Source organism: Leuresthes tenuis, unplaced genomic scaffold, assembly GCF_036924035.1.
Source record: "Leuresthes tenuis unplaced genomic scaffold, fLeuTen1.0.hap1 SCAF_13, whole genome shotgun sequence".
Taxonomy (NCBI): Eukaryota; Metazoa; Chordata; class Actinopteri; order Atheriniformes; family Atherinopsidae; genus Leuresthes; species Leuresthes tenuis.
This window is the reverse complement of record NW_027325367.1, coordinates 21,173,648-21,317,826: the sequence shown is the minus strand read 5'-3', so window position 1 is coordinate 21,317,826 and position 144,179 is coordinate 21,173,648. Positions and strand designations below refer to the sequence as shown.

The 144,179-nt window shown below is 39.8% G+C and overlaps 5 protein-coding genes across 7 annotated transcripts; 2 read left to right on the top strand and 3 right to left on the bottom strand.

Annotated features, from left to right (window-relative positions):
• Positions 1-42,677: 42,677 nt before the first annotated feature.
• rpl7l1 (ribosomal protein L7-like 1) lies at positions 42,678-54,425 on the top strand. Its single transcript, XM_072362622.1, has 6 exons — positions 42,678-42,730; positions 43,561-43,669; positions 43,905-44,068; positions 48,631-48,768; positions 48,860-48,969; positions 54,008-54,425. The coding sequence occupies exons 1-6, from the start codon at positions 42,717-42,719 to the stop codon at positions 54,214-54,216; spliced, it is 744 nt and encodes a 247-aa protein (XP_072218723.1). The 5' UTR covers positions 42,678-42,716; the 3' UTR covers positions 54,217-54,425.
• Positions 54,426-55,243: 818 nt separating this feature from the next.
• On the top strand, positions 55,244-92,668 carry slc5a6a (solute carrier family 5 member 6a). Of its 3 annotated transcripts, XM_072362614.1 has the most exons (18): positions 56,083-56,184; positions 65,720-65,805; positions 72,836-73,066; positions 73,182-73,403; positions 76,036-76,101; positions 76,891-76,942; positions 77,093-77,160; positions 77,430-77,584; positions 77,738-77,878; positions 77,990-78,119; positions 78,205-78,293; positions 81,451-81,563; positions 81,679-81,746; positions 82,017-82,103; positions 82,264-82,448; positions 83,290-83,393; positions 85,236-85,357; positions 85,445-92,668. In XM_072362614.1, exons 3-18 carry the CDS (start codon positions 72,941-72,943, stop codon positions 85,643-85,645), a joined length of 1,929 nt encoding a protein of 642 aa, XP_072218715.1. In that variant the 5' UTR covers positions 56,083-56,184; positions 65,720-65,805; positions 72,836-72,940; the 3' UTR covers positions 85,646-92,668. The 3 variants fall into 3 exon arrangements, with proteins under 3 accessions (XP_072218714.1, XP_072218713.1, XP_072218715.1); XM_072362613.1 differs by lacking the exons at positions 56,083-56,184; positions 65,720-65,805 and adding an exon at positions 55,244-55,414; XM_072362612.1 differs by lacking the exon at positions 65,720-65,805 and having other exon boundaries at positions 56,080-56,184.
• Positions 92,669-103,983: 11,315 nt separating this feature from the next.
• LOC140267370 (transcription factor 23-like) lies at positions 103,984-118,570 on the bottom strand. The gene is made up of 3 exons (XM_072362625.1): positions 118,148-118,570; positions 117,370-117,534; positions 103,984-104,778 (listed from the first exon to the last, which is right to left on the bottom strand). The coding sequence occupies exons 1-3, from the start codon at positions 118,307-118,309 to the stop codon at positions 104,644-104,646; spliced, it is 462 nt and encodes a 153-aa protein (XP_072218726.1). The 5' UTR covers positions 118,310-118,570; the 3' UTR covers positions 103,984-104,643.
• Positions 118,571-120,666: 2,096 nt separating this feature from the next.
• Positions 120,667-129,899, bottom strand: ephx1 (epoxide hydrolase 1, microsomal (xenobiotic)). Its single transcript, XM_072362620.1, has 9 exons — positions 129,770-129,899; positions 124,924-125,116; positions 124,642-124,822; positions 124,340-124,558; positions 123,517-123,646; positions 123,053-123,267; positions 122,861-122,969; positions 122,513-122,635; positions 120,667-122,161 (listed from the first exon to the last, which is right to left on the bottom strand). Exons 2-9 carry the CDS (start codon positions 125,104-125,106, stop codon positions 121,954-121,956), a joined length of 1,368 nt encoding a protein of 455 aa, XP_072218721.1. The 5' UTR covers positions 125,107-125,116; positions 129,770-129,899; the 3' UTR covers positions 120,667-121,953.
• Positions 129,900-130,299: 400 nt separating this feature from the next.
• On the bottom strand, positions 130,300-139,775 carry srp9 (signal recognition particle 9). Its single transcript, XM_072362623.1, has 3 exons — positions 139,606-139,775; positions 139,360-139,428; positions 130,300-131,104 (listed from the first exon to the last, which is right to left on the bottom strand). Exons 1-3 carry the CDS (start codon positions 139,675-139,677, stop codon positions 130,985-130,987), a joined length of 261 nt encoding a protein of 86 aa, XP_072218724.1. The 5' UTR covers positions 139,678-139,775; the 3' UTR covers positions 130,300-130,984.
• Between the last annotated feature and the right edge of the window lie 4,404 nt (positions 139,776-144,179).

Below are 144,179 nucleotides of genomic sequence, written 5' to 3'. Positions count from 1 at the left end.
AGAGTATTTACTAGGTAATGATATGGTAATTAGGGGACTGTAAAATGAAGGGTTACCTGAAGCACTTGGTCTGGGCTATGTAGTAGAAGAGGATAAGCTTCATGTCATGGTTGAAATCAGTTTCTCAAAGAGAAAGAAAAAGATGCAACTTGGTAAAGACATACTACAAGAGTAAATCAGAAACCCAGACACAAAATCCCTTCGACCTAAGGCAGCTTCTTGGTCAAGTATCTGGGCTAAATGACTCAGTTGGCCTGGTTACTCGCACAAAGAAAAAGCAGCTATTCTGATGGAAAGGCCATTTCAGGAGTCAAAGGGTGAAAGGTTACCAGTCAAAGACATATGGGATGCAGTACTCTCAGATGGTCTCAGGAAAAACAAGAGAGCTTTTTGAAGAATATGTTCAACGAAGGTATTTCCTTGGCTTCTAGTTCTACAGTGAGGAACCTTGGAGTTATTTTTTTTACCAGAATTTATCATTTGAAGCACATATAAAACTGGTTTCTAGGACTGCTTTCTTTCACAAAATCAGGAACATCCTGTCTCAGGGTGATGCAGAGAAACTAGTCCATGCATTTGTTACTTCAAGATTGGACTACTGTAATTCTTTATTATTGGGCTGTCCCACATATTCTCTGAAAAGCCTCCAGCTGATCCAAAATGCTGCAGCCAGAGTTATGATGAGAACTAACAGGAGAGATCATGTTTCTCCAGTTTTAGCTTCTCTTCATTGGCTCCCTGTTAAATTCAGAATAGAATTTAAGATTCTTCTCCTCATATATAAAGCTCTTAATGGCCGAGCTCCATTATATCTTAAAGATCCCATTATAAGATATTTCCTAACAGAGCACTTCGCTCTGCTCAGGCACGCTCAGGATGGGAGATTGGACTGAAGACGAGTTTCGGTGCAATCTGTTTGTTTCCTTAGCTAGGATATTGTTTTTGAATTGGCTCTACATGAATGAATTGGATTATTTTTAAATTATTTAATTGGATTTCATTGTATTATGATTACAATGAATGAATGAATTCCAATTGGCTTGAATTCGACTATATTATTTAAGTGCCTTGAAATGACATTTGTTGTAATTTGGCGCGATATAAATAAAACTGAATAAGAATGATATTTTCTTGAAATGAACATGATACTGTTTGTCAAATCAATATAGGCTTACCCTGCAGGACAGGAGCAGAAGGCATCCACCAACAATGTTTTTGCCTTGTGTACAATCAACCAGCATTTATAGGGTGCCAGAGAGGTGTTGGTTTTTCTGATCACTGCGGACATGTGTATCTATTTTATTGGACAATGTGCACTGCTACAACTGGAGCAGTGTGCAATAGACAAGAACTACGTGCTTTCTAACCATTCATACACACATTCATGAACGCCCGGGGAAGCCAGAGTCGAACCACCGATTGATGGGCGACTGCTCACAGCATGGTCTGTCTCCAGCCCACATACAGACCTTGTATACAAAGACTTCCTGTTACCACCAAATCTTTCTGGAAGTGGTCTGAGAGATGCTGAGAGACTGCACAGACTGGTCTGCACTGCTGGAGGAGCAGGAAATGGACATGGGTATGGACAGGAGGGTCAGCACCATCACAGACTACATTTATTTCTGTAGGGACACTGTGACTCCAGTGAGGACTGCACGGTGCTATCCTAATAATAAATCGTGGATCACCAATGAGATGAAAGACCTCCTGAACCAGAACAAGGGGGCATTTCAGGATGGTGATAAGGAAAAGCGGAGAAGTGTTCAACAGTAGCTCAAAAAGATACTACGTTGACCTAAAGTGGAGTACAAGAAAAAGGTAGAGAGACAGCTGTAGTACAAGAATACCAGGAAGGTGTGGAGGGGGATGAGGACCATCACTAGGTACAAACTGAAAAACTCTGTCTGTGGCAGGTGATGTGGACAGAGCCAACACTTTCAATTACAACAGGTTTGATAGTGTGGCTTTTTCCACCTCCGCTGCTGCTCCCTCCACTTCCACTACTCCAGCTGCTCCCTCCATACTGCCTCCTCTGTCTAGCTGCAACTTGTTAGAAAAATTCACTCACAGACAACGATATGAAACCAAGAAATCTCTCAGAGGCCTCAGTATTTTACTTGCAAGGGGAGAACAACACACAAACCTTCTCTCTGCAGCTTCGCAAGAGTTCTCCAACGAGTGGTTGCCTCCCTTGCACTTTTATTTGGTGACACACACACACACATACATACAATCCTCTATTTGCTTTCATGTGCCCAGGTTTGTTATATCTCCGGAGTTTGGAGGCATCTCCTTATTTGGGGAGCTATAAAGATAACAATCAGTGGGGAGACAACATTCCTTCTTAAAATACAGCTCTCTTTGTCTCCAAACTTCTCCTTGTGAAGTTTTGATATGAAATGACCTCTCTGGCTGTGACATTTATATAATGATAATAAGCAAACCTTTTAGACATTTCCCTCCTGTTTATCATTTATACATGTCAACCTTCACGTCAGTATCTATTTAGCTTTCTGTAAGAACTTAATTTGAATGACAACCTTATCAATTTACACTCAAAAGGTTCTTCTTTTTATTTTGTCTAAACACAATCATTGTCAGTGTCTTGGCCATAGTGCAACATTGGATATAGGTCCGGATGATATTCTTCATCTTGATCGTCCTCCTGGAGAAGCAATGCTCTGAACTCAGAAAGGCGTCCCTCTGTGGTGTGGACTACCAACCTGGTGCATAGAGAACGGAGACAAGGCACACAACAACACCCGCACACTACCAATATTGCAGTAAATACTGCTGCAGTCATCATAAGTGATAGAATCATGGCACGATATCTTCCAAACATATTCATCATGTTAGACCAAATAGAAGTGTCAACTCCTGAGTGTTTCTTCAATTCTTCAGACATGGTTCTCAATTTGGACAACGCTTTTGTTAAAGATCCGACTGGTGCTTTGTTCTTAGGTATCAGACAGGGCCCTAATGGACCTGTTTTGTTTTTTCAATCTCTCATAGGTCTCCCAACCTAAAATAGGCAGAACCACAAATAGACTTATGACCAGTCCTGCTGCCAACAACCACTTTGAACCTTCTATTTTTTCTTCTTTTCCTCTCTTCTCTGGTGCTCTCTGCCCCTTGCCCTGCTAAGTGCTAGAAAGATGTCCCTGCTTCATCAGCATTGAGTTTACCAGGATCTATACACCTGGTCCACTTTGTAGCTGGACTTCCCTCTCTAGCAGTCAAGGGAAGGCAAAGAGTACCTCTTACAATGGCTCTTGTGTATCCAAGTATGACGTCTCTCAATCTTGACAGCGGTTGAGGTGTGGTTATCAGGATCTGGAATGGGCCTTCCAGCTCAATTTGTTCCACACCTTCCTCTTTATCACCTTCGTGAAGACCCAGTCGCCGATATTAAGCTCTGCTCCAACCTGTAATGTCAAAGTCTCATTCGGAACATTATTATATTGACTTATATCTTCCGTTTCGTACATCCTTTTCATATAACTTGATAGTGTGGTTGGGGAAATTTAGTAATTTAGTAATGAGTCAGTTATTTTAGGAGGTAAGAGGCTTTTATAATATCTTGCAAGAGAACAACACAGTACAAAATACAGACTTGCTCTGCCCACTGTGGCAAAAACACACTGTTATATTGCCCACTTGTCAGATCATCTCTCTTTGGGTATAGTTGATTGTTCTTCTATCTTTCCTCCCCAACCATCAGTTGAGGTTACCCAGACACATTTACAGTCGTAAATACCAGCCTAACCCTGTCCCCCTTAAAGTGCAGCTATCTCATTATAACAAGCCCACCATTGTAAAGAGGAATTTAAGAAAAACAGGGCAGGGTGGTACCTTGCAGCTCAGTCATTTGCAGGCCATGCACAGTAATACTCAATACAATGTATATAAGAATTAATTTTCCATTACAGTGTCGTCATCCTCATACTGGAGGCATGCAGTTTTAGCTAGGTCGGGAATAGAATATGGTGTTCCATACATTATTTCGAATAAAATCGATAAAATCCATGTGTAATTCTTGGAAATGATACTCTGGTTTTGGGGAATCGACCTCTTCGTGGTCTCATGTTTCCCTGTGGTTTATGTTTTATGCAAATCTGACATTGTGCACAATTTTTTTTTTAATTATCATTAAGTAGTAAAATAATGTATATAATGTTCTATTATACTGTTCATCCCTCCTGTTGACACATGACAAGGCCCATGTGCCACAACTGCTGCCCATTTATACAAGGATTTTATCAAGATTGGTTTTCCCAGCGTTCAAGTGTACATGTCATCTTTCAAAATTGCTCCTTTATTGCACCACATAGTTCTTTCACTGTTTGGTGCTTGTTGTTGCATATCTGTTAAAACACCATTTTCCATAGTTGTAGTTAAAACGTGTGACATTGCAGCTTCTTTTGCAGCTTTATCTATAAAATCATTTCCTTTGCTTACAAAAGCTGCTCTTTTGGTGTGTGCTGCACAATAGCCGCAATAGCTTTTGGTAGTAATATTGCGTCCAGCAAATCTTGCAGCAGTTCTTTATGAGTAACTGGCTTTCCAGTGGATGTTTGGTAGCCTCTATTTTTCCTTTGTTGACAATATTGGTGTACTGTAGCAAAAGCATATTGACTATCTGTATATATTGTGACATCTGTTCCTTCATACAGCTTACATGCCTCAGTTAGTGCTATCAGTTCAGCTTCTTGTGCTGAAAGGTGTCTAGGTAGTGGCCCAACTTTTACTACTTTTGAGTGTGTGGTTACTGCATAACCCACACGTTTTTTTCCTTTTTTGTCAATTTTAGCTGACCCGTCTACAAACAAAACTTCTCCTCCTTTCAAAGCCACATCCGTTAGATCAGGTCTAGGTTTGTAAACCTTTTCTGCCTCTGCTACTGCTTGTGGGGTGTGGCCACTGCTACCGGATCCAGTCTTTTAGAGAAATAAGCTACCGGCTTACTTTTGCTCACTTTGTTTCCTGTGTCTGCTACATAATGTAGCAGCACTTGTCTTGTTTGCATTTCTGTTGTGACTTTCCTGCCACTAGGTTGTCATCCACATACGACAGTATCTGGCTACCTTGGGACATGACGAATTCGGCTAAGCAATTTGCTGCAGCTTCTGCAAAATAGTTGGACTTTCTTTTTCCTTCAAAAGTGAATGCAAACCAATACTGAGAGTCTGTATGAATTGGGATGGAAAAGAAAGCATTACAGAGAAATGAGTTGACTCTGGTCACAACTGGTTTAACAGTGTGCGTGGGTCCTGAACATTTGGGGATCTGACTATCACAGACTTATTTACTGGCCTCATAGGCGCTTTCTTTACTGGGAGTCTGAGCAGGGTCTAATAATCCCTTTACTACGTAAATGTGTAATCACAGGATGTACACCTTCGATTGCATCAGGCTTCAGGGGATATTGTCGTGCTTTAGGCCTGTGTTCTGTCTTTGGCCTAATAATAACAGGCTCCACACCTTTCATCAGTCCCACATCAGCCTTGGGACCATAGTGTGAGTGGCAGTGATTCTAAAGCCTGATCTTGTTCTGCAGTGAGGGTCATAGTTCACGCAGACCCGTTCCTCCAAATGTGTTTGTGAGGAACATGTCACTACCCCGTTTAACAGTTTCCTGAAACACTGTGTTGAGGGGCTGAATTGCCAGCCTTTCTGCTCATCATGTCTCCAGTCAGTGACGTCTTTGACATATAATGCCGATCGGTTCAAATGTTTCCAGTCTGTCAAGCCATTTATGGCCATAGACAGATGTGGTGTCTTCCCATATTGCACCAATTTGTTCATTTCCGGGGTAAGAGTACATAGACAAAAACAGCTGTTTTCTTTCCAATAACATGCAGTAAGAACAACTCTTTGTGGGCCTAATTGATAAAAAGCCAAAAAAGGCTTTCTCTCTTTCTGCTGATTTCCTCTTGTGAGCTTCAGCCAACTTTTGCAGTACTGGTTTTGGGTCCATCCTGTTTTTGACCTTTATTTTTATCTTTGTCTTTTAATTTGTTCACCAGCATTTAGCACTGAGGGACAGACAATTTTCCTGAATAAACATATTTTCTTTTCCAATGATTTAGGTATTGACATGAACCGGGCGTTGCTGCTCCATAAATTTATGATCCCCCTCTCCGTCCATTGTAGCGTTCACACTTCTGATTTTATTAATATATTTATCCTTAATGAACATCCGAGTTTGTCTACTTCAACAGTCAGTAACCTTTGTTGACACCGTTAGGTTCCCAGTTACTCTGCTGCTTCAACAAAAGTCTGTTCCAATCACTCGTTCCTTTCTCTCATGCACACGCTCAAAACGGCTCCTACACACACACACACTCAAACCAGCGAGTTGCACCCTCTCCCGCGCACACTCAGACCAGCGCCTCTCACTCTTTCAGGTGCACACTCAAAACAGCGCAGATGCACAGTACAAATACTGACACACTTAAAAAACACACAAAATACAATAGAAATACAGACAATAGGTACCAATTAGGCAGGGACCTTAACCCTCCTTTGGTTTTTTATTGCTTGTCTTTTTTTTATTTTAAAAACACCCTTTCTTTTAGGCGGGGACTTTAACCCCCCCTAATCTCTTGAAGGCAGGGACTTTCTATAGGACTTGAACCTCGCTTTCAATCTTCAGTTGCAACATTCAATATCAAAAGATGTTACAATTCAGCTGTTTTTCTTTTTCTTGGTCTCATCCACTGTCCGTCCCAAAACTGCGCTTGGATGCCGTCATTCGTGAGGAGTTCTCCCGGAAAGGGCCTTCTCTTGCGAACGGAAAATTTTAGCCTGTGTGTCTTTCCTCCGACGTAGTCGGGCTGTGCACAGTCTACAGAGTTTCGGCCCTCCCGGTAGAAACCCTCATACAAATTGTTGGCATCCGGCTCATCAGAGGCTGAGTTTGAGTTATCTCCTGAGTTTGGAGGCATCTCCTTATTTGGGGAACTGTAAAGATAATGATCAGTGGGGAGACAATATTCCTTCTTAAAACACAGCTCTCTTTGTCTCCAAACGTCTTGGGAAGTTTTGATATGAAATGGCCTCTCTGGCTGTGACATTTATATAATGATAATAAGCAAACTTTTGAGACACAACTCCACCTCTGCAGCCGCTCCCATCGCCAGGCATCCTCTGACCAGCTGTACTTTAACCTCTGAAGCAGTTCCAATCGTCAGGCCTCCTCCTCTGCCCAGCTGCACCTCCACTTCTGTGACTGCTCCTACGAATATACCATCTCGCAGTAACTGCACCCCCACCCCCATCTCTGTGACTGACACCAACATCAGTTCTATCGCCATCCCTCCGCTACAACTTCAGCAGCTCCCCCTGTCTCTAACTATAGAGGAGCTCAGGTGACTTCGATCAGGGTAGGCTGTAGGCCCAGATGAAGTGTGTCCAAGGACTGTACAGGACAGCGAGCAGTCCCTCTTCAGAGGCTTTTCAATATGAGCCTTCAGATGGAAAAAGTCCTGGTGCTATGGAAGACTTGTCTCAAATTAGGGCGACCGGTAACTACAGACCTGTGGCTTTGACATCTGATATAATGAAGACCTTGGAGCGGCTCCTTGTCCGTCGCATGAGACTGCAGGTTGCTGAGATTCTTAACCCCATACAGATAGCCTACCAGGAACACATAGGAGTGGAAGATGCAATTCTGTACATGCTGCACCGAGCATATGCTTATTTAGATGTCAGGGTTCATATGTGAGAGTCATGTTCTTTGACTCCAGTGCCTTCAACATCATATGGCCTCCCATACTGAGAGACAAGCTTCTAGGTATAGGGATGGCCCCCTCCCCCTTGTGGATTATAGACAATTTGACTACCGGACCACAGTATGTCAGGATGGGGAGATGTGTCTGGAATGCTGGAAGGCAGTATTGGGGCTCCACAGGGTACTGTTTTAGCTTATTTTCTTTTCACCCTCTACACATCGAACTTCAGATACAACTCATAGTCCTGCCACATACTATTCTGATGATACAGCTGTTGTGGAATGTGTGTGTGGTGGACATGAGGGTGAGTGCAGGGACCTTGTGGAGGCCTTTACTAACTGTACCAAAAAGAACTGTCTTCTCTTGAGCACCACCAAGATCAAGGACCTGGTGGTGGATTTCAGGAGATCTAAAACACCATGCCAGTCAATCGGTATGGTATGGTACTGGATGATAAACTGGAGTGATCCGCCAACATAGATACAGTGTACAGGAAAGGACAGAGCCATCTCTTTGTCCTGAGACGGCTCAGGTCCTTGCAGTGATATGTTGTGCATGTTTAATCACACTGTCTTTGAGAGTGCACCGTTCTATGCTGTTGTCTGCTGGGGGGAGTGGCACTACAGACAAAAACTGTAGGTGCCAGGAAAAACTGTTGAAAATGGCCAGTTCTGTGATAGGCAGGGAGCTGGACCCTCTCAGAACTGTGGTGGAGCAGCGGATGAGAAGGAAGTTATATTATATGATGGTGAACAATAAACACCCCCTCCACAGCATCCTGGCAGGACAGAGGAGCAGCTGCAGTGAGATGCTCATCTCACTTTCTTGTCAGTTTTTGCAGTTGCATAAGATGTTTTGGATAAATATATTAATATTGAATTAGGTCTGTTGTAATGTTTTACTGTCATAGACGTTTAGGGCTGATGAAATTTGAACTATTTTTCAAACTTTTTTTTTGATAATTCCACAGCTATTAAATTAAAAGGGTTTGGAGGTGCTGATCCTTGGGATCAGGACTGAGGGCTTCATTCTCTGCAATATGTCAGCTGTTCTCTTTGTGAGTTACAACCATTTGGCATCATGTGGATTTATCTGATGAAAGGTGATCAATCTAATAACAATAACAATATAGAGAATTTTCAATGTCATGGGTGAAAATCATAATGGATGAAAAATGTGATATTACAGTATTCTAAATGTTATACAAGGAATTTCAGTGCAACAGGAAGAGAGGCATTTGGCAATTAGATTATAGTTGGAAAGAAAGTCAGCAGAAACATCCTCACTGTCACAAGAGACTACAATTAAAGAAAACTGTGTGAAGTATATTTTGCACATTTGACCTTTGAATCAGAATTCAACATGTTTTACTCTTTAGTCTAGAAACTTAACTCCTCAGCTTCTCTGAAGGCAGATTTTGATGATATTTATATGAACAAGAAAAGGTCAACTGACAATGCGGACTGACACTAATCCTGCCATATTTGCTCATCTCCATGAGCCTAAGGAAAGGTCCTGCAGTGGTAAATAAACTTGGCAACAAAACTGGATAAGACATAAGGTCTGTATATAGATCTACATTTTTTTAATTAAAGTTCAATGTATGCAAATTCCATGTAAATTCCAAACTTCATTTAGCGGCATTGTTTACATAAATCTCAAAAAGTTTACATAATAAAGTGTTCCCTCAGCTGAGAGTGACTCAGACCCAGAGTTTAATGTTGCTCCTGGCCTTCCTGATATTATTCCTAAACCTGAAACTTAATCATGAATTTTGAAATGGTTTTGCTTAAATTATGATGCTTTTCGTATACAGTGTACAGTGATTGGAGTTAAATGGTTATTTTTGGAGACTTCTGTGAAGAGTGTTTGTGTGCGCTGTTTTTATGATGATTGGAGACTTTGTGGCTCTGCCCACATGCTCCCTTTTAAACATGCTAAACTATGCGTGGAAACTGGCCTTTGTAACCTTTTTGTAGGTCATCAAAGTTCATACATGAGTCCCCTGTACCTTAAACTTTCTTCTCGTGAAGTGAGCTTAATGAAAAAAATGTTTTTCTTCAGCTGGGTATATGGCAAGTTAGCAGAAATAAAAGGATGATATTTCATCAGAACACACACAGGTGATAATATCGTGTGAAATTTTGTTTTAGGTGACATTTCTTTTTTATTGCCTTTAACTCAAACTCCTTTTTCTCTCTCATTAACTTTCTCTCACTGTTGCTCTGACTTGTTTTTTATCTCAAAGAAGAACAAAAGAAAATTAATAATTTCAAATGTAAGATGTGATGTGTCTTATGGTAGTCTGATAGCAAGTTTTCAACTTAAGCATTTATCTATTTCTCAGAGGTTAAGTTTCAAAACTGAAAAAAACAAAACAAAACTGTAAGTTGCTCCTGTTCATCATCCATATAGTCATCAAAGCTCCTGAAAATTGAAAAGAAATAAAATAAAAATAACATGCAACTGAGATCCTCCTGGGATAAAGTTTGTAAATGAAAAAGCTGAGGTTTACTTATCCGCTGTTGGGGATTTGATCTGTGGCTTTTCCACAATATAGTGTAAAAATATAGTGTTTACGTGACTTGACTATAAGATATTCCATTTATATTCCTTTTCAGATGTTACAGCAGTTTGATTAATGACTCATACCCACATTATGTCCCATAAATAATGGCTCCTAAGAAACAGATGTGTAAGGTGAGAACAGAACATGCGTGTAAGATGGAAGAACTACTTAGAAAATAAATAGCATATTAAAACACAGAGCAAGATACCAAGTAAAAAAAAACAACCATATTATGATAATTTGCATGCATCAAAAGCCTTGATTATAACCATATCCCTTTGCTTCACATCTGCATTAAAGCTCTAGAAATAATTTCCCCTGGGGCTTGGTTTTAATGACCAAAACAAGACCTATGAATTATTTATCTTTTCTGAGTAAGAGTGTGTAATGAGGCACACTTGCTTTAACTGCAGTATCCTAGTAATGCCATTACTATCTAGCCAAAGTGAAACTGTCGTCTTTGTTATATGGAATGCCAAAAGTGGAATTATAAAATTCTTACTATTTTCAAAACATCTCAGTGTTTTTGATTCACTTTCGCTGCTTTTACTGCTCATTTCAGAATCTGAAGGTATTGACCCTTCAGCTGAATCTCATGTGAGATGCTCCTCTATCATATGGCAGAATGAAAGTTATTCTTTTTGAATAGAGATACTACAAAAAATAACACAACAACAAACCCCCTACCATTTTAATAATTTAATTACTCTTGATGGCATTCCCTTGGTCAGCAGGACTACTGTGATGGTAAATGGTAATGGATGGACTTGTACTTGTATAGCGCTTTTCTAGTCTAACTGACCACTCAAAGCGCTTCACTACATGCCACATTCACCCCACTCACACACACTCATACAGCACGTCTTAAGATACACACAACTACGTGCTTTCTAATCATTCACACACATTCATACCCCCAATGATACACTGGGGGGGGGGCAACGTGGGGTTCAGTGTCTTTCCCAAGGACGCTTCGACATGTATCCTGGGGAAGCCAGAGTCGAACCACCGACCTTCCGATTGGTGGGAGACTGCTCTTCCTCCTGAGTTTTGTTTTGTTTTTTTTGTTTTTTCTGACCCCGATGTGTTGTTTAACTTACAGATTTTAAAAGTCAGTAGTACTCCCTATAAAATATTATCAGAATTACATACATCCTGTATAAAACAGCTTTCACACATTTGTTGCAGTCCTGAAACTTTCCAGGAATGTTCTGTAAGTTAAGCATGTTGGAGAGCAAATGTCCAAAACATTCGCTCTGGACTTATTGAAAATACATTTCCACTACCTCCCCAATAACACATTCTGATTACTGAGTGAGGTCATCTGTGAACATACACTCTAAAAAGTAACTCAGAGGATCTGTTGCCACCACTTGATTTAATATATGGATTCAAGTTAAAAATTCTAATTAATCAATTTAGATTAACCTTCCAAGTTGAAAACTTTATTTTTATGAGTTGTGACAAAATAATAATGTTGGTAATTATATCAACTTAATTTTGCACGTAATTTAAACTCAATTTCATTGTTAATGGATGTAAAATAAAATTCAAGTTGTCAAAACTTGACAAAAGATGGCATGATAACTTTATTTTCCTCCGGATTTCAAATTACCTCTCCCGCCCACATGACGCGTCTGGACATGTTCCGATGCCAAGACTGCGTTTGCAGAGTCGTTCTCGAACACATTTTCAACATTTTATGGTGAGTAACGTTTAATTTGCATCTACTAGTTCTTCTACGGTAAATAATTTACTGTTGTTTCGATGAGTTTCACTGAGATATGTGCTCACCAAGAGAAAGCTGCCGGGAAAAGCATTTTTCAAATGTATCTTGTTTCACTGTGTGACCGTAAGCCATAATGTTACCTTAATTATGTCACAGCCACTTTTTTAAAATATATTTTGTTTGTACACATAGAAGGCTGTGACTTACATCTTCAGTCACTTATTAGATTTTAGTTAGGTTGTGTACTTTTGCTAGTTTTAGCCACTATTATGATACTGATAGTCAATATTTATACTGATTAAAAGGATGGTTTTTTTGTGTGTAAATTGCTGCTGTATCATTCCGACAGTATCACACATGCATTTGTGATTTGTACATACTTAAGATTTCCATCCATCCATCCATCCATCCATCATCTGCCGCCTATCCGAGGGTCGGGTCGCGGGGGCAGCAGCTTTAACAGAGAAGCCCAGACGTCCCTGTCCACGGCCACTTCCTCCAGCTCTTCTGGGGGGACCCCGAGGCGTTCCCAGGCCAGCCGAGAGACATAGTCTCTCCAACGTGTCCTGGGTCTTCCCCGGGGTCTCCTCCCAGTGAGACGTGCCCGGAACACCTCACCAGGGAGGCGTCCAGGGGGCATCCTAACCAGATGCCCGAGCCACCTCATCTGACTCCTCTTAATACGGAGGAGCAGCAGTTCTACTCCGAGCCCCTCCCGGATGACTGAGCTTCTCACCCTATCTCTAAGGGAGAGCCCAGACACCCTGTGGAGGAAACCCATTTCGGCCGCTTGTTTTCGCGATCTCATTCTTTCGGTCACTACCCATAACTCGTGACCATAGGTGAGGATGGGAACGTAAATTGACCAGTAAATAGAGAGCTTCGCCTTCTGGCTCAGCTCCTTCTTCGCAACGACGGGTCGGTGCAGAGCCCGCAACACTGCAGACACCGCACCGATCCGCCCGTCAATCTCACGTTCCATTCGTCCCTCACTCGTGAACAAGACCCCGAGATACTTGAACTCCTCCACTTGGGGAAGGATCTCATTCCCGACCCGGAGAGAGCATTCCACCCTCTTCCGGCTGAGAACCATAGTCTCGGATTTGGAAGATTTTGCATCTGTAGTTTCTGACCAAAAAAAAATAGATTCATGTTTTTGTCTTAAGTTGGCCAATATTGTCTTAAAGATGCGTGTGCAAACTGTGTAAATTTGAATCCTCTACACAGACAGTGTTGCTAAAACATTACAGGTTACACCATGGTCATGTTGAGGAACGTCTGCCTTGTATTCACCAAGACTGTTTTTGTTCCTTTAAAACATGGGGTCATCTAAAATCACATCTGTCAAGAAAGCACTGTCATGAAACTCAGGAAAAAGTCAGATCTGCGGAAAGTCTCTCATTCACTTGCCATTGTTGCACTAGTGCAATATCCACAGGGAGAGAGTTTTTGAACACCTTGGTAGACATTTGAAAAAACAGGAGACTGTGACATGTGTTTTTAAGAACTGCAATTTCAGCACAAATATTTATGGTACATTTGCCTCCCACAGAAGCCGGAAGCATACTCCACACACGCTGCAAGACTTTAAAGAAGACCTGCTAAAGTGGTATGCAGATGAGTGCAGTGATATAGGTCAAAACCTCATTGAAAGAAGGTTAGCGTTGTTGTTTCTAAAACTGGAGAGCATATTTAATTTATCAAACAGGTGTATTGATCAAATTATTGAAGAGTTACACTTCATCTCCCATTCAGCATCAGGTCCCATCATCAAAGACATTTTGCAGTCCTGTTTGAGGAAGCACAATTGTGAGATTGATGATGCTGTTGTGTCAGACATGGTCACAGAGCTTTGTGATGCCAACCCCTTTACCTCTACCCTGAGTAGTGGTGGTACACTTTCTTCTGCCTACAAGAGAAGGGTATTTTCAAGGAGCAGTTCAATGTGGTTGAACCAGTGGAGTATGTACTCAGTAAGGAATGTCCCTATTCTCAAGTCTTTGCTTCAGGTTTTGACCCAGAAACAGGTCCAGGATTTTATCTTCCCTGATGGTGAAGCTCAAACTAACAATGACACTCAGTATAGGGCATTTTCTGATGGCATTTATTACAAAACAAATGTGTTGTTTTCTGGCAAATATCCTATCATTGCTATCATTCTGTATGTGGATGACTTTGAGATATGTAATCCTCTGGGCACATCAAAGAAGAAACACAAAGTCACTGCTGTGTACTGGGTGTTAGGTGGTGTTCCTGCACTGCTCAGATCTTCACTGACCTTCACTGACCTCAGATCTTAGCAATTCTCTGCAAAGCTGACAATGTGAAAAGATTTGGTTATATTACTGTGTTGGAGCCACTGCTTAAGGATCTTGTGAACTTGGAAGAGGAGGGTCTGTATATCTCAGCATTAGGTAGAAGAGTCAAAGGAACAGTCTTTAGTGTTGTGGCAGATAATCTTGGGGCCCATTCCATGAGAAGGTTTGTTGAAAACTTCTCCAGTTCTTATGTGTGAAGATTTTGTGTGGGTGAACGGTCAGAATTTCAGGTGGAAGAAGTGATAACAGGAGCATTTCAACTCAGAACCAAAGAACAACATCAAATCCATGTCCAGACTGTGCAGGAGAATCCTGCTGTGACACATGTCTGTGGAGTCAAAAGGCAGTATGTACTTACAGAGAATCTGAAGTACTTCAGTGTTTTGTCAGGTTACCCACCTCATGTGTTGCATGATCTCTTTGAGGGCATAGTCCCCTGGGAACTGGCATTGTGTCTTCAGGTGTTCATCAAGAGTAAATATTTCACTCTTGATGAGCTCAATAAAAGCATAAAAACATTCCCCTACAAATGGTCGGATAAGACAGATGCTCCACAGCAGGTTCCTCTAAATTTTGCAGCAAAGAAAAGTTTTGGAGGGAATGCCCATGAGAACTGGTCATTGCTGTGATTCCTACCCCTCATAATCGGATCAAAAATCCCTGAGGGTGAACCAGCTTGGGAAGTTCTTCTATTGCTCAAAGACATAGTCGAGCTTGTTGTAAGTCATGTTTACACAGAAGAGAGTATATGTTACCTAGACAGTAAAATCTCTGAACACAGACAAAGATTTCTCCAGGTCTTCCCACAGGAAAAACTTATCCCCAAACATCACTACCTGGAACATTATCCTCAGCTGATCAGGGCATATGGTCCACTTGTGTTGCTGTGGATGATGCGTTTGGAGCCCAAAAACAGCCTTTTTAAGCGTATTGTAAGGCACACTCATAGCTTTCTAAATATTCTGCTCTCACTGGCTATGAAGCATCAGCTGATGATTGCATACAACCAACATGATTCCAGTGTTGTGAGACCTGTCTTGCAGGCCACACAACTGTCAACTGTAGATGTCACTGTGCTAAGAGAAGACATCCATAAAGCTCTATAAGTAAAATTCCCCAGTGAGATACGTATCCAGATAGCCAACAGTGTGTTGTACAGTGGCACAAAGTATGCAGTTGGAATGATTTTGGCTAATGGCTCAACAGCTGGACTCACAGATTTTGCAGAGTTGATCCAAATAGTTGTTGTGAAGGGCACAATTCTATTCAATGTGAAATGCTTGATGGCTTGGTCAGTGATTGGTGGGAAAAGCATTGTAACCCTGAAACGGTACATTTATGTTCCATAGATCCTTTGCTTGTCAAATACAGAAGTCATAGCTGAAACCAAAAGACAGCAGCAGCTTTTGAGATATATTTACAGGGTTCTCCAAATAATCAATAAATATCACCTTTTGATGATGAGTAATGATCCTGTCAGCCTGATTTTTTTTTTCCTCTCTAATCCAGGGACAGAGTGTTGATCCCTCCATTACTGGTTATGTTGCATTTGTATTTTGCTTATGCGTTTTTTTATTGAGCTTTGTTGTTATGGTACTTACTGAAGTATTTCAAACATTTTGTGTACAGGTGTTAGAAAAATGATATAGTTATATTATGAGAAAAGCTGCAAGAATAAGAGTTTCTGTGATGGGGGGAGGCCTCCTCCTGTCTTTTGGTTCTCATAACACTGTGTAGCAAGCAAAATTGTTTTGACTGTCTGAACTCGTCTTCCCATAACATTAAATGGCTAGTAATGCCTTTTCCCATAACATTGAATGTCCCTTTCCCATAACATTGTGTGGCCAGCAAGCATAAACAATATAAATAGCAAGAGCACCATTTTGTTAGTCAGACAACTCTGAGCCACCTTCCTGACAGGTTGTGCGGACTTGTCTCTTTCTTGCAAGAAATAAATGTTTTGTGTTAATTGTATCCAGCGACTCTGAGCCTAATTTTGAGAGAATTTTTCTGACAACAGGCGATGTCACTACCAGCCCATCTCTGAGTGATACTTTCAGACCATGATATCAAGAAACTGGCATTACCATCTGGAATCCCAGAAACAGTTGGAGAGTTGCATTCACTTGTTCAAGATACATTTGGGATTTCTAGGAATTTCTGTTTGCATTTCAAGGATGCTGATTTTGATAATGAATTTTTCTTCTTGCTTTCAACAACTGACATCATGGACAAGGGCACTATCAAAGTTGTGTATGTTTAGGAATCTCCAACAGTAACTCAGATGTAACAACAGATGTTATTGATAGTTCACTTCTGCCTTCTGATGATGTCTGCTCATCTGCATCCTCCCATGACACTTTACCTGTTTCACCGAGATCAATCACTGAAAGTCCCATCCAGCAGTCAAAGGGATGGAAATTCTGCTTCAGTCAGGCAATGAAACGTTTCATTGTTCTGGGACTGTGGTTGGTACCAAAGATCTCATCTCACTACTTCCAGACATTCTTGGAAATTTAGCTGAGACCATTTTTGAGTACGCTGCTTATCCATCAAGTGCCCAACTAAATCAAGTAGCAGAGGCCTTGGTCAAAAAACATCCTTCAATGGGTATTATGGATGGATCCAGCGCCTCAAATATAAAAAGAACAACTTCAGATCCAAACTTCGTGGGATTGGCTGCCCAGAAATTGTGGTGAACTCACTCAAGAGAAAACCGTCACATGAGCAGGCTCCTGCTAAAAATGTTAAGAAGCCAAAAAAGGCTGAGGTAAATTACCTACCTCCTCATCCACAAGGTGAAACCAGTGAACGTTTGGAGAAGAAGAGAATGGAGCTCTTGTGTGAAGTCATAAAAAGGGATAACTGCCAGGTGGTTGCAGAGAAAATGGCCAAGACATTCTCTCTTCAGAGGCAAGATATTATACATGAGGCACCTGTAATCAGGGACTTTGTGAAGTGCAGGCCTGCATTATATGATGCCACACAGGTAAAAAAGTTTTCTGTTATATTTATGCTTATGTTTTCTCTTTCTCTCTCTCTCTTTCTTTCTCTCTCTCTCTCTTTCTCTCTCCGAATGCTATAGGCCATACTGTATAATTGAGTGCAAGATTTGATTTTTATGTTTGTGTGGTTCACAGATAAACAACGAGTTCAAGAGAATAACAACTACAAACCTTGAACCTACATTTATGGCCAAAATATGACCACTGCACCCAGAAAGTTATGGATATGGTGTCATCAAGAGGAGGAGCTTCAGGATTAAGACTCAGCCAGCTGAAGGACATGCTTCTTGTGGTATGTTAATTAATTAGACAATGCGTATATTTGAAATGCACTCTATATGGACAGTCACCCATATAGATTATACTTTAGATACTTCATGCTGAACCCCCCCACCCCATTTACCCATAGAACAATACAATTGAAATGCGCAGAGAAGTAGCCATTCACTGCCTTGCTGTATACCTTGGAGAGAAGGAAGAGGACCTGTTCAAGGAGTTTGGGGTAAGTACTTTCATATTTTGAAAAAAATTAAATCCTTACCAAGCATAGTGTAGATGCAACAGCAGAAGCCTGCTACTGTACTATTGTATTCCTTGAATACAAACAAGAATATCTATTTGAAACAATGAACCTCATTCTGAGCAATTGAAAACCCTGACAGAAATTTACTAAAGACAGGCCAAGTTGGTCGTTGAACATGTTTAGCTGTATGATAAAAGAGAAACGTGTATGTATCTTACCATTGTGATTTCTCACACATTGTTTGTTTTTTTTTGCAAGGACAATGAAGAGTTTGAGGCCAGCCTGGAAAGTCAGGTTATAAAAATCGCCATCGTTGGTGACCGTTCTGCATCTGACCATTGGAAGGCAACCATCGTGGTGGAGGGAACAAAAGTCCTGGAGGAAAAGGACATCCCAAGGTGCTGTGCTTTGCTGGTGGGCATTATATATGCGCTCAACCTGAGCTACTGCAAGAAACTTAAATATATTTTTGAAGTTTTTCAGAGGTTGCTCCTCAACCTTGATGGAAAGAAAGCCAGTGCAAAAGTGATGAGTCTCAAGAACAGGATTTTCTAAAGATTCCACCTGTTTACCCTACCCTTAGCCGTCCGCATCAAATTCAAGTCACGGATGTTAGCCTACAAAGTGCTTAATGGAACGGCTCCCATCTACTTGAATGCTCTTGCAAATGCTTATGTCACAACTCGATCCCTCAGTTCATCGCAGGATTGTCGTCTAGCAGTGCCTATACCATGCCTAAGTCAATCCAAACTCTTTTCATGTGTCGTTCCATGATGATGGAATGACCTACCGAGCACAACCAGAACAGGAGCATCCCTGTCTATCTTCAAGAAACTCTTGAAAACCCAGCTCTTCAGAAAGCATCTCCTATCCTAGCACTTACTATTTCCCTACCCCCTCTATCTCTGCACTTTATCTTTCTGCACTTCCCTCTATGCCTGCATTCTATCTCTACTCTGTCACCTCTGATAGAGTCGGACTAGTGGGTTCCTTCTATGTAGTTTATTGTTAGCTTTTTATATAGCTTGTTATATCTTCATTTGTAAGTCACTTTGGATAAAAGCGTCTGCTAAATGCATAAACATAAATCGTGAAAGATTGCAATGTGAAGACGATTTGTAACGGTCTGTCAAACTGCAGAGATCATGGGATCGTCTAGGGCACATTCTATAAATTGCAGTTCTATGCTGATGCACCGACGCACCAGACATATTCTGTCATCAACCTGACCGACAAATTGCAGTGGATTACGGGGAGTGGCGTGCTTTCTTACCCGCCTCCTTGTTTGTGTGTGTCGCAGTAGCCGCATGGAGAGCCATTGCTGAAAGCCAAACAGAGGAGTTGGTCGCTAAAAAAAAATTACACCTCCATTATATGGAATTGGTTTGGATTTTCCGCAACTGATCAAGTGCAAGCAAATGTAATTTGCAAAGTTTGCAAACAGTGAGGGGCCCAGCGGCACTGACACCGCAGGCGGAGGCAGCAGCTAGCGTAAGACCAAAACAGACAACATTAACACAGGCATTTGACAAAGGCACTTCATATGACAAGTCAAGCAAGTGATATAAAGAGGTAACAGAAGCAGTTACCTTTTATCTTGCAAAAGATATGGTACCGTTCAAGACAGTAGAAAAGGAGGGGTTCGAACGCCTGCTTCAAGTAGTTGACCCGCAGTATGAGCTGCCCAGCCAAAAATACTTCTGCAACGTCTGTTTTTAATATTTCAATTTGAGATTGTGATAAAATTGAAATCGTGATTTTATTTTAAAAAAATTGTGATATGATATTTTTGCCATATCACCCACTGGTAACACTTATTCAAGATGCATTTGCGGGTCTTCAAAATCTGGTGTATTGCACCTTTCGATACACATAAGGAATGTTTACAAAAGTCTTACTTTTGTCACTGTTTTTTAAAGGCCTGTCAGACTTTGTTGTAATGGCATAATTTATTTAGTTTTTTAATATTTTTTTTAATAAACACTTAATTTATCAAGGGAGCATGGCCAGGTTATTTGCAACTTGAAAAGCAGTTAAAATTTGAGTTTCTGAGTTGAGTTGCTTTTTGTTTTGGCATAATTATAATGTCTCTAAATACTCAGCTGCAGGTCATAATAAAAGAAAACGGTTAACTGTACAAAATCAATGGTTGAACGTGTCTTTCTTAAAAGCTACAACATGAACAGAAGTAAAATCTACAAAATACTGAAGAAATTCTAATTGGAGCAACTCATTTTTAAATTATTATTTTAAATTAACTATACAACAGGTAAAAGTACTTTAAATAATATGTAATATATAAATAATAATAATAAGCTAATTTCCCCAAAGTAATTAAGTTTGTTGGTTCACTGTAATTTCAAACGAAGTTGTCATAACTCAAAAAGACTAATGCAAACTTTGCGTTGATTTTTTTTGTTGAGCCTAAACATTTCTTTTTAGAGTGTAGCACTATATTTTATGAAGCAATTACCCCAATTGTGATAGAAGTCAAATAGTTTTAGAATGGGCTTTCCTATGTATTATCAAGTTATCTTTTCAGATTAAATGAGATACTTCTAAATTAGTAACACCTTTTTTTTTTTGGCATTCTTTAAGTTTGCTTTAAAGCATGTCCCTCTGAGTTAAACCTAACTCCTAAGGCTAACTCCTTAACCTCCTCTGACTGCGACCATGTTCTTTGTTTGTTTTTGTTTTTTGTAAAATGACCTTGGGTCCTGCATGGTGGTGTGGTGGTTAGCACCATTGCCTCACAGCAAGAGGGTTCAAGGTTCAATCCCCACCTGGGGCCCTTCTGTGGGGAGTTTGCATGTTCTCCCCATGTATGTGTGGGTTCTCCAGGTACTCCAGCTTCCTCCCACCATCCAAAAACATGCATGTTAGGTTAATTGGTGACTCTAAATTGTCCTTAGTGAGTGTGTGTGGTTGTTCGTCTCTATGTGGCCCTGTGATGGACTGATGACCTGTCCAGGGTGTACCCCACCTTTTGATCGATGACTGCTGGGATAGGCTCCCTGCGACCCAACCGACGTATGACTAAAACAAAGAAAGCGGAACTTAATGTTGCAAGCAGAAGATGTAAAGATTCTTATTAGGAGTGACCAGGACGGACAATATTAGAAATAAGTATAGGAGAGAGACAATTCAGGTTAATTTCTTTAGCAATAAAGAGGCAAGGGTAAGATGTTTTGGACATGTTTCGAAGAGGGGTAGTAAATATATTTTACAAAGAATTTTTACCACTGAGCTGTTAGAAATGTAATCTTTTCAAAGGGTACATCCTGTTTTTGGATCACTGTTTCCTGGATACTCTTAACCTTCCCTCTGGAATCTAACCCTGTTTGTGATAGTAATTGCTTGTGTGTGTGTCCATGTAACTAATACATGATTACATATTAATTTCAAGGTCATGCCTTGTAATCCTTAGGGCATGTAATCAGAGACAACACAAATGTGAGCCACAAATTCTAAATTAATGCAAAAAGGACTGAATGCACCCAAGGATAGAAAATAAGTAAAACTATTACACACATTGTACTTCTGGTCACGTCATGTAAAATTGGTTTTCTTCTAAAACAATAAATGAATCGCTTTATAAATTAAATGTATGATTACATTTACATTTACATTTTGCAAGTTATATGTGAGTATTCTATCTGCTACATTGGGTATGTCATACATACACAGATTCTTACACACAGACTTACAAGGCAAAAAACAACAGTCAACTGTTGAAGGTGCATCAGCCCTGTTCCCAGTCCCAATTGCTTTCACAGATTTAGTTTGCACAAACAAATAATCATATTTAAAATGTTAAGTGCGTTATGTTGTAAAACAGAGCCCCTGGCTCTTGAGCTTTTCATACTTTTACAGCCACAGTGGGTTCTTCTAGGATGAGGTGTTTTATTTGATCTTTTTTTTCTTTTTTTATGTAATCTGTATTTTTGCCACTAGATGACCATAATCTGAAAAAATGGGCCTCATGCAAGAACATTTTCATGTTCTTATTCTAAATTCCTCTTGCCACTTTTTTTGCGTGAAGGTCTCATACGTACACGCCACATCAGATTCAACAAACACTCTTAACTTCGGAAAAGTGTGTAAACGACCTGCGTAAACATGATGAATGCCACCTGTGCGTATTTAAGCGCATGTGCACGAGGATATACCATAATAATACCATATAAAGCTACGCTTCCTATCTCCTGTTCCAGGAAGAGTTCATTCATGAGAATGGCATCAAGGCGCAAAAACTTTATGGGCTCTGAGATTGAAGTCATGCTTTCGGAAATCCAAAAAGCAAAATCTGTCATTTTTAGCTGTGTCAGCAGTGGAATTACGGGACCTGCTAAAGCAAAGGAATGGGAAGAAATTACAGTGCTGTTAATTCCATGTCAACTGTGGTACACCGAAATAAAGAAGAACCGGCTTGATATGAAAATGGCTTCAAAAAACCTCTTGCCATGGCCAGGCGCTAGATAACTGCAACTGGTCAAGGGGAAATCTGCATCACCGAGATGGATGAAAAACTACACTCCATAATAGGTCAAGTTGCACTGTCAGACATTTCAGTGTAGGATGATCCCCTGGACACATCAACGTGAATGTGAAGATACGGCCAACATGCCTGACTGTAATGGTATAATGTTTAAAATAATTTCTTGTTTTCATAATTTCACATTTTCATAATTCATAATGACCACGCTAAACTTATCAACCGGCATAAAATAAAAAGACTGAAATAAGATTTACTCTCCTCTGGTTCTACTCATTTATTTCCCTTTGTTTAAATGTTACGTATGTGAAAGGAATAGTCAAACAATCATGTTCAACATTTCATTGAGAGAAAGAGCAATTAGACACAGCACCACAGCCAGAACCATCTGATGCTCCAGCTCACTGCTATCTCCCACATACACTAGTGGTGTCCGATGCAGTTATGAAAAACCAACAGCAGATTTTAAAATGTCTTGAGCATATGTCTGGTTGGAGAAGATATATAGTCTTGCATGCACTGCCGATGTGTTGAAACATTTTCAGAATAATAAAATGTAAAACAAAAACCTTTCTAAGTCAAGTTCTTGATGATTTGAAATTAATTACGGCATGATAGCCTACTCAAAATACGTGCAATCAGTTGTTGCCTCATCATGATGGCACTTTGATGGGAGCCGTCCATGAGAGGGGTCTTCTGGCATGTTGTCTGCCTGGGCTGATTCAAGTAGAGAGAGACCCTCGTTCATGGCAATATGATACTATTGTGTTTTTATCACATCTTGCAGAATCAATACCATCTCTTGTAGAGTTGTTTAATTAGTTTAGTAGTATCTCTGGGTTCAAAGTGAACAAAGAAAAGTCATCTATTTTGTTCTTAAATGTAAACGAGAGGAAGAAACCACTAGTATCCCACCCATTTGTGAACACCATAGAGGGATTTAAATATTTGGGCATCAGAATAACCCCAAAGATGAATAAGTTCAGCCAAATATGTGCCCGTGGTAGTAGAGGTGTCGGAAGAGATCGCTAGATGGACAACACTACACAAAAACAAAGTTTGAAACACTTCTTTGAATATTTACAACTTTGAAGTTTTATTCTGGCTCGCTTAAACAATTCAGTGCAACTTCCATTCTCCATCTTAAAAATACATGTCACAAAAGACTGTTTCGGTAAAAGACTGGTCTCCTGGTTTTATAACACGTTGGTTGAAAACAAGGAAAACTCTAATAGTAAGAGACAGGAGTGGATACGAGACTTACAAGAAGACATTTCGCTCATTGAATGGAGTAAAATATGCTTAAAAACACACACTCAAACCATTAATGCTCGATTGAGAATGATACAATTTAAATGGATAATGCAAACATACATCTCCCCTGTACAATTAAATAGATTTGATCCTAACATACATGATCTATGTTATAAGTGTAACAATCACCAGGGTACACTTTGTCACTGTTTATGGAAATATGAAGAGATTTAAAAATTTTGGAGCTCAGTGTTAAAGTATATCTCTCAGATCTCAACTTCCCTTGTACCTTTATGCCCTAAGTTATGTATTTTAGGCATGTATCCAGATAACTGTACTTTATCTTGTATGGAAAGAAAAATGTGACCTTTGTTTACTACAGGCCAAACGATGTAGTGCATTATGTTGGAAGAATGTTGGTTGCCCCTCTTTTAACCACTGATTAAATTACTTAACATCGAGTTTTGCCCTTGAGAAACTTACCTACGTTGTTAAAAAGAGGGCTTCTGAATTTTACAACAGTTGGAAGTTATTTCAGAAGCTGTCGTGGAGTTGAGATATGAGGGAGGTGTTGGGGGAATGAGATAATGGAAAATATCTAATTTCTCTAATATCTAATATCTAAGCAATAATAACATCTGCTACAATTCTCATCCACCTCGGGATAAATTCTGGCCAGCCTAGACTTGAAGAGGTCGGTATGGTGCAAGATTTTAAACTGAATTACACTTAGCCTAGCACATGAAGTAGTTCCAATAACTCTCTTCAGAGCTTCAGTCCAGGATTCCTCAGGTATTACATCCCCAAGCTTCCTCGGCCATTTCCCTTTAATTCTATTGAGAGACGTGTCTCCAAGACATGATATGTTGGAATAGATTCTCGAAATGAAGTCCAACAACAAATATCTAATTTTCTTCTTTTTTTTTTTATAAATATGTTTATTGAAACACATCACATCATGTTACATGACCTTTGCAAATAGATGCACGTTTTGTTTTTTCCAAATAAACAAACGTACAAACCAACAAGTAGAAAACATGCAAAACATTATCCCACCCCCCACCCCAGTTGGTCTTCCCTTTTCAAACAGAGTATCTCATAAACCACCTTATATTTGTTAATTTACATTGATGTAAGAGCATAGCTGGAAAAAAAACAAAAACAGAATGTGTTGTTCACTCCTACACCGTAGGTGTTGTAGCTACATTATCAAAATATGAGATAAGAGGTTGCCATATAGTATAGAATTGCTCAGTTGACCCTCGGAGTGAAAATTAGATTTTTTTTCTAATTTAATGAATGACATTAGGTCAGTCTGCCAAGATTGTTCTGCCGGGGGTTTAGGCAGCTTCCAGTGTCGAAGGATACGCCTGCAGACAATCAGAGAGGAAAATTCGAAAACATTTAATGTCTGCTTACTGAATTCTGAATAATTTGAGGGAACTCCAAAAATTGCAATAAGCGGGCAGGGAGTGATAGCTACACAGTATATAGTATGGGCTAAGTCAGCTGGGACAAAGGCACATCTATTGCAAGCTTCACTACTGCCAGGAAAAATCTTAGCTAGTTTTGCTTTGCTGAAGTGCATTCTATGTAGTACTTTGAATTGTATTTAGTTAAGACAGGCACAGGATGAGGAGCTATTCACTCATAATTTTGCTCTCTCCCACCAAGGATCCTGGAGTTGAATTCCTAAAAGTTTTTCCCACCCCCGTTTTGCTGTCATCTGTGGAGAGGGGTTAGCCTGGAGAATACATGTGTACAGCTTTAATATAATTTTTATCCAAGTTTCTGGTTTGTCAAGAATTTTAGGTAAATCTGCCGGTAAATGTGGAAATGTACTACAATAATCTGGAGCAGGAGAAGGACTCGATTCTACACTAGTCCAACTCACTTTTTATCACCACCAGCTGAGTATCTTTTGTATATTTGCTGCCCAGTAATATAATATAAAGTTAGGTAGGCCCAGCCCGCACTCCTGCCTTGCTGTCTGTAGGGTGCTTTAATTAGTCCTGGCTACCCTGCCCGCCCACACAAATGAAAGAATAACTTGATCAAGTTTTTTTAAAGAATGTTTTTGTCAGGAAGAGAGGTAAACTTTGGAAAAAAAAAAAATCTTGCCAGGATATTCATCTTTATGCATTGCACTCTGTCTGCTAATGACAGCTACATCTTTGACCACTTCTTTAGGTCAGTTTTGACTTCATGTACTAATTTGTCAATGTTATTTTTATGCAATCCCTTAAAAGAGTGGGTGATGTTGATCCTATGATATTGAAAACTTTCTGGAGAGAAATTAAAAGGAATTTCTCCCTGCGTGAGCGTTTTGGCTTTGGAATTAATTGCGAAACCAAAATCATCTAGTATCTGTATTAAATTTTTGCCACATGTAACAGGGTCTGTTATGTAAGTTAATAGATCATCTGCATACAGAGAGACACGTTGCTCAATGTTTCCCAGTTTAACACCTTGCAGAAGATCTCAATCGGATGGCTAGCGACTCAATAGCAAGAGCAAAAAGTAACAGCGGGAAGCCTTGACGGGTACCACGGGACAAGGGAAAATATGATGAACACTGCCTATTCGTGTTAACACGGGCAAGGGGTAATTTATAAAGAAGGCTTGTCCTTGCAATAAAGTTTTTTCCGAATCCCAATTTTCCTAGTACCTTAAATAAGTACCCCCATTCCACCCTGTCAAAGGCTTTTTCCACGTCCAGTGAGAGCACTATTTCAGGTTTTATTTCATTGGACGGGGAAGAAATAATATTTAATAGCAGTCTGACATTTGAGGATAACTGACTGCTCTGATAAAGCCAGTTTGGTCCTCAGAGATAATTGAAGGGAGACATATTTCCAATCTATTTGCCAAATTTTTAGCACGTATTTTCACTTCCCCATTTAAAAGTGATATTGGTCGATAGGAACTACATTCAGCAGGGTTCTTATCCTTCTAATAACAGAAATAGTCGCCTCTGTTAAAGTTTTTGGTGAAGATCCTATAGACAGGGAATGGTTAAACATATCTAGTAATAATGGGGCTAGTTGAGTGGAGAATTTTTTGTAAAATTCAGATGGCTGCCGTCAGGCCCTGGTGTTTTAGAATTATTAATTTCCCTAATGCTGCCAAGTATTTCCTCTACAGTTATTGGCTGATTTAGTGATAACCATGTTGCTGTATCTGTAGTAGGTATCTCTAGGCTATCAAAAAAATTATTCATGTTTGAGTCCGTTGGAGGGGCTCAAAAGTGTATAGATTGGAATAAAATCATTTAAAAACTGCATTGATCTCCAGAGGAGATGTACGACCACAGACTGTTGATTTGGGGGATGTGTTGTGATGCTGCTTGATGTTTGAGCTTGAGAGCCAGCAGCCAGCTAGCCTTGTCGCCATACTCATACCACCTGCCTTTAGATCTTAGTATAGTATATTCAGCCTTCCCCATTGACGAGAGATCAAACTGAGTTTGGAGGTTAACTTTTCATTGGTACAACTCTGGTATGGGATTTATTGCATATTGCCTATCAAATTCGGATAATTTATCCATTACGTCAGTTTGCTTCTTTTTGCGCAGCTTATTAGAATGAGAGGAATAAGAAATTATTTGTCCTCCGATTGTAGCTTTCCCAAAGTAGCGATGAACTAACCTCTTGAGTGGTTAAAACAAAGTTTTCAATAGCCTATTTTATGGAAGAGCAAAAAGCATCACTGGACAACAGCGATGTATTGAGTCTCCATTGTGGAGTTCCTGCCAAAGGGGAGTCAAATCTGAAATCTAGTAAGACTGGGGAGTGCTCTGATATGACTATTGCTGAGTATTCAATAACGTGTACAGATGGTAATAGTACTTTATCAATAAAAAAAAAAAAATATCCTGAGTAGACATGGTGCACGTAAGAATAAAAGGAATAGACTCTAGTATCTTTATGTAAGGATCTCCAGGGGTCACAGCTTCCATAATGCCCCATGAAAGATTGCAGTATTGTCGCCATTTTTTATAAACTGGTCACTCTAGGATTTGAGCGATCTAGCCGAGTGTTTGTTACACAATTTAGGCCTCCTAAAATCAAATGTGTATCCACATTAGGAAGTGAAGATAAAAGTGTGGCCAGGTTTCTTGGAGGAAGCCGATGTCAGCACTGAGGAGTTTAAGATGTTGACAGACTTTTGCTCTCTTAACAGGGCCATTTAATCCTCTCAGATTCCATGAAATGAATTTAACTTGAAGCTGGTCTTATTAGAAGTATTCTCTTCACTCAGAAATAGGCCTACCAAATGACACTTGAGAGAAATGTAACCAAATAGGAAGTATATGAAGCCAGCTGTACTCAAAACAGTGGGTATTCACCACATTTATATTCCCAGAGTGTGACCAACATTCCCCCCCCCCCATATTTCCCAATCCAAAAATTAAAACAAAAGAAACACTCAGCAGCATTAGAGTCTGCTGGTGTTTCCAAAGCCTATGCTCGTCCTTCGGGCGAAGCGAGCAGCAGGTCGACAAAACAATTACACAGCCAACATGGAGTAGAGTGTATCCTTTTATCCAACATAAGAAGGAGCAGGAATTTTCTCCCAATATTGAACCCATACATGACATGTGCAAACAATAAAACATGAAGTTAAACTGCACTCTACTCTTACCCAAATTCACTCAAACATTTCAGTACTTGAACACAGAAGTCTTGTCAGGGCCTCAGGACACAGATGCAGGGTCGGTTCAGATTCAATGGTGTTCACTTAACACAGCAAGGCAGGACAAGGATATCCAAGCAGAGCAAAGGAATCAGGCTGTAAAAGTCCTAACTAACTAAGGCTGAGGACGAGCACAGCTATGAAAGTTTACTTTAACAGAAAAACCTCTTCACTCTAGGAGGAAAACAGAAAAGCTATGATCAATAACAAACTCACGCTCTCCTGATGAGGCGGATTTAAACAAAGGACACTCTCAAAAAGGTACTATGAAACTTACACTAATCTTAAAGCACTCCTTTAACGGAGGTGTGACAGATCTTACAAGAAAATTAAAACAAAACACTCCACTTGAGGAAGTATGAAACATTACAAATCAAAAACACTCAAAAAACAAAAAAAAAATAAAGCTATGAAACTTACCTTGCATAAATAGATAAACTGTGGCTATGAATAAATCACAAATCAAGATAGCTCTGCAGGAGGATCGCTGACTGCATGCTCGTGGAAACTATGGCTGTGAGTCAAAAGATGGCTAGTAATGAACCTCATGGACAAAGAGAACATACTGGCACAAGACAAGGGAAACGCTGACTATTTGAACACACGAGGAGCCAAGGAGAACAGGTGGAAACAATTGTGAATCAGGGAAGACAATCAGACACTTGACACGGGAGGAAGGGCAAGATACCTGAAACGAGAGGGGAAAGTTAGTGATTTTTCAAAATAAAACAGGAAATGACGAGTAAAGACATAGAACAGAACGTAAATCGTGACAAGTTTCCTTTAACTTAATGCAAAACATGAGTCAGACAGATTAATTATGTGAACTCAGCGCCAGCTATCACCCACCCTGTTTAGCATTAGTATATTCAAACCTTTCAGCTGGTTGGAATCTGTTAACCTTGCCCACTGGTTGGAGAGCTTTCTTTAACCGTTTCATAGAACCCTTCTGCCGCAGCTGCAGTATCGAAGATATGTTTGCTGCTGTTGACAGTGATGCAAAGATGAGCCGGTGTTCCGTCGAGCCGCGTTTCCCCGTCAGATACGGTTTCCCCTGCATCTCTTCGCCGCTCCGCGCTGCACACGCGGCAAAGAGCAGCGAGACGTGCTTGCGCGCTAGACAACTACAGACACCGTGAAAGCTAAAACAACGTCTTTCAGTGTAGTTATGGTACTTTTTTGCACTTGCGCTGTCATCCAAAACATTCAAACACATACATATATATTCATATAGGCTATTTTTATATATAGCCTTCATATGTGTGTATATACGATGGATTGATGGATGGATGGATGGATGGATGGATGGATGGATGGATGGATGGATAGATAGATAGCCTGATGACCAAATAACAACCGTCAGATACTGTTCCCCCTGTGTTAAAGTGGGGGAACACATCCTGACAGCCAAATAACACCCGTCAGATACTGTTCCCCCTGTGATAAAGTGAGGAAACGCATCCTGATGGCTCTATTTCACCCGTCAGATACTGTTCCCCCTGTGTTAAAGTGGGGGAACGGTATCTGACAGCCAAATAACACCCGTCAGATAATGTTCCCCCTGTGTTAAAGTGAGGAAACGCATCCTGATGGCCAAATAACATCCGTCAGATACTGTTCCCCCTGTGTTAAAGTGGGGGAACACATCCTGACAGCCAAATAACACCCGTCAGATACTGTTCCCCCTGTCTTAAAGTGGAGGAACGGTATCTGACAACCAAATAACACCCGTCAGATACCGTTCCCCCTGTGTTAAACTGGTTGATGGCGCCATCACTTTGAAGTAGTAGCACCATCACTTGGTCCGTAATATTATTTCATAGAAACGTTGCAGTTTTTTACTATTAATGTCCCCTAATTTAACATTATGTTTCTTCTCCCTTCTTTCCTATTAGAAATTAATGATCACACCTTTTACGAGAAGAGTAAAGCTTTTGAATATACTTTAATTTGGTCCAGATATTATATATGTGTACTATAACAACATAACAACATTGAAAGACATATTGGCTGGACAACAATTAAAACAAACTTAAAACAAAATGACAGGAACAATAGTGATTTTAAAACTTAACAGGTGTAAACATAGGTATATCAAGTAACATAACAATGTAACATAAATAAAAATATGCTTATTTTTAAATCTAAAATAAATAAAACAATAACAACAATTTGCATTATTACAATCGTAAAATTTCCACATCTCCTCTTCCCTCAACAGGCTACACAAATAAAAGCATCTGATGTGTCTGGACATCCAGAGCAGACATGGTGAAACCACCTCCCATACACATCACAGGATATCTGCAGAACAAAAAGATTTAGATTTATTGTACAATTTCATCTTTCATGTCGATAACACATAGCGTATGTTTTAAAAATTATTATTGCCTAAGAGTGTAAAACATTTGATCTTAGGATCTATATGCAAGATGAACAGTGTTTAACAAGGTTTAATTCTAGTGTGCCTATAGTATAAAGGCAGATTATTTTGCCCCTCCCCTGTAGGATACTTTTTTCTGCACTTTCTTTAGGATTGCTATCATTCCTAAATATAAAAATGATGATAATGGACATGTAATAATAGGTAAAGTCAGTTAATCATCAGTTTACTTCCTCTTGTAGTTGACTGATGCAAGGCCTTACCCATAAAGATCTGTATCTTCTACAAGAGCTTCTTTGTGGCCCTTTGGGAGAAAGTCCCAGTCACAGCAGCTTACTTGTGTGTTTATTGTTTTCTTCAAGCCATATCTGGAGATTATGTACCCTGACAACATCAGAGTCGATGTAAGTGCTTACTACAATACACTTTCAGACCCTGCCCATCTATCACAGGCAAACATTTTTCTGTGCCAAAGCAAAAAAAAAAATTGCTAATCATTAGCCTTCTGTCCTTTCACTTAACATATATCTCGCTGTCTTTCATGGTCACACTAACACAAAAGTTGGATTTTGGGGGTTCTTCTTTCCCTGCGTGACATAAGGCCATCTCTCATAGCATCAATCTCAATTAATCCTCATGTGGAGGTTCAGTCACATATGCCTGCTTCAAATGCCAAAGAAACACTTTGTAACTCCTTAGCTTGTGTGGTCCAGGAGATACACAAAGCCTTTCCTTGCACCTCTGAATTTTTATTTCAAATGTTTCATCATAAGTATAAATTATTCCTCTTAAGGTGCAAACATTTTGTAGAACACTGTTGAGAAATATGATTATACCCAAATGATGCTCTTATTGTCTTCTGGATCGTCCACATTTTCCTGTCCACAGATACAGCAGATATCTGTCAAGTCATCTGCAAGGGTAAAATGGTTTAAACACAGAGCTAAACATAACTTTAACTGATGTAGTTGTTATCTTTTATGAGAGCTACTTTTGTTACCCACCTGATGCCTCCAGGACAGTTTCTGCCAACGTAGGATATCCACATCCCTACGTCCAGCAGGAAAAACAGGCTGTTGTCCCATCAGTATGTTCTCTACAAACTGAAAGACAAACATCAAACACATATTTCCGAACATGTATCTGTACTGAATATAGGAGTAAATTTTGTCATACCTTTATGGCAAACACCCCGCAAGAGCTGGAGTCAGGTTGCAGGGGATGTGGAAGTGTGTTGCACTCCCACCTTGATACATTCATGCCTCGTTTCCTCAGAAGAGCTCTAAATAAGAGAAAGATATTAGCAATTATCTAATTGAAACATACCTAATACACAAAGGCCTGACTGCTGCTAAATTCAAGCAGAAGGGTATGCTTGCTTTGACTAATAACCTTTAAAAAACATATTTACTGAAAGTTCCTTGAGTTCCTTTCTAACTTTCCCAAAAATTATTATACGTCATACATATTCACTTGTGTATATGATTTAAACAATTTGTTATGTAATTTGGCTTCATGGCTCATCTTGGAGGATTTATGCCATATAAATAGGTACAATTTCAATCTATATATTTATCCTGGCGTCAGATTTTTATTGATACAACTCCAAGAAATATGAAGCATAACAGGAGAAAGAGCCTTTTTTTTCAAGGACAATTATGTGCCGTTTGTAATTGTGATGTTTGCAATTAAAAAACTTCCCTTTTTATAGACAAAAATGGCTGTAGATCACAACAATTACAATGTAATACTTTATACCACAGACAAACAGCATCCACACCTGATAAGGCATACATAGTCGTATAAAATACTATATAATATTATTAATATAAAAATATACTCTTCAAGGTTTGCCTGATGTAGAGCTACTGATAGCTACTGACCCAAAAATAATACAGCTTTGTTATGAAAGTAAACAAATCACAAAACTGACACATACCTTGACATGTCTTTGCATCTCTTCAGCTTCAGAGTCCAGCAGAAGAGATTTCCCCTGTTTTGGATATATAATCTGGAAAGACAACAACAGATATGATTTGTTTAAAAACTGTCATCCTTGTATTGCCTTGTAAAGGCACATGAATGTAAGATACTTGAATAAAAAAATTCAGCACCATTGATTGACTTTTTAAAACTTTGACTGAAGCAAAGCCTTTAGAGATGATATATGTCTTTATTGATTATATTCAAACAGTTACAACAGCAAACCAGTGATGGTTGTCATTAACTATACCATAAATAGTGCTGTACTCTGCTGGATCCCACTGAAATAATTGAAACACAGTGATGTCAGTACCATGATGCCTTTTAAGTTAATTGTCAAACACTTAAAACAACGAACCTTGAAGTGTGGAAATTTCATTTGCCACACAGCTGACATGGCAAATGAGTCCATGTACAGCACTTTGTCTGCTGAGGATTTGTTGTGCTTTCTCTCCAAAAGTTTCATGTAGGCATTGATCACCTGAAAAGATGGATCTTTGCTTGTTAAATTGCACAATCATATTATTGTAATGCCCATCCATTGCAATAACATTTCTAAATTGTTTACAGAAACACTGTGTTTCACCTCGCTCGAGTTCCCTTCCTGGTGCTGTACGGAAAAAGTCAAGGTAAAAGAGCTTATAAGGCCCAATTTTTTAAAGAGTAACTGCTGATGTTGTGCCATCCCAGGCTTTTTGGATATCTACAAGAAAAAAGAAAAGAATTAAGAGTTTTTGAATGTGAAAGTCTTACAATACACGTTCATTATATTTACTAAGAAAGGTTTCCAAAACATACACTTTTCTACTTTTGTAGAGCCTGAAAATGGTGGCACAGCAGTATCCCTTTCAGCTTCAACACCTTGAAGGGTGGAGGCTGGCTTCTCAGCAGGTGGAGGAGTGGAGGCTAGCTCCTCAGGAGGTGGAAGGGTGGAGGCTGGCTCCTCAGGAGGTGGAATTGTGGAGGCTGGCTCCTCAGGAGGTGGAAGGGTGGAGGCTGGCTCCTCAGCAGGTGGAAGGGTGGAGGCTGACTCCTCAGCAAGTGGAAGGGTGGGGACTGGCTCCTCAGCAAGTGGAGGGGTGGAGGCTAGCTCCTCAGCAAGTGGAGGGGTGGAGGCTGGCTCCTCAACAGGTGGAGGGGTAGAAGCAGGTTTTTCAGTTTTAGTAATGTTCTGAGGGATAATGGGTTGTTCTTCAATGAAAATTCGAAGCTGTTCTGTGTTAACTTTGGGGGAAAAAGCGGTTTGGGATTGCAGATCTGCGCTTTTGCCGACAAGATGAACTATATTGTAAGGTCCGGTCCGGTCCAGTTTCTTTCCATTTTTCCACCCTTGCGCTGTTGGCTTCTTATGTTGAGCTGTAGAACTTTGTCTCCAACCTTGAAAGTTTGAGATTTTTTTATTTGGGCTCTTGTATTTGTTATGAGCTTTTTTCATGTTTTCTTGAACTATTTTATAAATTGTGTCCCTTTTATTTATTGAGTCCAACACCGACTCCTGCCCCAAAGTGTCCTCAATCTTGCTGTCAATCTGGGGCAAAAGAAAAAAAAAAGATGTGTAAATTTCAAATACCTTAAGAAGGTGTTCACTCTCAAATATTAGGTTTTTCTGAAGTGAAAACATGGTGGTAATCCATAACCACAACAAATTAGAATAACATTTAATGTTTCTTAGAACTGAAGGAAGTATTATAAACAGGTGGATGAACTTGGTACACGAAGTGTGAATTAATGGAAATTTCTTTTACTAAAATTTAAATCATAATAGCAATTTTCTTGTCCATCTGTAATGTAATGTTTTACATAATGATAAAATACCACCAGAGATACTGCAGTGTTCATTTTAAATTTCTAAAAATTTCGATCAAGAATCAAGAATAAACGTGACCTAAAGTAATGTCTTTATATCTACAGGGCTCTTCATGTAGAATGTAATAAAGATAGATTAAATCATGTCTCACCATCATGTTCTCTGGAACCTCACATGGCAGACGAGCCTCTGTTCCAAAGAGGAAGAAGTACGGTGAAAACTTGGTGGTGTACTGTTTTTTTGTTCTGTGTCCAAACATCACCGCATCCAAATAAGTGTCCCAAGTGTTTGGTCGCTCACTCACAAGTTTGCAAAGTGCTCTGAAAAGAAATATTTTATCACTTTCTTGCTAAATTAACTGAAAGAAGCTGCCAGCCACTACATCAATGTGAACAAATTTACCAAGCCAGTGCTGGGAGTATTCGACCTAAAGAAATTGATAACCAATTCCGTGTCACAAAAAGGGGCGGGGGCACACAAAAGGGATTCCACTGCAGCTGGCCATTAACTCCAGGGGAACACAAGATCACACCATGATAATATGAAAATTTACAACAGCACAGAAAATAATGGCATCAACACTTGCTGGAGAGAAACGTATCGAAAGCCAATCTATGTTTCTGTACATGATGGATGACATCTGTATGTCACTCCCAGCACAAAGAGTCAAAGAGGACAAAGTTTGTACTGGCGTAATGTTCATGCAGAATGTTGAAAAGCCTACACTAAAGTTAAAAAAAAAAAAAAAAAACCTTTGAATAATTACATATAAATTCTGAAATTGTAATTACCTCTGAATTGTCCCATTGAGCTTTTCTACCAGCCCATTGGTTTGAGGATGATAGGGAGCACAAAGGCTGCGCTCAATGTCCAGCATTTGGCAAAGCTCCCTGTTCAACTGTTAGTCAAAAACGAATAAAAGTTTTAACAGATAATTATCAAAAAGAAAAAAATGTTATCACTAAATTTCTAACTTAACTGAACTTTTTTATATAGCATCACACTCCAGTCCATAACACTCAAAAGTATTTAGCAACACACCTCATTGACAAATTCTTTCCCCTGGTCGGTCAGGATTCGCTTTGGGGCCCCGAAGCGATAAAAGAACTTTATGATACATTGTGCAACATCTGCTGCTGATTTGGATGGCAGAGGATATACATTGCTTAATCAAACAAAAATAATTAAAAACATAAGGAACTACCATTTTCAATATGAATGTATGTTAATGGGAGGTCGTGATGTGGTTAGTAATTTTCTAACCCACATACAGATTTTAAATGCCATTAATATCTTAATTGCTTAGTGCGACAGGCTAAATACCTTGAAGTAATTATTCAATTGGTATATTATTGTGGCTAAATGGTCTTGCTGATAATTCCAATGTAGTGTAAAAAAAAAAAAGGAAATACGGCTATAGGTACGATACAATTCTTTAGGCTCTTATTTCTCCTTTCCTCTGAAAAACAGAGGGGCTATAAAAGTTTTATATTCTAATTGAGAAAATAAAAGTAATGAACTATGACTTCTAAGGTCACGCATAACAAAGTTACTGTTTGAAAATGTAATATACTGGGTTATACTGTAATATACTGTAAAATTAACTCTATGTTAACAATTGAACATTCTGATATCGACAAATGCCTTTTTTCACACAGCTATATGGTCAAAACAAAAGAAAATGCCGATTTCTGGTTAAGGATATTAAACAATGGCATAAAAGTATTTGCCTTTGATCTGCAGTTCTCAGAAATTTCATCCATATCATGTCCTTTATTCGCGATGTTACATGCAATAAAGCCACGAAAAACATATATGTGGATCTCAGCGTATTTTATTTGCAACAACCTGGATGTGCGCGTCATATACCGTTCCCCCACTTTAACACAGGGGGAACAGTATCTGACGGGTGTTATTTGGCTGTCAGGATGTGTTCCCCCACTTTAACACAGGGGGAACAGTATCTGACGGGTGAAACAGAGCCATCAGGATGCGTTTCCTCACTTTATCACAGGGGGAACAGTATCTGACGGGTGTTATTTGGCTGTCAGGATGTGTTCCCCCACTTTAACACAGGGGGAACAGTATCTGACGGGTGTTATTTGGCCATCAGGATGCGTTTCCTCACTTTAACACAGGGGGAACGGTATCTGACGGGTGTTATTTGGCTGTCAGATACCGTTCCCCCACTTTAACACAGGGGGAACAGTATCTGACGGGTGTTATTTGGCCATCAGGATGCGTTTCCTCACTTTAACACAGGGGGAACGGTATCTGACGGGTGTTATTTGGCTGTCAGATACCGTTCCCCCACTTTAACACAGGGGGAACAGTATCTGACGGGTGTTATTTGGCTGTCAGGATGCGTTCCCTCACTTTAACACAGGGGGAACGGTATCTGACGGGTGTTATTTGGCTGTCAGATACCGTTCCCCCACTTTAAGACAGGGGGAACAGTATCTGACGGGTGTTATTTGGCTGTCAGGATGTGTTCCCCCACTTTAACACAGGGGGAACAGTATCTGACGGATGTTATTTGGCCATCAGGATGCGTTTCCTCACTTTAACACAGGGGGAACAGTATCTGACAGGTGTTATTTGGCTGTCAGATACCGTTCCCCCACTTTAACACAGGGGGAACAGTATCTGACGGGTGAAATAGAGCCATCAGGATGCGTTTCCTCACTTTATCACAGGGGGAACAGTATCTGACGGGTGTTATTTGGCTGTCAGGATGTGTTCCCCCACTTTAACACAGGGGGAACAGTATCTGACGGTTGTTATTTGGTCATCAGGCTATCTATCTATCTATCCATCCATCCATCCATCCATCCATCAATCCATCGTATATACACACATATGAAGGCTATATATAAAAATAGCCTATATGAATATATATGTATGTGTTTGAATGTTTTGGATGACAGCGAAAGTGCAAAAAAGTATGACAACTACACTGAAAGACGTTGTTTTAGCTTTCACGGTAGTTGTCTAGCGCGCAAGCACGTCTCGCTGCTCTTTGCCGGGGAAACCGTATCTGACGGGGAAACGCGGCTCGACGGAACACCGGTAGCGATATCCTAGCGCTACTTTTGGTAAGCGGGTGTAAAATGGAGGGGGATAAAGAGAGCTGTAACAATACGGAGATGAGTGAAGAGGAGTTTGAGATTGATAAAGAGGGTGGTGAGTGGGAGCAAGTAGGGAGAAGAGGAAGGGGTAAAGGGGAAAGTGGGAGAAAGAGAAAGAAAGAAGATAAAGATAGCGTAGAAGACACGGAGAGTGAGGGACAGGAAGATGAGGAAAGGAATAGGAAGAAGGGAAACCTTAGTGTTGTAGTGAGATTTGAAGGTGAAGGGGGAGTTAAAAAAATGGATCCATTAAAATTACAAAAATAATCAGAACACAAGTAGGAGAAGTCAAATACGCTAAAGTGTTAGGAGATGGAAACTTGCTAATCGGGTGCAACACAGATACACAAGTGGAAAAAGCTCGGAAAATGGTGAGTGTAGGAAAAATGAAAGTTACAAAAACGGTGAGAGTTGGAGAGCAGAGAAGTTTTGGATGTAAGGGAGTGATAACAGGGGTTCCCCTTGGAATCAGTATGAAAGTTGTAATAGAAAACCTGAGAGTAAGAAATACAACAGTTAAAAATGTTAAAAGAATGACAAGAGGGCCTGAGAAAAAAGAATCAGAAACAGTGGTTATAGAATTCGATGCAAAAACGATCCCAAAAGAAATTTATTTTGGATTTGTAAAGTATAGTGTTAGAGAATTTGTCCCAAAACCAATGAGGTGCTTTAACTGTCAAGAGTACGGACATATTGCTAGCAGGTGCACAGGGAAAAGAAGGTGTGCAAGGTGTGGAGGGGACCATGAATATGGGAAATGTGGGACAGGTGTGAAACCAAAATGCTGTAACTGTGGAGGAGAACATAGTGTAGCATACTGGGGATGTGAGGTTATGAAGAAAGAGATAACAGTGCAGCGGATGAAAGTGAATGAGAAAATATCGTATGCTGAAGCTGCCAGGAGAGCGGGAAAGGAGAATGATAAGCAGAAGCATAGAGAGAAACAAGTGGTGACGGATATTGGGCAAGAAATTGAAAAGAAAATGGTGGAGGAGAAAAAAAGATTGGTGACATTTGTAGCAGGGGTCATAAATGCGACTGCAGATGTTAAATCTAAAACCGAAAGAATACAAATCATAGTCAAAGCAGCAGTGCATCATCTGGGTATGAGAGGGATACGATGGGAAGAAGTGAGAGACGAGTTAAGTGTTCAGGCCAGTCAAGATTCATCATGTATTGGATAGTATTAATAATAATGATAATCCTTCAATGGAATGCAAGAAGTCTAATTGCTAATGGTCAGGAATTTAAACAATTCATATATAGTCAGCAGGAAAAACCAGACATATTGTGCATACAGGAATCATGGTTAAAACCAAATTTAGATTTTATTATCACAGGATACATGGCAGTCAGAAGGGACAGGGAAGAAGGGGTAGGAGGTGGGTGTGTCACGTTTGTTAAAGAGGGCATTCCTTATAGGGTTATCGATATTGGAGTTGAGATGGAGACTATTATAATAGAAATATGGATAGGGAAGAGAAAGTTGGCAATAATAAATTTTTATAACCCATGCAGGAAGTTGGATATAAAGAAACTGGAAGAAATGGAGGGCAAGAGCAATGGAAATACAGTGTGGTGTGGAGATTTTAATGCTCATAATACATTGTGGGGGAGTGAGAAAAATGACAGTAATGGAGAAATAGTAGAAGAAATGTTAGATGGACAGAATCTGGTTTGTGTGAATGATGGAAGAGGGACAAGGATAGATGTAAATGCTGGGAAGGAGTCGGCTATAGACCTGACAATAGTGACGAATGTATTAGCACCACTGTGTGACTGGAATGTGTATCAAAAAGGGACCATAGGAAGTGATCACTACCCTATATATAATAAAATAAATATAGAGACAGTACAGGACACGGAGAGAGTAGGGGGAAGATGGATCTTAGAAAAAGCAAATTGGAAAGAGTTTACAAAGGAAAGTGAAAAAAAATCTGGATCGGGTTAATGATAATGTGGAGGTGGAAATGATGGAGAGGGACATAAAGCAGGGGATCATATCAGCAGCAAACAGATGTATACCTAAAAGTTCAGGGAGAAAGAAAAACAAGTTAGTACCATGGTGGGATGAAAAATGTAAACAAGCAATAAAAAGTAGAAATAAAGCGTTTAAATTAGTTAAAAGATACCATAACTTTCAACACATGATTCAATATAAGCAAGCACAAGCAATGGTAAGGAAAACAATAAGACAAGCAAAGAGGTCGTATTGGAGGAAATTTTGTGGATCGATTGGGAGCAAAACTAAGATAGGAGAAGTATGGGGAATGTTGAGGAAAATGGGTGGGGATAGGAAGGATTGGACTTATCCAGTCCTGAGTTCTGGAGAGGAAGTGGCTATAACTAACAAAGAAAAGGCGGAATTAATGGTTAAAAATTTTGTTGCAGTTCACAGTTCAAATAATTTAACTGAGGGAAGAAATGGAAGGAAGAAAAAGAGAGACGAAAACAGGGAGGTGTTAATAAGAAAAGAAAGTAGAGAAAACGAAATAGATGTACCATTTACAATTAGAGAAATGAAACGAGCAATAGAGAATACAAGAAGGAGTGCGCCAGGCAAAGATGGGATATGTTACACTATGATCAAACATTTAAGTGAGGGGGGATTAACAAAGATATTAACATTATTCAATAAAGTCTGGAAAGAGGGGAAAGTACCACGAAGTTGGAAGGAGGCAATAATAATACCAATTAGGAAGCCGGGGAAAGATCATAGTAAGACAATAAATTACAGGCCCATAGCACTAACATCCCATATAGGTAAGATAATGGAAAGAATGATAAATGAAAGAATGATGTATTATATAGAAATAAGGGGATTGGTAACTAGACATCAGGGTGGGTTTAGAAGAGGTCGGAGCACTATTGATCCAGTAGTATGCATTGAAGATGATATAAGAAAAGCACAAGTAAATAGAGAAACAGTGGCAGCAGTGTTTTTTGATGTGGAAAAGGCATATGACATGTTGTGGAGAGAGGGATTGCTAATTAAAATGCATCGAATGGGAATTGAGGGAAACATGTTTAACTGGACTATGGATTTTTTTAAATGAAAGAGTTATACAAGTTAAAATAGGGTTGGAGGTGTCAGAGAGCTATGTGGTAGAGAATGGCACACCGCAGGGGAGTGTGATAAGTCCTACGTTATTTACAATAATGATAAACGATATATTCGACAGTATACCAGCAGGAATGGGAAGGCCTTTGTTTGCAGATGAGGGGGCATTATGGAAGAGGGGAGGCAACATAGATCACATAGTTAAGAAACTACAGGAAGGGATAAATCAAGTGGAGAAATGGGGAGAAGAGTGGGGTTTTAAATTTTCAGTGGAGAAAAGTAAAGTAATGTTCTTCTCAAAAAAGAAAATTAGTGAAAATAAAAAGTTAAACTTGTACAGAAAGAACTTAGAGAGAGTAAGCAGCTTTCGATTCTTAGGAATGATAATGGATTCTAGATTAACATGGAGGGAGCATGTGAAGGGAATTGTAGAGAGAAGTAAGAAAGTATTGAATATTATGAGGTGTTTGGCTGGGTTAGAGTGGGGTGCGGATTTTACAGCATTAAAATATATATACATAGCATTAATAAGGTCTAGAATAGATTACGGTTGTGTGGGATATGGATCGGCAGCAAAATCAGTACTCTCTCGCAAATAGATATAATTCAAGCCAGAGCATTAAGAACTTGTCTCGGAGCAATAAAAACAGCACCAATATGTTCACTACAGGTTGAAGCAGGAGAAATGCCACTAGGGCTCAGAAGAAAACAGCTAATAGCCAACTACTGGATAAATTTAAAAGGACACAAAGAAGAACATCCAGCAAAGACAGTTCTGGAGATGTGCTGGGAAAAGGGGAAGGAGGAAAAAAACGAGTTTTGGGTGGGTCAGTGAGGGTTTAGCAGAACAACTAAAAATACATCATATGGAATTCAGCCCAACAGTTCTGTGGACAGTAATACCAAAATGGATGCTACAAGAAACAAATGTAGACTTAAACATGTGGAACATCAAGGAAAGAAATAAAACAGCAGATCTAGTGCAGGAATTTTATAACTATGTGGAGGAAAAATATGGAGAATATGTGTATATATATACAGATGGGTCCAAAGAACAACAGGAGTAACAGCAGCAGCAATGGTGGTTCCCATTTATAATAAGACAATTTCAAAAAGAACATCAGATCATTTAAGTATATATGCAGTAGAATTATGTGCAATATTGATAGCAATTGAATGGATGGAGGGGGTGAGGGATAGGAGAATAGTTATATGTAGCGATTCATTTTCATCACTCTTAAGTATTAAAAGCGGAACAGCAAAAACACATCAGGAAATTTTATATGAAATACAGTTAAAAACATCCAGGTTAATGCAACAGGGGAGGGAAATAGTGTTCATGTGGGTACCAGCTCATGTAGGAATAAATGGAAATGAAAAAGCAGACAAAGCTGCTAAGGATGCAGTAAAGAAAGAGGTGGTGGAAATGAAAGTAAAATTATCAAAAACAGAAGGGAAAAGTTTAGTATGGAAAGAAATAAACAATCTGTGGAATAAATATTGGAAGAATCAGGAAAAAGGAAGACATTTATATAAATTACAAAGTGTAGCAGGAGAGGCAGGGTGTTATGGACAGAACAGAACAGAACAAGTAATTATTAGCAGGATAAGAATAGGTCATTGTAAACTGAATAATACACTTAAGATAATGGGGAAACATCCAACTGGGCAGTGTAGCTGTGGGGAGAAGGAAACAGTGGAACATGTGTTGATAGCATGTCCCAGATATGGAAGGGAGAGGGAAATAATGAAAATAGGGCTGCAGAGGGCAGGAATAACAGAATATAATTTGAAAAACATAGTAGAATCTGCTAACTCTAAGGAAGGGAGGAGAACAATAAGATTCTTGGTAAATACTGGAATAATTAAAAGAATATAGAAAAGAAGAAATAAGAAGGAAAAAAAAAGAGAGAAATTTAGTCCAGTAGATGGCGGCATATGCAACACCAAGGATGCTAGCTGCCATTAAACATCAAAGAAGAAGAAGAAGATTGTGTCGTCATCACCCTGTGACGGATAGTTCTTACATCATGGCTGAAGCTGAGTATGATTTTTAAGTCTTTAAGTATATCTAAGTCCATCCCGCAATGTTTTGTACATTGTTGTGTTGCTTGGAATGTTTAGAGGAAGTACAAGCTGTACTTAGTCATTAATGATCTGTATTTATAAAGTTGATGGTTTAAAAGTTGGTATTATAGTGCTTAATTTGACATGGAACCAATTTGACTTTATCGAGGGAAATCCACAACATAGCCAACGCGATATTTAGTAAATAGAGATGTTATTTGGAAATGACCTGCCTTTTTATGTTGGTTTTGTTGTCGTGCGTTTGTTGTCATGTAATGAGATTTTTAGCGCTCAATCGTGTGGTTCTTTCCTCCCTCTGCTGCGATTTCTTGTGGCTTTGGAAAATAAATAATAAGTATTTATTTCAAAATTATTTTCTTCAAATGTAATTTTAAATTTGAAGATTATGGTCACCATTAAAATGACGCGTGTAATGTTTGTCGCTCAAAAATCAAAAATTCGTATCAACCGCCGATGTGCACGCGATTTATTGAGCTTTTCGACTCCCGTTAGGGGGAACGCCTATTCGGAGTTCAAAATGTTTTTGTTGCTTTCAGAAATAAGATTTCGTTTCGTTAGCAGTTAATTGGTTTTATATATTTTTTTAAAAAATAAATACATTTGAAAATATAGCACACTAAAAAATGGCTCCCGGTACTTTTTTTTCCTGTGGGAAACGGGTCTAAATGGCACTTTGAGGGACCCCTGACCTAGTGTGTAAAGTTTGAACTATGACCGCAGTAAAATTATTTCAGCAAAACTTTCCTTGACATAATGTTTGCTCCCTCTCTCCCTCCCAAATATCAGATCGAAGAAGACGATCAAGTTAGTTCCAGAATATCTCCTGAAGAAAAGGAAAGCTTACCACGCCATCAAGGCTACACAAGCCAAGCTTGCACTGCTTGAGAAGAGAAAGGTAAGTGATAACTATTAGGTGTTCCTTGGCTTTATATGGCTGCATGATTTGTCAAATACACCTGAATTATCTGCAAAATATCTTTCACCTGTCAACCCACTCTTGACTTTATCAGAAAGAAGCAAAATATGCTGGTGAAATGGAAAAATACTCAAAGGGAATGCATATAATGTATTCTCATTTAAGTGGCTATGTTTTTTTTTCTTGCTGTACATTAACAAAAACGTTACTACAGATATCAAGAGGCAAACCTCTAAAATTCAAGCGTTTGGAGGATTTCTTGAAAGATAGCCACAAGAAGCACCGTGATGAGAACCGCATTCGTAGAGCTGAACACAGGCCACCTGCTTCTTTGCCCCCTGCTAAGAACAAGTTGGTTTTTGCAGTGCGCATCAGAGAGTGAGTACTTTGCCTGAGGCATCGTTTTTGTTTTGTTTTTGTTTTTTTTTTAAGATTTGACAATATGAGTATACTTGGATAGAAAACCTTAAAACTGTAGTATGTTAAGGAGCCAATATGAAGGAACTTCCAAACTTACCTTTAGCTTTTTTAAATTTAGGCTGGAGTCAAGTGGACCATGTTGGTACATTATACATATGCTAGTCTAGATTTTTCTATTTTCTTTGTGATCACATTTAAGCTAAATGACATGTTTTCTGCAGTCAATAAACAGACAGTCCCCCAGATGTTTGATTTAAAAGATGTGCAGTCTAAGACTATAACTTATGTTTGAAAGAAACTCTTACATTCTTAGAAATGTTGTGATATATTCAATGAATCACCCAAAAATAGTTTCCTTTGTTTGATATCAATTTACTGTACAACTCAGTTTGCTTTACACACCTGGCACCTGCATTTCTCAAACAAAATATAAATCAAAATCCCTGCAAAAATAAATTGGCCTAAATAACTAATAAATGAATAATAAATGTAAAAATAAAATGTCATTCTGCAGTGCAAAAAGGTTAATGCAAAACAAAACAATTCAAATAAAGATGTTCATCCAAAAAAAAAGTTTCTTGGTTACTCTAGCTTCTTGACACTGTCCTGTAGTTTTTTTTTCCAGAGATTTTGCGAGAGCTCCTGGCTCTCCCTTTTTCAGACGACATATGCATTTACCACTTTCACTGACGTTTTGCCTGCCTCTTTCTTCATTATCTCGCTGCTTCTCAAGCAAGCAAGCAAGCATCTCAGGATGGACTGGAGCTCTTTTGATTGGAAAGGCACCATTGACGTATCTGTCTGTAATGTCTCCAAAAATGGCTTCAGCTGTCTTCCAGCAAATGCAAAAAACTAGAGCTTTGCTAGAAAAGAGGGTCATTGGTGGCCCATTTTACTTTATAGTAGGATGCAGATGATGGTACTTTTGCTTTTCTGGTGGCTTCTGATGTACTGTTGCACAGCTGGCCACATGTCTATTGCCTGTTCGACAACTGCTGAATCTTCAACTCATTGATGAGCACAGAACGTCATTTAGTTGTTCTGGTGACCTCACTGAAGTCATCTTGTCTGGCTGTTGAGTCAAGGAAAATATGCGAAAGAGCTCTGAGCACATCTTCCACCTTCTACCCTGTTTCTCGCTTTCTAGCTCGAAAACTTGCATGCACTACATGCAAACCACAACTTCCCAGATTGATCACCTTTGGTGCATCTAGGTTCACTTTGCTCTTGCCCTCTAGGAATATCCTCAGAAACTTCCAGTTGATTGCAGGCCCATCCATTGAGATCTGTAAGAGCTTAGTGGGATTAAGTGGTGACAGGGCTCTCTTAACTTTTTATAGAGGCTTCCCTGCTTGAGTGTGTCCTATAAACTCTGAATCAAAATAATGTCCCACAACCCTCCCTTCACTTTCATTCCAGTACAACATCCAACTCTGTCTGTGTCTCTTTATTTAGTCTTTCATCAAAAGATACTACATAACAGTGTGCTTTCTATGTATTTTCAATCTGTTGCTCTTTAAAGTAAGGACTAAGCCAAAATGTTGCACTATATGAATAATGTTTGGCAATCTCACTGTCTGGGAACATCCAATTAAAAATGGTGGAGATATCAGAGCTGGAGTGGAATGAGTAGTGTTACTTGGCTGTCTTGATTTCCTAGCGACTCTGCTTCAAATACAACTTGGCTTGAAAAAAATGCTTGGGTTCCTTGTGTTTCTGCACTACACCCTTATAATGATATATTTCCATGACTGACACTTTCCTTATGTACAGTGGCTGTTTGTGGTTCTTAGGTAGATGGCTTTTTCCCTCTCCAGGGTCTTTTGAAGGAGTCAAGCTCATGAATTCTGTCATTCTTCTCTCAGTTGTTAATTGTCCAGCACTCTTGATATGGCCTTGTACATGACTCTTGAGAACTGAGACACCCATGTTGCCAATGTCGAAAGACTCCCTGCAAAACTTGCAATATGCCCTAAGCACATCTGATACTTCTAGCCAGTTCCTGAACCGTGGGTGTTCTTTCTACTCAGTTTTGAATTTGGAGTGTCTGCCTGTAATTAGGGTAAAAACACAGATATACTGCTACTGCACATACTGACTGTTTACACAGTAAATTACTCTATACCCTATAATTACTCTCATACCTTTAGCTTTTTCATATATTTTAGATTCAGCTCGCACCAAAGTATAATAAGTATTTGATTTGCTCTGCTGTGTTTATATTTATTTAGATCAATATTTTTATTAGATTTTGTTTTACTATGTAAGAAAACTTTATTTTGAAATGAGAACTAGCTGTTCAAATTAAAATGTAATGTGCTATTTTGTACTTTTCTCATTTCAAGGTTGCCCCTCTTCCTGAGCTTAGAAGTTCAGAAATTATCTTGTGTATGAAGAGGATAAAAAAGAATGATCTTCTGTGGAAAGTTAGACCTCTGCTGGAAAGAGTCTAACAAGGCTGTTGTAAACTACCAAGACCAAGAAATGTGTCTGTAGATCCAACCAATGATACATCTTACTGGTCATTGTCCCATACTTCAGTTTTTCCCTGGGAAACCGGATCAGAAATCGGATTAATGGCTAAATTACAATAAGATTGAGTTATTCAGCTCATGTAACAAGCTTAATCCGACAAGAAATCGGATCGGGTTACTTGCGATCGAATTAAGACCCCGGGATAACTCCATCCGATTGCCCACTTAATGTGCCTGGAGACGATAGTGGATCGGATCGAGCGTTCTGCGCATGCTCGATTTTTAAAAAAAAAATTTTGCGATCGTCACCCGGAAGTCGAAGGAGACGATATTACTGTTGTTGTTGCTGCTGTCAGAAAGAAACAAACAACACAATGGAGAACGTGCCGTTGTGCATCGCGTTTGTGCCATAACCATGCCCATCACAAATGTAGAGGGATGTAGCTTCATCTTGCTCTTCGTTCGCCATCTTTCTCGAATGCCTGAGTTTTGGTGGTGGTGGTGAAGACGTCAACCGGAAGTTGAATATGGTAGTTGAAATGGGTACACTTATCTACTGTGGTATTGCATGCTTTGTGCCAGTGATTCAATTCATTCATCGCCATGTAAGAAAGAATACACTTGCTCAGATAAGGAGCATAACCCAACTATAGCTATAATCGAGTTAATCTCATCATGTAGACCCACTGAGTGTTTCCAGACCTCCAGTTGTGTCTGAGTACAATACCGACACGGGAGGGATGGATATGTGCATATTATTGGATGTCAGGCCGCACCAAAAAGCGGCTCCAGTTTTTTTTCCTTTTTTTTTTTCTTTTTTTCTTTCACTTACAGCAGTATACATCAGATAACCAGGCCTCAGGGAAATGGGAAGGACATCTTCCAGTACATAGATGTGAAACTCAGGGCACATTTGGCTTGCAGTGTAATTATATTTGTGATAGTATTATGTGATTATATTATATATTATGATTGTCACCTTTTGTGTAGGAGATCTGGGTTCAAATCCCCTGCATGAAAGGTACAACCTCTAGTAGGGATCCTTAGACAAGACCCCCTTACCCTATCTGCCTACCTGTAAGTCGTTTTGGATAAAAGCGTTTGCCAAATGCATAAACATAAACATACATGGCCGGCAAGATAATACCAAATGTCTACTAGAGCAAGCCTACCGTTAGAGAATCCACTGCTAATACTACAATCCCAGAATACTCTGCTGGGGCGTTAGCGTGTCAATCAGGACCCACAAGCGCTCCTCTGTTGACCTTCATTAGCGACCTCCTGTTACCAGTCGCATTGGGCCACTCCTTTAATTTTACCCTACTGTGTACTTGAGTTTGACACCCCTGTTCCAGTACATTGAATTTAAGCTGCTGTTGGCTGCGAAATTGATTTCTCAAGCATAATCTGGTGCAAGACAAGAAAGTGATGTGACAAGCACTAACTATTAATAAGAGAAGGCTCCTCCACTCAAGACAGGATCTGAAGTGTGGCATGAAATTTACAAAATGCCAAAAACAAGAAACGTTCAAGCAACTGTTTTCAACGTTTTTTCATGTTCGATGTTAATATAAAAAGAATAATGGGCAAGTAAAGCTATAAACTGCTTTACATAGTAAATTTGTTTTTGTTTGATAAAATAATTTTCTTGTTCCCCTCATAACTGAAGAAAAGATAATGGATAAAAGGAAATATTAATTTGGCACTTGATACCATTGTCCACTGCAACAGCCATTTCATGAAATATTGTTGTGGCGTGTTGTTTTCACCCAAGGCAATTATTTAATGCAGGAAAAAAAATCTTAAAACTGCAACATTTTTATTTTTCCTGGTCTCAAGATGATATGATAAACATAAGTATGCCATCAGTTTTAATTATAGAATAGTGATATTTAGAGTACAACCTATAATCTCATGCCTGACCATAATTGAAATATAACACTGATCTTAGAAAACTGGAAATGGTCAGAATTGAACAGAAATCTGAATTGGGCTAGAAAAAGGCAGCTTGTGCATCTTTATGTCAATTTTTTTCTGTCCTGTTAGGATTAAAGGTGTCAGCCCTAAAGTGATGAAGGTGGTCCAGATGATGAGGTTGAGGAAGATCTTCAGTGGGGCTTTTGTCAAAATTAACAAAACCTCCGTTGCCATGATGAAGATAGTGGAGCCCTATGTGGCTTGGGGGTGAGTCATGAGTGTTATGATGTAAAAGTTATTGATAGGTTTTAATCTGCGTTGTTTAATGTACAGTAATATACATCTGATGATCTAACAGATTTCCCAACTTGAAGTCTGTCCGTGAGCTCATTCTGAAGAGAGGTCAGACCAGAATTGGCAGGAGGAGAGTTCCCCTCACAGACAACACCTTCATTGAGCAGCACATGGGTATGTCAATTCCACTGTTTTAACAATTATGTCAGGCTCAGGTTTCAGTCATACAACTGGCATACTCTTTTACTCCAAAGCCCAGCACTTGTACCCATTCTCCATTGAACACTGAAACTGGCATGTATAACGATGTATTAGAGGGGGGTTTTCCAGCAGGAAAGTGGCTGTGGCTGCTCTTTTCTTGTCATATAATGCACCTCAATTATAGTTTGTAGGTTAAAAATGGTGGCGGGGGATAATATATCACAATCAGAAAAACTTTAATCCCTGGGGGGTAATTGTCAGAATTCAAAGGAAATAATATGTAATAAGAACACAGAAATATATACATTAAGATGCAATGAAAATGACCAAAATTAATTAAAATTAACATAATCATATACAGCAGCACAATCATGTCCAGTATAACAGTATGATATAAATAGTGTATAGTATAATATATGCAGTATAGCTGCAATTGTACACTCCAGTAAAAACTAGTATTGCACAGAAACAGTACAGTCTGCACAGGAGTGAGTCTTTGGCTGAGGGTGATCCTGTGTCTGACTGGCCTTTTGTGGAGCAGATGGGAGTTGTCTAGGATCCTCCTTGACTCTTGACAGCATCCTTCTCTGTGACACCATCTCCAGAGAGTCAAACTTCAGCCCCACAACATCACTGGTCCTTCAGATCAGACTGTTGAGCATGTTGGCGTCAGCCAACCTCAAACTGCTGCCCCAGCATGCTACAACATAGAGAACAGCACTGTCTACCACAGATTCATATAACATCCTCAGCAAAGTCTGGCAGATGTTGAACGACCTCAGTCACCTCAGGAAGTGGAGGGGACTCTGGCCCTTTCTGTAGAAGGCATCTGTATTCTTAGCCCAATCCACTTTATTGTCAATGTAAACACCCAGGTACTTGTAATCCTGCACGATATCCACACTGGCCCCCTGGATGAGAATGAGTCACCGATGCCTGCAGGTGGTTAGGCTCACACGATGTGACGAAGTTGTCTCCTATACTCATCACTTTTGCTGATACATCCAACTATTGCAGAGTCAATCGAGAACTTCTGAAGATGGCAGGTCTCCGTGCAATAATTGAAGTCTGTGGTGTACAGGGTGAAGAGGAATTGCAAATGAATGAGTGCCTTGACGTCACTAGATCATGTCGTCTTCGGCACAGGAACAAGGCAGGATGTCGTCCACATCACAAGACGTGTTATTACACAGAGCTGAGGGGCACATGCTTTGAGTACCCTTGGGCTGACACCAACAGGACCTGCAGTCTTGCCTATGTGGAGTCTTGACAGCTGATCAGCACACATATATATATATATATATATGCATTTATGTTTATGCATTTCATTTAGCAGATGCTTTTATCCAAATGACTTGCATATGAGGATATAACATTCCATTCAGACTATGTCAGAGGTGATAGGGGTGACAGTAGGGATGGGAATTGTTAAGAATCTAGCTATTCCCGTTCCATTGTCGATTCAGTTCCTTATCGGTTCTCATCCAGTATATATGTGTGTGATCTATTTTGCGCCACTGTTTTGCTCCGTCCTCTGCCAGGCGTCAATCCCTCTTGGGTGCGTAGTGGCAGCGGAGCGCTGGCTTGCGAGCTAGGCTGATTGAAGAGCAGACGCGCCACTGCCTTCTGGACCATCTGCAGAGGTGTTACAGCACAAGCTGGGAGAATCATGTAGTACCCCATAATGGCAAAGTGAAACAAGTTTGTTTGGAACTTTGGCAGATGTAGTTTAAATAAAAACTTTACACAAGTATTTTCAGCGTTTGCCATGACCCTCAAAAGTGAGCTCAGGTGCATCCTGTTTCCACTGATCATCCTTCAAGAGTATTGCAGTCCACCTGTGGTAAATTTAGTTGATTGGTCATGAGTTGGAAAAGCGCACACTGTTCTATAAAAGATCCCATAGTTGACAGTACGTGTCAGAGCACAAACCAAGACATGGAGTCCAAGGAATTGTCTGTAAACCCCTGAGTCAGGATTGTATTGAGATCTGGGGATGACTGCAGAAAAATTGCTGCAGCATTGAAGATCCCCATGAACACTGTAGCCTCCATTGTAAATGGAAGAGGTTTGGAACCACCATGACTCTCCCTAGAGCTGGTCGCCCGTCCAATTTGAGCAATCTGGGTTGAAGAGCCTTAGACAGCGAGGTGACCAACAACCCAATGGTCATTCTGACAGAGCTCTGTGAATAGTCAAAAAACTTCCAGTAGGACCAACAGTTCGGCAGCACTCCACCAATTAGGCCTGTATGATGGAATGGCCAGACGTAAACCACTCTTCAGTAAAAGGCACATGACAGCCCTCCTGGAGTTTGCCAAAAGGCTCCTGAAAGACTCAGACCATGAGAAATAAAATTGTCTGGTCTGATAAAATGAAGCTTGAACCCTTTGCCCTGAATGCCAAGCCTTATGTCTGGAAGAAACCAGGCACTGATCATCACCCGGCTAATACCATACCTACCGTGAAGCATGGTGGTGGCTGTGACTTCAGGACAACTCTGTATTTCCTTAAGTGGCCCAGCCAGAGCCTAGATTGGAACCTCATTGACAATATCTGGAGAGATATGAAAATGTGCACTGATGCTCCCCATCCAAGCTGATGGATCTTGAGAGGTTCTGCAAAGAAGAAGGGGGGACAACCCAAAAATAGGTGTGCCAAGCTTGTAGCATCATACTCAAAAAGACTTGAGGCAGTGATTGATGCCAAAAGTGCTTAAACAAAGTAAATGTTTTATTTTTGTTTTTTTTATTTGTGATAAATTTGCAAAAGTTTCAAAGAAACTTGTTTCACTTTGTCATTATGGGGTATTGTGTGTAGATTTTTTATATATGTATACTTAACAAAAATATAAGCAACACTTTTGTTTTTGCTCCCATTTTTCATGAGCTGAACTCAAAGATCTAAAACATCTTCTACATACACAATAGACCTATTTCTCTCAAATTTTGTCCATCCCACCTCACAGGTTTGGGATGTCAAGATGCTGATTAGACAGCATGATTATTGCACAGGTGTGCCTTAGGCTGGCCACAATAAAAGGCCACTCTGAAACGTGCAGTTTTGCTTTATTTTGGGGGGGTGAATCAGGAAACCAGTCAGTATCTGGTGTGACCACCGTTTGCCTCACGCAGTGCAACACATCTCCTTCGCATAGAGTTATCAGGTTGTTGATTGTGGAATGTTGGTCCACTCCTCTTCAATTGCTGTGCGAAGTTCCTGGATATTGGCGGGAACTGGGACACGCTGTCGTATACCCGATCCAGAACATCCCAAATATGCTCCATGGGTGACATGTCCGGTGAGTATGCTGGCCATGCAAGAACTGGGACGTTTTCAACTTCCAGGAATTGTGTACAGATCCTTGCAACATGGGGCCGTGCATTATCATGCTGTAGCATGAGTTGATGGTCGTGGATGAATGGCACAACAATGGGCCTCAGGATCTCATCACGGTATCGTTTTGCATTCAAAATGCCATCAATAAAATGCACCTGTGTTCGTTGTCCATAACATACGGCTGCCCATACCATAACCCCACCGCCACCATGTGCCACTCAATCCACAACGCTAACATCAGCAAACCGCTCACCTACACGACTCCACACACGCTGTCTGCCATCTACCCTAACAGTGAAAACCAAGATTCATCCGTGAAAGGAACACCTCTACCACGTGCCAGACACCATCGACTGTGAGCATTTGCCCATTCAAGTCGGTCCTACAGTCAGGACCTGCAGTCATGTCAAGACCCTGATGGGGACGATGAGCTTCCCTGAGACAGTTTCTGACAGTTTGTGCAGATATTCTTTGGTTTTGCAAACTGATTGTTTCAGCAGCTGTCCGGGTGGCTGGTCTCAGACAGTCTTGGAGGTGAACATGCTGGTTGTGGAGGTCCTGGGCTGGTGTGATTACACGTGGTCTGCGGTTATGAGGCCGGTTGAATGTACTGCCAGATTCCCTGAAACGCCTTTGGAGACGGCTTATGGTAACATTCACTTCATGGGCAACAGCTCTGGTGGACATTCCTGCAGTCAGCATGCCAATTGCACGCTCCCTCAAAACTTGCGACATCTGTGGCATAGTGCTGTGTAATAAAACTGTACATTTCAGAGTGGCCTTTTATTGTGGCCAGCCTAAGGTACACCTGTGCAATGATCATGCTGTCTAATCAGCATTTTGATATGCCAAACCTGTGAGGTGGGATGGATTATCTTGGCAAAGGAGAAGTGCTCACTAACACAGATTTAGACAGATTTGTGAACAATATTTGAAAGAAATAAATTTATTGTGTATGTAGAACATGTTTTAGATCTTTGAGTTCAGATCATGAAAAATGGGAGCAAAAACAAAAGTGTTGCATTTATATTTTTGTTCAGTGTAGATAAGATTTCGGTTTGGGAAATAAGCCTGTAACATAGGATATTGTGGGAAAAGTGGAGAGCTGTGACTTTCCAGATGATACATACTTTATGTATATAAAATACGTAAAATGTTATTTCATGGTGTTTGATAACATCGTTGTCAGGATCTCCGTTGGAGTTTGTTAATAGTTTCTCTATTTTGATTTTTAATTTGTATGTTATGTCTTTTAAGGCCTTCTTAAAAATGACTCATAGTGAAATTGTTTTAAATGCATGGTCAGTACCTGTATAAATCAGGAAATTAGTTAATGTGCCTTTAAAGACACGAATGTAAATTATTATTTTAATACAGTTACAGCATTTTTTTTAATGGACACTTAAGAAATTTCTTAGATGCTGTGTAGTTAAGTAATTTTAAACTTGGAATTATTAGAAAATGATAAGGATAAGATTATGAGGAAACACTTGATTGTTCAGTTTTTTTTTTTAGTTGAGATTGCTTAATTTACAAACGAACAAGCAACTTGAATTTTGAAACTTGCACGTTATGCTCCTAGTTGCTTAGAGAAAATAATTTGACTGACCCTAACACCATCATCCTGCAATATATTTTCCTTATCACTCACCTCTCTCCTCTTCTCCATCAGGTAAGCATGGCATCATCTGTTTGGAAGACCTGATTCACGAAATCCATTCAGTTGGTAAGAGCTTCCGGACAGCCAACAACTTTCTGTTGCCTTTCAAGCTGTCTGTACCTCGTCATGCTGCCAGGGACAAAGCTGGGCTCCTGAAAGACTTGGGAAACCCAGGGTTTCGTGGTGCGAATATCAACACCATCATCAGACTACTGAACTGAGAGGAAATACATTAAGGATGGACACTCTACCAGCTTCGAGGGTGCCATATTTGATGAGGAGTAAATGCTAGTGATGATAACATGCTTTTTACTTTTCTTTGTGGAAAAGAAGTTCATTGTTTCATCTTTTCATATTTTATTAATCTGTCTGTATAGCAATTCTAAGTTTACACTTAAAAGTTGCTGAAATGTGGTTCAAAAAACCCGAAGTGGTCTCTTTCTGTCGATGTTGTTTGAGGTTTGCACTCATTCATGCTATATGGTGTCCCTGACCACACTGAAGTGTTTGCGCAGTTTGGCGAGAATGTGATCAAATCTCTCTTGACATGGAAACTTTTGCATTACATACAGGAACATTCCTGAGGATGTCAATGGGGTTGACCTATATTTGTTACATGAGTAAGAATGATAACAATATTTTAGAGGGTTGTTTTTTTGTTCAGGAGCTAACAGCCCACTTGCAACAAATGTATTTACATTGTAGAAGTTGACGTCTAAAATAAATGCCCTTCTATGATTAAACAATGAGAAAACTGTTAATACAATGTGTTTTACAAAAAGTTTTGGCATTCAGTAAGTAAGTAAAAATTAAGTTTAGAATCTTACAATTTTAGGCCCAGCAGGAACCAGATGTAAGTGCATTCTGAACCCAAAATATATGCTAAATCTGTTAATACCTCCCCTGGAAGTGGGTACTGCTACTGAGCTATTGGTTCTTTTGTTTCCAAACAAAACTGGCATGCGAAGGCCATCCAAAGCAGTTCTGTTTGTTGAACAGCAAATTTGTATGGTGATAAAACTATAACAAAGTGTCCATTTGGCGTGGCTGTTTCTCCATAGTGTGATTCTGTACACCAAGTGCATTTCTCATATGTTGTCCTGAAGAAACTACAGTTATTACTTTTAGTAAATGTTCATCTGAAACTGGAGAATTACAAGAGTCACCGCCTATTATGTAAGTCGTCGTCGTCCCCCCTCCCCAATAATCGTCCTTTAGTGTCAGAATAAATTTGGTGAGGCATGAGTCGCCAGCTCAGAGAGATGTGACAGCCTATGTAGCTGCTCGTCTATGAATGCGCACAGGGAAACGAAGACTGATTTAACTGGTGTATGTTTTTTGGTTTTGTTTAGTTGGATGTGATGGACGATATTACTAACAAAACGTATTCACTGTTCCTTACGACATAAAAGAGAACAGGTAAGATGCGCACAACATGGTGTATTGTGCTAGCTAAGAGTGGCTGTAAATTCACGCGTGGCTATTTCCATGGTAATTTGTTACCGAGAAGATATTCCGCTAGATTCAGTGCAGCCGAGGTTACGGACGGTCATCGTGTTGAACAAGAAACCAGACTCTATTCAGGAGTTACCGATGATTTAGGTGATTTAGGCAACCACGTAGCTTAAGTAAATTTCTCCCGAATGAAAAAAGATAAATTTGTTAATTAAATTTAGTTGAGGCAGCGAAAGCACGTGCTGTGTTACCTTCATAGATGTGGGAATTATTATTACAAAGATAGTTTTAAGAAACGTGACAAGTAAGGGCCGAAATCAAGCTCTTAGGAGCAGCGCTTAAAAATTACAATATTCGTGATGCCACCGCCACCAAAAGATACGGTCTCGAGACTTGCGTTATTAAAGCATCCCCCCGCATTTTCAATCTCAATACCTTCAAAAAAGCATGAACTACTTACGAGCTTTTTATTGCAGGGGTTATTTAGGCATCTATAACCCAAGTTATTCACATAAAATTGACCTGGCAAAATGTAAATGACTGACCATAACACAATTATTTTCCCGAGGTCAATTATTTTATTTGCTTTATTAATTTTTTTTTTTTTTTAGGAGTCCGTGAAAGTAGCATACGATCTAGTGTCAAGGAGAATGGGCGGTCCGTTACGCTTGAATGTACTTAGCATGCAAACGATATACCTCAAAACGTTTTTTGGCAGCGAAGTGAGGTCAAAGGTAAGAGTGTTTAGCCTCTAAATTATACAAGAAAATCTCTTGTTTTGCCGGCAATATGCGCATGTTGCCAGTGTTGTACCGCCTGGTTATCCGATTAGTTTCATGCTGGTGCATACAGCAGCAGAGAGAAGTTAGGATGATTGGGCAACAATCTCTGGATACACTTTCATGTGATCTGGATAGTATTTTAAACAGCTTTATTGTTTCTAAAAGCGAGGTAATGTCTTCTTAACACTGACTACATCAAGTTAGCAAACGTAAGCTGGTTTGGCGGGCCCATACCCTGGGTATACCCTGGGAATGGCAGAACGCGTGGGGACCAATTGGCAAACTGTAATATGTCAGCCCATATGTAAGTGTTCACATATTGTAAAATAATGTTTTCTAAATCGTACACTACTGCTACTGACTGTAATAATCTAGTATGGAAGGTCTTATTAGCCGGCTTTGGTGGTTGACATTTAGATGACTATATACAGACTAAGTGACTCAGCATTACATTCATAACCTGTAACATTGGTTACAGTTTAAAACTCTTAAACATACTGCACTCAACGTGAAGATTTAAATAAGCCTGACTGACAAGTACATGGAATAAATACTTAGATTGTATTAGCTTTAAAGAAAGCTGGACATTGGTAATAATTTTGTTATTTTAATAACAAATAATTTTATAATTTTGTTATACTTTAAACGGAATGCCTCAATGTTTCCACGTGGCAGAAGCTTTTTCCACTCTCCATCAAACTAGTCTTATGTAATGTATTGTATATCTAAATAGAAAATCAATTTAACTTTGCTACTTATGTGGTATAGGGTGAAAAAAAGTTTAATTTACAGTTCCTTAGGCTGCTGCTGATGTAATGCTATTGGTAGACACTCAAAATCCAATTCCACCTACCTGGGGTGGGCGTAAGTGTTGTGATAAGTTTGACAAACATTCAGTCAAGAGCCATTCTGTTCTTTTATAATCTGGTGTTGTGTTTCCAATAATCGCAACACACTAACACAAAGTTCAGGGTCATTTTTTGTTCAGCATTGTCAGTCAGTAACATAACAGCATTTGGTTTTATGGTTTGCAAAGTCCTTTTATAAGTGAGAAACAGCATAGTAATCAGCAGTTGTAGTGTTTAATGATTATTCACATCATTGGCCTCTTTGGGTAGAAAATATACAGAGCTAGACACTGTGGGTGCACAAAGTCCATAGATGATAAGGAGTAGTTTTATCATGTGCATGGGGTACGCCCAACAGCCTTCACAATGTTGTGATTATTTTATAAAATGGATTGTCTCACAGGCTCTAAAAAAATTTATTTTATTGTTTGAATATTCTGTGTTCTCTTATTCTTTTCTTATTTTATGAAAGTAAATTCAAGGGAATGTTTTAAACACACAATACTCTTAATGACTTTGCTGAATCTACTGTAAAAGCAATGGTGAAGCCAGAAAACATTTCAGGGTATATGTGTGTACAAAGGTACAGTGTATATTTACCAAAACAACCAGTCAGTTTTATCCATCAAGGCTTTTTTTAAAACTTGAAAAAATAAAAACATGAAGGCCTCTCCTTTGTTAAAGAACAATAAAAAAAATCTAGTTTGCTCCTTTATTCCTTGATAATATTTTGTTTGAGTGCCCACACATTGTGACCATTTTGTTTTGTGCTTGTGCTTTTTTTTAGTCTCTTATTGTTTAATGGGGTTAAATGAAAATGTAGTTTGCTTTGAAGTATCTTGAAAGGACTTAAAAATGCAATGGCCTCTTTCAGGAGACTTTCCCACACTAACCTTTGCTTTAAAATTGACAAGCAGGTTTGCTTTTTCCATCAGTTACACAGTAGAGGCGCTCAGACTAACTAATTTAATGTATAGTTATTGGTCATGTGTTGCCAGGTCTCTCTGACCTCCTTGTTTAATGTTTCGTAACGGTATTGATGATGTCACCACCACAGTCTAAAACACACACATGCTTAATATTGAATCTGCTCATGAATTACTTGTCTTTATTAATGTAGAGACACTAAATTAAATGCAAAGTAGGAGTAAGCTTTTTGCCTGAATTTAATAGTCACCATATAACTTTGCATTACACTCGCTTGTGGACCACTTAGGCACTGTGTGCTAAGTAAAAGATTTTTTTTTGCTATTTGTGCACTTGTGTAGTGGAGAGGCATCGTTCTTGTGAAATGGGCCTCAACCAACTAGTGCAGAAGCTAAATATCTTGCTCTGAGCCATGTTATTTTCTATTTAAGTATTCCCTATTTCAGCAAGTCAGTAACTGTACAATATTTATGTTGGAGTACCGTGTCTAATTACTTTTAAGTATCTTGTAAAAATTAACATATCTGCCCTGAGGCCAACATGACATTATGCCACATAGATTCAGACAAAATATTTTTTGTATACCCACTGTATACTTATGAGTGCTTACACTCATAGAAGCACAGCCTTGCATTTTGCCATGTAGGTAAAGCTTGGTCTTTTGGACACTGCAACTAGAGTAAATTTTGATATCTCGATTATAGTGACCAAATTATCACTGTTAACAATATTATTGTGATATTCTCAATTGCTGTACAAATGTCCAAAAAACACATTCCCTGAATGTTCCTTAATTTTGTGCTTTTCTTGCATACTAAAACATTAGAAGTCAAAATCTTATCAAAATATAATTTTCACATTAAAAGGGTAAGCAACTGGCACAGAAAGAGAGTTTATTGTATGACTCGCTGTCAATATCAACTCGTGTTTTTAACTCGCTATTATAAATAGTATGTTCTTGCTAATGTTATTGAACATGTTTAAATTATTTTACGCCGCCTTATATTGTGTCGGCTCTGCTCAGTGGAGTACACAACGTCGACAGTAGACTGGGTGCCTTCAGTTCCGTTTCATTTAGAGACACTTGGCTAACACTGCTAAACATTGTTGCATTTTAGGAAGATAGATACTGCTTGAAACTTTGGTATACATCACTGACAAGTTACACAATCTTCCTAAAGCAGATGTCCCTCACATGATGTATTTGAACCAAATGTGAATGGAGCTGAGCAGTAAGAATTTCCTCTCCTCGCTCACATAGGTTTCACTCCCTCCCACACCACTGCTCAAAGTCACACCAAAACGCTTCACTCAGTTCTGCTCCCAGCTCACCAAAAAAATGTATTCCATATGAATAGGTGAATTCTGGGTGGATTTGTGCATGCCCCAGACTCGTGGTGTGAGCTGTATCGGAGCGGAACTGGAGCACCACGGAGCAATCGCTCCGGCCAGTTAATAAAAACTTGCTCCACGCTCCGACTATATTTTGCACGCTCCGCTCCTCGCTCACTCCCTGCTCCGCTCCCTTCACATGCTCTGATTTGAACTGACATTCGCTTACCTTGCATTGGCTGTAAAGCTGTGGGTGATGCTCACGGAGATGGGCCAGTAGATTTGTAGTGTTACTGCCTTTCACAGCAATTTTTTTTCTTGCATGTTCCGCAGACAGGATAATTGTCCTCCACCAGTTGTCCCTCAGCATTCTTAAAAAAAAACAGAAAAAATATGCCCAGACCTCGGATTTTGTCCTTTTAGTGGGGTGGAAAATATCCTGCCTGCAGTCATAGCTTCCCACCAAGCTTTTATTGTCGATGCCTACGTTACAAGCTATGTATTCACGCGAGACACAGTCACGAGTCGCTTGCTAGACTTGGATGAGGCTGTTATTACTGTGGGAGAGCAGATCCTTGACACTGCTCGATCCACATATTATGTCTTGACACTAGGGCTGGGTAACGAACGTCGGTTCTTTTGAGGCACCGACCGAAATGCTTCGGTAGTACTGAGTATCAAAACATGCCTCGTCTTTCGATGCCAAATTTCGGTACCCAGAGATTAATCACGTGATCAAGAACTGATCATGCTACCCTCGACTGGCTGTATTAACGTTACACTTTGCCGCATGCAGGAAAATGTAGTTCGCCCACAGACGGGGTACACAAGTATCTGTGTTGGGGACTGTAGTTGTATGCATGTCATCCAACCGGTTAAACAATGCCCCCGAGGTCTAAAGGTGGCTCCATTTCACCAAGATTGATGCCAATAGTGCGTGATGTAATATATGCCAAAAAGTCATTGCTGCCAAGGACAGCAACACGACTAATTTAATTAATTATTTGACCGTGCACAAAATCAATTTAAGAGCAGAAAGTTGCTCTGTGTTTGACTGCAAGAAGGTCGGACCGCAACCATCCTCTCAGCATTCAAGTCTGAGCCTGTGGACGCTAAAGAGCCCGAGCGGCATAATTCAAAATGTCCACCACTGGACTCGGCTTCATCTAAGAGTACCGAGAACGGCGCAGTGTGTGGCATTTTAACAGGTAAATTAACGTTCAGCGAAATCCGGCAGTAATCTCAATGTTACTGCAACTTTATATGTGCAGAAAGCAGACATGTTGACTTTTCTGAAGAAAAACTGCTAAGTGAAAAGTATCCTCAGTATGTAGGATAGTATTAGACACCAACCTGTCACCTGTTTGCAACTGTTTTGCACTGGAAATGATTTGTTTTTAATTTTTTCTGTAAGAAAACTGCTTGGATTGGAAAAATAGATCGACAACTTTATTAATCCCTATGGGAGGTTCCCTCCAAGAAATTGAAATACTGAGCTGAAAAATAAAACTGAAGATTTGTACTGTTATGTGTAATGTAATTTCCTTTTTGTTAGAATTGATATTATAAAATTGGTGTTGAAAAAAATATTGTTCAGGAACCGGTGTAGAAGTGAAGGTACCGGTATTGAAAAAGTTTGATTGATACCCAGCCCGACTTGACAATACTCAAATAACGAATAAATAATAATGTTGAGGTCAGAATGAACCCTGCCTAGATAATGACGAAGATGTAGTCGCGTCCTCAGACAGCAAGCGCCGAATAGAGATTGGGTTTGGGCCACGTACACACTGAATGATATAGAATGGTATAAGAGGATGTCACAAACTGAGGTCATTGGGTTTTAATAAATTCCCCATAAGAGGCTGACCATGACAAGTCCGACTCCTCTTTTCTCCACAACACTATATCCCGATAATCCATAGAGATAATGAGATTAATTCAGACATAAACAGAAATCTTTATTGCATAAAATTTCACCAAGATTTACCGTGATACCGGTAACCATTACATCCCTAATATACATACACAAAATTTGTCCTCTGCTTTAAACCCATCCAGGTTGGCACCGAGTGACTCGTCATGATCCAAGGATTCCAACAGTACCGAATTTGTGAAATTTGGACCAACGAGTCCAAAGTTATGAAGCTAAATGCACTTCAAACTTTGAAGTGTTGGTGGCGCTAGAGAGTTCGCTTTTTGGGCATTGCAAAAAATTGACAGTTACCAGCAGAAATGATTCCAGCAGCACATCTAAACAAGTTTAGATTTACTGCATGTCTTTTTTTTTTTGCATTTTCTAATTAGCTTTTTTCAGGAAAAACTCATTTTTCTATTCTGATTTTGATGCTGTGCTGCTGGAATGACACATAGCTAAACATGTGTTTAGCGCTACTGCAGCAGTCTGCCACTAGTGCAGCACCATTCTAGAACTTATTTAATTAGTTTCTGTTAGGCTTTATAAACAAACAGTATTTTGTACATAATCATGTCTACATGAGGGAATGGGTTGCAATGAGCTGTACAGCTACACACATTCACCCTTTGCATTAATCTACATACACAAAAGTCAGTGTGGCATTTTATGTGACTTTAATTATCTGTGTATGAAGCACATACTGTGATTGAAGCAGCTGGTATTGCTGATTTACTTTTTTAATACAGTTTTCCCACCATGACTGGTCATTTTGTCATCTTTGAGTGTGGTCTTACTGATACATTAGTGTTATAGATTTAGTGAAGGTAGCATTGGTGTCTGGAGGGGCTAGATTCACCATGTCAGCTCTCCCTTACACACGTACATACACACTAAATCTCTGTAATTACCAAGGCTGTTAGATCAGAGGTGCTCAGTTTTTACCCCTTTTGCTGTTTCTGTACTTACAAACAGAAGTGTGAGGCATCTTAAAATCAAAGTCCAGTATCAACAGTCCAGTATTGAACAGTCAGTATGCAATGGGCTCCAGGAAGTGCTTACTTTTACAGCCAGACATGGTTATATCAATTAATGAGCAAAAATGTGGGATTTACTCAGGTCATATTAATGTCCAGAGCTTGATCAAACTAGTACACAATATTACATGGCCAGGCATGTCCGTAGAGGGCACTACTGATGTGTGATGAGCACAAATTCAGTGTTTATACTTGAAGTTCAATGTTTACAAGTTGAGGTTGCCAAAATGGCACCAACCAAGTGCTCAAGTTGTGTTTTAAATAAACACAAAAACAGTCAAAAAAAAAAAGGTAACAGATTAGGACTTTTGCTTCTAATGTTTGAAATGTTTCCTAATATAGTTGGCAGCATGTGGCAGAACCTTTCTGAGAAAAGGCTCAACAGTTGTCCATGTGAAAGTACAGCTCGTGGGGCGCAGTACATTCCTGTCCGGATTTTCTTACATATTATTCCAGCCAGTGATCTTGGCCAACGTTTAACTAAAATACAAATATAGATGGCAAAAACATTTACCTGAGCAATTTAAACAGTGCTTCGAAATTGATGAAGTTACATTTCAATTCAATTCAATTCAATTTTATTTATATAGCGCCATTTATATAGTCCAATTCAAGCCAATTGGAATTCAATTCATTGTAATCATAATCCAATGAATTCATATCGAGCCAATTCAAAAAATAATATCCTAGCTAAGGAAACCAACCGATTGCACCGAAACGTGTCTTCAGTCCAATCTCCCGTCCTGAGCGTGCCTGTGGCGACTGTGGAAAGGAACGACTCCCTTTTAACAGGAAGAAACCTCTGGCAGAACCAGACTCAGGAAGGGTGGCCATCCGCCTCGACCAGCTGGGGTTTGAGAAGAGGGAAAGGAGGGAAAGGGGGGGGCGACGACACCATAACGCCATTCAAAGGATACCTGTTGGAACAGGGACACACAAGTTACCTGAGCCATCCCTAACTATAAGCTTTATCAAAAAGGAAAGTTTTAAGCCTAATCTTAAAAGTGGAAAGGGTGTCTGCTTCCCGGACATTTACTGGCAGCTTATTCCACAAGAGAGGGGCCTGATAACTGAAGGCTCTACCTCCCATTCTACTTTTAGAAACTCTGGGAACAACAAGTAAACCTGCAGTTTGGGAGTGAAGTGCTCTGTTAGGAAAATATCTTACAATGAGATCTTTAAGATATGATGTAGCTCCGTCATTAAGAGCTTTATATGTGAGAAGAAGAATCTTAAATTCTATTCTGAATTTAACAGGGAGCCAATGAAGAGAAGCTAAAACTGGAGAAACATGATCTCTCCTGTTAGTTCTCATCATAACTCTGGCTGCAGCATTTTGGATCAGCTGGAGGCTTTTCAGAGAATATGTGGGACAGCCCAATAATAAGGAATTACAGTAGTCCAATCTTGAAGTAACAAATGCATGAACTAGTTTCTCTGCATCACCCTGAGACAGGATGTTCCTGATTTTAGCAATATTACGAAGGTGAAAGAAGGCAGTCCTAGTTTTATATGTTTTATATGTGCGTCAAATGATAAATTCTGGTCAAAAATAACTCCAAGGTTCCTCACTGTAGAACTAGAAGCCAAGGAAATACCATCTAGAGTAACTATATAACTAGACAATTTCTCCCTGAAACGCTCAGGTCCAAAGAGAACAACTTCAGTTTTGTCTGAATTTAAAAGCAGACAGTTCTGAGTCATCAAGGTCTTTATGTCTTTAAGACAGGCTTGTAGTCACTAATAGAGCTGGCTAGGCTAGTGGGCTCCGCACTGGCTAAAGGGGCCTGGCTCGCTATCGGGTGGTTTTCAACAGTACAGAGCCGAGCTTCCAATTCAGATAACCTCGCCTCCAAAACTACAAAAAGACTACATTTGTTACATGTACCATTATCACGAAAGGAGGCAGAGGAGTAACTAAACATCTGACATACGGAGCAGGTGAAAGCAGGAGATGGAGGAAGAGAACTGATAGCCATGCTAAGCTAGACAATCAGACACACCGCTAAAAAGTGAAAAATAAAGACTAAAGATCTGTAAAAGTGAGCGTTAGAATATAACAAGTATGGGATAGAGTTAACTATGCAAGATGTGTAAATTATAGGGAGAAATAAGGTGATTATTAGTAGTTCAAGAGGCGAAAGAAATGTCACAGAACACACACAAGGCAACAGGAAGTGATGCAATACGTCTTACCGCAAAGCAAAGCCGCAAAACAAATCAAGGAAGTGAGGACAAAAGTGAATGAGATACTAGGAGACAAAGTGGAAAAGAAATCTAGACTACTGAAGCAGACTTATTACGAATCAGGCCCCAAAGCTACAAAACTATTAACTAAACGAATAAGGAAACAGCAACTCATGAATACAATCAGAGACCCCACAACCAATTCACTAGAATTAGAACCGGGAAAAATAGAAAAGTTTTTGAAAAGTACTACAAAATGCTGTATACACTCAGCAGACAAGGAATCAATAAGAAACTTTTTCAGTTCATTAGATCTACCAACAATAGGAGAAACATAAAACAAATATTTAAATTAATATATTACAGGAAAGGAGCGACGACTTCCCAAGCCGAATGGTACAAAATGTTTAAAAAGCAATTGAGTCCAATGTTATTAGCAGCATTCAATGAAACTTTAAAAAAAAGACAAAGCCCCCCCCTTGGAACGAAGCCATAATCACAGTGACTCCTAAGGAAGGGAAAGACAAGTAATTCTGTGAAAATTGTAGGCCACTATCAATTTTAAATTGTAACTATAAGATATATACAACCATCCTAGTTAAGAGACGTGAAACTTTTATGACAGAACTGATAGATGACGATCAATGTGGCTTTATCAAGGGATGCCAATTACAAGATAATATCAGGAGTACTTTACATATAATTCAATTCATTGTAATCATAATCCAATGAAATCCAATTAATTACTTTCAAAATAATCCAATTCATTCATATAGAGCCAATTAAAAAAACAATATCCTAGCTATTGATTCCGTATATATTGAGACTCCAGCAAACAAAATTCTATAAAAAATGCGAAAAATGGACAGAATATGAATCTCAAAGCAGAGACACCACCACAGACCTTTGATTGATGTCAGAGATGTTTGACTATTACTGCTAAGAACATGTACCCCACTGACACTGTGCTGTGTTTTTTACTGTTCTGTGCCAAAGTAAAAAAAAAAGAAAAGAAAAAAAGCTGTTTTCATTGGTGACAAAAATACATCCCCTGAAGTGAATTCTGTAAAAGAACAGAGTAACATATCTCTTGTTTAAACATGATAATGTATTGTGTTTTATTTGGTTAAAATGATCAGAGTTCAAAATAAACAAGAATGTTGTTTGCAAAAGATTTCACCCATATTGAATCACCTTTAAGAATATGTGATGGGCTATTTTTTTCACACTCCTCTGAGGAGGTTGTGAGCAGGCAAGCCTCTCCCTCCAGCCAGCCATAGGTCTGAGTGGCTAGTCAACCAGCAGAAGCAGCAGCAACTTAGTTCCAGTAGGTAGTAAAGTCCTTTTCTTGTTTTTCTTTGTAGCTTTTTCTGTCATAACCAATAGAGCTATCATTTGATTGTTTAAATTTTTCTTAATTTTGCGATTTGTTAAAAATATAATTAATGGATTCCCAAATACAGCGTGTGCATGTGAGACCAAGGGAAGAGATAAGACTTATTTTTCTACTGTACGTTTTTGTCATTTCACAACCAGTGAATTGATATAATTTTCAGCTTTAAACAAGAGCTGACATTTTATTGTAAAATTAAGTAATGCACAAAAAAAAGAGAATCCATCCTCTCTCATTTCTTATATTTTACCTATGAGGACATTAAAAAGAAATCATCTGATCCTTACTAGGTCTAAGAATTAGGTATATAAAACCTCAGATTAACAACACATGACACATTATTAGGGATAATATTTTTACGTATCATAGGCACAGAAACAAAGACACCCAAACAATTCACACACACTGGACATTTGCTCTCGACAGTATACACAAATTGAAATGCTGTTTATCAGTTTACCAGTCTGTAAGACTGCCAGCAACTTAATCTCAGTCCCACTGTGTAGGCTGTGGTCATCTGTCCATATAAAAATGATTACTCGGCTAATCGTACCAAAACGTTGTGCTTGTCAGAAACTGCAGTCAACAGTCTGAGATGTAATGCATTTACTCGTGTTGTCATAGCTTACAGGCTTTTTTCCTGCAGTTCATGCATAGCCCTCAGTGGACTGAGGGTAAACATACTGCTGTTGGAAAATGGGAAAAGTATTTAATTACCCTGTTTGGAATGTGTATCTACCTTTAGAAAGTCCACGTCAACATGCATATAGAAAGGTTATTTCATAGATTATTGCAATAAAAAGAAAATAAATAGCTTTAGCCATTATGATAAAAATCATGGAATTCTTGACATGGATACCGTGTTGCAATGCTCAGATTTTATTACCTAGTTCATCTGTTTTCATACTCCAAAGTACAAATGCCACACTTTATTTTGGTGAGGAATTTGTTTGTCTTGTTATTTGGTGCATTGTTATATTTTGAGATGTGTAACAAAGAGTAGGTTAAGGACTTAGATATATGATGTAATTGTCATTTGTATTTTATCTATATAAATATCTCTCTCCGGTAAGCCGGAACTTTACTTTAAGGTTTTTTCCATGACAGAGATGGAAGCCTCTATTCAATTAAAAAATTCAATTCAATTCAATTTAATTTAATTAAAAGTCACTTTTTATCCTAAAGGGAAATTATATTGTAATTAATACAAATTAATATAAGTAATTATAAGATAAAAATTATGTGGGCTCCGCAAATCAAACGTGAAACAGCCAACAAATGTGCAATGATATATCTCTACATATTGCAATACGTCTTTTAACAAAAACAAAGCAAAACAAAACCAGAAGGACTGTGAAAACTAATTACAACATTGCTGCTTTCATAGAAATTAAGTGGTTAAGAAGTACCAAGGTGCTGCTTGTAATCAATAGCAATCAATTTTTCAGTCTATAGCGGTAAAAGACATTGGCCGCATTTCCCAGATTCGCTAAGAAGCTCTTAGCGCTAAACGCGGCCATTAGTACTGATCGTAGAGAGGTAGTTTTTCGTTCCCATCAATTTGCGAAGGTTTCTTTTATAGTGACTCTAGAGTTTGAATTTGGTAAATCTTTGCTCTTTGACTCCCCCTGCAGTTGTGACATGTAACACTGTTAAACAAATCTCTGAGGGAGCCCAGAAAATGTACAGCTCTACACATGAATATTTTGTTATGTTAAGGAAGCCAGAAAGACGCCATCAAAAGGCTGCAAAAATGTTGACTGTAAAACAAAGTGGTGTGGGGCTCATTTGTGAGGTTTTGCCGGCATATAGAAACATAGATGGGATTTCCCCTTGAATGGCACCATCAATTTAAAAAATTTATATATTTGTACTTTGAATTTCTTCTATGAATAAGTAAATATCATATTCAGATTTTGATGATAATTGAAGTTAGAAAAACTAATTATAACCAAAAAAAAATTGTCATCATTGGACCATTGGTTGCATATATGAAAACATCTCAAAATCCTAACTTGAAATAAATTACAAAAATATTTCAGTGTGACATTTTAATCTTTAATTGAGTTGAATAATAAATGTAATATTTGGTTTTTGGTACTGTGACAAGGACAGTGCAGACTGATTCAGAAAAAGCGATACAGTCACCATTGCATTTGATACACACATTTCTGGACCATTTTTTATAACATAAACAATGAGATATAATGATATTATAGTCTGTTTTAATAAATAAAATCTTCATATTGAAATAATAAGAACACCATCATTGCTAGATTTTTGCAAAATTTGCAAAACTGTCCCTGAAAAAGTTAGCAAATTAGTTTGTGGAGGCAGCCATTTTGGAAATTACTTCAGAACTGCTTTTAACAGTAGAGCATCAACAAGTCCTCTGGGGGGCAGAAGACATGTCAAATTGTATACATTAGGTTTTTAAAAAAGGTTTGGATTAGGTGGGTGTTACAGATGTCAGAAATTTATGTATAAAATATGATTCTTTTGGCATTATGAACCCAGGACATCTTCATTCCACAGGTGTGCATTTGTCAAGTATAGACAAGTTTTCTAAGTGCATGACCTGAAGTTTGTCAATCCCTATGTCCAAAATACACACAGCTGATTCCACCTGATAGGTCCAATCAGTGTGTCAACTTGTATTAACTCATATTTCATCCCCAAAAATCATAAATTGTAGTTCTCATTTAATAGTAAGGGTATACATTAGATTAATGTTAGTTTATATTTACATCAAATGTATCTGTGGTTTATGATTAGAAATGAACATAGACAACTTCTGTTGATATGTAGTAGTTACTGGTAGAGATGTCACGATACCAAAATAAGTAACCACGATACTATACCAGACAAAGTATCACGTTCCGGGTATTATCGCGATACTGCGGCCTTTTTTAATTATTATTATTTTCATGAACTGCAATGTATTTGTACAAGTCATAAATACTTATGTTTATCATGTACATAACAACATGTGTAATTAATAATATAAATAATTGACTTAGGATAACAAATCCACTGTCTTTTAAAATCTATTTGACAATAATGCTTCTTCTCCAACATAAAACATAGAGGACAAAATAAAATAAACGGGAACTGATTCCCTGTGAAAACTATATTTATATGTATTTTCTAGGTGCTTTAACATCTTTTAACTCTTCATTCTTCAACCTGTACACGGAGCACATTGCTTAATATTAGACAATTAGAAAATAAACATGAAATACTAACCTGGTATTTGACATATAAATCTGGGTGACGACACTGCAGGTGTTTTATGAGGTTGGATGTGTTGCCTCCTTTGGCTCCTATAGCTTGGTGGCAACGCCTGCACATTGGATGGCCATGGTCTATTGCTTCACCGTTTGTGCCTTGTTTAAACCCAAAATAGTTCCAAATGAGGCTTTTGGAGTTAGTTTTTTTGATTAGTGGTGCCTCTAGCATGCTGCGTGAATTTCCTACTGAAACATGGCGTACGCTCAAACCAAAATGCCCTCCAACGTACAAAAATATCCGGATGTATCAATGTGTGCGCATGCATGAATCCTAGCACATTTTGTTTGTACATCCAAATCAACGTGGAATTTAGCGCACTTGTCGGAGTACCCGACTCCTCCCTGTCCACGTCCCTACTTAAATATGCAAATCATATTTAATTGAGCCCTACACCTGCGATTCCCCTCTCTGCACGATCAGAAAATAAAGAATGCATAAAATGGAAAAAAGAATAACTTAACGGAAAGTGAGATGGAGGTGCTACTTTCTGAAGTGGAGGCCCGCAAAAATGTGCTCTTTGGCACGCTGGCCTACGATATAAGCAGCAAACGTAAGAGGAGTGGGTTGGAGAGCGTGAGCGAGGCCTTTAATGCTGAGGAGTTGAACAGAGAACCACCAACTATGATGCTGTGAAGACGGGATAGAAATTTTCTTCGCACATGCTCAATGCACTTCATGGGGAATAATATTAGGAAAGTTACTCACCAAGAAGCCACCCATCGCGCACATTGCCAGCTTGTAGTCTGTTCCCAACAATGCTGTTACTCAGAATGTATGAGTCGTGTGTTGAACCAGGCCACATCGCCACAATGTTAGTTAAGTGCATTTGCGCATCACAAATGATCTGTACATTGATGGAATGGAATTGCTTCCTGTTGACATACACAAATTCATCATGTGATGGCGCTTTTATAGCAATGTGTGTGCAGTCGACAGCTCCGATTACATTAGGAAAACCGGCTGTCGCTGCAAGTTGCGCTTTAATGTTGGCCTGTTCAGCTGCATTGTATGAGAATTTGATATACCTGGCTGAGATGCGGATAATCCCATCCCACGGCTGGCATGGCTCGGCTCAGAATCGAATTTGAAATGCCCCGGTTGCCAGGAACCCCAACATGGTCATCACCTGTATGGGAACAGGCAGCGCATGGCTCCTCGCTGTGTTGCGCTCCATCGCCGGCCGCAGCTCTGCGCATAGCTCCATGAGGATTGCCCTCGGGAACCTAAAGAGGCTGATGAGCCACTTGTCCTCATGTGCCAACAAATTATGTCTGTCTCTAAATACACGCTCTCTCCTTATTGCACCATTTGCTATGTCTTCCAACACCGCTAAAGCAGCCATTGTTTTTAATAGTGTGCATTGCACCACTTTGCACATACTTTTATATTCACTCTAACTGTAATTGCAGACACATGGGTGTGTTAATTGTTTATCAGTGATAATTGTTCATGTGTCTCAGATGTGCACATCGCTCATTCTGAGGACAAATTGTGTTTAAATTTATTCATTATAACAGTTTCCCAACATCACCTGTAAGTGTCGCCAAAGAAACAACCGCTGTAGAAAAGTGCGTACGACAGCCCTGAAATTTGCATGAGGCACCGCACATTTCCACGATCATTTCGCTCTTGATACATCTGATCGTTGACGTGAAAATAATGTAATTGGATATCGTGTGTACGCCACTTTTTTGTGCGTATGTACCCTTTGTACATGAGGCCTCTGGTCTTCATTCAAACCTGTACCACTAGAGTGTATCTCAGCTTTAATGTCCAAAATGAAACCATCCTCTAGCGCATCTGATGTCCTCCCTACCAGGCTTTTCCAGAATGTCATTGAAATTGTTGGACCTTGGGTTACCAAAATGTTTAACCTGTCCCAGTCATCTGGCGTATTCCCCAGCTCTTTTAAACATGCTATTGTAGAACCAAAACTAAAAAAAAAACTTCCCTTGACCCATCAGACCTACAGAACTTTAGGCCTATATCCAAGCTTCCATTCCTGGCCAAGATATTGGAAAAGGTAGTGTCCAAACAACTTACATATTTCCTAGAGGCCCATAACATTTCTGACACTTTTCAGTCAGGCTTCCGGAAACAACACTCCAGCGAAACAGCCCTACTCAAAGTGTCTAACAGTGTAAACAGACTGATTCAACCACATCCGGTTGAGATGACTGGTTTACTGTTAAAGTGGTTCTTATCCTATTTGACCGGCAGGAGCTTTAGTGTCTCTGTGAACAACCCTGCAGGTCTCCTATATTGGTTACCTCAAGGTTCTGTCCTGGTACCAATTCTATTTTTGTTTGCTAATGACTCTTATTATCTGTTTGCAGACGATATCCGATTACATTATTTTTTAAGACATCTGAGGCCCATAAATTGAGCTCCCTGACCAACTGTTTACCACAAATAAAACAATGGTTGAGTGATAACGGTCTACAGTTAAACTCAAACAGAAGTGAGACCCTCATCATTGCCCCAGATAGTGCTATTCCTGGCATCAAACAGCACTTAGCCAGACATCCAAAACTAGCTTGAGAAATTTAGGAGTCATTTTTGACAAAGCCATGTCTCCAGGACATTAACAAAACAGTTACTAAAGACCTGCTTTTTTCAGCTGCGTAACATCTCCAAACGAAGAACTATCGTCTATAAAAATAATCTTGAGATGCTGATACATGCATTTATTTCATCACGTCTAGACTACTGTAACAGCCTGTTCAAATCCATCTAAGCAAAACGGATTTGACTCGTTTACAGCTTGTACAAAATTCTGCTGCGAGGATCCTGACGCGCCTTGACAGAAGAGCCCACATTACCCCTGTCTTAAAATCTCTTCACTGGCTCCCTGTATTTTACTGCATAAACTATAAAATTTTGGTTTTGACATTCAGAGCATTGCGTGGACAGGCTCCTCCCTACATTTGTGATTTGATCCAGCCTTATACTTCAGCTTGTAGTTTGAGATCCTCTGAGTAATATCTATTGATGGTCCCTCGCACTCGCTTTAGGACCCGGGGGAGACAGATCTTTCCAAGCTGTTGGACCAAGAATGTGGAATGAATTACCACTTTACTTGCGATCACTTGACTCTATTGATGGTTTTAAAAACCAACTTAAAACATGCTTTTTTAATCAAGCATTTTAGCCCAACGGTCCCCAGGCTGCTAAGACTGATATTGACTGTATGTTGCTGTAAGTAGGTAGGTTAAGTGTGACTGTGATTAAGCAGTGTTTCAAATTGATGCCAGTTTGGTATTTGGACTAGGGTAAAGTATTATACAGAGTTAAGGTAGAGACACCACATTAATTGAAGAGCTCAGGTTAGCCACCCCTATTAAAGCCAGAACAGCAAAGGGGCACCACACAATGTTGAGTTTTAAATTGTTGATAGGTACTTATCCAATAACCAAGTGAATTCCAAACTTTATTGAAAGGGATGATTCAATTTTCCACATGCTGACCACGCCTCCCTGGTGTGTTGGTACCATTTTCATTATACATTATGCAGTGATACAATGGTGATTAAATAAGTGTTATTACAGGTACATTAACTCCAAAGTCCTCCATAATGTTGTTGTGGAGTTGCCATGATAATGCTGTCTAGGTTTAAGTAGAAGAAAAAAATTTGACATATTTTCAATTTTCATTGTTTTCCTCTGGCTCTCAGTGAATGTCCCTATGGATGAACAGCTTTCTTTGATGTCGTAAACAGTCTCTGGGGCTGTCCTCCGAAAGGCCTTCACATCACCCACCCCCAACATCCAGCTTCATCATGGGAGAGGTGGTCCAGATGCATTTCACCACAGTGGACTATGTAATTTTTGCTGTGCTGCTTGTGGCATCAGCTGGGATTGGTCTCTTTTATGCCTTCTCTGGGGGACGTCAGCGCACAACACAGGTGGTACACACAAACTTTTTTTTTCCTCAGGTAGCCTACTTATCTTTGTTTCACTCAACTTGGAGTATAGTGTTTGTAGTAATGACGTCTGACATGGTTATGCTGTTTATTAAAGGAGTTCCTGATGGCTGACCGTTCCATGAGTTGTCTGCCTGTCTCCCTATCCCTACTGGCCACGTTTCAGTCAGCAGTGGCAATCCTGGGGGCTCCATCAGAGGTGTACACATTTGGGACACAGTACTGGTTCCTTGGCTGCTCCTATTTCTTGGGCTTGCTCATCCCTGCTCATGTATTCATACCAGTTTTCTACAGGCTACGGCTGTCCAGTGCGTATGAGGTACTCCAAAGTAGAGTTAACACACAGCTTTTCTTCCCACAGTTCCTTCATCACATAATTAAACTAGCTTGTAACAAGCTTTACTTTGCTTTGTCATGTGTCTCTATGTCTTTATATACAGGCAAGTATTTATCTTGCCTCCACATAAGATAAAATGAAAAGTAATGCCCTTGAAGTATGTTCTATGATTATTTTAAATATTCTGTTTTCATTTTCTGTTTTGCACTGTCAATACACATTTCTACTGCTTATTATATATTTATCTTTCTCTATTATGCTCTCAGAGCTTAACATGGTTGGACATCTTATCTGTATTATCCTCAAAATGTAAATGTCTAAGAAAAACAATGGGCTTCATGCAAGAACCACTTGTAGATTTGCTCTTAAGTTGTGCCACCAGTAATTTAAGAGAACTTGCCGCATTCACCAATTTTTTCGTATTTTAAGTTTTCTTTCAGGTACAAACAGAATTTTGATCCAGACCTGTCACAGGAGTCATGTAAAATAGTCTGCTGTTATTCGAATCAAGTTTTCTTAACTAATGAATCCATCCACTTTCTATACCCGCTTAATCCGTCGGTCGGGTTGCGGGGGGGCTGGAGCCTATCCCAGCGGTCATCGGGTGAGAGGCGGGGTACACCCTGGACAGGTTGCCAGTCCATCACAGGGCCACACAGAGACAAATGAGACAAACAACCACACACGCTCATACTCTCCTAAGGACAATTTTAGAGACATGCATGTTTTTGGACAGTGGGAGGAAGCCGGAGTACCCAGAGACAACCCATGCATACACGGGGAGAACATGCAACTCCACACAGAAAGGCTGGGAGTTGAACCTGGAACACTCTCTGTGAGGTGACGGTGCTAATCACCACACCACAACGCAGCCCTAACTAATGGATTGTATATTTAATTACTTTGAAGATCAGACATTATTCTGTTTGACCTAAATTATGCACTAATTGAAGGTTAATTTGACTGTGTATAACAAGGTCAATGGGAAGTGCGTTATGGCTGACTTGCTACTTTTGGATGCTTTAGCACGTTAGGCTCTTAGGAGAGAGCTTGTGTTTCGAGAGCTTGTAGATATCGTTGCATAGACAGACAAATGGCTGACATCGTGATTTAGATTGCCAAGGACTGTGCTGCTGCAAATATGTAGCTTGCTAGAGCCACAACTCCAGAGAGAAACGCACAGATCAAACCTAATTCCACCACACATCCAGGTCCTCACCGCCTTTGGGTCTTTGGCCACGGGAACCTTTCAGTGGGAGATAGGAGACAAATCCCAGTCCTCAGTGAGTCGTGCGCTCCCCTTGGTGATCAAAGCTGTCATCAGTTTATCACCAGTGGTACATAAAATTTCCATACACCGCTGTCGAACAAGTACAAATTAAGAGGGACTCTCATGCCATGGCTGGACTGTCTTAACATAATTGGAGCAATAGACTGCACATATGTATACATCAAAGCACCTTCACCTTATGTGTTCCCTTTCCTCAACTACAAACAGTACCACTCCATCAACGTCCAAATCACATCAGATTCCAAATACAATCTTTTAAATGTCGTTGCTCGGTGGCCAAGGAGACGCATGACTCCTTTGTGCTGCAAAATAGAGCAGTTGGAACGTATCTTGTGCAAGGCTCGATGGTATTTGACTTGTCTGATTGTTAATATTCACCATGCAAACTTCATCAGATTATTTACCTAAAATTCACTATTTTCTCCAGGTGATTGAGGCTATGCTTTAGCCCCCTTAGCACTTCCTGGTACAGGAGATAGGAAGCGTAACCTTAATATGGTATTATTTTGGGCATGGAGTATGCAAATTTACTATACTTTAGTATGCACGTGCACTTGAATACATTCATCATGTTTATGCAGGTCGTTTACACTTTTCCTAAGTTAAGAGCGATTGTTGAATCTGATGTGGCGTGTTGCCGTGTTCGTACGAGACCTTCATGCAAAAAAAATTTGAGAAATTTTGAATAAGAATACAAAAATGTTCTTGCATGAGGCCCAATGTTCTTTCCTGAATAATTAACATCTCTAAAGGTTCTGTATATTGGACACAGATAATGTACCAGGGAAGGACTGCAGTCATTTCTTTTGTGCAAAGAATGATTTTGAACCAATGATCAGAACTTAAACTGACAGTTTTGATTTAAACTCCACTGGCTACCCATAGTCACTTTGGATAAAAGTGTTTGCTAAATGCATAAACATAAACATTGATTCCTTCTATAAAAGATTTGCTGCACTTTGGGGTCGCTGTAGCTCAGGAGGAAGCGCAGTTGCCTACCAATCGGACGGTCATGGATCAACTCCTGGCTTCTCTGGGCTACATGTCAAAGCATCCTTGGGCAAGACGCTGAACCCCACGTTGCCTACTGATGTATCCATCAGTGTATGAACGCGTGTGAATCTGTAGAAAAAAAGTACTGTGTAGCCTAATGGTCTAAGACTGTTTAATACAGACTTCCTCTGAGATATGTGATGAAACTTTTGATTTATGTTCTTCTGATGTCTTTTTCTTTCTTTTTTTATGTGTGTGTGTGTGTGTGTGTGTGTGTGTATATATATATATATATATGTGTGTGTGTGTTCTTTGCATTCTCTCCAACAGTATCTGGAACTGCGTTTTAACAAGACTGTTCGCATTTGTGGGACTGTCACCTTCATCTTTCAGATGGTATCTTGGTCTGCTTTTTATATAATTTGAATATTTATTTAGGGGATTATTTATATTCACATAATCTTACCTTCGGTGTCACTACTTGAAACAGACTCAACAGAGCTGATTTATTACAATTTATTATTCACTAGAGATAGAAAGTCAGCATTTAAATAGCAATAAAGGTTTGTGTTTACCAGTAAAATGCATCTCAGTCTTCAACCGTTGCTCATCCACAGATTGATGTAGAATTTCTTTTTTCTGTGAGTGTGTGTGTTAGGCCAATCACAGAACACATTCATTGTCTAATTTGTCTGACATTTGCTCCAGTACATTGACCCTTAAGAAGTTATTTTTTCATGATTTTAACAGCATGTTACCTTCTTCAGTGTCAACATTAACTGTGTTCACTACTGTCTTGCACCTTTGCAATGACTTGTTATATTAAAGAAAATTAACATAGAAGCCACTACCTCAAAATTAATTATGAAATATGTGTGAACTGAGACTGATTGTTTGTATCTCAAATGCTGCATAGATTTCTTTCTTTTTCTTTTTTTGAAAATGATGGCAAACATGTATATGCATTTGTATAGTATCAGAGCCCAGGTTTTATGTAAGTATAATAATCCAGTTAGCCCAGTTGTGATAGTACCAAATGCAGTGTCTTTGTCTAAATAGCTTTGAATCCCTTTAAAAGTAAGATGATTTTTTTTTAATTGGTAAACAGTTCCAAAACATGAACTCTAAACTCAGCTTTGTTTTGCAAGTTTTCCTGTTTTGCAGTGTTATTCTCTCCCTCTGCAGGTAATTTATATGGGGGTAGTCCTGTATGCTCCAGCGCTAGCACTTAATGCAGGTAAATATTTTGGGAACTTTTTTTTTTTTACTTTTAGATGTTGAGAGATTAAAATTTAAAACCCAAGAAAGCATCTTGTTTAGTTAGAGACACTTACTGGTTGGATATGTTATTATACAGCTTGTGGTAATGTTTCACTTTAAAATGCAGTGACTGGTTTTGACCTATGGGGAGCAGTGCTGGCTATGGGATTGGTGTGTACTCTTTATACAGTTCTGGTAAGTAGCTCCCTTTTTCAACCCTTTGTTTCATTAATAGTATTACAGCTTTTGATGATAAGAATAGTGGCGTGTACACAGTTATAAACAAATTATGGATAGAAAAATCAAAACTAAGCAATATTATGAAAAGAGAGCACTTCTCAGATAAAATACCACTTTCTAAAAACATCCACCTGTTGTTGAATTAAATGTTTTTTAATGTTTTGCACATCTTTGATTACTATTACTACGACTTTGATTGCCAACTACTGTGTTGCTGTCCCCAGGGGGGCTTGAAGGCAGTGATTTGGACAGATGTGTTCCAGACAGTCGTTATGTTTGCAGGCCAGTTGGCAGTCATTGTAGTAGGGACCAGTCAAGCTGGAGGTATAGCAGAGGTCTGGAGGAAAGCAGTCAATGGCAGCCGCATTGCTGGACTAGAGTGAGTACTGAGCATAGCTTGAATGTGAGTAAATTAAGTAGTATTTATATCTTTTACATCTTGAAAATGCATAAAGAAAATCTCTCTAAGGAACGTATTTCTTTTTGGGATAATTTTTCCAGAGTTAATGTAACCTTCACTGTCACACTATAGCCTGAATCCAGACCCTCTACAGCGTCACAGCTTCTGGACGCTGAGTGTGGGAGGAATCTTTCTGATGTTGGCTCTGTATGGTGTTAACCAGGCACAGGTCCAGAGATACCTCAGTTCTCGCACCGAGAAGGAAGCTGTCATGTGAGAATCATCAGTTTCTCATAACATTCTTGGCTCATCCCTCCTGTTAAACATTTCAGTAATAATATGAAAAGTGAAAAAGACTTGTCCTCAACTATCATGTTCTTCCAGGTCCTGCTACGTAGTTTTCCCATGCCAGCAGATTGTCCTGTGTTTAGGTTGTCTGATGGGTCTGGTCATGTTTGCTCGTTATGGAGAGAACAGCCCTCTGGACAAGGGCTATGTCAAAACTAATGACCAGGTGCACTCCGATGTTTTCATGTTTGAGCAATATATAGCGGGATGTTTTCTGTTGATGAGCCCTGACGCTGAGTTTCTTCTTTCAGATGGTATTGTACTTTGTGATGGATGTGTTCAGGGATCTGCCTGGCCTTTCAGGACTGTTTGTGGCCTGTCTCTTCAGTGGAGCACTCAGGTAAAAGACCCTAAAGTGTCAAGTAGAGCTGGTCATTATGTTGACATTTTCTTTTTATATAGATACTTTTAGAAATGAGACATAAACTGTCTGTGCAGTCTGATACTGATTGTTTCTCCTTTAAGCACACAGTCATAATAGTTTGCTATTTAATTTGCTATATATCTGTGTATCATTAATTGGACTTTTTGTATTTCTTGTACTACTGTATATTTATATACAGGCCTGCTAAAGTATTCACCTCCCTAGACATTTTTCATGTTTTGTTGCCTCACAAATTGGCATTAAAATGGATTGTTTGAGAGTTTGCACCATTTCATTTACAGAACATGCCTACAACTTTGAAGATGTATTTTCTTATTGAGAAGGAAACAACAAATAGGACTAAATAACAGAAAACTGTTAGCTGTTGCTTTGGATAAGTCTTTATGAGCTTGCCACATCTTGACATTGGTATTTTTGTCCATTCCTCAAGGCAAAACTGCTCCAGCTCCTTCATATTGGATGTTTTTTGCTTGTGAACAGCAATCTTCAAGTCCAACCACAGATTCTCAGTTGGATTGAGGTCTGAACTTTGACTTGGCCATTCCAGCACATTTAAATGTTTACCCTTAAACTACTCGAGTGTTGCTTAAGCAGTATGCTTCGGGTCATTGTCCTGCTGGAAGGTGAACCTCCCTCCCAGTCTCAAATCACAGGCAGGCTGACACAGGTTTTGCTCTAGAATATCCCTGTATTTATCACCATCCATCTTTCCTTTGACTCGGATCAGTTTCCCACTCCCTGCTGCTGAAAAGTATCCCAACAGCATGATGCTGCCACCACCATATTTCACTGTGGGGATGATGTTCTTGGGGTGATGGAATTTGTTGGGTTTGCGCCAGACAGTGTTTTCCTTGGTGACCGAAAAGTAAAATTTTTATCTCATCTGACCAAAGCGCCTTCCTCCATACATTTGGGGAGTCGCCCACATGCCTTTTGGCTGGGCACTCTTCCATGAAGCCGTGTATGGCTTATTGTGGTCCTATGGACAGATACTCTAGTCTCTGCTGTGGAACTCTGTAACTCCTTCAGGGATACCTGTGCTGCGCCTCTGATTAATGCTGTCTTTGCCCGAGTTTTGGTGGGCGGCCCTCTCTTGGCAAATTTGTTGTGGTACTGTGTTCTTTCCATTTGAAGATGATGGATTTGATGGTGCTCCATGGGGTCATCAAAGATTTGGATATTTTTTTATAACCCAGCCCTGACCTGCACTTCTCAACAACTTTGTCCCTGACTTGTTTGGAGAGCTCCTTGGTCTTCATGGTGCGATTCTTCTTGCTTAGTGGGGTTCTAGCCTCGGGCCTTTCAGAAAAGGTGTTTATTATGACAGATCATGTGACACTTAGATTGCACACAGGTGGACTTCATTTCACTAATTATGTGTTTTTTGAAGGTAATTGGTTGCACCAGAACTTTTTTGGGGCTTCATAGCAAATGGGGTGGATACATATGCACATGCCAACATACCAACTTAGACTATTTTGTGCAGCTCCATCACATGAAATAAGATTAAAAAACATAAATTACAGGTTGGAATGTAACAAAATAGGTAAAAGCCAAGGGGCGTGAATACTTTTGCAAGGCACTGTATGTGTGCATATATGTATTGATATTGCAAGTTCTATGGTATGTGGGGTGGCCGTGATCTAGCGGTTAGAGTGGTTTTCCTTCAATTAGAAGATAGGCATTTCAGTCCCCAGCCTGTTCATGAGCAGAAGTGTCCTTGTATACCCACACATATACAGTAGGGGTGCAAGGGTGCAGGTAACCCATGGTACGGTCCGTACCTCGGTTTTTGGGCCACAATTTCAGTTCAGTTTCGGTACGTGTTTTGTCTATAAAGAGAAAAAAAAATTTTCTCCCAAATTTCTCTCTTCATTTTGTTTGTCAGCAAAAACCGTAAACATACCAGTATCACTGGTGTACTGAATAATAAAACAAGTTTCTTTCAAGTTAACAGTTACTAAACACAACTTTCAAATGGTAAAATTAAAATTCTGACTCAGAGCTCAGAAATTCCGACATTCGTGTACAACTTGATCGCACCATTAGTCGCAGCCCACAAAAGCCGCCCTCTCAATGCGCGCTGCAATGTAAATTAGTCGAACTAACGGAACATTACTCTGCTGTTAGACTCTGTTAGCCTAGCGGTCCAGACCAGAGAGCAACCCCCACTAGACGGCCCATCGATAATCGCCGAGTGGGCCAGTTCGGCGGCCAGGCCACCAGGAAATTTCCTGGTGCTCCCGATGGCTAGTCCACCACTGCTCTCAGCTCCTCCGCTGGTGCTGGCCATGCCTCTTTGTTTTCTTTTTTCCACTTCCGTGTGCGAGCTGCACGTTGAACCCGCCTCCAGTTACAACAGTGTGACTGACGGTGTGCATGGGTTGAGGCGCAACAGTGATTGGACATTAACTCACATCTCGTGGGGAGGGCTTTTCACCTGCCTGGACAGGCACATTCATGTGGCCTATAAAGCATCAGTGCAAAATGAATTGCAAAACCAAAAACCCGCGGTCCATAAGGGTGTATTGTCCCGTGCATATCGGACCGAACGGTTCAATATTTTACCGAGTACCGTTGCATCCCTAATATACAGGGAGAACATACAAACTCTAATCAGAAAGGCTCTAAGATTTTGAACCAGGAACCCATTTGCTTTGAGGCAATGGTGCTAACCACCACACCAGGGTGCAGCCCACATTGTAATGTACATTGTAATACCTTGACAAGACAAATGGACTGTAATTATAATGCTATTCTAATCTAATTAACAAAGTTAATTGATTTCATAAATGCAACACACTAAAGATTTTTTTATACATAGCATAAAGATAAGAAAATATGTATTCAGTGTTATCTTCATTTTAGATGTCATAGTGGCTCCCTGTGTTTTCTTTTCTGTGGGAAACAAGTCCAAATGGGTAAAGGGTTTAAGGTTGCTGACTCCTGGTATAATCAGACATGACATGATAGCCCCATTTGTTTCAGAAAAGTTCTTGACAACTTCATTATCCCTGCATTGTTCTGAAAGTGTGTGTTTTGCAGACACCTGTTATTTGCTTTCATATCACTTTTAGTCAAGCAGTCTTTGCCTCCCTCCCCTTTCATCCAGCACTATCTCATCAGCGTTCAACTCCTTGGCAACGGTAACAATGGAGGACCTCATTAAACCTCATTTCCCAAATATGGCTGAAGCGAAGGCCACACTACTCTCCAAAGGACTTGGTAGGACAAGTGGTTAATGATTAATTGGTTTGTGATCTGTGTGTTCCTATTTTGTGTGGTTTTACAGATTTAAAAAAAGTTCAAAAGTTGTCTTTCTTTTTCATGTGCTCCACAGCTTTGGTCTATGGTCTGGTGTGTCTGGCTATGGCCTACATTGCTTCCATAATGGGATCTGTGTTGCAAGTAACTATACCAACAGAAAGTTGTTCACAATATCTTAAAGCATTACTAACTCATGAGGAACAGGATAACAGAAATGGGCAGTCAGAACTGTTTGTAGTAGTAATAGGAGTAAATGTAGTGGTTTCTTCTGTCGAAGAGTTAGTATTTGGAGTTATTTCGGCAAAACAGAAATATATATACTCAACCATTATTTAGTGTTAGTATGTATCTTTACAGCAAACATCAAGATCTCAGAATCATTAATTGCATTGCCATGCTGTGTGCCTTCAGGCAGCCTTCAGTATCTTTGGCATGCTGGGTGGTCCACTGCTGGGACTCTTCTGCCTGGGAATGTTCTTCCCTTGGGCCAACCCCATTGTGAGTCCTGCTTTAAAACATATTTTTTAGATTATCATTATTATTTCAACAATGGAATGTTGACAATTTGTCTCCTCAGAATCACCAGTTCTATGTGCTTTGTGTTTGTGATCTTTGTTTGTTTCAACCTCTTCCTATTACCTATATATTCTTTTCACAGGGGGCAGTGCTCGGGTTAGCAGCAGGCCTCGCCATGGCCTTCTGGATTGGCATTGGTAGTTTTGTGATGCGTATGTCTGGTCCCACGCCACTACCCCCACTCAACACCACTGCTCTGCCACTGTTTGACAACATGACTACTACCATTCTTACTTCACTGGTCAGCATCCCCACATCAAAGCCAAGGTAACATATGCATCTAAAGGACTAACCTTTGTAGTATGAATAAGTTTGATAGATAGATATCAATTTAGTTTTTACTTACTTTATATTTATTTCCACATTTTATTTTTATTTCCTCATTTTATTTTTATTCTTTTATTTCTACATTTATTTATTTATTAATTTTCACAATATTCTAATGTTTTTTCACTTTTCCTAATTTACACATTTTTATTTTCCCACTTTTCTACATTATTACTTTTCTTCACCCTTTGTAAAGCTATATATTAGCCCACCCTAATACATAATGAGCTATGTCAGCAATTTGCCTATCCAGTAAATAGAGAGCTTCGCCCGTCAATCTCCCGCTCCATTCGTCCCTCACTCGTGAACAAGACCCCGAGATACTTGGAACTCCTCCACTTGGGGAAGGATCTCATTCCCGACCCGGAGAGAGCATTCCACCCTCTTCCGGCTGAGAACCATAGTCTCGGATTTGGAGGCGCTGATTCTCATCCCAGCCGCTTCACACTCGACTGCGAATCGCTCCAGATTTAAAAACACTCAAATTTAAATATTTATTTCCTCATATATGTATTTATTTATTTATTTTTGATTATGGCAGTTTTGGTCCTGGATATGATTAATGTTACTGTGGTAATAGCTTAGCACAAATGCTCAAAGAATGTGCTTTTAAATGTATTATCATTTAACTAAAAAAAAAATTTTAGAATAAACAAAAGAACAGTTTTGTCACCCTCATCTCTGATCCCACATCAGGTTTGAGCTGTATGTCGAACCAAAGGGGTGCAATGTGTTGTCTGTTTATACTCATTTCCCCCTCTCTCTCTCACCTCTCACGCAGGTTGACAGGTGTGGAGGCACTCTACTCCTTGTCTTACATGTGGTATAGTGCTCACAACTCAGCCACTGTGGTGGTGGTAGGGCTACTAGTCAGTCTGCTAACAGGTAGAACACTTTCACAGCTCCATATCCCAGACAGTGCTTATTTCATTAACTTTAGACTATGAAAATTACATTTATTTTGACTGCTTGTATTATGTATGATCATATCTTGTAACATCAAGTGCTGTAAAATAGTTCAGACCAATGCCAGTAACACAGGTCTTGTGGTTCTGAGGTTCCTTTCAAAATTCTACACATGCTAGAAGATTGGAATAAGAATTAAAGCCTTTGTCTTTATTTATTTTACAGTTTAACCAGGAGCAATAATACTTTTATCTGCCTTAACTCTGTTTGGTGCTTCTTTGATTGTTAGCTATGCTAATGTACTAAGAGAATATGGTGAACATTACACTAACATCATAGCATCGGTAGGCTAGAATTATCCTTTGTTATGGTAGTTTCTTCAGCATTTAGCCCAAGTAAAGCTTCTGAGAACTATTAGCAGGCCTGTAAACTGATTCATCATACACTATATTGCCAAAATTATTCACTTCCATTGCTACAGGTGTACAAATTCAAGCACCTAGACATGCAGACCGCTTCTACAAACATTTGTGAAAGAATGGGTCACTCTCAGGAGCCCAGTGAATTCCAGCGTGGTACCGTGATAGAATGTCACCTGTGCAACAAGTCCAGTCGTGAAATTTCCTCACTACTAAATATTCCACAGTCAACTGTCAGTGGTATTATAACAAAGTGGAAGCGATTGGGAATGTCAGCAACTCAGCCACAAAGTGGAAGGCCACATAAAATGACAGCGGGGTCAGCGGATGCTGAAGCACATAGTGCGCAGAGGTTGCCAACATTCTGCAGTCGATCGCTACAGACCTCTAAACTTCATGTGGCCTTCAGATTAGCTCAAGAACAGTGCGTAGAGAGCTTCATGGAATTGGTTTCCATGGCCAAGCACCTGCATCCAAGCCATACATCACATGTGCAATGCAAAGCGTTGGATGTAGTAGTGTAAATCACGCCACCACTGGACTCTAGAGCAGTGGAGACGCATTCTCTGGAAAAACGAATCACGCTTCTCCATCTGGCAATCTGATGGATGAGTCTGAGTTTGGTGGTTGCCGGGAGAACGGTACTTGTCTGACTGCATTGTGCCAATTGTAAAGTTTGGTGGAGGGGGGATTATAGTGTGGGATTGTCCCCTTGGTTGGCCTCTTAGTTTCAGTGGAAGGAACTCTGAATGCTTCAGCATACCAAGAGATTTTGGACAATTTCATGCTCCTAACTTTGTGGAATTAGTTTGGGGATGGCCCCTTCCTGTTCCAACATGACTGCGCACCAGTGCACAAAGCAAGGTCCGTAAAGACATGGATGAGCGAGTTTGGGGTAGAAGAACTTGACTGGCATGCACAGAGTCCTGAGCTCAACCCGATAGAACACCTTTGCAGTGAATTAGAGCAGAGACTGCGAGCCAGGCCTTCTTATCCAACATCAGTGTCTGACCTCACAAATGAACTTCTGGAAGAATTTAAAAAATTTCCAAAAACACACTCCTAAACCTTGTGGAAAGCTTGCCCAGAAGAGTTGAAGCTGTTATAGCTGCAAAGGGTGGGCCGACGTCATATTAAACACTATGGATTAAGAATGGGATGTCGCTTAAGTTCATATGCATGTGAAGGCAGATGAGCAGATACATTTGACAATATAGTGTAATTTTAATGTATGTTCAGTGAATTTGAGAAATGTTTTGTCACTCTTTATTCTTTAATTCTTAATTAAAGAATAAAAATTAATTCAAAATTAATTCTTTATAAGTCTTTTCCTTTGTCATCTCTGCTGTATTTCATTTTGAGATGAAACACTTGCCCTGTTTATTTGTTTCATTCACTGTAGGACCCATGAAGGAGAAGGAGCTGACCCCGGGCACAGTTTTCCCAGTGCTAGGCACACTTCTTTTCTTTCTGCCAGAGCGCTACAGAGAGAAGTTGTGCTGTGTAACTCCTCTGACTCAGAAGGTAAGTTCATGTTTACGCTTAGTACAGCTGCATGTTTTCCATATTATTTATTATGGTTTCAATAGTTTCTTCACTCTTGCTGACCAGCCCGAACAAATCAATACACAGCCTTATCAAATGGCCAAGAAAGAAGGAAACGGAACAGCTTACTGCAAAGAAGACATGGTTACAGAGTTAAAAGAGGCAGAGAGTGACAGAGCAGAAACGGAGGACGAGGACTTGGACACAAAGACCGCTCTGCCCTCATGCCAGCTTACAGCTACCACGGTTCAGGAGACACCTTTGTGATCCTTTTTTATCCCAATTTCAAAACACACAAGATACACACATACACTTTTGCCCCTATAATGATATGAAATAATAATATAAAATAATAATCATACATTTTATTTGTATTGCACTTTATATTTAAAAATCTCAAAGTGCTAACAATCTCAAAGTGGTATATAAAAGATATATATGCCGCTATCTCCTTGTGGGAAGCGCAGTAAAAGACCGTTCATAGACCTCATCCCTAAGAAGTGAATTTGGAGGACCTGTCAAATTTGGGTGTAGCTTTTATACCCAGACAGTGTCAAATTAATTGGAGTAACGAGTAGAGTCATCAACCACAGTATCTGTTTGTGGAAATGGTGCTTGTTATTGGTCTCACAAAAAAAAAATCCAGTGACAACACTGACCACTGATTTGGAATCTATCCAGGTGTTTGAGCTTGAAGTAAAGAGACTAGGCAGCTCCCATGCACAGTGATCTGTTACACTATCTCTGGGTCCACTCATTATCTTGACAAACAAACAAATTCATTAGTAGATGTAAAAATGATTTATTATTGTAGAGAAGATGGAACTACCAAATACCAGAATATGTTTACATGAACATAATCTGAGAGACTGAACTTAAATTGAGGGCATGTGCTACATTGATAGTGTAGTGTCTTACGTGGCCTTGGTTTAATATAATTGTGACCTTTTAGCTATCTATAAATAGATTTTGGTCCACAAAGTTATTATGAGGGCAGAGGTGGTATCTCATAGGAGTAAAAGAGCTGGGCAGAATGGAGGTGTGCGTTCATCTAACATGGTGTGCTTCATTTGCAAGACATGATTGGCTATAATCACTCTGTGAAAATGTCACTGTGCAGCTACTGGTTCGTACAGGAAAAGAAGTTTGCAAAAAATGTATCGCTTTTCTATCATGAATAGAGTTTTGCAATCTTATATAGAGAATAAAGCTCCACCGTAATTTATTTGGTAGTTAAGGCAGACAAAGGCCTTGGACCTCAGACCTATTTTGCCAGACAGGGACACAGCCTCTTAAGACTTCATACTAAAGCTCGGGCAGCTCATTTGAATGCATTGCAAGTCTTCTGCGCTAACAAAATCCTGATCTTTAACACCTATCTGGCAAAACCAACATTCACTTAAGTCAAAACATTCATCCTGATTAAATTCTGGGCATCTAGTAGCTTTACAATTCAAACTATATATCCTCTGGTGCTGATTAGAGACTCTCAACTCCATACCAGTAATAGAGGCAGCTTTCCTCACCAGCCTGTCTAGTCTTCTGGTGTCCATCTTCCTAATGCTGCCTCCCCAACTCACCACAGCATAAAGAGGACACTGGCAATGACAGATTACATGTAAAACATGCAGAGGATCTTGCTGCAGTCATTGAACGACCATAGCCTCCTCTGGGAGGTTTTCCCTGGTGCAACACTGTAGGTGTTAGCTGACCAGGGGCCTCATGTACAAAGACTTGCGTAGATTTCCTACTGAAACATGGCGTACACTCAAACCAAAATGCCCTCCAACGTAGAAAAATATCCGGATGCATCAATGTGTGCGCACGCATGAATCCAAACACATTTCGTTTGTACATCCCAGTCAACATGGAATTGAGCGCACATGTCGAGGTACCCGGCTCCTCCCTGTCTACGCCCCTACTTAAATATGCAAATCATATTTAAATGAGCCCTGCACCTGCGATTACTCTCTCTGCACGATCAGAAAATAAAGAAAAAAGTAAGACGGTAAGAAGACGGTAAAAAAGAATAACTTAACGGAAAGGTGCTACTTTCTGAAGTAGAGGCCCACAAAAATGTTCTCTTTGGCACGCTGTCCTACGATATAAGCTGCAAACTTAAGAGGAGTGGGTGGGAGAGCGTGAGCGAGGCTTTTAATGCTGTGCGGTCTGAGAAGCGCACACAAGCAGAGGTGAAAAAGAAGTGGTCCAATATTAAGGTGGATGTGAAGCGGAGACTGGCTGCCCACCGTCGAATTTTGGCTAAAACAGGCGGGGGAGGCTATTTGAACAGAGAGTCGGCACAACTGTGGGTGACACTGCTCTCTCAGGGGTGGTAGTGTGGTTACCCCCAAGGTAAATACCTATGTATTTGTGTAACTCACAACAAACGTGTTCATGCAGTAACCTAGTGCAAAAGTGCGTTGGGGAAAAGGTGACACTGATTAAGACATTTCACACTTAACGCACGGGGTTAGTAACATTTGCACACAGAGACGACCAGGGGCTTGTTCGAAAGATCTTAAGCTGTTGTTTAACCAGCAAAAAAACAGCAAGTTACTAACTTTAACCACCAACTATGATGCTGTTAAGATGGGATAGAAATTGGGGGCGCACACGCTTAATGCACGTCACGAGGAATAATATTAGGACAATTACACTAATAAAGTTACTCACCAAGAAGCCACCCATCGCGCACAGTGCCAGCTTGTAGTCTGTTCCCAACAATTCTGTTACTGAATGTATGAATCGTGCGTTGAACAAGGCCACCCCCACAAAGCATTTGCGCATCACATATGATCTGTACATTGATGGAATGAAAATGTTTCCTGCAGAAATACAAATTCATCATTTGATGGCGCTTTTATAGCAATGTGTGTGCAATCGATAGCTCTGATTACATTAGGAAAACCGCCTCTTGCTTCATATTTTGCTTCAATGTTGGCCTGTTCAACTGTATTGTGGGAATTTGATATACCTGGCTGAGATGCAGATAATTCCGTCCCACTTGGCTGGCATGGCTCGGCTCAGGGTCGACTGGCACAGTCCCAATCGGTTGGCCAGCTCCCTCTGGAATGCCCCGGTTGCTTAAAACCCAGTGTGCACGTCACCTGTGGCACAAGCAGTGTATGCGTCCTCACTGTGTTGTGCTCCAACGTCGGCCGCAGCTCTGCGCTCAGTTACAGGAGGATTGCCTTCAAAAACGGCTGATGAGCCAGTTGTCATCATGTGCCAGAAAATCCTCTCTGTCTCTTAACACACGCTCTCTTCCAATTGCACCATTTACAATGTCTTCCAATACCGCTAAAGCAGCCATTGTTTTTAAAGGCATGTACTGCGTCACGCTTTTATATCCACTCGTGTAATTGCAGACACATGGGTGTGTTAATTGTTCATCAGTGTTAATTGTTCATGTGTCTCAAATGTGCACATCACTCAGTCTGAGGACAAATTGTGTTCATATTTATTTATTATAACAGTTTCCCAACATCACCTCTAAGTGTCGGCAAAGAATCAACAGCTGTAGAAAAGTGCACACGCCATGCGTACGCACCCTATGTACATGAGGCCCCAGGCCATTTTATTGTCCAGATGTACCCTCAGGTATTTGTATGTCTTAAAGTGGCAGAATGTCTCTGCTGCTTCACTTTTTCTTTTCTGATTTGCCAATGGCACTGCGTGAGAGAGTCTGTCTCCCAATTCACACTGACTTGACCACATTAGGCATGCACAGCAGAAAACTAGATCCTGCCACGGTGATTCAATATTGGCAACTCTCTTCTCCATTCAGAAGTTAAGATTTGTCATAAAAGTCACTAGATTTGTTGCTAGCTGCAAGCAGAAATCAATCAGCAATACGTGCAAGCTTAAAGTATTCTAATTCTTAGGTCCATTGATTGAAAAAAACTCCATAAACCCCCACATCCATTCTGCAAAGAGCTCTGTGGCCAGTGGTGTAATTTTTGAGGGCTACTTGACATTTTGAGTACCCTAATTATGTTTTGGACACTTAGTAAAAATACCATATAGTTAATAGTGCCATTTTGATCACAATCATGTTGTTCAACTGAAAATGCACAGTGGCACAAAGAGACCAAATGTCCTTTTATGCTAGAGATCCTGGAAAAGATAAGACAATGCTGTCAAATCAAATAGCAATATTCACAATGTAACAATACCAAAAGTATACAAAAATATTTTTTCATACCCTTAATGTTTCATTAGTGAGCAGCAGTGGAGGATTCTTAACACAAGGTTAGAGTGATAACCACTGAAGTAATGAAGCAAGGTTCTCAACCAGTATTAAGAGTGCTATTAAGAAAAAAAGTGACATCTAGATGTTGAAGATTGTAAAAAAAAAAAAAAAAGTGTAAACTTTATCAGCTTACAATTCCATACATGTAAGAGAGATCACAATGGAGGCTAAAAACTCTAAAACCCCTCTTAAAAACCAGTGTTTGGTTTCTCCTGGGCAGAAAAAAGATGTGACGAAGAAGACCTGTACTGTTTATGTACATGTATGTGTCTCAGTCTAAGTACAGAGAAACACAATGATTCTTATTTGACTCAGTTCTATATTAATTGAGATATGGTTATGAACATCATATTGCATTTTTACCTTTAAACCTTACATTTTACAGTGTGGCATAGGACAGATTTAAAAAATGACTTTTAAAAAAGGTAATTTGTAGAAGACCACATAAAAGGAGTAGAATGAATGTTTGAATGGGAAGTGTGCATTTAGTGTAAATGATGGTACACTACAGAGACCAACATACTCTCCCAGTGCAAAATAGAAAACCCAACATCATTGATGGGAGTTGACCTGATTTCTACTTTGAAGTTCACATTTTGTGTAGTTTTCCATTGTGTCTCAGTGAGAGCATATTCTATAAGCACCAGCTGTATTTGTCAGAACACATTGGTTGAGGTCGAGGCAGATGGCCACCCTTCCTGAGTCTGGTTCTACCAGAGGTTTCTTCCTGTAAAAAGGAGTTGTTCCTCACCACAGTCACCTCATTGGACCTGAAGAATAGTTTTGATGCAATCTTTTGGTTTCCTTAGCTCGGAAATTGTTTTTAAATTGGCTTTGTATGAATGAATTGGATTAATTTTTAATTCAGTTAATTGGATTTGATTGGATTGGATTATGATTACAATGAATTGAACTCCAATTGGCTTGACTATATTATTATAGAATATTATAAAATAATTAATATAGAAGCACTACAAAATTACATCTTCAGTTTTCACAAGCTTTACATATTTTAAGTACTAGTGGCTCACTTGAGACAGATAGGTTGATGTAGGGCTTCCCCACACATCATTGTGAGTTGGACTCTGCTCCCATGTGACAGTCACGCTCTAGTTAAAGAAACATTGTGTAATTGTATATCTCAAACGTTGTGTAATTGCGACTTTTCTGTTATTATTTTTTTTTAGATTTAATTCAGGTAGCTGTCAATGATAATGACTAATGAACACAAGTAACATGTAATTTCAATATATTTTATGTTGTTGTATTGTCATCATGACTTTTTGGAATCAGAATTCTTGGCCATATTAGCATTTTAAGTCATCCAGTCAATTTGTAAGTAATGTGCTTTTTTATGTCCACTGTCTTGTCAGTTCTACCTGTGCTCTTGCTAATGGACTTGGCTTCCATTTTATGTCATAATGGCCAACCCAGTCTGACAGGTTTCCAAAGAGCTTATGGCATATTTATGCAAAGCATATGTACCTGGATATTTATTTGTATCTCATTTCATATGTCTAAGTACAATCCAGACAATCAAGGTGATGCACAGTGAAGCAGCGGAAAAGATGTATCTCAATATTTGTCACTTGTTGGAAAAGAGATTGTAGAGACTTATTGTATCTCATGACTGACGGAATGTTGAGGTCTTTTTAAAGAAATGAAAACACTAGTCTATTGCAGAAGCAGCATGTTTTTACCATTGTCCCATTATCTAAATACCTCAATCTATCAAAACCATTTGGAATCTGACTTTCAGATTTTTTTTTATCCAATAGAATTAATATTTCAAATCTTATTTTTATATTTTTGTCATTTCAAATAAATTAATCCTCTTTTTTTCTATGTAACAGTTTCCACTATCTCATGAAACAATTGCAACACAAATATTGTTTTTGTCTGTTTCTAAACATTTGCTCTTGTAAGCATTACACAAGACAAATGTTGGTGTCAATTTTTTTTGTACTTCATTCAAAAAAATCTGTTAAATTCACTACATTTGAATCTTTTAATGGTTCAGAGTTGGGGGATGATTTGTACTTATGATTGCATAGACTTGAATCCTCCTTTATACCTGAAATTACTTGAAGTGTGTGCCTGTGAATGAGCCAGATAAGCTCCCTTTTAGTAAAAGTAAATTTATTTATATAGTCTTTAATATAATTACTGATAGATATGTTGCTTATTAACCTGGACTGGATGGAGCACTGTGATACTAATGAATACACATAATAAAGCTGATGCGGTCGGTGATCTGTTGTTGGAAGAATATTGCCATCAGGTGCTGTAAAGCAGCTTATATAATTATTTTTTATTCATTGACTATAATGACAAATTTGTAAACTTAATGTCTCTTGAATATGTTGGATAGTTCCATTTAGCTGATTTCGGTGGCCTTATGCAATTAATCAGAGAAGCAGAGAGGCACTTAGTAATTTCTGTCTACAACAGATATTGTTATAAACAATATTTATTATTTTTTCATCCAATAAACAAGAATTCCTCCTGTCATGCATTCCAAAAAAAGACAAGCAACAATAAGCATTGAAGTCAAGAGGACTCCTCTGCTTTCGCTGTGCCTTCATTTTGTTTTAATAATGTGTTTCTTCAAACTTGTCTCTATCTTGATGTACTTGACAGAAATATTGTAGTGTGACCTCAAACATCTGTCCAGGGAAAGACCAAACCAACATCCATGAATGTGGAAATTATTCCCATTGATGTAACTATTTCCCCCTTTGTCATTGACTAATAGATTGGTAGTGATGGAGGGAATGTGATGCAGGAAACAGGTGAATGTTCCCTTCATTAGGTGAAACATTTAAATCTGTTATGTGTTTGGGTATTGTAAAAATGTTATTTCTAAATTGAGATGATACTGAAAATTATATTGAATGATAACATGTTTACTGTTTCACAACTCATTGTGGAAAAAAAATGTAATGGTCAACTGTCATCTGTGTGATTGTGCCACTTTATGTGTCGATCCATGTTATGTGTCGATCCATGAAATTAAAGGAATTTCTGGAATCATTTATTGTTGTTGATTCTTTAAAGCAAAAGTTATTGGACTTGTGTTCTGTATTAAATGTTCTGCAACTTAAGTGAAAGATTTCGGATGACATCTTGAGGGAAAGAGATACAGAAACACTTCATTCATTATTCAATATTTTCTACCAGCCATAAACGTGAAATTACTGTAAACTACTCTTCTGCAATTTAGTAGCCTTCATGTTAATGAGTGTTCCATCAATCCATTTTCCATACCTACTCAATCCAGTTCAGGGTCGCGGGGAGGCTCGAGCCTATCCCAGCTATCATTCGGTGAGAGGCGGGTTACACCCTGGACAAGTCATCTGTCCATCACAAGAACAACAAGACAAAACGAGAAATACAACCATGCATGGTCACACTCACTCCTAGGGACAGTTTAGAGTCATCAATTGACCTAACATGCAAGTTTTTGAATGGTGGGAGGAAGCCGGAGTACCCACGCATACACAGAGAGAACATTGTTCAAATCTATTTACTGAATGTGCAATTCTGGTTTGAGACTATCTTAAAGAAAGTGCATCTTGTTTCTTCATTATAGGCTAGTTACTTGCTCAGAACATCCTGAGCTGCTGAAAAATAAACATTTAATTAAAGGACCTCCGCTTTTTTATAGTATGCTCATGTTCTGGAGCCTACACAAATACAAAGTTGAAGATTTGTAGTTTAGTTGTTCAGCCGGGCATAATCTTTCAAGAGTAACTTAATTCCAGAATGACGTTCCCCTAGAGACAGGAAGCCTGCTTGCGGTAGCTCTGTCTCTTTGAATCTTGAGAACTTCCACTGAGCGTTTTGAGTGAAAACAGAATTCTTGGACATTTTTTCTGTTGTGGTTTAGATGCTGTGCTGCTGGAAGTACTTCTGCTGGTAAATCTGGCGTGATGTATGCATTTGTTATAACTATAGCAAGTTGTTATCTTGTTGGAACAGCTAGCTGAGATTTCCAAAGCCCCAGAGATGCTTGGAAAAATACCTCAAATCAAGATGAGTTGAAGAGGAAATGTCTGATATGCAGAGCAGGGGCAAAATGGCGAATAAAATGAAAGAAGTGAAAAAGCATTTTTCCTTGACCATCATGGGAAGTGTGAGACCACTGACAAATACAAGCTTGGGCAAGCTTTGACCCCTGATGAGGGCACAGCAGGAATATCAGGAAGGTACATGGCTGCAGGAACAACTCTTAACAACTCTCTACTCCGCTTTAAGACTATATAGGCAGACAGAGAGGTAAAAGATGTTATAGTGCTTGTTAACAACAAATAGTGTAACCCTGGACCCTTACAGTCACTGAGGAAGAGAAGGAGCACCTCTGCACCACAGATGTTAAACTTCTGGCTGTGAGTTTCTGTCCATGTTGTCTACAGAGAGAGTTCACTTGTTACCTGCCAATGCTGCATGTGTACTCATCAGCTAAGCTGTTGTCAAGCTACAAAAACAACACCCAAATCAACTCATGGCCATCTCTGAAGATATCTACAACATCTTCCTCTCTGAAATACTTCCACTTTCTACCTGTTTGTGAGCTGATTTATATTTAATTTTATTATCCATCTATAGCAAAAGCATATCTTTAATAATTATCAGTACTGCAGAAATGTAATTTCTCTTTGGAGTTTAATAAAGTATTATTGAATTTAATTTAAATTAGCCCTGATGGAGGGTGTCCAGGGTGTACCCTGCCTCTCATCCAGTGACAGCTGGGATAGCCCCTACAAATCCTGAGTTGGATTAAGCATGTATAGAAAATGGATGAATGGATTACTATGAACTAAACAAATAAGTAAAAACAACCTGTTCCCCCACTCATCTCCCAAATTTGCTTTCATTATTATGTAATATTATGTGTTCTCAATGGTCCTCCTGCCTTGTGCTCTGTGTTATTTTTATTCCTTTCCGCTCTCACTGTTCCTCTCTTCTGCCTCCTTGTCCTTGGTGTCAACCCCTCCCTGGACTTCTACTCAGTTCCAGCAGAGGTATGGCCAAAGCAAATGGGGAGTGCAGCCTAAGAGCTCAATAAATCCACCCTGTGAGCATCCTGTACTGGCCATAATGGGCAGGAGATACTAAAAATATGTAAATTATCTCCCTACATTATAAAGTGTGTGTGTGTGTGTGTGTGTGCGTAAAAGATAAGGCCTTGATTGGAGAAAACGATTAAAAGGCAGCATTTACTCAAAAAATTGTAGGAGTAGTAAGTATTTGTCCAAAAAGAAAAAAAGAACGCAAAGGACTTGAAAGTAGTGATGATATATATACTGAGAGAAGTCACTTTAAGTGGTTGTCCTCACAGCATGCAATTGAACTGAATGATATATGAACAGCAGACACTTTAGAATATGGTGCAGAAAAATGGATAAAATTAAGATTACTACAAGGCGAGCTGTATCCCTGCCATAGCCAACTAGCGATCTTGATACTTTTATTGGCATGTTGTCTGAAAAGAATGATGAGACGACTATTAGTGTCCAACCCATTAAAAAATGCATCCGCTACTGCCTTGGGTGGTCACTAGCAAACTTAGGTGAGCAACCAAGGGATAATAAGAGGAATCTAAAACGTCAGCTAATGCTTAATTGTACTTCAAGAAGTTGTAGTAAACTGTGTGAACAGTTGAAGTTGTGGATCTTCAAGGAGAAGCAAAGTGATATCTTTGTACCTGTGACTTAAGAGAAGATTTAAAAGGAATTAAAATGTCAGACTGGCATAATGGAGTAAAATAATACACATCAAATAAAGAGAAAATTTGAGACCATATTACATGTTTATGGCAGATTAAACTAGAAAAGTCTAATCATAAAAATTTTGTCAGTTACTTGGAAGTATTGAAGGTTGACATGGTGGTACCCGGCAGCTAAAGAGGAAGTACTGTTGAGATTTCAATGGAAGTAGTAAAGTAAAGTAAACATAAAGAAATTTTAATCTTTTAAGATTTTACAGATTAATGAAGTTGGAAAAATGGAGGATCAACATGTAGTACATCTTCACCTTACACATTAGACACAATGCTGTTTCACACACACCATTTTTCAAAAAGCTTTAATTATATCTATTTGTGCACAATCATTATGTGCTACTTTGTGGTATCTTTACTATTTGATTGCTGTCATTTATACCATTACGCTTAATTTTTTTTTTCTGGTTCAACGTAAATAAGCAAAGTCGTAATTGTGAAGGGTCTGGTATAGATCCTGGTATAAAGCATACCAGGATCTATATTAAGCACTTTAATATCATTCATACCAGCAAAGTTAAATAGTCTGGCTTGTCATTCTTCAGCAGTTCAAAATAAGTCTTCAGTACATGCGGGAATCAGCTACGCTCCAGCTACTCCAGACAGATTTATAGAGCTAGCCTTGAACGCTGGGCTGTTGCTTGTTGCTGGTGGAGCTGAGCCAATTTTGTTTAGGGAGAGATGATTTCACTTGGAGTTTGGCCTCTCATCTGTGCTAGACTTCTCTCATACACCCTTCAAACATAGGCTCTTCTGCTCTCCTTTTTGAGATGCCAATAGTTAAATAGTCCCATACCCACGTCAAACCACAGCCAACAAAGTACACACACACTCCCACACAAATCAGGGAAAGAAACAAACAAAAAAACAAAAAATAAACACACACACTCACCCACACACTCGCACAGCTCACACATCCCATTAGTGTCACCAGTAAAGTAAGACTGTTATGGAAGTTTTCAATCGCTTCCTTCCTAATACCTCTGATGAGCAATGAAATAGAGAAACTTACTTTTTCTGCCGGCCGGCTAAGTTTTTATTCTTCGTTTTAAGGAAAAAGATCAGTCCACACCATTCAGTGGCAATGATATGAAAAGATACAGACAAAAGCAATACAGAGCATTTATACCTGAGGAGGGGGGAGACATAAAATTTACCATCACAATTCTCCCTTTTGATTATTAATTAATCACTAACAGAAAACAAACTTAGAAAAAATAAAATGGATGAAAACTAAATGCAAGGGAAGGGGAAGAAAAAGTGGTCAAGTAATCAACTTAAGTATCCGGTACGCTATTTCAAGCAGATTTGAAAATGTATCATTGTGGCAGTTGATTAGAGAAGAGAAAATACTAACAAAACAAAGCAAACAAAACAACCCAAAAAAAACAAAATAAAATAAAATTTTACAAAATGTTATCAAAGTCAGAGTCTTAGCTGGGGTAAAATATCGGGGTCAGGAATATGAAGAGAGGTTGAATTTTGATCAGCATTATTGATGTTCACCTGAACATATGTGGAGGAATGCGTCATACCTTTCATGAGCACGTTAGACAGGCATTTCAATATACACGGAATGAAGGTGCAGAGCAAAAAGAAAACCACTACATAAGGGATTATCATTGTTAAAAACCATGCTGGCCATCCTTGGCCCAAAGATTTCAGCCAAGAGAACCATGAGTCATTTACTGCAGGAGGAGTTTGAATGGCATCTTGCATATGTTCGATGATGTTGGTAATATTTTCGTCTTCAATTCTAGAGGTCAACATGACCGTGTTAACATCTGACAGCATGTTAAGTAGGGCGTCATGTGGGTCTGGTGGCCCATTGACTATGACTGTGAGTTGTCTGTACAGATCAGAGCTTGGATATTCAATTCCACACCAATACGTGCCTGCATCAGTGGGTTTGACATCAGAGATGGTGATCTGGGCTCCGTTGGAATTTGGAAGTTTTGTTATTGTGAAGCGGGGATTTCTGTTTGGAGCAATGGTTTTGTCAGTGGTGGCAACGATCAACTGCCAATCATGTGGGCCGCAGGGGTCTCTGCATAGGTATTTGTCATACTTGGCATAATATACCTGAACCCGTCCTGATCGCCAAATTTCAGGGTAAACGAGGCAGGTGAATGTTGCACTTTGACCTTCTGTCAAAGTGACAGTCCTGGCAGGTTTGTAGGTGTAAGCCTCCATCAGCTGTGCCAAACATGACAGCATCAGAATCAAGTGATGCATGTTGGAGTTTGGTGGAACACGTCTGGTTGGTGTTTGTTGAATCCACAGGGCCAATTCCACGGGTCGTCCTCTTTGGCGTCTGTGCGTCCTTGCACCGTCCGTCGTCTTTGGCCTCTGCTCGTCCTTGTGTCGTCCGTCACCGTCTGTCCTCGTCCGTCCTCCTTGGCCTCTGTTCGTCCTCGCGTCGATCAGGTTGGCAGCTGGATTACTATGTTGGCTCGGGGATCTTCCTGCAGTGGATGGTGTGAACCCACGTTGCCCTCTCGGCTATCTTCGCAATGGTATGCGTTGTCAGAATGGACCTCGTCACCGTTTGGAATTCCAGTGCTCCTTTCTGAAGTCGTTTCTCACCACCCAGGTTGGAAGTCTTCAGAGAGAGAGAGAGACTAAGTTTTTGCAATATTGTAGCATATATCCTCACATAGGCCAGTGGAGGGGAGTGGCCTGGTTACAGGTTTTACTCCCAGAGATGGAGTTCTGCCAAAATTAATTTTGATTTCAGAGTGCCATTTTCTCGTTTGACAACGTCTCTACTGGCAGGGCGTTATACACAATGTTGTCCGAGGTTAATGGTAAGAAATTCACTAATTTGGGTTATTGCAGAATTGACAAAGTGAGAGCCATTATCGCTGCTCAGTTTTGGTGTAGTTGTAGTTCCCAGATGGGGAGTAATCTCTGTTAGCAGAGCCTTTGCTACCACTTGGCTACTCTGGTGTTTTGCTGGAAATACTTCAATCTATTTTGACCACGTCAACTATTACTAAGCAGCGTTTCTTTCCTTCTGCTGGTGACAGTTCTATGAAATCCATCATTAAGTGTTCGAATGGTCTGTCTGATGATGGGTGAGCGGCGTGTGTGATTGCTTTGGTTTTACCTGTTATGTGTTGCACAAACCATACGCGGTTGACTGATCTTCTGCTGCATGAACTGAAAATCCTTTGGTGAACCAGTGCTAGGTTATGGCATCCATTATCCCCCCTTTTGACACATGGTCCATTTCGCGAAATGAGGGAAAAATTTTTTTAGGTAAACAAGGCTTATTATCGGTTCCTTGCCACACATCTTCCTGTGGTGTGGCAAAAGATTGCACCCTTGTGAGAGAGGTGGAAATAGTGGCAGGGATCAATTATAGTGGGTTGGAGTGTAGCTTCTTTTTCAGCAGCATCCGCTCTTGCATTTCCTTGAGAGACAGGACCTGTGTTGTTAGTGTGAGCAAGGCATTTACAAACAGAGATTGACCTTTTGGAGTAAAATGGCATCAAGAAGAGCTGTGACTTTGTCATGATGGAGAATGGGTTTGCCGTTAGATTTTAGGAATTGTCTGTGTTTCCACAGAGTGTCAAAATCCTGGACAACCCAAAAGCATATCCGGAATCAGATTAGATGGTTACTGCTTTGTTGTTAGCTAGTCTGCATGCCTCTGTCATTGCTATCAGTTCTGCCGCCTGTGCAGAATGGTGAGGAGAGAGTGAGCTGGAGAGAAGAGTTTCATGATTAGTGACAACAGTAAAACCAATTCTGTTGTGACCCGTTTGTGGGTCACGTGAAGCTGATCCATCTGCAAAGAGAACCAAATCCGGGTTTGTAAATGGCGTTTCTTGGCAAGCAAACCGGTTGTGGGACAGCAACACAGTTATGTTATGTTCCGTCATCTGGTGTGGGGAGGAGGGTGGCAGGTTTTATCATAGAGCGTTTGACGGTGATGTTAGACATTTCTAAAAGTATTGTGTCATATTGTGAAAGGTCTTTTGTTTGAAGTAAAATCATGGACACATCATGTGGGACCAGGAGAGTTACATCAGAATAGGCCACAATATCTCTGGAGGCCATAACTGCCTTTCCAGCTGCCGCCACATATCTGAATATATCTTGGGAGATCTGCCGCCACGGGGTCCAGTTTTGAAGAAAAATAAGCTACATGGCGCATCTTATATCCATGGTCCTGCAACAAAACAGAAGTCAAACATCCATCTTTTTCAACTACTGTTTGAGTGAACGGTCTGGTAGGGTCAGACAGGCCCAAAGTTGGAGTGCTTTGTAAGGCAAGTTTTAGTTCAGTGAAAGATTGTTCCGCTTCAGGAGTCCATTTGATCTTATGTCTTGCATGTGGACCTTTGCCATGAATGAGGAAGGCGAGAGGAGCTTCAAGAATGGCATAGTGAGAAATGAATTGTCTACAGTAAGAGCACATAGCAATAAAATTGTGATGGGTTTTGGAAGGTTCTGAATTGCCTCAACTCTTTTTGGTGAAAGAGTCTTCCTTTCCATGATGACATGACCTAAGAAGACAAATTGAAGTTTAGACAAGCTGGCTTTGTGACCAGTTTTAGCCAGATGTTTCAAGGATTTGACTGTGTTGGCTTCACACTGCTCATTGGTCTGACTGCAGATCATGAGGTCATCAACATACTGTAACAAAGCAGTGTCTGGGGAGAGAACAAAGGGTTCAAGACTGTCTGAGAGCTTCAATGCAAATGGTGGGACTTTCACAGTATCCTTGGAACAGACGTGTGAATGTGTAGCCCCTCCTATTGAATTTGAAAGCCAACCAGAATTAGCTTCCTGGGTGACCTGGAACACTGAAGGTGTCTGAAAGGTTGACCACTGAAAAGAATTTTGCATTAGTTGGTTGAGCTTTTTGTTTACATGAGTATTGAGCCTTGCAAGGTTTAAAGTCTGATTTTGGAATGATGTCAACATTTTCACAATCTTTGACAAGGTTAACATCATACTTTCTGTTGACTGTTCTTTGTGTGTGCACAAAAGATGTCACCCTTTTTGAGTAGCATTGTAGTGAAGGTGAAAAAATAATAGATCTATCAGATGTTTGTTGCCTTTCGGCTGTAGGCTTACACAATTTCATAACTGGGCTCAAATCTTCCCAGCTATCCGATGTGCGTTTTTCTAGTGGGATGTGTGGGACTGAATAGTCCATGGTGTACATGTTACGTTGAGCTGGTGTGAGAGAGACTGACACAGCGCATTTATGTTCTGTCCAAAAAATGTGTGTCAGTGTTAGTTTGTCAAACCTCTCCCTTAACTAGCTTTCCTCGTACGATTCGTCAGATTCTGGTGACAGATGGGAGGTACACTGCAGGTCCTCTTTGGCCATGAAGTCTGTTGAGGCTGTGAAAAGATGTTTTTTGCTGAAACAAACTCAGGGAAGGTTGTTAGTGGTTGCAGTTGCCATTGATATGCATATGTCATGTTCGAGGTGTGGAAGACAAAGGACTTTGGTGCCAGGTCAGCTGTGGGACCTTCTGGGGTTGGGATTAGACAAAGGCTTAATTTGCACATCCAGTTCCCGCCTGTCAGGTTACTGGGACAGATTTTAGAGAGCAACTTTTTTTTTCTTCCAGTTTCTCTTCTAGTTTTTCTTTTTTTTTTTTTTTTTTTCTTTTAAACTAAGGGACCCCCGTAATGGGAATCTGAGCTCATTTGTCCATACATTTAAATAATTTAGACTTTTATCCCCAAATTTCTTTTTCATGATTTCCACGATGGGCCCCTCCGGAGGCTCAACCACCTCAACGGAAAATCTCCCCATGCCGAATGGGGATGGGGAGGCCGTACGACAAATCCAGTCCAGACGTCTCTGTACTGGGTGCTTTTTTCAAATGCCAAGTCACAAATGCTAACTGTTTCGTATTTTGGCCACAAACAGCAAAAAACCCCTTCCTTTTGTGTTTTCTTTTCTTCTTTTTCTTTGTCCAAAGGATACAAGCAACAAACGGAATTATTACGTGTTCGTTTTAAAAGAGAAAGAATAGAAATAAAGAAAATAAAAAGAAGCCCCGTTACTTGTTTATCCAAGCACCGTAACATTACTTCGTCTTATTTAAACTGCTACAAGTAACAAAAAGCATGGCCACTTCGTCTCAACGCTACAAGTGGCAAAAAGCTGGCCAACTGTGGCGACCATGAAAAAACTCAAATGTGAGTAATTAAAACCCAAATTTGAAAGACAATGTATTAAGTCAATATTTCAAAACTCACCAGACGAGTTTCGCTGAACTCTGTTCTTGGAACCCCGGTGGCAGCGACTCAGGACGTGTTACCGGTTAGCCCTCCCGTCTCACAAATTAATTGAGGTTTGGAGGCTGGAAATGATCTATTTCTCCAGGATGGCCTATCGCTTTCCGTGCCTCGTCCTGAACGGCTGCTCACGGGGTCCTGCCCAACGCCAAATTGTTATGGAAGTTTTCAATCGCTTCCTTCCTAATACCTCTGATGAGCAATGAAATAGAGAAACTTACTTTTTCTGCCAGCCGGCTAAGTTTTTATTCTTCGTTGCAAGGAAAAAGATCAGTCCACACCATTCAGCGGCAATGGTATGAAAAGATACAGACAAAAGCAATACAGAGCATTTATACCTGAGGAGGGGGGCTTTGTTCTGTAGGTGTGTAACCACACCTCCAGGGGGGGCAGGATGCAGTCTTGATGATTAAGAAACAGGAGGTTAAAACAATTATCTTGTCTGAGTGTTAATTAAGAAGTAAATGATTTAAAACAATTAGCGTGTCTGGGTGATACAAATGGTTAATGTGGATTGGAGGGTCTGTCAGTCCTGAGACATAAAATTTACCATCACAAGACCCACCTGCAGTAGTATAACTAGTTGACATTGTGGCTCTTTCTAGTTGAATAGCGGTACTTTATGTGGCTCATACTAGTTAACTAGTAGTAAAATAGTCCTTAACTAATAAACTTTTTTTTTTAACCTGTTAACATGTAAGCAACATCATGTAGTTCCGAGGAACTACCTGGTGCCTGACCTCCCTGGCTTGTTTGATGGCCACGTCTGGCCCATGTATTTGAAACACAAGAACATCAGGTCTAGTTGCAGGTCTTCAGGACAACATATTAACTGGTATAAAACATGCAAATGAAAAAAAAAGATGGAAGGTGAGAATATGATAAAATCTTGAGTCCTTATTTGTTAAAATTCTTTATTTTGAAGTAGAAGGTCAATAGAAAGTACGGATTCAAATTTCTTCCCACCTCACTATTAGCATAAGGTGCAACTAGTAGTGCCACTAGTATAACTATTACACATTTTTGGCTTTCACTTGTATGACTAGTAACATATTTTCCCCTCATAGTTAACCAGTAAAGTCAAAAGACACATCAACTAGTGTGACTAGTGAGCGTTTTGGCTTTCACTAGTTCAACTAGTAAACATTTTAACATCACTAGTTAACTAGTGAGACCAAAAATGTTTTAACTGACTAGTGACATTTTATCTCCCACTAGTCCCACTAGTATCACACTAGTGGAACTAGTAAGGTATTGGGCCTCACTTGTGTAACTAGTAATGTTTTTCTTTACCAGTTAACTAATAAAGTTTCAAAATTCTGTACTAGTGACAATAGTGTTACAATATGTTTAGAGTCCTGGGGCTCAATTACACCCCAGATGATCTTATCCTTTTAATAAGTGGTTTTTACTTTTTTCATACTTTTGAATTCTTGCAGTCATGACAAGAAGAGGATAACTTAGGGTGTATAAACATTTTTTTTCCTTTATACAGAATAGATGCCTTACATACATATCCAATGCCGTGAAAACTGTGAACTGTATGAGAAAAAATACTGGACTTTCTTCTTCGTTTCAGTTTCTCTGTGGGAGATCATCACATATGTAAGAATAAGGAAATTCATTGCACATATGTTGTTATTAAGGTTCTTGAAAAGTGACTGTCTAATGATTCTGCTTTTAGAGAAAGGCTTTAAGAGGCTGATGTGGGCTGATTTTCAATCATAACTTCACATTTAGCTGTCTTATTAACAATAGCAAATATAAAATATGTGAATGAAAGCATCTTTCATATGAATTAGGCTACATTAACATACATTCATGCTTTACTGTTTTAACAAAAATATGTAAAAAGAAAAAAGGAATGTTGGATCATGTACAGAGCGCCTATGCCCATTTTAAACTACTGAGGTGATTTAACAACAACCACAATGTCTCGGTATGTTAGTCTGGTTTGGGGAAGCTCATTTTCATACATTTAAATCAGACTCACATGTTTACATGCATTGTAAAACTCTGGTTTTGGTTGGACCAACACAATAATTAATTTAATTCTAGCGCCAAGTAAGCATTATCACTATTTTTCTACTCCGATACACAAACTGCATGTTAATGTTTTTGTGGAAGCATTAAATTCTGTGACAGCCGTTATGAGCCTTCAGACAGCTGTTGTGTTCCCACAACAATCCCTCCCTCACTGCTCATTTATGCACAAACACACACACAAAAACAAATACAAAACAGAAAAAAGATGCAAATCCACACAAACATTTTTATTTCTTAATAAGCAGACCGGTGGCAAAACATTTCCAAATTGTGAAATTAATATCTGAACAAAATAAAAGAGTAACATTCAAGATTACACACTGTTCATCTGCATGATTGATGATGTAGTTAGTCTGTGTTGCAGCCTTTTTATTCTGTCAAATTAAATTCCTTCTTGCCAGTCTGCTCTGTATTGCTTACACAATATCAGAACATTTTCAACAAGCATATAAGAGAAGCTAATTGTGGTCTGTGCATTCACCTATCACTTTGCACATAACCAATAAGAAAGGCTGTTTTCTCTTAAGAACATATAACCAATTTCTGAGTAAACTGATTAAATCAAGTAACTACCAGACAAAAATACAAGGTAATATATAGCCATGGTCTTTCTTGCTGTAGGTTTCTTTAAGTCATGACTTTCATATTTTCATAAAATATCAAATCACAATGGAATCAAGGTGTTGACTTTTGTAAATAACTATATTTGATGCCACAATGCTCTGGACTATGGCAGAAAATGTACAGGAGAGTAAAGAGGTAAATCAAGAAAACTGCCTTTTTTGGATGTGTTAGGCTCGTTCAGGGAAGTTTTATTCTGTACAGCTTTGGTCACAGTGTTCACGTGCATTTGTTTTTTTTTAAAGTCCAGTTTCGGTCAGACTAACAATAAGTTGTTGTTCCTAGGGCCAGCTAAATGTGCTGTTTGTCTGCTTCTGTGAGGGGGGTCAGAGGAGTTGTCCCATTCTGTCCACAGGAAGGCATCTGATTTGCTGATAAGAGATCTCCAACTGTGCCACAGTAGAGCAGGGAACGCATGGGCCACTTCTGAGAACAGAGACAGTAAACTGTGATAACAATGTTCATGTCATTACATTCTTACATTACCCACATCTATTACCTGTAAAGATATTGTAGATATTATAAGTAACAGTAAAAGTGGTTATATAAATCAACTCCTGTTAGTTTGAACCAGTTAAACCACAATTCAAATACTTGTGATTCTACAGTGGTAAATACTTTAAGTTTAATATAGAGAGTGAACTTAATTTAAAAAGTCATGTAATTCCTAAAAATTATTATATTGCTGCTGCATAAAACTATTTGGAGAAAATTATTTCTTGAAAATTAAGTAAAAATCAGCAGACAAACTGTTAGAATATAAAAATCCATAATGATATAGGTATATATGATAAAATTATATAATAATCAACAAAATATGTGACTTTTCCTTTTAATAGTATATGAGCAAAAAAAGAGCTGGGCAGCAGAGAAGTCAGCAGCAGGTGAATTATGTCAACGAAAACCCAATGCTGTGAAGTTAGAATATTTCAAATAGTTTTGGAGACATAATTAATTACTTGAATTGAACAGTACTTTATTTATTCCAAAATGGGATTAATTTTTTTAAGCATAATAGATTAAAACAGTTTCGCCATAAGAAAAATAAATAAATAAATAAATAAATCATTGTGTAGCTTTATTGCTACAGGCAAGAATGATCACCCACAGACACGGCAGCACTGCCAATACAACATTTAGATATGTCAACTTTGACTCAGTTTCTTTGCCCCATCTCAAGACTGTGACAATAATTGACTGGTAAGTTCTCATATTATCGGTTCTGTGTTACTTCAACAGTTCTGTACAACTTGAAGCTCATTTTTATTTTGAAGGAAGTCAGTCTGCCAAATGGGTTCATTTAAAATTATTTAACATACAGTTGTATGAACCTGTACCTGCTTGTTAAGTATGTGGTCAAATTAAACAAGTTAAGTTGTCGCCATTAACTTTTTCCATTAATTAGACATGCTGTGGACATAAACACCAGATCAGGATATTATTGCATCCAATAACAACAAAACTGATATGTTGTCCTCACAACAGTGTAGGAACTGCAGCTATACAACTAGCTAAACTCTTCCTTGTAAATGAGGATTTGATTCTTAGTGAGCTTTAGTGGCTCTTTACTTTGACTCTACATTGTCTCACAGAGACGACTGAAAAGACAAGTCATAATACAAAAATCGATATTTCACTCTGCAATGTATGCTTTGCTCAATGTAATTAAATGTTTTTTTTTTAATACAAATACATCAAATGCCTTTTAATGTAAATAATAATTTTTAACATTAACTTATGCATCAAACAATGAAAATATTTACGACATTGCCTCAGTGGTGTTAACAGTGTGGATTACATGCGATATACAGAAAACTTAAGTGTGCAGATTCAGCTGGCCCCTTCAAAACTACTGACAAGTAATGAACTTTGAATATGTAACTTTGTATACAAGACAAGCACATTAAAAATAAAAGTATTTCAAACTAAAAACATATTCAAATTAATGCCTGAAAGGCAACACACACTGCCTGGCCTCTGTGAGGTCACTAATCAGTCCCCCTATGAACTCAGTGGGTTTCTAAACATCAGTCTTCGCAAGAAGTAAGACAACTTCTGAGACTCATCTGAAGAAAGTCTTTTGATTTGTCCATGATTAGTGATCTTCAATTCCACCTTTCTCTTTCTTCCATCTCCTCCAGGGAGGGTCTTTGTGATCACCGCCATGGGCTAACTGTTGTGAGCACCTTGACTCTCATTGAGAAGCACAATGTCTTCTTCTCACAAGTTTTGGTGGGATTGGGTCCATTTCCTCCAGTGCTGCAAAGTTGGCAGGTATTCTTGACTCCCAACGGATTCAGAGTTTGTTGGCAAGAGCCCGCACTAGTCTTGGCTTGGTAAGAAGATTTGTCTGTTAAGTCTCCTGATGGAAGTGGGACTCCAACCTTCTGGTTTAAAAGCATCTATTGTGACCAAGTGAATGGATCCTCAGGGTCATTTGAGATTAGTAGCCTTGCGTTGATAATGGCTGCCACCTCTGCCATTAACATGCACAAAACTTTGTGGGTTAAGCAGGTGTGCTGTTCATGAAGAATCGAGTCCAGAATTCTTCTGGCCACCCAAATCAGACGTTCCCAAGAACCATGTGTGAAGCATGTGGGGGGTTGAATTCCCAGGTTCACCCTTGTTGGGTCAGGTACCTCTGCATGGTGGTGTAAATGGTAAACAGACTGTAGTTGTATAGCGCTTTTCTAGTCTAACTGACCACTCAAAGCGCCAATAACACTACATGCCACATTCACCCATTCACACACCCTCATAGATTTTGTCTTAAGTCTATACATAACTACGTGCTTTCTCTCCATTCATACAGGTTCTTGCCTAATGAGGCAAGAATTTCTGTTTTGGTCGATCATATTGAAAGCCTCCTTGAACTCCTGGATTTGAGACTGATCAAACATGGCAAACACGTTAGAGGTGGCACGCTGGGGACGCTTCTTGGTGTTCTTCCCCTGGCCCTTTTGCTTGACATGTTGGCGGCCGATAGATCCTCTCTCCTCAGATAAAAAAAAAAAAATTTAAGCTACAGCCAAAAGGATGCAGACACAGCTATCAGCACCTCCACTGGTGTCTGGTTGGTTTTAGTTCCTCCTAAGCTCCTTAGTAGCTCCTATGAAGCTGGTGCTGCAGTCATATGCTAGCTGTTTGGGAGGTTATGGCAAAATAAACACCTTGAAGCATTTATACATCTTAAAGTATCCATTGAATCAATTACCTTGATGTGCACAGCTCTGGAACTCATGCAGGAGAACATTATCGCCCACCGCTTGTTCTCAGCTTGTGCCCCCCTGCACCCCACCCTATATGTCAAGTGGCAATGGACCAAGGTCTGAAGACATCAAACCCAACGTACATGAAAGGAGGGCAGGTTTGGAGGTGCTCGGGTGGCAAATCAGTCATACTTGCAATTTGCAAGTTTATAGCAAGATACACATTTGTGTAAGACTGAGTTGATGAGTATTTTCCCTCTCAAGAGCCACAGCTCCTGTCAGGATTAGGGATAGGAATTGTTAAGAATTTAGCAATTCTTATCGCTCATCGAATTGGTTCCTTATCGGTTCTCTTATCGATTCTCATCCATTTATATATATGGTACAAATGGCTTTGGTTGCAGTAACACTTTCATTTCAAGTATGCACCAACATTTTATCTATTTTCGCCTTTGTCATTTTACTTTTCCCTGCCTCAATGAAAGGGGCAGCTACAGGTATGCAGGAACCTGCCCCTGATCCTGCCTCACTCTTGCAGTCCTTGTCAACCCAATGTTAATATCAGATGGAAATTATTCAAACAGTATGTCGCTAACATTATTACAATCAACAGGACCTGGAAAATTTGAAAATGCAGTCAAGAGTGAGAAATACAACGTGTGGTTGGATTGCGTGGCAAAAGACAGAAAAGCGTCACTGTCACACTCAATGCGTGAGACTTGAAAGCCCTGCGTTACCTGGGACTTTTGAGACGGAAGCAGCTGTGCCACAAGCTCCACTCGCAAGAGTTGCCGCCTTCACTTAGCAGCGTGTCAAAGACTTTACATTCATGCAAAGTAATTGCATGCTGTGTGGTCAAATGTTTCAGCATGTTGGAGGTATTTCCCCCCCCTTTGATGTGATCAAAGCTCTGCACGTTATTGCAACTGGCCCTAGTATTGTCCTTTTTGGTGGTTTTAACCAAACTCTGGAGCACTTCTGCCTCTACGCCATGTTGGAAACATGGAGCTAAAATACGAACTTTGCACATGACATCATCATATAAATGCGTCAGACATTAGCAGAACCTGCAAACAGGATCGTTAGGCAGGTGGATTACCAATTCCACGGAATCGAACTACTGGGAGCCGGTTCTCAATTCCCATCCCTAGTCAGGATGGCCTTAGTGTTTGACTATGATTGTAACTGACAAGCAACAAGGAAATATGATCATCCTTCAGGAGGATTACTGGTTTCTTCTATTCAATATCCAGGTTAGCATTTTTCAGTCAACCTCCAAGACAGATGAGATTGTTCTGCAAGGTTGGACTAAGGCGTTGAGGGCTGCTACTCAGAGGGATTGGCTTGTTTGTCATCAAAGCTTTAAATTCCATTGGGAATGCTCTCCTGAACAGCTGTGATGATGACTTCCTTTGCTTACAGTAATTCTTCTGGAGTGCGAGGCAGATCATACGAATGCCACCCTTTACACTTTTCCGTGCTCTCTGAGAGAATGTAGGAACTTCCAATATGACCACTTTGCTGTCAGTGTAGAACTTTGTGGAACCCATCTCCAAGTCTAATTAGTTATGAATTAGGTCTGCCACTTCCACAGCTAGGACAGCTGCACAAAGTTCAAGCCTTGGAATAGTTGGTTCAGACTGAGGTGCAAGTCTGGACTTCCCCATGACAAATCCAGCATGAACTTCTCCATCCTCTTATATAGCTTTCAGGTAGGCCACAACACTGATGGCTGCAGTAAATACATTAGAAAACACACAGAGTTCTAAATGCACTGCCTTGGCAAGAGAAGCTGCTGTATATCTTCGTGGCACATGAAGGTGTCTGAAGTCCTGAAGCGAGTCTTCCCAGGCCAGTGGCGCTTCCCAGTCCAACAGCTCAGCTGTAAGTTCCCAGAGTAGGGCTCCACCTTGGATTGTGACTGGGGCCAGAAAACCCAAGGGGTCAAAAACTCTGTTCACTGTGGAGAGGACACCACTACAAGTGAATGGTTTAATCTCATTAACCACAGAGAAGGTTAATGTATTGTTTGTTATCTCTCACAGGAGACCTAGTCTGCATTGTGTAGGTGCAACCTCTCCACTGTAAATCCACATCCTTCACAGTTGGGAAAGACTGTATGGCTATTGGAGGTGAACCTGAGGTTCAATTCAGTAAGTGAATTCCTATGATCTGTCTAGCCAGTCGACAGCTTCAGCCTAGTTGGAACAGAACAACATTTCCTTCTGGAACCATATCAGAACTTCAAGAAATGTATTGTTGAGGTCAGGGCCTGTAAGAAGTACATCATTGAGCAAAACTCCTAAACACTTAGGAGTTTTGCTCAATGATGTACTTGAGTTAAACACCACCCTGATTTGGCCTTGTTTTTGTGGGTGGAATACCACAAAGGGTGGCAGGTACCAGCACTCTCCACTCTCTCCTAATGATGGTGCTACATCCACATAATTTTTCAATATTTTCCATGAAGGCATGTACCCTATTGTTGGCATATTGCTGTTGCATCTCTTGTCTCTTATTTAGGCTACGTTGGGTTGATGCAAAGCGTTGAGTGTTTGTTCTCCATTGTTGGACAAGTGTTGTCTTAGTTGCATAAATGGAAGTGGGGCAACCCAGCTATTGAACTAATTTCTGTAGACTTCTTTGTCAATTAGTTTAAAAGAAGACGTCGTCTTTGATCAAATGTGCCAACTTGTTGTCACGTTCAGTGTGACTAAAAACAGTTTGTCCCAGCAGTTCTGCGCTTTACTAGTCTCAGAGACCCATCTTCTTCCCCTGTGCCATAATGAATATTTTCTTTATGTGAAGGATGTTTGTGCAGGGTTGGAGGAGTGAGGTGTTGACTGTTGGCTTGTGTGCACCCGCTAAGCAGACTTCTCCAACTAGCACCCATCCAAGGTCAAGGCGTTGTGCAAAAGGGGCATTGTAAGGCCAATGGACTTGTTCCCTCACTTTGTGCACTTTTATCGTATCTCTGCCAAGCAACAGAAGTATCTCAGCCGTAGGGCCGACCTCTGGGATGTGCTCGGCTACCATATGAAGATGATGATTATGTCTACCTACATTTGGATTTGGGATTTTGGCCCAATTGTTCAGTAAATTGTTGTAGTCAATGAGTGGTGGGAGGGCTCCTCCATCTAGTAACTCGACCATCAAGTCTTTCAGCTCTGCACCCAGATGTTTCCATTGTGCCAGGACACTCTTCAAATAGTAAGAGTATGGTTTTCCCTTTATTTTAGATCGCTCAAACAGACTGGACCTTACTAGCATCCGATCGCTTTGGTCATCCAGGATGACGTGAACTTTGATACATTTAACTGGTTGACCGTTTGGAACTCTTTTCATAAGATTTGTCTTGTGAAAGGATATCCAAACGGCCAACTTGTCCTGTGCCACAAACCTCTGTACAATTTGAGTTAAAAACTGCTGTGATGGTGCTGCTCTCTTTTCAATCAAAAAATTTTTTTTTTATTATTTCAGGAGCTACATTACATTCCTGGAGGCATTCCCAGGCCCTTTTGAGTGCTATGATTGGGTTTGTTATATGCACTGACCATACATGTTTAATGTAGTTGCTGGATTCTCTACTGAGACATTTTGTCACTAAGTCCAACTCCCCAGTAGCTGTGAGGCTTAGCCCTCATGTGACATTGACGCTGCCATACATGAAAGTATTCAAGCTTATCATCAAACTGAAACAAACTTGAGCTCACCAGGTCACATTGTGCTAAGTACTGCGCCAGGTGTTCAGTTGTGGGTGCACTGTAGGAAGCTATTGGTACATAATCGGGGTAGAAGGACTGTGCAGACTTGTTCAAGTTGGAGTGACACATTGTTGGATCTCTCTGCTGGTCACATTCTCTATGCAGTGCCTGATTACCTACTTTGATTGCTGGCGGGAAGTAGACACAATTTGTCAGACAAAGTTGTCATTGGCTAAAGTAGGGCAGCTTGTGTTATTAGCATATGATGTTTCTTTCAGAAAAACAGAGGTCAGACATCCTGGATTAAATTTTAAATTCTAAATGATGTCTTGTTTGCTGTGGGGCTGACAGCTGACTTGTTGACAGGTGAGCTTTAATGCCTGATTGTACTGGGCAGTTAGTAGAGTAAATTGCTTTTATGTGAGAGTGGGATGTAATGTAATCATCTGCTCCATTTTGTCTCCCTCTTATGTGCTTGCTTTGTCAAATAGCAAACTGTTTTCCATAGCATCTGCTGCTTCCCACACAGCCGTTTCGGAAGCAATACTTGCGGCCTTACCCTGGGTCTTTGGTTTGGTAAAGACTGACTGCCGTTCTGTAAGCTGTGCTTTCAAATCCCGCACTTTTGTGATGCGTAAAGGCGTTTTTGCAGGGAAATCCCTCTCGTAGCTCCCGTGTACTCTTAAATGCCGCTCCAGATTCCCCTTTCTTTGCCAACACTACCATTGCATTGCAAATCAAACAAACAGACTTTGAATTAGAATAAACTAATAAAAAAAATAATAAAAAAAATAATCTTCTTTCCATTCTGAGTGAAAGTGATAGTTCTTGGCTTGTTTCCCCTCAGCCATGTTTACGTTTAAGAGTGGTAACCGCTCTGATCCTAGCTGCTAACCTAGGGCTCTTAAGTTTTAAAAGCAGGTAAGAGTGAGACACACCCCACCCCGTTGGGCGGGCCAGTTGGACGGGTCTTTCATTAATAATATTATTATTCATGTTGTTTTTAATACCTGCTCAGCTCAGACTCAGTTTCTTTTCAGCGTGAGAAATTTTTTATTTTTTTCATTTTTTCTTACACCCCTCACGGTCGACTTTGGATCAGTCCACAATCAACCAGTAGACTGCAATGGACTGGTTGGGCAATACTGGTCTATTGGGTATTTTGTTTGTCTTTTACAAATGAGGCTCATCTTTCAATAAGAAGTTGATTGCATGAAAATTCCCACAGGGCAGGGTTAAAAAAAGTCATGTGTCAGCTGCAATAGTCATACTTTTTCTGATGCTCTGCACTCTAACAAAGTTTTTTTTCTGACAATCTTTCTTCTCGTGGCAATATGACAGAGCACAGATGATAGAGATAAGATAACGAGACACCTGCAATGTGAACTGGGGACTTCTATCACTGACAATGACCCTAGGGATACCGCATAGCTGAAAGACTTGGTAAACTTGGAGGTCATCCGTCTCAGAGACAGAAGGGAGTATGGGTACAGCAACAAAGAGGACAACCTTGGAAAAACTGTAAATAATAGTCAAAATCACAGAATTGCCTTGAGAATTAGGTAGACCGGTGACAAAAATCTAAGGTAAAGTGAGACCATGGCCGACTGGGAACAGGAAGAGGGTTGGACTCACCTTGCTGGGCCTGTCTAACTTTGCTCTCAATCTCTCAATCAGATGAGCATGGCAAGTACACATGAAGGAGGCAGAATTGTGTCCGAGACCAAAGGATCAGTAGAGGAGAATTGGCGAGAAAAGGCATCTGATTTATGTAAACCGGAAGAGTAAATGATTATAAAGTCAAATTGGCCAAAAAAAAGACCAGCGGGGTACAATAAAGGGGTATTTAGCTCCCTCTAGCCAGTAATGCTATTCTTCTAAAGCCAGTTTAATAGCCAGTAGTCCCCGATTGCCAACATCATAGTTCTGTTTAGTGAGAGTCAAACGGTGAGAGAAAAAGGCACATGGGTGTGTCACGAGTGTGATCCACTACTTGTTAGATTTTGGTTCTGTTATGCATTGTGTATTTGGTTTAAGTTGCATGTTAATTTATATTTTGGTTTTGTTACAATTGTGTTTATTATGATTTGAGTTCTTGCATGTATTGTCTTTTTCTGTTGACAAGTAAGTGGATCCACCTGTTGGCTGACTGCGGCGCCAGCCAATCAGGTGCTGGGACTGGCGCCTGGATTGTTTTTAAGGAGGCCAGGTAGCCAGAGCAAGCAGGGAAAAAGATATGCAACAGGAGCGTTTGGTCGGCGCGGACGTGTACAAGCGAGAGGCGGCAGCGGTGGCGGCGGCAGGAGGGACTCGTGGGCTGGCCAGAGACGCCGGAGCAGTGCATTGGTAGCTGTTGGGACGCAGTGGCAGAAGCAGGAGCTTCTGCCCGAAAGCTGTGAGTCCCTGATGTACAATGCACTGTTAGCTGTAGGGTCAGGCCCACTCTGGAGGAGAGCGAGTGACCCTCCTGTCCGCATAGTTGTCTGCCGCCCATGTTCTTTGTTTTTTTAAGGTCCACGTCCGTAACTGGGACCACTGGGGAGCACCGGGACCAGTTGAGCCGACTAGCCAGGAGACGGGATTGGCTGGCGTGGTGGAGTGACAAGAACAGTGGTCGTGGCGCACGGACTGCAATTTTAGTAAAGTTTTTAATTGTGTTTTTACTTTTTAAAAAGAGGGATCCCAGCTCTTTTTAAGGACACTGGTTCTTTTAATAAATATTGTTTTTAATTGTGCATCTAAGCTGTGGCTCGTCAGTACCGCTCACACTCGTAGTTTTAAGGAAGAACTACAATCGGTGGAGAGGGGTGGCTGGTAGTTCGTTGTGGATTATTGTAAGTAAACGACCACCCCCGTCTTCCCGTGACAGGTGGAGCTTTTGATCAAACTCTGCTTGTTGGGAAAAAACAGCTCCAACGCCAACATCTGAAGCATCTACCTCAACAAAAAAGTTATTGAGGTCAGGGTTGAGTAAGTATGGGTGCAGAAACAAACTAATTATTTAACCCAAGAAAAGCCCTCTCAGCTTCCAATGTCCAAGAAAAAGGGACATTAGTTAAGGACAACTTATTCAGGGGAGCAGCGACACTACTATATTTTATGAAACATTGGTAAAAGTTTGCAAAGCCCAAGAAATACTGAAGTTGTTTATTTTCAGAAGTAGGCCACTCTGCATCCGCTTGAACTTTTGAAGGATCTGCTTTAATCATCCCCATTAGATGATGCAACTGATGAAACTGACCGTCTACATGGAATTCACTTTTTTCAGTTTTAACAAAAATCTTTTTCATCAGAGGGCGTTGGAGAACTTGGCAAACATGTGTTTCGTGAGCTGATATACTGTGTGGAAAAACTCCAGATGTCATCCGGGTACACAAAACCAAATGGTTAAAAGATCAAAGCTTGGAAGACTGCTGGAGCATTGGTTAACCCAAAAGGCATGACAAGATATTCAAAATTAACCAATGGAGTATTGAATGCAGTTCTCCACTAATCTCCCTTCTGAATGCAGACTAAATTGGTAAGCATTTTTTCTCTAATTTGGTGAAAATCTGGGCTTCATCCAAGACTTCACTTTGTGGGAGTGTTTATCGAGTGGAAGAGGGAACACAGCCATTGGCAAGCAACTGGTTATAAATGTTCCTCTGAGGGATAGGAATGCAGGATGCTTTCTCACACCTTCTTCCACAAAGACGGTTATCCATTAAACTAAATGGATAAAGAAATATGATTTTTTAAATCAGCCAGAGGATCACATAGAGCAGTGGTTCTTAACCTGGGTTCGATTGAACCCCAGAGGTTCTGTGAGTCAGTCTCAGGGGTTCGGCGGAGGTCAAGACACACATCCAACTCATATGATTCGTGATGACATGCCCCGCTTGGCCATCATTGGCTGCAGGTGATCACGCTATATCGCTTAGCCAATCTGTGCTGCAGGGAATTTGGTGTGCTCAGTAGTCGACTTGTGACTGTCGTGATGGTACGTCTTGTGATTTCTTTGTTAATATTCTAATCCCTTCATAAAACTATGTCGAGAAAAAAAAAAGAAAGTGGTCGGACGAATATGTACAATATGGATTCACATGTATAACGGAACGTGATGGCAGTCAGCGTCCTAACTGCATGATTTGTAATGCCAAGTTGAGCAATTCTAGTCTAGAACCGGCAAAACTAAGAGAACACTTCCTTAGGCTGCATGGAGATGGAAAATACAAGAACACAACGCTCGCTGAATTCAAGGTGAAGAGAGCCAGATTCGATGAAAAGGCTACTCTACCTGTTCTCGGCTTTGTACCCATCAACAAACCTATCCTCACAGCAACATACAAAGTTGCTTACTTGATCGCAAAGCAGGGCAAACCACACACAAACTCCATATAAGGTGATCAATGTCTCTTGGTGGTAACTGAGTTTGTGCACCAAGCTTTGTTTATATAAATGTACAATCCTCCGCCTCTGGTCTTAGCAGAGTCATCTGCAGTCCTGTCAGCACGGAGAGTTTGTTCATTTTGTTCGCCAGTGACCAGACATTAACAAGGAAAATGATGAGTGAAGGGAGCCGATACAATGTCAAGATTTGGCTTAGCTCACAGCACTATGCACTTCCCCCGCTTTGTTTACTGTCCAGTTGCTGTCTGCGAGCACTTCTGCCTAGCCGGATAGAGTGAGCAGCCACCGGTGTTTTTGAGATATCTGGGATGAATCGAAGATTAACAATAAAACTGTCAGAATTGCATAACTCAGTTTCCAAGCTTGCTATTTGATTGTGAACTATGAAAAGACAAAAACAAATTTGAATGTACTTAAACTGAAGAGAAAAGTTTCACAACACAAAACTGGATATCTGCTAAATGTTTTGGCGCAGTAAGTGTTGCATGACTCCTTCCAGTTTGAGAGTCCAGGTTGTTCCAATAGTACGCTTTGTTCTGTTAACATATTCTTCTGGCATTTCAAATAGATTAATACACATGGAAAATCTCTTCCTTCCTCCACAGGCTTCTTTCTCCTCCTCCAGTGCTGTGCACAACACCTGTGTATGCCATAAGCATGTTAGGTGCAAAAAAAAGACGTTGGAAAATGTCAGCGAATAAGTTAATAGTAAATAAGTTGCAGTTATTCATTCATATAGTCCCCTCCCTCAACTTTTGCGCTCTGTAACGGGAAACGCCCGTTTGCAGGGTCAGATCACATTTTCTAATCCATTCAGACGCAATGCTAAATTAAGCAAATTTACCTTTTGTATACTGAGCAGGGCCTTTTTTTTTTTTTTTTAAATACTTGTTCTGCAGACTCTTCAGTGTCACAGTTACTGCATATAACCTCTGTTTTGAAGTGTAGATTTAGTTTAGATGTCTAGATATGATATCTTAACCTCAGAAACTCTAAAAGAGAAAAAAAAAATCCAAAACACGGTGTACACTTCTTACGCACGACAGCCCACTGGGAGCACAGACCGATAAGTTGCCCCTTCATGTGGCACTCTCTTTGCACGACATTTAATAACATATGTAAAACAGAATATCCTTACTTTAGGAATTTCATAGGCTATTTGATGCACCATTCCTCAACAAGGTAATTTACAGTTAACTTAGTGTATATGCAGCAGACCACAGAACCTGTGTGCACAGTGAACCTATGCAGGAAATATCTGAGGGCTTGTCAGTGGAATTTAAGTTTGACTGCCTGAAAGTGTATAGCTGTGCATGTGCAGTGCTCAGATAGAGGTTTGCTTTTACATCCCACAAGAGTTGGGCAGCCAAAGAGCAAAAAACAAACAAACAAACAACAACAACAACAACAACAAAAAACAACTTGCATTTTACAAAGCATCTCTTTTTGAGTTGTATGTTCATACAATCAGATAAAATCAGCAAGTATTGTACAAGCAATGTTGGTATTTACATTTTTTTCTAAATACATACATTAGATTAATGTGCAGTGATTGCCAATGCTTACCAATTACTGTTGTAAGGGTAAGATGGGCTTCTAGAAGTAGCTCCTGAGTCATAAATTGGGTTATCTTATTTATCCTGCCTGCCATCTCATGTACATCATTAATGTATGATGCACTCGCCGTGGTAAGTTGTTTCCTGTCTGTTTCTTACCTTAACAGGATGTAGATATCCACCAGGTCTGGAAGGCAGAGGGTGATCAGCCACTGACCCTCCCTTATCTAGCAACTCTGTCAGGTAAGCTATATAGTTTGTTGCCAGAACCAGAACATCCAGCTTGGACAGTTTAGTGTCAGGTGGAACTGAAGGTAGAGCTGCCTGGAGATAGAGGCATTCTTTATTAATGGATTAACATTTGTACTTAACAGAAATAGGTTTCTTTTGAGGAGAGATAAACCTAGTCACCAATCTTTTTTTTTTATTAGAATTGTTCATTGTGTTTATGCAAAATCCCATCCATCCATTTTCTATACCCGCTTAATCCGTCGGTCGGGTCGCGGAGGGGCTGGAACCTATCCCAGTGGTCATCAGGTGAGAGGCAGGGTACACCCTGGACAGGTTGCCAGTCCATCACAGGGCCACACAGAGACAAATGTGACAACAACCACATGCTCACACTCACTCCTAAGGACAATTTTAGAAACACCAATTAACCTAACATGCATGTTAGGTGGGAGGAGGCCGGAGTACCCGGAGAGAACCCACGCATACATGGGGAGAACATGCAAACTCCACACAGAAAGGCCCCAGCCCCAGCCGGGAGTTGAACCTGGAAACCTCTCACTGTGAAGCGACTATGCAAAATCCCATTATATATATAATATCATGATATTCTAAAATGATGCGAAAAACCAACTTCAATTAATTAATTTACAAACAGGAATCAGATTATAAAACACCAGTGTATAGGAGGCAATGAGAGCAAATGTACCTGCAAACTATGGAAGGCCTGCCGTAGGCTGCGAACACGACTCCTCTCTCGGGCTGCATTTTCTGGGGAGTGCTGACTCCTCAACGCCCTGGCCTGGACTACAGATCCAGAGCAGAGACTGACAGAAGCAGAGACTGACCTGGACCCACACACAGACTGCATCTGATGCAAAGAATATAATTTATCATTTTATCGTAATTAGTAAAATGTTCTGTCCTTGGGTATACTATACTTATTAGCACTTCCTCATTTTCAGTTTTCCACGTCATTACCATAAATGTAAACTATGATTCATAGACAAGACATGATGCATTTGCCACAATCACACATCCTCATGGAGAATTTTTCCAGTCTAAGAATCTGTTTACAGAACCAACTTATACTATGCAAGATGTTTTTAACTAGTTTTTTATGATCAAAACTAATAAGACATTTCATTCCATGACATTCTTTACCATGCCTTGTTCAAATTGCAATTTTGCAATGTCTTTTGGGTTGCTCAGAATGATTAATTGTTCCACAGCATAATTTGTTTTTGAATCCAAGGTTATTATTAAGCTTAAATTGGGAATATCAAACCAGCAATCCAAACTCACCCACTTCTTGGGCTCCCGTCTGCAGTGTATGCTCTGCCTGTGTCCGTGCAGGAACGCCTGACAGTCAGCTGCAGGAGGCTGCTGTCTCTGTTCTTTTTCTTTGGACCTGGAGTTCTGCTCCTGGTTCACTGTCACTAACATGAGACCTTCTAGAGGATTTATCTCCATGGATGCTGCCAAAGTAGCGTGGCAGATTATCTTTAAGTCTTCAGAATTTTTAAGGTTTGCTTTCAGGTACAGGAGGCTGTTGTGAAAGTTCCAATCCTCTACTAAGAATTTTGGTAAAGCACAACAAAAAATGCAATCTGACGTAGTCTTTTCAACTAGTCTGAGCACATTTTTAAAGTCCAATCAGATCCAAATAAAAACATTTAGCAATGAACAGTTGAAAACACTCATCTGATCCAATGTAGTTGTTTTTTTTAGATAATTTCTTCCTGTAGCTATTGAGGAGTATTCTGTTCAGGCACCTTCCATTGAGAGTCTTTGTGGCACCCTAGTTCCATCTATATCCTCAAACAACTGCTGCAATTTTCAGAACTACCATCTCCGCTCAATACCGTCGAGCCAGAGAATTCCTTTCAGTCTAATTCTCTTTCTAGTTCTGCATGTCTCCCTGCTTGTTTCCTAATGGGGTGAGGTAATGTGGGGAACTTCATGTGGTCCTTATCTCAGCCGTCCGGTCATCCTGATCCTCCCATGGCTGTTTGGTTGCCAAGAAGAGCAGGCAGGCAGTCGTGCCTGTGGGAGTGCATCGTTGGGAGGGTGTCCCAAGTCAGGGCAATGGGTCCTTGGGAAATTCAAAGCTCTGCTAACAGCTGGACAGGAGGGGGATTTGAGGCACAGGGCATTGCAGCATTGAACTTTACCAAAGAGGGACAGAAATGCATGCGGTTTGGATGAAAACATTTTGGGCTTCTCTAGGCACCTTTGTTTTAACTTGTGAATATCATTTGAAACTTTGCCAAAGAGTTATTAATATGATCTGATTTTGTGATCAGCAATTGTTTACTATTTCAAACATGTCAATTCTTTAATTTTCTGTGCCAGAATCTTGCAGATGTAAAGCTTAAAGAAACGACTTCATCATTTGCACTAGTTCGTAAGTGTCCAGTGGTACCTCTAAAGCTGTGCAGCCCAAAAATTTTGTGACAGCATGGGACATACCCATTGCATAAGCATAAAATCTGTACCCATAACATGGCCACAGTGTTTTCAGATTCTAAATCACAACAAGGCACTTCAACTGTCAAAAGTAATTAATTTTTTAACAAACACTTCTGTGGCATTCCATCTCTTGATAATACAGCTATGAATAGGATCTTTGTTTGACTTGATACCGTTAATCAGATTAGTAAGAACTGACCACTTGATTACATAAAACTAGATATGCAATTACAGTGAAGAAAAACATTTTGAAATATATTTGAGATTTAGTGTAAACAACATCATAGCAATTAAAGATTTATAATGGCAACAATCCTCTTTACTGTATTATCGATGTGATTCTCTGTAGATGGGCTGTTTGCATCAGACTTAAATGTCCAATACTTTTCAAATTACTTATATGCTCGTTTTTTTTTTTTTTTTTAGATTACTTTTTGTACTTAATCTAACAGATGGCAGTCTGGAGAGAAATAGTAAATGAAGCATTAAGCTTTAATGCTAAGTCAGTACTGGCTTTTTTGGAACAGGTTTAACTGTTAATCCGCTGTTCGGTCAGAATTTTCCCAGTAGTGCTTAATTTTGCTAAAATACCTTGCTGATTCTATTCTATTCTGTGCAATCTATTCTATTCTTCTATGAGAAAAAAACCCCAATACGTATAATCAATGAAATGTGCCTTTAGCAGAGTTAGCTATGAGGATAAACAAATGGTTTTAAATTAAAGACTAGATGTTAATACTGTGTCAGTTTTATTTGACATGCTGTGTCATGATCTGAGATACAGCTAATTGTGTTACATACAAATTAAAATGTTACAGTTTCAGCAATAGTAATAGGAAATGAAGAATTTAACATCTCTGACGACTAAATTTTCACATCTGTTCTATGTAATAATTTATCTGAAAAACCAAGACTGTTGATAACAATCTTAAAAAGAGCCTATCACTCTTTTTCATAAAATCAAATGCATGTCTTTATGTATTTTCAAGTAAATCAACTTCAATCAAAACTTGTTCAGCAGCAAAACAGATTGTTTTGAGCTTATTCCAATCAGTATCAGAAGTGATCATAGATGAACTGCACTGATGTAATTAATGAAAAAAAAAAAAAAAAACTTTAATTCAATTTCATAGTTCAATGTGGTAAACATTGATATAATATACAGGATAAAATTGTATTCACACACTGTAAATAGTAATGTTTGAAATTAGAAAAAACTTTTAGACAAAATGTAAATGTGACACATGTTACACATCATGGTTGTGACCAAAGCGTAGAGGTTTTGTGTTATCAGTTGGAGGAATGCTGTGCACCTTCTTTACGCGGTCAACACAATAACACCAGGTGCCCCCTGACCTCTCATCTGCAGCTGCTTAGTAAACTATTTTCAACACCACAGGAAAGGCTCAGAGAAGCTGTGTGGAAAATAGTGTAGTGGCCAATGATGAATATACAATTGCAACTGCCAATCCACTGAAGCACTTGAGATTGAGCACACAAACTAGGATTAAAGACATTAAACATTGGTTCATTATGTTAGAAAGTCATGAGTCAGGTTAGTTTGACCTTATTGATGATGTGTTGTTGCAAATGTAATCCTAAAATGTGCATTGGTCATGAACTTATAAAGGGTCCAGACCAAAATATTATGGTTTATATTTTCAAAATGATCCACTCTTTAAGCTCACATAAGGACAGATCCTGTCATCTTGTTTTAAAACTGCACAACCTGTCACTTGTAATGGCATTCACATAACTTTCCCACACAAAAATGGTCAGAATTTATAGTCAACTAATCTTTCTCCATGAAACAAATACATTTTTCATAAAATCATTACAAAACTGTGGTGCAATCTTGAAGAAATATGATTAACACTATTATTAGATATACTGTAAACTGTTTTAAATTCCATTTTATAAAGAATCTGATCTCTTACAAAAATTAAACTGATTCATGGCCAACAAAGGGAACACCAGCAAACGAATCACCTCTATTCCTCAAGAAATGCAGAGAAAAGTTGCTTTTAGTTCATCTGTCCACTTTCAATTATTCTTAGACTCAACCATTTTTGTGAACTTCTGAATATCTTCTGCCATCAACTGGGGCTCTTCCATGGCCGCAAAATGACCACCACAGGCCATGGGAGTAAAGTTAATGAGTTTACGGTACTTCTGTCTGATCCACAACCTAGGTGTGTGCATCAGCTCATTAGGGAAACAGGCGAAGCCGGTGGGGACATAGACTGGTATCCTAGGAAGATAGAGCAATGGTTTTGCATCAAAGTAGTTAACATTTGTCTTATTTTGAGCTGAGTTCTTTCATAAGAGTTTGCATGTACGAGCTGTTAAAGATTAATATTGATGAAACTGAACCATCTGAACAAGTCTTGTGAACTGCTCTTGAGTCACAACTGGTAAATCTAATAATATTCAGTAACTAGCGCAGTAACCAATGCTCTTTAGATTATTCTTAACATCTGTTTCAATAGGGGATACAGTGGAGTATTAAAAATCAAGCAGTGAAAATAAACAACTCACAAATAATATCTTATTGAAATGGTTCATAAATAATATCAGAGAATACCCAATAGCTGTCACTCACTTAGAGTGGGGCTGGTCCAGACCATTGCCAAAGTTTTCCTTGTAGAACCTCATGGAGGAGATGATGCAACCAGACATCCAGTAGATCATCACATTAGTCAGTAAATCGTCCAGAGAGAATTTCCTGCAACACAGATCATGACCATATTTAAATAATACAAACCAACTTAAAATAAAAACCTTCTCCAGTGCTGTCATTATAGAATTCAACAAGGTGATTGTCGCTAATACATATGCTATGGTTTACTTGATTCATGTTTGGGGTATATCCAGATCTGGATGTAGTATTTTTTCATACTAGTTTGCGAGTATGCTCTCTTTGACTGATTGTACAAACAATTACATGCACCTGGTGAGTCCCCCATCCTCCAGGTTCCGGAAATCCCGGTCTGTCCATGTGGAGAACTTCTCCAGGATGTAGGCAGCAAGACCAACTGGAGAGTCATTCAGCCCTCGTCCTGAAGGGGCAAAAGAAATAGGACGGAATATCAATAATAATCAAACTGCTCCACCATAAGATTACTTTCTCCAAGATTCTTACCCACAGTGTCCGGTTTGGTGGCCTGGATGTGCATATAGCCAGACTCTTTGATGGATTCCACCACCAGTTTCTCCATACAAGGATAGAGGCGCTGAATATCAACTTCAGTGAAGCCAAACAGCTTTGGGAAGCATTGGCCAAGCATCATGGATAAAGCCACAGGCAGCTCCAGCTTGGAGGGTGGAGCAAAATTTATATGCAAGCCCTTAATAGTTCTGGGGTATCAAAGAATTGAAGAAAAGGTAATGGAGTAATGTGAAGATAAAATACTGAATTACTTTTCAATAGAAATGTAAAGAAATCACTTCACAGGTTGATTTTTTTCTGACAGCTGTGAATCATGCAAAAAAAGCCCACATGCACAGAATAAAGAGTAATATTTCTAAATACTAGTCTGTGTGCAAACCTGATACTTGTTAGCATTTATCATTTTCAGGCACTGAGTTAGTTCTTGTGTGTCATACTTGGGCTCCAGCTGAGCCATGTTTGTGGTGACCAGCCATCCCCAGTCTCCTCCATGAGCGTAGAACTGCTGAAAGCCCAGGCGCTTCATCAGCTTATGGAAGATGCGTGCCGCACAAACTGAATCAAAACCTGTTTACAGTGTACAGAGCTTGAACCTCAGAATTAATGAGAACAACTCCTACACATAACGAGGAAAGGGAAACATTTTCATACATTGAGAGCAGTTAGAAACTAGCAGAAAGCACAGTAATGGCAATGGAAAAGCAACAAATCAAACCGTCCACATCAAGCCCTGGTACAGGAGGAAAGAAAAGGAACAGCTTAGAAACAGCTGCAACTTTAAGCACAAAAACAGCACTACTACAGCAACACTGTGTGTTGGTTAGTGACTGTATCTAATATGGTTTCCAGTATTAGCCCAAGGCTAACTTGCTGCTCTTCCTGCTGACTGTGTACACTTTTGCACAGAATAAAATCCAAAATTTCGATTTCTCTGGTGGAGCAAACTGTTGAATGGATGGAAGTTTAGATGTATTGCAGGGAAATATGGCTGAAATCTCCTGACTTGAGCTCGCCATGAATGTTTTTTCAAGGTTGAAAAAAGGTTAAACATCTGCTCCTGATCTGGGCAGATTAATTGTTAAAAATTTAATCATTAATGTAGAAATATGTATTTCCTTTTTGTTTTCATGGGCAAAGCCACTGCAAGTGAAAAAAGTGATGTCTATATTACTCTTTTAGTTATGGTACTGAAAATATTACCATGCACAGCCCTAAAACACTATAGTAAAGAGTGGCAAGTTGTCATATTTCCAAACTCACCCTTCTTCTGTGGTGCCTCAGAGAAGCCATACCCTGGTATGGAGGGACACACCACCTCAAACACAAGGTCTTCTGGGTCTGATGACTGTGTTAACAAGGGGATCAACCCATAAAACTCAAAGAAGGAGCCAGGCCAGCCATGAACCATTATCAGGGGAATAGGATTAATTCCCTCAGGCACTTTCTTGGGCTTCACATGAACATAATGAATATCAATGCCTGGATAGAAGTTCACAAAGTAAGAATGGGTTAGAGATGGTAACCATGTTTCCTTCCTGAATGTGTTAGCTGTGCAGTCTCACCTTCAATGTTGGTTTTAAAATGAGGGTACTGGTTGAGTTTGTCAACTTGTCTCCTCCAGTTAAAGTCATTTCTCCAGTAAGAGACAACCTTCTGCAGGTACTGGGAGTTGAAGCCATAATTAAACTGGCTGTCCTCCAATGAAGACACAGGACGAGTCTGGTCTATTCTCCTGTAGAGGTCCTAAAGGAGAAAAGAAGAGAAGAAGGCATGCACAGTTGGGGAGTTAGGAGTACATGCTACAGAGTCTCAATTTTGTGTGACAAACTAAGAGTTGAACTAACCTCCAGCTCTTCGTCACTGATAGTAACTTTAAAAGGACAGATTTTAACATTTTCCATAGCATCAGAGGGCACTCCAGTTCCCCACCAGCCATCCACTGTCTTCAAAACCTGGTTCTTACTCCTCTGAACGAAGAAGAGAATTAGTCCTCCAACCACCACAGCAACCATCAACTCTATGAACATGATGATGTGTCTGCAAAGAGACAGAGCAGACAAACAGAATGGAGACAAAACTAAGCAGGAGCAGAGAAAGACATCCAGCTAGACACAGTCAGAAAATCATTAAATTACTCAATATGAGATTCTTTTTTTTTTTTCAACAAAACTAAGATATTTTTACAACAATGTACCATATGCGCTACTACTTTATGGAATGACAGAACCTTCACATCATGAACAAACGTGATAAATAATCATGCCAACAAGAGATACTTGATAGAGATAGAAATCTAGACTGGCTGAGATTTCTAAAATCAAATGAATTCCCAAAATAAGATCCCAAATTCCAAATGAGCTGAAAATGAGATGCTATTGAGGGCAGGAGCAAGACAAAAGGAAAATCTGAGGAAGTTTAAATAATTTCTTCTCTTGGTCATCAGGGGGAATATGACATTCCCAGCAAATAAAATGGACAAGATTGGATTGCTCACGAGGATGCAGAAGGAATATTGGGAATGCAGTACTTTGTGTTTTACTGAGACATGGAAACAGGAATGTATCATAATATATAACATTATATAACATTTGTAATGTAATAGTAACAGTACATAATGTAAGTCCAGAACTGGACTCCATTACTTCTCTACACTGTAAAAAATAATACACTGTCTTAACTAAAAGAAGATTCATTTATAATATGTATGCATCTTTTGGCATAGCTAAATCCAACTACTCTGTTATTGAGTAAATTTTTTTTTATTGTTTGACTAACTAATTTGTTCATTACAACAAACATTTTTTGGTTTGATCCCTAAAAGCTTGATTACATTTGTGTTCAAAATGTTCATTATAAAAACAGCTATGAACATAAATCCTAATTGGCAGTTCTAAAAATAACTTTGATATTTACAGGCTTTGAGACATCCATCAACACATTTTCAATATCCACTAAATCCATAGGGATCCCAGCTTCAATTGGATGAGAGGCAGGGTACACCTTGGATAGGTCACCAGTCCATCACAGGGCCACACGGAGACAAGCAAGACAGACAACCATGTGCACTCTCCCAGGGTCAATTTTGAATCAACAATTATCCTAACATGCATGTTTTTGTAAGGTGGAGGGAACCTGGAATACATGGACAGAACCTACGCACTCATGGGGTGAACATACAAACTCAACAGAGAAAGGCCGTGGTAGGGATTCGAACGAGTTACCCTCTTGCAGTGAGGCAATGGTTTAAGATCTAAACAAGATAAAACACAACATATTCATACGACAATCCCAATTCCAGAAAAGTGGGGACATTTTGGAAAATGTAAATATGAACAGAATGCAATGATTTCCAATAATAGTCATCATCATCATAAACTAATATTTCACAGACAATAAAAACTTATTAATACATATTATAACACTTAAATACAAATCAAATGTTAAAATTTGACTATTTCATAAAAAATATTAGTCCACAAGTAATGGCTGCAACAAGTTCAGACAGGGCAGTCAAAGGCTCGAAAAGTAAATGGAACCAAAAAGATACAGCTGGATGAATATGTTTAACTAGCAAAAGGGTAGTAACATGGTTGGGTATAAAAGTTGCACCTTCACCCATTTTCACATTTGAAAACGGGAAATGTTCAGCAGAATGTGTGGACAGTTTGAACCGGTCTTTTTCTACAGTTCCTGTTCAATCAAGCACATGATGCATAATTTAGATTAGGAAAATTGCTTTTGCTACAAAATATTGAGAATGGCAGATGAGGCTGTGTCTTCTACTGTGTTGATACAAGGACTGCATGATCTGATTGTATCTACAATGCCAGGGAGTGAGCGAAAAGTAGCATACGATACAGCAGAAAGGAGAAATTCCAATCAGCACACAAGACACTCTCACATGCACACCAGCCACAAATGCTCCAAAATGTTTGCCAACAAGTGCATTCATTGTTGTACCCACTGATGTTCCAGAGATTTCACTGGGGGGCTGGGTGGAAAATCTTCACAGAAAGTCCGGAACAGACATTTGCGTTCTCACATGCCACCAGCGTATCTCTAGAACCTTTTCAGGACTCCATTGGGTCAGTGAAAAAGGCTTTAGAAAGGCAGTCTCTAACTAAAGACAGGCAGAGGTTCAGTAATCTGCAGAAAATGTCTGCAAATTGTGGAGCAATTTCAGAATAATATCACTCAATGTACAACAGCAAAAATATATCCCATCATCCACAGTACATCATTTTATAAAAAAGATTCAGACAGCCTGGAGACAGTGCACAAGAGACACACAGAACATATCGGATGCCCAAAATCCTTAAGTGGCACTACATTACGAACAGCCATGATGTTGTGTTGCCTCCTGTTCTTTTTCATCATTTTAAGCCACTCATGACAGCGCCCTTGATGACTACAGACCAGTTACCATAACATCTCACATCATGAAAGTCTTCCAGAGAGAGGGACTGGAGTTGAGGTTGAAGATGAAGCACTCTCAATTCAATTCAGTTTTTTTTTTGTTTGTTTTCTTTCTTTTCCCCACTCTCATGACAAAGCAGGTTTGAAAGGCTCCAGAAATTATGGGTGGAAACCTTCAAAACCATCAGGATTACCGAGTACCTCGCAAACAGAGGACTAGATGTATGAAAAGTCAGCAGACGTGGCTTAATATGTTCGCATAGTACTGTGCTTCTACTGGTGTGGAGTAATATAAGCATATTAGTCTGTGTTCTAAGTCAATAATGTGTCACAATGCTCGGTCACAATAGCTACTGTTGAAGGTTTAATAATACCTTTTATTGTATTGCTTATACAGAGTTGATACACTCCTTTTAAAAGGGAGCAAGCATTAACCCCACGATGTGAAGGGTTAAAACAGGAAAGGGACTGAGTTGAGTGTTGAGAAACTGCTCCATGTTTACAAGGAGAGTCAAAAAGGTAGGATGACGCCTATTGTGGAAAATTACCAGACTCAGGGAGAAGACATCTGACTCGAGCAGAGATGGGGTACGAGGCTGATATCGGACCAAGGACCAATCAGGAAAAAGCCAAGTCTAAACCACAGCTTCTCCCCAATTTGTGGACCAATAATATTAACATCATGTTTGTATGGCAATATAAAAATTTATTTTGCAAAAGAGTGGTACCCTTTTTCTGATCAGATTGCCTGGCAGAGAGAGGTCCACAGCACTGTGTGACTTGAACCATGAAACATTTAAAAAATTCCGAGCTAGGAGTTTGTATTTCCTTTCTCAGAAAAATGAACATGACACTACGAGAATAGAGAAGACAGGATTCATAGTGATCGTGAGCCCGACCCCAACCCCCGTTACTTTGACTAATTTACATTGCAGCATGCATTGAGAGCCCAGCGTTTGTGTGCTACAAATAATGATGCGTTCCAGTTGTACACAGATGTCGAAATTTCCTAGATCTAAGTCAGATTTTTAATCTGAACCCCATGTGAAGTTGGATCCGGCTCGGAAAGGTGGATTAATCTTACCAGTCCTACATAGAATCCATGCTATCTGCTAATCACGTAAAGAGTAGTTACATGCATTATTGTACGTTTGTAAGGCTGGGAGTGCTCAACTTTAGGGTCACATTGTTCTGAGCTCCAAGTTCCGAGTTTCATTGTAAATGAACGCACCAAAGGGACGACTGTCACTCCCCAGGGTCCTAAAGAGGAAAGGGTTGCTGCACGTGTTAATGACGGCAATGAAAGGACGAGAGATGTTTTTGGGTCCTTCATTGAGTCTGCTTCTCGAAAATAAATTTGTTTGGCTGCACTATAGGGAATTCCTAATAGTACTACCAATGTGATTTAAAATGTGAGTTTCATTGACATTATGCATACTTGTTTTTATTTATAAAAATATGTTGTGATTTCCATTTTCGAGTTCACTCACACATGTTTAAAAAAAACATATGCTTAAAGCATGAGGTTTTGGTGGGCGATTGGTATTCCAGACAGTTTCATAATGTATGGCTGGCGTTAATCGGGTAAGCCTTTGTTAATTGCTCTTTATCCATGATTTCAAATAATTCTACAATGGCTTTTTAGTGCAAATAGTCGGCCCATAGGTTATTACAAAAGTAACTACTTGAGCGCCTATTTAATGCCCAAATTACTCAAAAATAACTTATTGAGTTAAAATAATTTGTTGACAGCTTGGTCCTCCCCTAATTCAAAAATCCCACCTGCGCCCCTACATTGGAGCAAGCCTCGTGATTGTGTTCAGTCGACAGGATTAGAGCTGTGCTAAAACTGATTGCAGCATAACAAAAACATTTCTCGTTCGAATAAGATTTACATCCGACTATTACATAATTCATATTTTGGTGTGCTTCAAACCTAACCCAGACTTCGTATTGTCTGCTAATACAAGTCAGACGGCCACCGCTTGGCAGAAGTCCAGATACTTAGCATGTATGAGCTGACCTGTGGTGCATTATTTGTACGAGTACTAACAAAACAAGTTTGTATTGTACATCAAACAGAGGGTATTTGGTGTCTTGGCAGACACCAATAATTTAGCATGTAGCATTTAGCACAAAGCCTTCGCAATGTTGAATAAACTGTCGATCCACTTTTACTTCAATTCAGCAATATGGCCACCGATATGCAGTTAAAACACTGCTGCTAAAAGTTAGCGTAAACGTACATACAACTAAAGGTTTTTGTAGTTTTACCGTGTTACCACTGCCAGGGGAAGGTCCAGACCACAAAACTGAAGAACTTTTCTTCTATTTCGTTCGATCCCTAAATCGTTACCCACCTACCGTTTTACCCAACTCTATTGTACACTAATGACAAATGAAATTCAGCTAAATGAACGACAGGTGGCAACATGTGTACGTATACCCATTACGTATTCTAAGTGAAACATTGCGAGGGGAACTTTTAAAATCAGAACTGAACATGATGGGACATTGGCACATGCGGAATTTTGTGGAAGACCAGCAGCATCAGAAACATATATGCAGAAGAAAGGTGTTGGGCAAGATGTTTATAGTTACTCATGTTTTCATTAGTGGTGTATTTGGTTGAGCAGTGCTTGTTTATAGGTGGACGTTATCATCAAATATATTTTAACATAAGTTGCTGTTGCTACAAAACTTAACCTGTGTTAATTCAGTCTCACAGGGAAATGTCTTCAATATACAACAAAAGTGATGTTAGCAAGATCCTGAATAATAATTAGATCAACAAAACCAAACAGTTAACATAGTTGTGAATATATTTTAGAATAGCTTATGTAAACACATCACATAATTATTGTAACTTTTCAAATAGGTAAACTCCTCAGCCTTGTTTACTTTAGAATCCAATTCCTATTAACCTGAATACAGGAGACATAGGCTTTACCTGGGAAAATAAACATTTACTGAACAATGACTTAAATATTTCTCTGTGGCCCAATGGCATTTGGAGATGTGGGAGTTTCTTCCCCATCCTTGGTGGTAAATTGAGAATCCTGCGTTATTCATGTGACCCATGTCAGTGTGGGGAAAAAAAAAAACAGCACTTAACTTTAATCCAACACAGGAATAAGAACATAAAATATTTGCATTCACTGCCTTTTTATTTCTTCTTGAAAAAAAAACAACAAACATGCAGGCTCTTCTAAAGAAGGTCAAAATGCCAAAGCAGCATATTTTGCCCATATTTTGTTTTGTATCTAAACAAAATGCTCAGTGAATGAAATATATAAAGTGTATACAGACACCACTGGACCAACAGTATTACATCAACCAGGCAACCAGATCAGTCTCACCACATATACCTTTTACTACCACCATCTTTCAGACTCCACATCACACTATGATGGTAATGTGCGCTCAACAAATGCTGTGTCCATGAAGCTTAATCCAGATGAGCTAAAAGGTCACAGCCTTCAGAGCAATTCAGTCCGTCTCCATGGCACCACTGTGCGTCTCCTTGGACACCATGAGTCTCATCAGTTTTCCATGGAGCTTCTCAATTTTCTTCACATCCTGGGCTTGATCTGTCTTGTACTGTAAACACTACGGATGGATAAAACACTACATGAAGTCAGTGACAGCTACTGTGACTTTGAAATAAATTCTGCATTACATAAATAACCTCATGACAAAAAGGAGTAATTTTAGAAAAATACAGAAATATTTTCTCTTGTCAAAAACAAACGGTAAAATCAGTAACATTCACCTGCTCCCAAACTACTACCAGGGGACATGTGAATGGCTTAATTCACAAAACCTTACACATCCAGCCTGAATCATAACAAACCACTAAACAGATAGTCTGGCCCAAAAGAGTACCTAAGAGGAAGAATGTTTAACTTAAAAACACTTTTTTTTTTAATGCAAGCTTTTTACTTTTAGTGCTCAAACCTTTTGCACATGATAACATCAGTAAAGACTAACAAAAAACTGGATAAACTGCTATAAGAACTGGTACAAAACAGTTGTCAGCAGAGAGCAATTTTGATAACCACAGTGTAGGGTTGACACAGATCTTTGTTTCATGTCCTAGTGAGGAAAGTCATTTTTGCTTTGTAAGGTTCCTAACTGAGGGACATGACCCCCTAATATCAATTACCATTTTCAAACATCAACACCAGCGGTTTTTTGGAGAATTTGTGGACAATTCGGTCTCTAAACAGCTGCTGACATGCACATGCACTTTGAATATAACAAATAAATTGTTTAATAAAAAAAAGTTTATATGCTGATGAATGCTTATATAATTAAATAATAGATTATTTATCAAAGATTAAGTTATACAGAAATAAATAGACAAATACATTAAACAATACATTTTCTGTTTTTTTCTACACTGTTAGAAATTCATTACAACTTGGCATTCTCATATAACATGGAAAGACCAATAAACATGATCTTGGAATGATGCCCTAAACCTAGCAGGAAGTCATTCTGTCATTTTATGTTTCACATACGTCGCATTTTAACCATTCCTCCAACAGATTTTATTATAAAGGTTAGAATTGCATGCGATTCATTAATAGGTGTGACATCCCCTCAAACTTTTATGTTTCGTCATGAAAGAGGTAATCGATATATCTTGTAGCGAACTCAAGTGTGGAATTTAATGCAAACTTAAGACTTTAAATGATTGCAACATTCTTTTGTGGGGATGGTCAGTGTGGAAATACCAGATGAGGGATCTCTACATCAAAGTAGAGAAATTTACAACAACCTTTGCCCACGAAAGCATTTTGGGGGAGTTTTCTCAGCCCCTCTTTCCATAGACCTGTGCCATAAATTTAGGTAAATGTATTAATAGCTTAGTGAACAACAACTAAGATGAACAAACAACGGGCCCTCTCAGGAGAGTTGGGGAAAATCAGAACAGGACCCTTCCGACCCTATATGGGTCAAAGTAAACAATGGTGACAGTTTACCCTGACTCTGACTCAAGCCAGAGACAGTCGCAGCATGGACCTCTCAAATGGATCTCACCCAGAATCACTTTTTAGCTGAATCTTGAAACTGTATTCAATGTGCTTTATATCGTTGTACAAGTTCTTTCATGTTCTCAGTGATATCACAAGCTGCATTTTAATACCTTTTTCATGATCGTACATGGAAGGATACGAAAGAAGTAATTAATTTGGAAAATGACTAATCAGCTTATGGAGCCACATTGCCCCCAAGTGGTTTGTAGTACTGAATAATTAAACCCAAAACTAAGTCAACAACTTGCATATGACTTGACATTTATATGAAATAATCCAACTGTTAACCAATGCTTCAGCTGTTTCTTATTGTATTCTGTGTTTAACACAGGAAAATAACATTGTTTGGTTCGTTATTCATACGTCATAATTTTACAGATATCCATCTGAATTTTGAGACTCATAACCATCATGTTATGTTGTTTTTGATGTCTTTATATCCTAAGTTTATGCTATATCTTTACCCTTTATATCTTAACAAGTTATGGTGTTTTTAGAATCCTCTGAACAAATGTTTATGAGACGGAAGAATGCAGGAGTCGAATTGCTGTGAGGCACCCTCGTTGCAGGTCGCCTTACAAAATACGCCCAGGCAGACGTCACAACAGTTTCAGGCATACCATTGGCTGAAAGTGTAGCATAGACCTACGTCATGCCCCGCCTCCGCGAATAAAACTCCGGAAACCGCGAGGAAAAGTCAGAATAGAGAATAAAGAATAGAGAATAGAGATGAGAAGATGAAGAGCAGAGTTTTAAGATTGATGGAATGAGAGTCTGGCGGAGAGTCTTTGAAAATGGCTGGAGAGGAAGATGAGATGGAAGAAGAAGGTCCGAACAAAGACAGAAAGAGAAGAATGTAGTAGAAAGATACGTCTTGCGTTTTTGTTTGTCCATCATCCTGTCTCCTCTCTATAGCACGTTTTAAACTCTGCTGCTGCAACATCCTCACCTATTTTTGATCACCAAAAAGGAGCCAGCGTTAAGCTTGTCAACCTTTTTCTCAATCTTTGGTGAATTTAAGTTCACCTCATCAGAATTGATCAGCAACGAAAACCAACTCGACCCTTGGACAATTTTGTCATTATTTGCGGTAAATTCCGAAGCACCACCCGTTCGTCTTCAAACTACCAGAAGCGCTCCAGCGCAGGAAAACGACCGGTCCAGTCCCTGAAAGTCAATCACAACGAAGGCCGTGAGACGCAGAACCGAGAGAGACCCAGTTGGACCCGCTGGCGATGACCTGTGGTTTGGAGCTGACCTAACCGTAAGATCTGCCCTGTTCTTACATTTCAGACGGTATGCAGTGGGTGTCGAGAGAATTTGCTGTTAAAAATGTTAACCCAAGTTGTTAGCCTTTAAATTCAAATAGTAACAAACCTAGACTATTTGAATTATTCCGGTATCTATCCATCCCGTCCCCTTAGTTCTTTTCAATTCACTAAGTGTTTCTTATATAATCATCCATATTCAAAGCATTTCTCCTGTTGTCTTAAGGTTCATGTCTTTGGTCATGTCATTTTAATAAATGGTTCTTATATATACATATATAAAGTAAACCGTTTTTTTGTGTATGTGTTCTTTACGTATGTGTGAGTCCAACAAAACGAGAATTCACGAGTAGCGACTATATGAGACTGGAATTTATTAATTATTAATTAATAATTTATCATTAATGTTCAGACATAAGGGTGTCCATATGTGCACTTGGCACCAGGACACCCTTGGCCGCAGTTCGATGATCGACTTTGTGGTTGTATCATCGGACTTGCGGCCGTATGTCCTGGACACTCGGGTGAAGAGAGGGGCGGAGCTGTCAACTAATCACCACCTGGTGGTGAGTTGGCTCCGCTGGTGGGGGAGGATGCCGATCAGACCTGGCAGGCCCAAACGTATTGTGAGGGTCTGCTGGGAGCGTTTGTCAGAATCCCCCGTCAGAAGGAGCTTTAACTCCCACCTCCGGCAGAACTTCAACCATATCCCGGGGGAGGTGGGGGACATTGAGTCCGAATGGGCCATGTTCCGTGACTCCATTGCCGAGGCAGCTGATCGGAGTTGTGGCCGTAAGGTGGTCGGTGCCTGTCGTGGCGGCAACCCTCGAACCTGCTGGTGGACACCAGTGGTGAGGGAAGCCGTCAAGCTGAAGAAGGAGTCCTATCGGGCCTTTTTGGCCAGTGGGACCCTGGAAGCAGCTGATAGGTACCGACAGGCCAGACGGGCTGCGGCTTCGGCGGTTGCTGAGGCAAAAACTCGGGCCTGGGAGGAGTTCGGTGAGACCATGGAGAACGATTTCCGGACGGCCTCGAAGAGATTCTGGTCCACCATCCGGCGTCTCAGGGGGGGGAAGCGGCTCATAGTCAACACTGTTTACAGTGGGGACGGGGCTTTGCTGACCTCAACTAGGGATGTTGTGAGTCGTGGGGGGAGTACTTCGAGGAACTACTCAATCCTACCAACACGTGCTCGGAAGAGGCAGAGTCGGAGAGCTCGGAGACGGGGCCTCCCATTTCTGGGGCTGAGGTTGCCGAGGTGGTCAAAAAGCTCCTCGGTGGCAAGGCCCCGGGGGTGGATGAGGTCCGTCCTGAGTTTCTCAAGGCTCTGGATGTTGTAGGGCTGTCCTGGCTGACACGCCTCTGCAGCATCGCGTGGACATCGGGGACAGTGCCTCTGGACTGGCAGATTGGGGTGGTGGTCCCCCTCTTTAAAAAGGGGGACCGGAGGGTGTGTTCCAACTATAGGGGTATCACACTCCTCAGCCTCCCTGGTAAGGTCTATTCGGGGGTATTGGAGAGGAGGATCCGTCGGATAATCGAGCCTCGGATTCAGGAGATGCAGTGTGGCTTTCGTCCTGGCCGTGGAACAGTGGACCAGCTCTATACCCTCGGCAGGATCCTGGAGGGTGCATGGGAGTTCGCCCAACCAGTCTACATGTGTTTTGTGGACTTGGAGAAAGCGTTCGACCGTGTCCCTCGTGGAGTCCTGTGGGGGGTGCTCCGGGAATATGGAGTGCCGGACCCCTTGATAGGGGCCGTTCGGTCTCTGTATGACCGGTGCCAGAGTTTGGTCCGCATTGCCGGCAGTAAGTCGGATACGTTTCCGGTGAGAGTTGGACTCCGTCAGGGCTGCCCTTTGTCACCGATTCTGTTCCTAACTTTTATGGACAGAATTTCTAGGCGCAGCCAGGGCGTTGAGGGTGTCCGATTTGGCGACCTCAGAATTGGGTCTCTGCTTTTTGCAGATGATGTGGTTCTGTTAGCGTCGTCAGGCCGTGACCTTCAGCTCTCACTGGAGCGATTCGCAGCCGAGTGTGAAGCGGCTGGGATGAGAATCAGCACCTCCAAATCCGAGACTATGGTTCTCAGCCGGAAAAGGGTGGAATGCTCTCTCCGGGTCGGGAATGAGATCCTTCCCCAAGTGGAGGAGTTCAAGTATCTCGGGGTCTTGTTCACGAGTGAGGGACGAATGGAGCGGGAGATTGACGGGCGGATCGGTGCGGCGTCTGCAGTGTTGCGGGCTCTGCACCGACCCGTAGTTGTGAAGAGGGAGCTGAGCCAGAAGGCGAAGCTCTCTACTTACTGGTCAATCTACGTTCCCATCCTCACCTATGGTCACGAGTTGTGGGTAGTGACCGAAAGAACAAGATCGCGAATACAAGCGGCCGAAATGGGTTTCCTCCGCAGGGTGTCTGGGCTCTCCCTTAGAGATAGGGTGAGAAGCTCAGTCATCCGGGAGGGGCTCGGAGTAGAACCGCTGCTCCTCCGCATTGAGAGGAGTCAGATGAGGTGGCTCGGGCATCTGGTTAGGATGCCCCCTGGGCGCCTCCCTGGGGAGGTGTTCCGGGCACGTCCCACTGGGAGGAGACCCCGGGGAAGACCCAGGACACGCTGGAGAGACTATGTCTCTCGGCTGGCCTGGGAACGCCTCGGGGTCCCCCCGGAAGAGCTGGAGGAAGTGGCCGGGTACAGAGACGTCTGGGTTTCTCTGCTCAAGCTGCTGCCCCCGCGACCCGACCCCCGGATAAGCGGCAGATGATGGATGGATGGATGGATAATTTAACATACCAGAATCGTAAGATTCTGTCTTTTTCCTTCGTTTGAAGGTGGTGCCCTAAAACGAAGTAAAATAAGGCTTATTCAGATAGTGAGAACTTTCGGATAAATCCTTATATCTTATCACATCACGCTACGTGTGTCCGCTATAAATGTATATTGTTGGTGCCTTGTGTGCTGGCTATATATAATTTGGCTACAATCTCATATTTTACACCCAATCTTCACCAAATGTCACAGATATAATCACACAGAGGTCCTTGAACAGACGTATGCCAATGTTTTGTTTTTGCCATAACCCTGCCAACTGATAATATAAAGTGACATTTTTTAGTTCATGACTTAGTGCTTCTTAATCGCAGCCAAGTGTGAAACGGCTGGGATGAGAATCAGCACCTCCAAATCCGAGACCATGGTCCTCAGCTGGAAAAGGGTGGAATGCTCTCTCCGGGTCGGGAATGAGATCCTTCCCCAAGTGGAGGAGTTCAAGTATCTCGGGGTCTTGTTCATGAGTGAGGGACGAATGGAACGGGAGATTGACAGGCGGGTCGGTGCGGCGTCCGCAGTGTTGCGGGCTCTGCACCGACCCGTCGTTGTGAAGAAGGAGCTGAGCCAGAAGGCAAAGCTCTCGATTTACTGGTGAATCTACATTCCTACCCTCACCTATGGTCACGAGTTGTGGGTAGTGACCGAAAGAACGGTGAGGTGTCCCACTGGAAGGAGACCCCAGGGAAGACCCAGGACACGTTGGAGAGACGATGTCTCTCGGCTGGCCTGGGAATGCCTCAGGGTCCCTGCGGAAGAGTTGGAGGAAGTGGCTGGGGACAGGGATGTCTGGGCTTCTCTGCTCAAGCTGCTGCCCCCGCAACCCGACCTCCAGAGAATCGGTAGATAATAGATGGATGGATGGATAAATGCTTCTTAATCATTTACCCCTCACATATATCAGTGTGCCAGAAGTAGTAAGCCTTTCATTAGAATTATTTTTAATACCAGTTATCTTGAACACACCAATTATTATTATAACCATTATTCATAAAGTCTAAAATAATCAAATTGAACGACATCGTAGAATTCCAAACAGCACAACACTACAGAAATTGTGCTGTTTGGAAAGACTTCAGAAAATGAAGTCGGAAGAAAATGAAGATTGGTATGATTTCAGGGAGCAATTATGAGCTCTTTACTTCATCACACCAAAGGAGGTATACATGAAGTGATTTGCATCAAACTCATCAGGTTTAATCAATATCATCTCCTAAGCAGCTTGATATGCCAACATTTTCTCCAAACAAAACTCTTCTCTTAGACAACAGGCTTACTTGTGCCTGAACCATTCCTTAGCAATGCTGCTGTATGCCTGAAAAGCTAGTGCATCCCATGATGCACTGAGCACCTTTCCTAACTCTGCTCCTTTAACTCTGTGTACAGGCATAGGGGGTTCCCTTCCATAGTTTGGTTCTTCTGGAGAAATTTTCCTGTTTTAAGGGAAATATCCTCTTTACTCTCCTAATGTCCTTTTCCATGTCCAGATCAGTGGAATGAAGAACACTGAAGAAGAAAGAGAAGATTTGATGCAATCCATAAACTGGACCAACACCTGTGGCTTTGTTGTCATGCTTTAGCGTTTATTTCTTTTGTTTGTTTTTTAAAGTGTTTACTTGTTTAAGTGGTTTCATAGCTCCTTTGCCTGCAACTATTGTAGTTCATGTTTATAAGACACTCAGTGTAGTTACATGCGGGCCATCGGATCGGATTAATGGCTAAATTACAATAAGATTGATTTATTAAGTCGAAGGAGACGATATTACTGTTGTTGTCGCTGCCGTCAGAAACAAACAAACAACGCGATGGAGAATGCGCCATTGTGCATTGCGTTTGTGCCATAACCATGCTCATCACAAATGTAGAGGGATGTAGCTTTATCTTGCTCTTCATTCGCAATCTTTCTCGAATGCCTTAGTTTTGTTGTTGGTGGTGAAGACGTCAACCGGAAGTGGCTCTATTAGCAATAGTTGAAATGGGTACAGCGCTACCTATCGTACTGCGGTATTGCATGGTTTGTGCCAGGCATTTGATTCATTCACTGCCATATAACAAAGGATAATTACCCTTGCTCAGATAAGGAGCATAACCAAATATAGGTATAATCAAGTTAATCTCATCATGTAAACCCACTGATTGTCTCCATCTTCACTGCAAACTGCAAGGAATTCAAACAATCAGAATACACTTGAGTATGCTCTTCTCCTTTCCCCAAGAGAAAGCTCTGCCATACTAATTACAAACTACATAAAGTTATGAAGTGTGAAGTGAATCCGGAAGTACCCAAGACTAAGAATTAAATTACTGGAAATAATCGTGCCATGTCCACTTAAACAGATTTTATTTAATTGGATTATAACAAATTAGATTGAATTTGTTTATTGAACAAATTTATTTTATTGCATCTTTAAAGTGTAAATACAGTTGTAAATAACAACCATTTTATACAACCAGTAACTAAATAAATCGGCTCATAAGTCAACCTGCTAAAATCAAGCTGGTAATTACATTCGTTTACCTGAAAGGTACCAAGATTTGCTCGTATTTCTCCACTACAAATCATTGCATTCTACGCTAAACAAATTCTTAATATGGTCTTCTGCACGTCAGACAAACGCGTTTTACAAAGTTCGTAATGCTGATAATTTACTTTAACTATGCGATGTGATAACAACAGTTCACTAAGAAATGTTTTTTTGTTTTGTTTTTGTTTTTCTTACGTTTTACTTACCATGGCGTTATCGGTCACTTTGATGCATATGTTACCGTCACAGTGTCTGTACTTCAGAACCACTCGGACCTGCACACAAAAATAGAATTTCTAAATTTAAGACTTCTAAATTCAAAGATCATTTATTTATTTATTTGTTTTTTAATCAACCGTGAGCACACCCAAGTCGCTTAAGAACTATCCAGCTAATGAGCTCTCAAGCTAGCGTGCTAACCTGTGCTGTACTTTGAAATAAAACGTTTTCACCTTCATAGGATCGGTCAGATACAACTTTTCGGCTGCACGAGCAAACTCCTCCCACGTCTGGTAATAAGGCATTTTCTTTACAACGAAATGTTACTATTATTCCAAAACCTCTGTTTGAATCTGAGTCTTTATAATCCGACTTGCTAACTTCAGAAACACCACATCAGCAGCAGGAAACACAACCAATCACAATTACAAGATTATGCTGACACCCTATCCGGTCAATTTTTTCAAAATAAAAACTTTTTTATATAATTTTTTTTTTTTGGTTTGTAATGAACACCCATCAGCTAATTTATATGGAAGAACAATAAACACACATATAAATGTATATATATATATATATATATGTATATATATATATATATATATAAGCCAATTATCTTATTGGCTCTTTTTGTGCCAAGCGATGTTTGAGATAGGATTATCTGACAGTATGTCTTTTGCATAATCTTTGTATGTGTACACAGGTAGACAGATAAAAATGTAAAACTTCGAGTGAAATAAAAGTATACCTCAAAGAAAATGAATAATTTCTAATTGTGACTGTGAATACACAATTTTAGTTTATCTGTATGAAACAAAAAAAAAAATTCATGGTTTTTATTGTATTATAATCCCAGCAGAATTAACTATCCTGCCCCTTGCGTTTTGATCAGTCTTATTGGGCTCTGAAAGGCTTTGTTTTGAAATCCCAAATCCGGAAATATTACGTGTGTTGCTTGTGTGTAAAATTCTACATGTCTCCCTCTAGTGTTGCACTCAAACGTGACAGAAAATAATTAGGGGTCTTAGCAGCGTAGCTGCAGAACCCTATTGTTTTAGCTGTTTTTAGGGGTCTAGCAGCGAAGCTGCAGAACCCTATTGTTTTAGTAGCTTTTCCTATTATTATTATTATTAGGGGTCTAGCAGCGAAGCTGCAGAACCCTATTGTTTTAGTAGCTTTTCTTATTATTATTATTAGGGGTCTAGCAGCGAAGCTGCAGAACCCTATTGTTTTAGCTGTTTTTCTTATTAGGGGTCTAGCAGCGAAGCTGCAGAACCCTATTGTTTTAGTAGCTTTTCTTATTATTATTATTAGGGGTCTAGCAGCGAAGCTGCAGAACCCTATTGTTTTAGCTGTTTTTCTTATTAGGGGTCTAGCAGCGAAGCTGCAGAACCCTATTGTTTTAGTAGCTTTTCTTATTATTCTTCTACTTTCCGCTGCAATTGAAGTCTATGGCAGCCCCATTAACGCAATGGTAAAAAGTTGTGAAATTTGGCCCATATTTTTAGGACCATGCCATTAGCAAATTCAACAAATTTCGTGCCCAAATTCTAAACTCTCTAGCGCCACCAACATGTCAAAGTTTGAAGCCCATTCAGCTAAATAACTTTTGACTCGTTGGTCCAAATTTAAAAAACAAGGTATCGTTGGAATCCTTGGATCATGACGATTCCAACGCACCCTATGACATTTTCCGTCTGACTAGACTTCTTGGATTTTCTTGAAAACCTTCAAAAGGATTCTTCGTTCACATATTTTGACCGATTCTCATGAAAATTAGTATCTTAGGACGAATCCGCACAAAAGTTAGGAAGCGGATTTTTCAATTTCAACTTTGTTCACCCATTGTAACCAATCAAAGTTGGCGGCGACTACGCTAAAAAGGACGTGAGGCCATATCTCAGCAACCGGTTGGTCTATTGACATCAACCTTATACCACAGACTCATAACTCGATCCCGAACAGGCCCAAGAATTGTGGCTATCTTTGACATATAGGTGGCGCTATATTTAGCAAAAATGCATTTTTGCTCATATCTTTGGACCCGTTTGTCCAAATTTCACAAATGAGGTACCGTTGAAGTCCATGGATATAGCCGAGGTCAACCAATACTATGACGTCATTCGCGCCATCTTGGATTTACCGCCATTTTGAATTATGTCAAAAACCTTCAAAACGCATTACAGGTCACCCAGATTGTCTGATTTCCACGGGACTTGACATATAAAATCTTCAGACTGAGCCTCACATGAGCTTTTGAGTGGTAATTTTTAATTCGCTACCGTTTGCCCGTAGCAGCCAATCAAACTCAGCGATGACGCGCCAAACAGGACGTGAGGCCATATCTCAGCAACCATTTGATCTTTTGACATCAAACTTATAACACAGACTCATGACCAAGTCTTTAAGAGGCCCAAGAAGTCTGGTGCACTTCCACCTAGAGGGGGCGCTATAAGTAGAAAAACTGCATTTTGCTCATAGCTTTGGAGCCGTTGGTTCAAATTGGACAAATGAGGTACCGTTGGAATCCCTGGATGAAGACGAGTTCATCTCAAACACCAAACTTGGTCTGTGGACTCGTGATGCCCTCCTGAGCAGCCGCAGGCTTGCCTGCTGTTCTGCTAGACCCCGCCATCGCTGCTTGCAGCTATATTTCAATTTGTTTTACTATTAATCAAAAAATATTATGATTAGACTCATTGCAGTCTTGGGCTATTACAAAGTGTTTTATTCATGGTAACACAATCAGTCATTTCTGTTACTCCAAGTTAATGGCTGTATTAGTAAAAACCTACTCTTGATTCATTAGTGTTGGCTGATTATCGACCTATATCCAATCTCCCTTTTTTAGTCTAAAGTTCTTGAAAAAAAATTGTTGCAGCTCAACTTTGTGATCATTTACGAAGAAATGATCTGTTTGAAGAGTTTCAGTCAGGATTCAGTGTGCATCATAGCACAGAAACAGCACTGGTGAAAGTTTCCAATTATCTCCTCTTAGCCTCTGATAGCAGACTTGTGTCTGTGCTTGTCCTGTTGGATCTCAGTTTTGCATTTGATATGATCGATCACAGCATTCTGTTACAGAGACTTGAACATGTTATTGGGATTAAAGGAACTGCGTTAGGCTGGTTTAAGTCATATTTATCTGACAGATTCCAGTTTGATCTTGTAATTGAAGAATCTTCCTCATATACCAGAGTAAGTCATGAAGTTCCGTGTTCAGGGTTCTGTGCTTGGACCGATTCTTTTTACTTTATACATGCTTCCATAAGGTAACATTATTAGACAGCGTGGCATAAATTTCCATTGTTATGCTGATGATACTCAGCTGTACTGTCTTAAAGACATAAAGACCTGGATGACTCAGAACTGTCTGCTTCTGAATTCAGGCAAAACTGAAGTTGTTCTCTTTGGACCTGAGCGCTTCAGGGAGAAATTGTCTAGTTATATAGTTACTCTAGATGGTATTGCCTTGGCTTGTAGTTCTACAGTGAGGAACCTTGGAGTTATTTTTTACCAGAATTTGTCATTTGACGCACATATAAAACAGGTTTCTAGGACTGCCTTCTTTCACCTTCGTAATATTGCCAAAATCAAGAACATCCTGTCTCAGGGTGATGTAGACAAACTAGTCCATGCATTTGTTACTTCAAAATTGGACTACTCTAATTCTTTCCTCAAAGTTTGAGGGTCTGCCACGGCCACAACCTTCAGATTTTGGAATAAAATTCTCCTAACTTTTAATCCCCCATGGTTTAAGAGTAATCTGACCAAGTTTGAAGCCATTACGATTAAATCTGTAGTTGGAGTTTGATTATATGAGGTGTGGAAACACAGTGACATTTCGAACCACCAGCAGGTGGCACTATAGGTGAGTGTCACTATGCGTCTATGTACGCTGTCAGGGCAGAGTCCCCGGCAACCCTATGACGTTTGGTGAAGATAATACAATGTATGCAAATGTCATGAGTGACTTTGTGGTTTGTGGCCAGCAGTGGCGAGTCGTCGAAGTTTGAGGGACGGATATACCTTTTACAATTTTGAAAATCAAAACTTTTTGATCCTCCATGGCAGAAGAGTAAGCACACCAAGTTTGAAGCCGTTAACATTAAATCTGTAGGAGGAGTTCGATCTAATGCGAGGTGTGTAAAAAGGCAAAATGGCACCAATTTGCATATATATATATATATGTATATATATATACACTATAATAATAAATAATAATATATTAATATATATTATTCTTTTCATTATTTATCAATAATATAATATGTATTATTTATAGTAATAACAATAAATATATATTATTATTCTTTTTATTTTTCTTGTACACACACACAATTGTTCTTGTTTCAATATTTTTTTTTTATAAAATCTTGTTTGTTTAACAATGTTTGTACCAGTCATACTTATTCCAGTCCATCGGTTGTAACATTAAATATTTCATATTCAAGCCTAATTAGTGGTTGTTTCATAGATCTGGTACATGGCTCAGTCCTGCTCAATCTTAAAATCTCCATGGTTCTGATACATATCCTTTCAAAATAACTAAACTTGGTAATAAAGATAAAAAATGCTTTGGAAAAGATGACATTTCACAAAACAGGTAAGTGCTGACAGTGCTTAGAGTCCAATAATGGTAAAAATGAAATGGTAACTTGTTGACCTATTAGAAAATGCAGAACAACCAACCTTGTAAAGTTAGCATCACTCACGTAAGTAACCTAGCAACGCTAACACAAACATTTCTCTCTAAAAATGTATTATCATTATTATTCAAGAGTAATCAAAACACTTTCAATTGTCA

What these genes read in the sequence shown, in the direction of transcription:
- slc5a6a (XM_072362613.1), top strand. Translation starts at nt 72,941, where the DNA reads ATGGGAGAGGTGGTCCAGATGCATTTCACCACAGTGGACTATGTAATT. An exon ending in GGCTGTCCAGTGCGTATGAG is followed by an intron (nt 73,404 to 76,035) that starts GTACTCCAAAGT and finishes TCTCTCCAACAG; the next exon opens with TATCTGGAACTGCGTTTTAA. An exon ending in ACTACTCTCCAAAGGACTTG is followed by an intron (nt 81,564 to 81,678) that starts GTAGGACAAGTG and finishes TGTGCTCCACAG; the next exon opens with CTTTGGTCTATGGTCTGGTG.
- LOC140267370 (XM_072362625.1), bottom strand. Translation starts at nt 118,309, where the DNA reads ATGCAGTCTGTGTGTGGGTCCAGGTCAGTCTCTGCTTCTGTCAGTCTC. An exon ending in AGGCCTTCCATAGTTTGCAG is followed by an intron (nt 117,535 to 118,147) that starts GTACATTTGCTC and finishes CTCTATCTCCAG; the next exon opens with GCAGCTCTACCTTCAGTTCC. An exon ending in GATATCTACATCCTGTTAAG is followed by an intron (nt 104,779 to 117,369) that starts GTAAGAAACAGA and finishes CTCTGTTCTCAG; the next exon opens with AAGTGGCCCATGCGTTCCCT.
- ephx1 (XM_072362620.1), bottom strand. Translation starts at nt 125,106, where the DNA reads ATGTTCATAGAGTTGATGGTTGCTGTGGTGGTTGGAGGACTAATTCTC. An exon ending in CACCAAACCGGACACTGTGG is followed by an intron (nt 122,970 to 123,052) that starts GTAAGAATCTTG and finishes TTGCCCCTTCAG; the next exon opens with GACGAGGGCTGAATGACTCT. An exon ending in GAGGATGGGGGACTCACCAG is followed by an intron (nt 122,636 to 122,860) that starts GTGCATGTAATT and finishes TCTGTGTTGCAG; the next exon opens with GAAATTCTCTCTGGACGATT.
- srp9 (XM_072362623.1), bottom strand. Translation starts at nt 139,677, where the DNA reads ATGCCTTATTACCAGACGTGGGAGGAGTTTGCTCGTGCAGCCGAAAAG. An exon ending in ATCTGACCGATCCTATGAAG is followed by an intron (nt 139,429 to 139,605) that starts GTGAAAACGTTT and finishes TTTTGTGTGCAG; the next exon opens with GTCCGAGTGGTTCTGAAGTA. An exon ending in AAGTGACCGATAACGCCATG is followed by an intron (nt 131,105 to 139,359) that starts GTAAGTAAAACG and finishes ATCCATCCGTAG; the next exon opens with TGTTTACAGTACAAGACAGA.
- rpl7l1 (XM_072362622.1), top strand. An exon ending in CACTGCTTGAGAAGAGAAAG is followed by an intron (nt 43,670 to 43,904) that starts GTAAGTGATAAC and finishes ACGTTACTACAG; the next exon opens with ATATCAAGAGGCAAACCTCT. An exon ending in TTTGCAGTGCGCATCAGAGA is followed by an intron (nt 44,069 to 48,630) that starts GTGAGTACTTTG and finishes CTGTCCTGTTAG; the next exon opens with GATTAAAGGTGTCAGCCCTA.